The sequence below is a fragment of the Nyctibius grandis genome, chromosome 14, assembly GCF_013368605.1.
Source record: "Nyctibius grandis isolate bNycGra1 chromosome 14, bNycGra1.pri, whole genome shotgun sequence".
NCBI classification, from domain to species: domain Eukaryota; kingdom Metazoa; phylum Chordata; class Aves; order Nyctibiiformes; family Nyctibiidae; genus Nyctibius; species Nyctibius grandis.
In genome coordinates, this window is record NC_090671.1 from 394,340 (window position 1) to 525,603 (window position 131,264).

At 54.0% G+C, this 131,264-nt stretch overlaps 10 protein-coding genes and 1 long non-coding RNA gene across 11 annotated transcripts; 5 read left to right on the forward strand and 6 right to left on the reverse strand.

The window, feature by feature from the left end:
• Positions 1 to 3,099: 3,099 nt before the first annotated feature.
• On the forward strand, positions 3,100 to 8,847 carry LOC137669921 (uncharacterized). Its single transcript, XR_011049195.1, has 2 exons — positions 3,100 to 3,149; positions 8,812 to 8,847. It is a non-coding gene; the product is annotated as an uncharacterized lncRNA (long non-coding RNA).
• Positions 8,848 to 42,527: 33,680 nt separating this feature from the next.
• On the reverse strand, positions 42,528 to 47,301 carry LOC137670220 (coiled-coil domain-containing protein 157-like). The gene is given in 10 exon segments (XM_068412922.1): positions 42,528 to 42,968; positions 43,361 to 43,540; positions 43,652 to 43,786; positions 44,019 to 44,186; positions 44,332 to 44,425; positions 44,427 to 44,508; positions 45,606 to 46,027; positions 46,175 to 46,314; positions 47,003 to 47,174; positions 47,237 to 47,301. Coding segments are annotated over 10 exon segments (1,899 nt in total).
• A 678-nt stretch (positions 47,302 to 47,979) lies between these two features.
• Positions 47,980 to 48,231, reverse strand: LOC137670208 (coiled-coil domain-containing protein 157-like). The gene has a single exon (XM_068412904.1). It carries the CDS (start codon positions 48,229 to 48,231, stop codon positions 47,980 to 47,982), a length of 252 nt encoding a protein of 83 aa, XP_068269005.1.
• Positions 48,232 to 49,486: 1,255 nt separating this feature from the next.
• LOC137670221 (coiled-coil domain-containing protein 157-like) lies at positions 49,487 to 61,043 on the reverse strand. The gene is made up of 8 exons (XM_068412923.1): positions 60,948 to 61,043; positions 59,034 to 59,360; positions 55,230 to 55,362; positions 50,940 to 51,515; positions 50,497 to 50,642; positions 50,155 to 50,322; positions 49,789 to 49,942; positions 49,487 to 49,662 (listed from the first exon to the last, which is right to left on the reverse strand). Exons 1-8 carry the CDS (start codon positions 61,041 to 61,043, stop codon positions 49,487 to 49,489), a joined length of 1,776 nt encoding a protein of 591 aa, XP_068269024.1.
• Positions 61,044 to 65,247: 4,204 nt separating this feature from the next.
• RNF215 (ring finger protein 215) lies at positions 65,248 to 69,320 on the reverse strand. Its single transcript, XM_068412841.1, has 10 exons — positions 69,054 to 69,320; positions 68,271 to 68,399; positions 67,924 to 67,995; positions 67,761 to 67,846; positions 67,050 to 67,104; positions 66,815 to 66,919; positions 66,587 to 66,703; positions 66,374 to 66,511; positions 66,145 to 66,247; positions 65,248 to 66,007 (listed from the first exon to the last, which is right to left on the reverse strand). Exons 1-10 carry the CDS (start codon positions 69,318 to 69,320, stop codon positions 65,985 to 65,987), a joined length of 1,095 nt encoding a protein of 364 aa, XP_068268942.1. The 3' UTR covers positions 65,248 to 65,984.
• Positions 69,321 to 73,676: 4,356 nt separating this feature from the next.
• On the forward strand, positions 73,677 to 78,409 carry LOC137669946 (SEC14-like protein 2). Its single transcript, XM_068412432.1, has 12 exons — positions 73,677 to 73,761; positions 75,585 to 75,660; positions 75,742 to 75,785; positions 75,997 to 76,056; positions 76,144 to 76,332; positions 76,808 to 76,903; positions 77,140 to 77,200; positions 77,280 to 77,363; positions 77,567 to 77,673; positions 77,763 to 77,902; positions 77,999 to 78,168; positions 78,258 to 78,409. Exons 1-12 carry the CDS (start codon positions 73,708 to 73,710, stop codon positions 78,407 to 78,409), a joined length of 1,233 nt encoding a protein of 410 aa, XP_068268533.1. The 5' UTR covers positions 73,677 to 73,707.
• Positions 78,410 to 78,814: 405 nt separating this feature from the next.
• Positions 78,815 to 80,594, forward strand: MTFP1 (mitochondrial fission process 1). The gene is made up of 4 exons (XM_068412433.1): positions 78,815 to 78,908; positions 79,570 to 79,697; positions 79,773 to 80,005; positions 80,375 to 80,594. Exons 1-4 carry the CDS (start codon positions 78,857 to 78,859, stop codon positions 80,448 to 80,450), a joined length of 489 nt encoding a protein of 162 aa, XP_068268534.1. The 5' UTR covers positions 78,815 to 78,856; the 3' UTR covers positions 80,451 to 80,594.
• Positions 80,595 to 87,717: 7,123 nt separating this feature from the next.
• Positions 87,718 to 90,435, reverse strand: GAL3ST1 (galactose-3-O-sulfotransferase 1). The gene is made up of 2 exons (XM_068412875.1): positions 90,298 to 90,435; positions 87,718 to 88,870 (listed from the first exon to the last, which is right to left on the reverse strand). The coding sequence occupies exons 1-2, from the start codon at positions 90,420 to 90,422 to the stop codon at positions 87,718 to 87,720; spliced, it is 1,278 nt and encodes a 425-aa protein (XP_068268976.1). The 5' UTR covers positions 90,423 to 90,435.
• Positions 90,436 to 101,635: 11,200 nt separating this feature from the next.
• Positions 101,636 to 109,469, reverse strand: PES1 (pescadillo ribosomal biogenesis factor 1). Its single transcript, XM_068412397.1, has 15 exons — positions 109,388 to 109,469; positions 108,797 to 108,876; positions 108,128 to 108,281; positions 107,923 to 108,032; positions 106,680 to 106,851; positions 106,331 to 106,420; positions 105,192 to 105,308; positions 104,957 to 105,034; positions 104,238 to 104,327; positions 103,878 to 104,008; positions 103,589 to 103,714; positions 103,253 to 103,437; positions 103,016 to 103,155; positions 102,523 to 102,690; positions 101,636 to 102,246 (listed from the first exon to the last, which is right to left on the reverse strand). The coding sequence occupies exons 1-15, from the start codon at positions 109,409 to 109,411 to the stop codon at positions 102,160 to 102,162; spliced, it is 1,752 nt and encodes a 583-aa protein (XP_068268498.1). The 5' UTR covers positions 109,412 to 109,469; the 3' UTR covers positions 101,636 to 102,159.
• Positions 109,470 to 110,509: 1,040 nt separating this feature from the next.
• TCN2 (transcobalamin 2) lies at positions 110,510 to 114,290 on the forward strand. Its single transcript, XM_068412643.1, has 10 exons — positions 110,510 to 110,878; positions 111,568 to 111,754; positions 111,858 to 111,938; positions 112,055 to 112,197; positions 112,304 to 112,465; positions 112,547 to 112,722; positions 113,321 to 113,495; positions 113,612 to 113,804; positions 113,974 to 114,095; positions 114,172 to 114,290. The coding sequence occupies exons 1-10, from the start codon at positions 110,824 to 110,826 to the stop codon at positions 114,231 to 114,233; spliced, it is 1,356 nt and encodes a 451-aa protein (XP_068268744.1). The 5' UTR covers positions 110,510 to 110,823; the 3' UTR covers positions 114,234 to 114,290.
• A 1,069-nt stretch (positions 114,291 to 115,359) lies between these two features.
• On the forward strand, positions 115,360 to 118,414 carry SLC35E4 (solute carrier family 35 member E4). The gene is made up of 2 exons (XM_068412696.1): positions 115,360 to 116,228; positions 117,996 to 118,414. Exons 1-2 carry the CDS (start codon positions 115,607 to 115,609, stop codon positions 118,412 to 118,414), a joined length of 1,041 nt encoding a protein of 346 aa, XP_068268797.1. The 5' UTR covers positions 115,360 to 115,606.
• Positions 118,415 to 131,264: the final 12,850 nt, after the last annotated feature.

A 131,264-nucleotide genomic window follows, 5' to 3' on the forward strand; every position in this document is an offset into this window, starting at 1 on the left:
AACATCTTGATTTCTACTTGGATAACCTTGATCCAAACATAAAATGAAATATTGCCAAATCTTGGGCAATGATGCCAACAATAGATTTTCATTTGATATCATGATGATAGTGTTGATGATGATGATGATGAATATTTCAATAAAATAAAATGATGTTCTGTTTTAAGCTGAACGGTGCTGGTTACTACCTCATTTCTATTCTTATTTTGTATATGTCTTTTCTTTGCAGTAGCAGAATAGATGTTGTACAGAATAGTATGGTTCTGTCTCTAATTGTGAGCACTCATATAATTTGTGGGTTTATATTGCTTTCTATAAGAACTCTTACGATAATCTATCATTTTACTATGAAGTGATGTTTTACAGCACTCTGTTTATCCAATAAAAATACTGTTTTGATTGATAGTTTTTATCTGATCAGAAACTGCTGTAGCTTGTTCAAAACAATATAAATTATGTTTCTGTTAATAGAATTGGAGAAATTACAGTAAAATACTTCAATGTATTTCTAACTTGAACATTTAAAGAGTTAGCAATTACTGATAGGCAAACAAGTCTGGAGAAGGAAGAAATGACATCTTTGAATTTACAGAATTTTCACACCTAATTTCACAGTTTTCTTCTTAGAGTCAGCTAAGATTCACTCTTAGTTTGTGACCAGAATCAGAAGGCTCAAACTGTCGTTTAGCAGTGATTGGAAACAAAACTGTCAGAAATATCATGATATGACTGCTTTTTGTAAGATTTGTTAGAGTCATGTTCTTGTCAAGTCTTTTTGTAGTTTGTTTGAACCAAACTGAAAATGCAGTATTTCAGGTTGGTTAACTTAACATAAGCCACTACTTGTAAGTTTTCAGATCAATACCTGTTGAGCTTGAAACAGGCAACTTCTAACAGTCATCCCCTCTTTCCTTAACAAACATTTTATAATGATATGAATTATTGTCTGGAGATGACTAGTGCTCTCCTGACTAAAAGTGTAGACCAATGTGTTCTCGATGTTACAAATCAGTTGAATCCCACCCAAAATTTCCGATCATCTGTTGACTGGTCTGGAGCTACTTCTGATTTACACTGTTATACAGGGAGAAATGGTCCTGGAATACATAAATTTGTTACTGTGCTAAATGACAGGATACTGCATTATTTCAGCAGGAGCTGATATCTAGTGGGAGTTGCAAAGGTCTAAATGTGTTAAAGCCTACCTGCATTTTAGGGGCTTGAACGCTGTGCATCTTTAGGTGAGTGGGGAAAGCTAAGAACAAGTGAGAACTGACTGTCATAAAAATAACTGAATATTAAAAAGAAAAAAAAATATAATGTCTTTTCTCTTTTAATCTAAATATTACAATTTACCTTCTTTTGTCTTCTGTAGTCCAGGTGAAACCAGCAACCTACTTTGATTAGAAAAATTCCTGTAAAATAGCTGGATATGTGTGGCTTTTTTGACTTTAACATATGGAAACTGTCCCTTAGCAATTTCTAGTTTTGCTTAAAATTATAGTGTCTTTATCACCGTGCCTTCCATTATTTTCATTTAACATGCTATCTTGTCATTGCTAATTAAAAGTCCATTTGACATAACCAATTGCTTCAGCACAAGAGTCAACTCATTCTATGCTTCCCATATCACAAGTCTTAATAAAAGAAATCAATACAGGAGTGGCAAGCTTTTTAAAAATCACTGTTAACGATTAGTTGGATTGAATAGATACTCGTGCTGAATTAAAAAGAGAAAAAGGCAGACATCATTACATTTTCTTCCTGATCGTATATTATTTTAATATAACTGCCACTAGAATTTTTCTCAGTCAAAAAGAACTGAAAAAAGAGTCCATACATTAACTTACCACGCAGCCTGCTTATTAAATTTCTATATCTTTCATACCTTCAGCAGGCAAGGTAAACTGCAAAAGTAAAAAAAAAAAAAAATTCAGTTAAGTCCCCAAATACTGCCACACTCAAAAAAATCCCAGTTATGGGAAAAATATAACTCTTCACTGATATAAGTTTTAATTCCCACCTTATAAAACTGTTTCCCATTTGAAATTCTGTATTACATCTTCATCTTAGCATTTCCTGGCATATATCTTCACCTGAAATCACAGTTGCCAGGAGTTCAATTACTAATCTAAGTAGCAGGAGGGCTGAGGTATATTGTCCTTCTTCAAGGGCACACACATTTTCAACATTTTCCACTTTACAGACCACATTTGTGTCCCTGTTGCTCAAAAAGAAACTGATGCACAGATTTTTTAGCTGTGGGAAACATTACCTGGAAACAAGGCCAGCATAGCTGTCCACTGATTCCTCAGCTCTAAAATGCATTGTGGCCCCTATTTGCATGCATTTGGCATAGCTGCTACTATTCAGTGAGATCTGTGGTGTGGGTTTTTTTCAATTCCTCTTAAGCAGGTGTGACTGTTGTATAAATTATGTAGTAGTAGACCTTTTTTTTAAAACAAAGCTTCTTCATCTTTTCTATTTTCAGCAACCTAAAATAAATTCTCATTTTTTCAGTAATAATTATGAAATAGAAAAGAGAGTGAGAAAAAAAAAAGATGCACTGCTTCACTGCTTAACAAGCAGTGCTAGTTCTCTAATTTTCCACAGTGAGATGTAATTTATTCACATGGAATAGAATATGTTCAAGACTTCGGAAATTCAGCTCAAGTATGTCTGACTCAACAATGTAAACGTTGCGTAAATGGTTGCTGCATTTGCTCCTTACTCTCCTTTCAAATAACAAAAATGGAGAGTGGATACAAATTACATTTCAGAAATTGAGGGGAGCCCCTATTGACTGACTTATTCCTTAAGATACATGCATAATTCTTAGTAACATTAATAGTAGCTATATGTGTGGAGCTACGTGCAGTACTACTGAACTTCACTATTTTGAGGCAGATCCCTCAGTGCATAATCTGTTAGTAACTAGCCATGTGGCTTTTTTTCCAAAATAACAGCATGAAGCAAGATAAAATGAATATTTATTCCTGAAAAATATGTGTGCAATCCTTCTTAGTTAAAAAAAGAAAGACATACAAAATGTAACTTAGAAACATTATGGCAATTTTTTTAATGCTGTTTCTTTTATCTAGAGCATGAAGCAGTCAGACATGAAAAAGATGTTCCACCTACAAAACCAGGTAGGCACTCCTGCATTTTATGCATACATTACTTTTGAAACTGTTATTTAAAGAAATTGCAAAATACAGTTGTATAAGACAAATGTCAAAATCATGGCCCTGTGATATATTTTTCTGTATATAATGGCCTTGATGTATCATACCATAGCTAAGGTAGCACAGTACGTATTTGCAATGCTGGTTGTCATTTTCTGAAGATATATAAAGGTCAAATTTCTGCTACTGTAATTCCACCGGTGTCAAAGAAGTTATGCCAGCAAAGAATTTGAACCGTTTTCTGAAAGTACTTGCTTTAAATGCCTTAATTTTGCTAATTATTTGTGGGTATCTGCCATTTATTTGGACTTCCCAGCCTTCCTGTATGAGACAACTTCTCAGGACCAGCAACAGTTTAATTTTCCTCCATAGCAGGGATTATATGATATACTAATCAGATTATGACCTGGCACTAACCATCGTCTATGATAAATGTCTTTGCATATCATAGCTCCTATGCAGCCTCACTTGTACAAGATAGAGCAAAATTGCTGCAGGTATAGGAAACAGCACTGTTCATTTTTACTGTAAAGCAATCACCATGGGTTTAGAAAAGTGTCTTCTCCATGCTTCTCAGTGAAAGGAAAGCACAGCAACTATCATGTGTAGATGAGAACATCCCTGCTACTATGATCCCTCATTAGACTGTTATTAATTACTGTGAGATTACTAAAAAATATGTTTTGATATGCAGTAAATACATAGAACAAATAAAGTCATTCTCTGCCGTAACAGTATTACGCTGCACCTGACTTTTCTGACCATTTTTCTTTCCTCTTTTTACTTCCCAGTCAAACTGAAAAGCACTGCAGGTACGTGTCATGTCTTGTTTCCTGTGGAATATAAACCTTCTTTTCAGATGTATCTTGTCTCAATTTGCATTTTTGCAATTATGTCATGTTAGATAGTGCTATTTTCTTGCTTACACTACAGATACTCTTGTACTCAGTCTGCTTGGTATCAGGTGAACACACCAAAACTAAGTACATTTATAATTTAATATTGTGAAGCTGCAAAACTCAAACTCTGTTTGCAATTTTTACTTTTTATAAAAGTGAAGTAAATTATGCTAGTAGCATAATTGATGCTCTGGTGATTTTAGATGAGTGCAGACACACGATTTATCTTTATGCAAATACATTGTTTATTAAAAATAACAAAATGGCATGTAGCATAAATGAAATAGACAACACTTTCATTACTTCTTTTACCATTTGGAAATCACTTTTTTGATGAATTTACTAAGCATGTTCTTGGCCTTGTTTCAATACACTTTTTTTCCCTAGTTTAATAAGAAACCCAATTAAATTAAAGAAGAGAAAAGAAAAGAATATTTACGTTTTAGATGAGTTTAAAGGGTTTAAGGTCAGTAAGACTTCTGAATACATAAAGACTGGGATCTATGCTTATTGTGGCAAGTTATTGCATGTTACATAATGCAAATCATTATCAGACAGCAATCAGAAGGGCAGTGTTTACACTGAATCCTTTGAATTGTGAAAATGTTGGAAGTATGGACCTTCACAGATGAATTAATTGTAGCCCCTTTAGCCCAGGACCTCTGTTTTCTTTTTTGTACTGTCCTTGGCACATCAAGACCAAACTACGTGTTATTCTGATGCAAACTAACCTACAATGATTGCCCAAAACGAACACCAAGCTCCATGAGACACAGACCTCTTTCTGCTCCAGGTCGGAAGCTGGGAACAAGGCAAACTGATTTTTTTAAAAAAAATTTAGGAAGCTTAACTTCCTAAATTATTCTTCTGCGTTAGGTGCTTGGAGTTAGACAAGATGAATACTCGCTCTTAAACACCTGGCAGAAGCCACTTTGATATTCTGAACCCCAGATCCAAAGGGAAAGGGGGAACACAAAGCACCTGAATTGTGCCAACACTGAAGGATCTCCTGCAATCCTGAATTGTAGTGGTCAGTTTTCAAGTCATCACTGCAAAATTATTACTCCCTGTGAAGCTATTGGTGGATTTATTTCCATTTTTGCCAGTATTTTAAGTAAATTTTTCTCTATTTCATTGTATTATTCAGATTTGTTCAGTCTTATGTTCACTGAATCTGTTCACTGACGTTTTGTGTCTTCTGCACTGACATATCTGAGAGACCCACTGATGACACTCTCTTTCATTAGAGAACCATCATAGATTTAAGTAACTCATTCCTCATGCTTCCTGCAATAAGGATAATTTTAACTCAAAATCACTGTCTACAACGCTTTTTTAGCAACAGTTGTATTACCCTGGCATATTGTGAACATAAGGAACAGCCAAGATATTTTCCCTTGACCTTTGCAGAGGGGTATTTGTACCACGTTCTTGAGCTTATATCTGGCTGCTTGAATTCATTATAAAGGTTAACAATGCCTTTAGAAAAGGAAAAGAAAAAAAAGAAAAAAGAAAAAAAACAGCAACAGGCAGACCTATGATCATATACAAAAGTAATTCTGTTTACACTACCTATTTTGAGCTAACCATCCTTGAATACATCTAGTTCAAGATTTTAAGCACCAGAGCTATCTAATTTAAATTACTTCTGTCCATTCAAAGAAGAACTAAGTGATCCACTTAGTTGGATCACTGCCTTCTTTATTTCTAGAGCTCTATATAGCTTTGCTTCATATATTTCCTAGCCAGGTGTACAGTATGCTTGCCATAACATGAACATAGCTATCATGTAATTCAGCATGAGACGTAGCCATGGACACAAAATACTCACTGATTTTGGAGTTCAGGTCTAGTAGGAATGTAAAATAAATCTATACACTTTTCCTGTGCAAAATTTATTCACATATTACACCCTGTGCAGTCTTACTGTGAAAGTAAACAGGGTTTAAATCAGTAGGGAGATTGTATCATTAAATGAATGAAAGGTTACAACCAGAAATACAAGGCTGAGTTTGAAAAGTCCCTAAATTAACAACAAATATATTTTTATAGTAGCCTACTAAGTGAATTATCATGCAATTATAGAAGCAATTAGTAAACTATCTAATTTTTCACTATTTCTGTTTTAGCACTCAGAAGGGTCTTTGACAGCAATTGGTCCTATATAAAATTTGAATGTGTAATGAAATTAAGAATTTGCTCCCTGCTTACTGACTAAAGACTCTCAAATTGTGAGAGACTACCTTGAACAGAGGACAAAATTGATGGCATTTCTTACTCATGCAAGAAGTGATACCAACCTGTGTTTTGCAATCAAGAGGAATAACTCCTCAGTTAAGGAGTGACAGAATCAACCCCTTTCCTAGATTTGGAGCCTCAGACAATTCTTTTTTTTTTTTATTGTGAAAATAAGAAGACATATTAATCCCGGGGTCATGATGCAGTAATGTATCAGCTTTCAGCAACTATGAGCATGACCATAAGCAGAGATATTAATATTAAAGGATTCAAGCAAGCTAGGATTTAATAGCAGCAAAACCGGCCTTTGCTGAATGCCTCCAGTGCCTAAGTATTGAGCACTGATATTTATGAATCTCCTTATGAAGAAAGACCTGAATGAAAGTTTCCTGGGATGTGTTAGTGAAAACCATGCTTAATTTCTGAGTCTTCCTGTTGAAAAAGCATCGACTGAAATATTTTCACCTTGGTGTGAGCTGTAGAACCTCATGTTCATCTGAAGCCAAAACTTGGCATGAAGAAAATACAGAGACAGTTCGATCAAAGGAGACCTTGAAATGCTTTGTGAGCATATTCTCTTTTATCCAGCTCTAGGTTCAAAGAATAAAGGTTCTGCCTGGCTAGTGAGGTTATTCTCTTCCCTTAAAATTGGGTTCTAAAACAAAACTAGGATTAATGAAGTACTGATGTGTAAAAAATTCTTGGATTCCAAATCACAATTTAATTAAATCCTTCGATTTAAAAAGAGTAATGATGGTTTATAACAGGGAATTTCTATCCCATTACATTGGTCAATTTTCTTTAATTATTATGGGTATTATAATAGCATGGGAATATATGCTTCTTTTGTGCTAGGTGCTGTGCAAAGACTTAGTCAACATTTTTCCAGCTCTCAAGAGCTTTTATTCTTAAAAGGCAAGGCAAACTGATATGCAGAAGAAACAGTTATACAGGGGTGAATGCCAGCTATTCAAGGTCAGTGTCAGTCTTTGGATGGGATGTGTCGATGATTGGACTAGATTGATGATTGATGATTGGATTGGACTAGATGATCTTTCGAGGTCCCTTCCAATCCCTAACATTCTGTGATTCTGTGATGATAAGAAAAGAGAGGTAACAATTAAACTGCATACATTTTTTTGAAAATAGCATAGTCAGCTATAACCTTGAATGCACATTTAAATAGAACTCTATTTAAATATTTGCTTGCCAGAAAGCTTTGATTGGCACAATGTTTGCATTTGCAGAAACCATTGCACGCTGAATTATAGTACTTCAAAGAGTGGGACTCTTAGCATTCAGTGTGAAATTCTGTGCACGTGCCCATTGTTAAGGCACATTTCTTTGCAAATTAATATCGTACAGAAAAGTTGCAGATGAAAGAGATCTATTTAATTGGTTACTTTCCCTGAAAAGACATGGGACATGGTACTGAACTTCATATTCTTTTCCTTCCACCTTCCTCTTCATTTCTGATTACTTTCCTGGAATGCCAACGTGTGAAATCCCAACAGTAGGTGTATATTACATTTCTCTGGTGTGTCTTATGGAAAGAATTAATGAGCATACCAGTGTTGATTAACGCATATTGTTCATCAACAATGAACAATGCTAATGTAAACCAGCATTAGTAAAATGACAGCATTACAGCTACGCAGTTCTTTACCAAAGACTGTTCTGATCAGCTGATCATTTTCTTCTCACTTTTCATCTTCTGCAGCATATTTTGGTGAGCTAGACACAAGTGATCAGCACTGAGCAAGTAAGTGTTAATCAGATGACACATGCAGCAGAAGACATTGAACAAAGTGTTATTACAACTGGCTGGACAACAGGAAGTGAAAATGAACAAATCAAAGGCAGCCTGCCAGTTTTCTGCTGTAGTCAACAGGGAATACTGAAATGGGCTCAGACGCCTGAAGAAATACACCTTACTTAATGTCAATCTGCCTTTTTGAATGGAGTCACGGACCAAATGTCTGTGTTTGTGGGCTGGGGAAAGGGATGCTGAAAAGAAAATAAGCATATGTTCTAAGTGAATGTACAATTAGAGAAAATTAAACTCAGTAAAATAAATCAGAATCAACTGCTGCAGGACTTCAAAATGGTCACACTTGGTGGTTCTAAAGGTCCATCCATATCCTGGGTGGGTGTTTTTGTTTATTTGTTTCAGATGACTGAGATTGCTTCAGGAAAGAGGGTAAGAAGCAGGCAATAGGCAGAGGGATCCTTCCCTGGTGCATTTTGGCCACCAGTCATTGGAGAATTCCAGCAGTAGTTAGGGAACTACAGAATTCTAGTGCCTAAAGCCTTTATCAGGAGTTTCCACACTCTGCAACCAGCAATATTCAAACGATTTCCAGTGACTTTTCAGAAAGCCCAGAACTGCTACTGCTTACGACGTTTGGCTCTGTGCAATGTACTTACGGTAAAATCCCCATATTTCTGTGGCCGGTCACTTAATGTTGTTTCCTTGCAGATCTTTCTAGCCATGAAAAAAACAAAGACAGTTAAGGAAAAAGAAGGTAGGAATTTACTCTATGTGTGCATATGTATGTAGAAGTTCACAATAAATATATTATGAGATTAGAGTTTTGCATGTATTGCTATTTGTAACAACCCCTAAAAGATCTGTGCTAATTTTCAAAGAATTTTATTTGAAAACTCGAGGTAATGATTTCTTCAGAATTCAGTCAATTTACCAACCTTGAACTGTGTTACTTTCTCCTTGCTAGAAAAAACAATTGTGAAGAAACACCCGAAAGATGGAAAAAGCAAACGTAATAAAGGGATGAAAATCTCTGCAAACAGCAATGAAAATGCAAATATTAGTTTTTTTCATGGGATCGGAAAGAGGAGCTTTGTTATTCATCCTAAATATGTGCAAGTGAGCCAAAATGATGAAATTGTGCATAAATCCCTGGTAATTGAGTGTCTGATGGCTCCTTTGCATGTGAGTATCAAGGATTACATCAGCACATCCAATCTGGCTGCAGCAGTGCCCTGCCTGTGACCCTCCCTGGCTGGTACAGCATTAGCCTGTCTGCAGGGTCCTCCAGCACTGTATCCACTGATCCGTGGATTAGTAGTCCCCCCTTAGTCTGCTGTTACACTCTCGAGCGAGGCAGTGCAAAGTTCAGCTCCATAGCTTGTGTGATGCTTAAAATGACCAGATTCATATTGTAGAATAATTACATTGAAAACAAGAAGTGCTTTTTACACATAAGATATACGTCATGGTCATATATATTCTGACTAACCTGTTGGAAACAGCACTGCCTTGATTATTTCCCTACAGTAATATGCAGACAAAGTTTCTGCTATACCTCTGAAGAGAATTAGTAGTAATAATTTACACTAATTTATTAAGTTAGTGGTCTAAGACATAAATGTCTTCTCTACATTGGTTAAAGACAGTGACTTGCATACAAACATTGCATATTGAAGTCCTGGAAGCTCAAAGGATAACAGTTAGTTTTACTAACTGTTTGTACTTACTTGGCAAGTTTGCCAAACTAATATCTAGAAGCAGTTTGCTTCTATGGTTTTATTAGACATAAAATTTCTATGTTTAAATAATTTACTAGGAAAGTTACATTTAAAAAAACAATCTAGTTTATAGAGATTCCTATCTCTAAACTGATTCCAAGAAACTGGCATGTTTCATATTGAAATTTATTTAAATATTTTGGCCTGAAACTGAAGATTAATTTATCATCTATGTTTTATTCTTTAGGAGTCCCGCCAGTAAAAGAAGCTCCGCGACAACACAACCTGACATCAGGCACATGAGTTTTCCTTTATTGTAAAGGAACTTGCTTTTCCATTATTGCTTTTCCTTTCCAAAATTTTTCCTTTTTGTTCTTTGGTTTTTGTTTGTGGAGAGTTTTTTGTAAAGGAGATCACACTTGTAATCTTTCCACAGCTGTCATTCAAGTCTACGGGACAAGATGGGAGGCAAGCCAGGTAAATCAAATTCATATTCTTCCTGTGGAGAGTGATTTGCTCAAATGGTATTGCTTTACTACCTTCCTAAACTTTTAAGCATATATTCAGCTAATTACTTTATAAATCAAGTGGCCTGTAATTAATTTGGCAGTGCATTATTTAAAACAAACGTATGCTCCTCATAGAAAATCTGTTCCATAACAAAACCACATAAGGAGAAGCATGTTCAATTTATTTTCTCTCACATTAATAAGTATTGTCTCCCATCACTGTGTGCCCTCCAACCCAACTCCCCCACAAAAAGGCTGAATAAGGGTAGGGCATCTTAGGAGAAAAAATCTCTCTGTGTTGTGTTATTGGCTAGCTCCATGGTTTTCCTACTTTACAGTAAAAATAAAAATATGTTCCAGATTCTTGACTAGTATAAATTGTGAATTCAGTGGAACTGCACTGATTCATGACAAAGACTGAAGTTTTTAATCTCACCTGTGAGGCGTAACTGGTTTACAGAGAAAATATGAACTAAATATTAATACAGATACTCCTAGCACAACTTTGGTGTCTGAAACTAGTGACAAAAGAATTTCACCTCTAATTGTCCAGTTTGTTTTGGTATATACAATTTTTTTTACCTCTTTTGCTATAAGTAGAATGATTTAGAGCCCTATATACATGATATAAAATGTGTAATATATGTGTAACTACATGTACCTGTGTATTCAGAAATATCTACTTATCCATTTGTATAAACATAAAATATTTGAATAATAATAAAACTGGTAGCTAGGTATAAAACAAGTACAGGGCAATGTGACATCGAGGAAGAGAAAATGCAAATGAAATGCTAAGATCAGGCATCCAAATGTTAGCCTGTGTATTTGTATGAAAACATTTGCACACACAGCTCACAAGACTTTATTGTATAAGGGCAACAACATTTATGTATTATAATGGCTTAGCTTTTTTATTTCTTCTTTTTTTTTTTTTATTCACGAATACAGAGTTTTAGAGTCAGCTATAGACTTTAATTCCTCTTAATGATTCTGTTGTTAACTGATAGATATAGAAGGTAGAATCTACGCCAGCAAAAAGTTATTACTGTTTTATTAATATAGAATTCATATAGATCAAGTAGTACTAATCATAATAAATAACCAGTAAGTTAAACCAAAGATTTTGCCAGTAGAGAAAAGAATTATCCTATGGAGCAAAATTGCACATTCAGTGTAAACCAGGAATGTACTAAAACTTGTCTGCCAGTGGACTTTCTCCTGCACACCACACTCCTGCAAAGGTTGCATCATTCAAAAACCGTGTTACTGTGGCTTTCATTTACAGTAATTGTTATGATTTGTTAATTTAATTATACATTATCATTATGCAATTATTCTTGACTGGATGTTTCCCAAATCATAAGCAGCTCTGTGCAAACAGTTCTTCATAACTGACTTCTCAAACAGAATTTACTACATAAATATTTCAATCTATTCTTTGTCCACTAAAAAGGATAAGTTAGTTTTCAGACAATGGATAAAAGGTTTCCAGAAGAATATCAAAGTGCTTTCTCTTTATCAATCCTATTCTTTGGTATTTGCTCAAATTGAGAATTTAAAAGTTGACACTAAATCCTAGGTCATGTACACTTGAGTTGGAACTTAATTTGTTTTTCCTGTGTTACTTACAGATGATGCCAGTGCATTTCCCCAGTGCACTGAATATTAATACTTTTTGCTGATAAATGGAAATAGAAAAGGATTTGTATATTCTGAGCTAATCTGAACATTGAAATAGTAAATCTTCTTTCAGCTTTCAAAAGCGGAATAGAGTAGATTCACATGTTCTTAGATTTTGATCAGAATCCTTCAACCTTTCCCTGGTATTAAAAAGCAATCATCAGATAAAGACAACTAAGCAGTTTAAAAAGCTTCATATAGCTTCAATTTTAGAATGTATTTAAAGCGAATTTTAAACAGTACATGACCTTTCATAAGCAATGGTGATATGTGCAGTTGACACTAAATTTCACTCCCATTTAGAGCTGCAAGCAATTACTTCAAAATCTTTCCCCTTCTTTCTCCTGTCCTAAAAGTCAAAATTGACACTTGTACGCAGACTGATCTTACCCACAAAAAAGAAACAGGAATTCTTGGAACTCGGGGGTTTTTTCCACCTTGTAACAAATGTATCCACAAGCAGACAGAATCAGATTTTTCTACTCTTGGAGTAAAATTTTAGTGTACCAGTGCAAGTCTGTGATGAGGACTATCTTCCATATACTTTATATGAACAACTGTATACTTTTATATAAGCCCTAGTTTGTTTCAAGGCTTACAATAGAATATGAAAATCTAAATTAATAAAAAGTTGATTATGTTTATTGCAATTACCTTGTAACTGTCCTCATGGCTGAAAAAATCAGGAAACAATGTGTGTTGCATTTGACATACAGTTAGTTGAAGAGGTTGATGTTTTTACTGTACTGTTATCGAAGCCCACAGATGTGCAGATGTGGCAGAAAGAGAGAGGATGTGATGGAAGAGCATGAAAAGTGAGAAATAATGAGATTGATACTAATCCCATATAAATTCCTTTGTTAAATTAGAGAAATGTGTGGATTATTTTCAAGGTCAATAGAAATTGAACTAGTCATGCTAATTTCCACGTAGATACATGTGTCATAAATAGACTTACTTAATTCATGTATCTCCTCTCATACATTCTTTGAGATTTAAAACTTTCCTGGACATGAGAACTTCTGTACATACTGTCTAGTCAAAGAAGTTGTACCTCTAGGAAAAGTAAAATTATCATTAAGCAGAGTTGGAACAGTGTTCGTATGAACACACTATGCTAGTGCTTTTAGGAAAAAAAACATTTCTCAGCCAGATTTATCCTCTGCTTCTACAGCAACAGAGAGCAATACAGTTTCTCAGGTGTTTTCTAGCATAAAGAGGAATTATTCATCATATTATTAGCAAAAGATACTCAATGGCACATAGTGATCACCACATGTAAACCTCAGCAGCTCCAGTGAATGAAGTCATTATGTGTCTGTATTAGCATGTGGTGATTGGTTTATTACTGTAAGGTTGTTTTATTGCTTTACACTTTCTGTCTTCATGTAATACATTTTCCAATGCAAAGACTATTTCCAAATCTGAAAAAAGCAGAAAGTTCTATTTAATGTGAGATTTGATATGAGAACTATTTGAGAGACTCTCAAGGGTGTTTCCTCAATGTTGAGGGAATGCAATCCTGTCAGCAGTGCAATGTGTAAGTTTTTTTTCCATTGATCATTATTTCGAAAGAGCATTCTCTTCGAAAGAGACAGCTTTCCTTTTTTCCTTTGGTTCTGAAGCATTTGAAGATTTTGGAGGAAAATATGTTCTTTTTCATTATTCTGAAGTTGTGTTTTTTGACAATTTCATTAAGCACAAATATATTGGTCCTGTTCATTGAACTACTTTAAAAATAATGCACAATATACAAAAGAGCAGGAAAGAACTTTATCACTGCAGGACAGGTAGCTCTCATCTATAAATAGGTGACGAACTGCAGATAATGTATTTTCTACTCTCCTTGCCACCCAGTCTGTATATCTCAGATGTATGGTGGTTCTGGTATTCTGTCAGCAGTTTTTTTCCAGAACTTCAGCTGCATAAACTCCTACTACTGAAGCTGACCATTTGAATGCAACTAGGTCAAAGAAACTGAACAAAAATGTTGAGGAGAAAAGATGTGATGTGCTTTCTAAAAATAGGAATATAGATCAAGGAAGGGACCATTAACTGTAACAGCTGTGTCTCTGAAAGTACTAATGAAAACAGTAATAGCATCCTTGAAATAATATATATTAGAGATTCATCATTTTTTTCTCATTAGAATTCAGCAATAAATCACTAATATTAATGTTATATTTTCTGGAGATAAGAAAGTGCACCATTGTCTGGAAAATAACAGAAGGAAATGGCACTTTGAGAAGTTTCAGGATTTTTTTATAAGAAGATCTGTGCTCATTCATTTACAAGACCTGTGTCTACAGAGGATATTCTCATTCAGTAAGATTTCCCAGGGTGCTCATCACTCTGCAGTACAAGCATTCAGTGTGAGAGCAGGATGAGCTGTGCACTAAGGCTGCTTGCAAGAGAGTTCTTGTAGAACAGCCTCCATTCTGCAGATATACAGGAATGTCTCAACATTTCATGTTTATTAGAATTGTTAGGATCAAGGCTGCATATGCAGGCTTTCCAACAACTTTATGCTAGTCGTTCCACTATTCTGGTGTTGACTTTTAAAGAAACACTTGGAGATTAAATCTTAGTAGGCTTGTCTAACTAGAGACATACTGTGCATTAACAAGAGGTGTACATTTAAAGAGCTCAGTTAAACAGTGCTAAATGCTTAAGTGGTCACTTAATAAGAACTGAGGTAACCTTGATTTAATTTAGTTTAACCTATTTTGAAACTGAATTGATGAAAATTTCACTGAGGCTGCTTTAATTCTGAATGAATGCCCTCACAACACTTTTATATGGCCTAATTAATCCATTTCTAAAGTTAACTTGAATTAATCTTTGTGATTGTTTCTACATAGAAAAGCCATATAAGTGGGAAATATCAGACATATTGTGGTAGCTAGGTAAAAAAAAAGCCTTATGATCTGGTATGAAGCTGATTAAATGTCACTGGAAAACATCTTATAGATTGCAATAAGTTTTGAAACTCAAAATCTGTAAATACACACCATAAATGAGAACAAGACGTCAGTTTTTATGTTAATTATAAGCTTATAGATAGCCTATCAACATAGTGACATTGTAATCTAAATTATGAATTACAGACACTCTATTTCAATGCCCAAAGGGCAATATTTTTTCTTTTGAAACAAAGAACTTCATGGGGTTCTTTGGGTTCTTGCTGTGTCTTCTACAGGAGGATGTCTATGCATAGTTCTAAACTAGCCTCCTTTCTTTATCTTTGGCTATACTTGCTAATTCCATTATGTTACTTTGAGCTTATTTGTTGTCAAGATTTGTCTACAATTAGGAATTGCTGAGAGAGATTCTCAGTCAGCTTTGCATTATGACAAGAGGTACTTGGACTCAGTGTGAAGTCCACCTCCCCAGTAAACAATCATAGTTTTCACAGTAATCAACACAGAGACTCAGTTCAATTTCCAGGTAGCAGCTATATATTAGCTACATGTTAATAGCACTTGAACTTTACTAGCTCAGTCTTCAAATTACTGAGAACCTTTTCTTATTGTTTTGCAAGATTTAGCCATGCCACAACCGTGAATGTGTTTTATAGACCACATTGATAGACTCTAATCTAAAATCCATCAGAGATAAATCACAAAGATTAACGAGCAGAGAGAGTCCTTGCCAATCAACAGTGAAAACCACTGTTAAAAATATAAGGTCAGACCCAAGATACTATTTTAGAGGATTTTAACATGCCAAATAGTCCGTCAAAGAGGTTCCATAAAGCCTAAGGTTTTTACATTCATAAAGAACCTTCCCATGCAAGTAGAGAATTTTTTAGCCCCTACATCCCTGTTTTTGAAACACTTTCTGAGTGACCTCAGATGTGCCTTGTAAGTCTTGCCCTCAAGACCTTTCACCATTTTTGCCACTCTCTTCTGGACACATTCTAGTAGTTTGATGTCCTTCTTATATTGAGGTGCCCAAAATTGCACACAGTACTCGAGGTGAGACCACATCAGTGCAGTGTAGAGCGGGACAATCACCTCCCTTGACCAGCTCACTATGCTGTGCTTGATGCATCCCAGGACACAGTTGGCCCTTTTGGCTGCCAGGGCACACTGCTGACTCATATTCAACTTGCCATCAACCCAAACCCCCAGATCTCTTTCCACAGGGCTGCTCTCCAGTCTCTCATCCCCCAACTTGTATGTATAACCAGGATTACACCACCCTAGGTGCAGAATCTGGCACTTGGTCTTCTTAAATTGGTCTTGTTAAATACAGTTGGTGATTGCCCGGCTCTCTAGTCTATCCAGATCTCTCTTTTAGGACTCTCTGCCCTCAAGGGAGTCCACAGCTCCTCCTAGTTTAGTATCGTTGGCAAACTTACTTGATGTACATTCGATTCCTGCATCCAGATCATTTATCAAAACATTGACGAGAACTAGACCTAAAATTGAGCCCTGGGGAACCCCACTGGTGTCTGGCTGACAGCCTGCTGTAAACGTATTTACTATAATCATCATGTATTCTCTGAGGGATTTAGCTGACACTCTTTCAGAGCCCTCTTTACCTGGAGAGACTCAACTTTATACCTTCCACTTCCCAGGAGGGCACTAGGGCTACTGACTTAAAGAATAATATGATTGGAACACCAGCTGCCTGTTCCTTTTGAATTTCCACAATTCCAGATCCATTAATACAAGAGCTGTTGGTACTGGAGGGTAATAGGCAAGATTTATCTATTTGATACAAATGTCTGTTTCTGCTTCAGAGACTTCTTTAGGTAAAATATTTCAAAATGGTCACTTGGTAAAATTTAGAAATAATTCTGGACTAATTCTTGTACTATCAGGCACACCTAGTAATGTATTTAGCTAGCTCTTGGGCCTCATGCACATGTACAGCACTAGGTTTAACACCTGGAAAGCTTTGCAATCCATAATGGAAGAGTATTTTCTGTTGTCATTGGAGACCTGGTTTGTGAACATGACTTCAAATGTAGGTGCTACCATTCAACTTAAATCATGTTTAATGTGTCTGAAGTCCATTCTAAATCTTGGTCCACAAACATTATTGGGCATCTCCCATTACACTTGATAATGTGCCCTCTGATCTTGGAATGGTTATTTACATCAAAAGGGAATGAGCAATATCATACCAGGGAACACACTAAGGGAAAAGTCAGAACCCAGGGAGAGATCCCAAAAATAAAGGGGATGAAAAAATAGTTGGAGGATGAGCAGAAATTAACAACAAACAAGGTAGTCAAAAGTTGGGTTTTTTACAATTTGTTCACGAGTTGATTACTTCTCATGCTAAGCTTAAAAATTATTTGCCTAGCAAATTATTAAAGACACACCTATATTTACTATAAATGTAGCGATAAATTAGTCAAACTAAACAACAGATGAGGGTCGCAGCTTATTGAAAAAAAAGACTATGAAAATAAAAGTATTATTTTTTAGCATGCTGGTTTAGATCCAGTAATGAGAATCTGAGTTGCCTAACTTTGCAAAATGAATTCAATTAGTAATATTATTTATGCCTCTTGGACAATGATTTCATTCCCTTTCTCTTAATTGTGTCAAAACATTTCGCTGAAATTATTTTGCCACCAATGAAATATCAGTAACTAGTATCTTAATGCTTCTCATTGCTAAGTTGTTTTTGCCCTTCAGTATGACTGGTATATCTTCTTAAATCACACTGCAAGAAAAGAGAAGAAAAGTACATATTATGTATTTCTATGACATATTTCATGGAAGCAAAGTTCTATACAAAATGTAATTCTTCAACAGTTTTCTGCATCAGAGGTTATTTATCTTTGTTCCAGATAAATGGCCGTTTCTTCAAATCCCTCTTGAACTTGAGGAAAGTAATTCCTCCAATGTCATATTCCTTCTCTTCTAATGGGGACATTGCTTAGAGGACAGAGCAACTGTCTTACTTTTTTATCTACATAGATTTTGTTTTTAAACATTTATCAGCTGAAAAACAGGCATCCTTATGTTTGAGTGAGTTCATGTTGCCAGGTTACCATCAGTATAGTCAAATCCAGTGGACAAATCATCATTATGTGATGCAATTCTTAATTAGTGAGACCAGAACTGACAGCAGATGCTGTGAAATATTTTAAAGAAGCCAGCCTATTGAGCTCCTACATTTTCTTTCTGTTCTTCCTTGTTCCTAGAACTGTGCAAATTCAGGGTGAGGAAGACATTCTAATTTAGCTTCATTTTCCATTGTAAGTAGAACACAGGCACAGATTCGATCCTCCTAATCATAAGCACTCATATAAGGGCATATTTGCACAAGTTCCATAGTCAATGAGAGGAACTTCTCCAAAGGGTTACTCATCCCTTCAAAATTTGAATTGCCTCCTAGCATTAAGTCATGTGGCTAGAGCTAAATCCAGAAGGTAGTGCCTCTAGTGTCTGATGTTAAGCAGGGTGAATTTGGGCCTATCAAGGTGTCACAGAGGAGTATTTAGATAAAAGTGCAACTTAGCAGAGTTTGAAGGCAAGGTTCACTTTAACTTAATACATGGAAGAAACATACAGAGGGAAAATCGGGTTAGAATCACACACATTTCTCTCTATCACTTAGGTAAGATTTCAAAGTTTCATCATGCTTATTCCCACTTCACTTACCTTCCATCTGGGCATACGGTGTTAGCACGCTCCAAATTTCAAACCCTAGGTTTCCTGAAGCAGACGCTCAGGCATCAGATTTTATAAAATAAACAACTTAAAAGAGTGGTACAGCAGCAGGGTCAGCTCGTGTCTCCAGAGAAGGGCTGAAAAGAGGGGCAAACAAAGAAATCCCTGAGCAATTATACCCTTACTGACTATTCGCCCGCCCCTCACACGATGGTTCAGTCCAGTAGTAATATTTGGGTCAGGGTCTTCTTGTTCCTCATTGGATTCCTTCAGACAGGCTGTTATCTTGTCTAGTTGCAGCTGCTGTTGATGGTTTGTAGCCTTGAAGCCTCTGTACCTTCTGATTTATGCTAGCTCGGGAGGCCCTGTTTTGACTAACTAGATACACGTTTGGCAAACCTAAGTAGAAATTTACAGCTTGTGGCCCCAACTTTAGCAAATCTGGCTACTCATGCTATGTAAGTAAGGCTAAGCAAACAGCATACTAAATCACACAATGTTATAACTCTAAGTGATTCATTCTATTGAAAACTTATTTAAGATAAACAACTAGTATCTTTTAACATTGAGAGACCTCCCTGATAAAGGGGAAAGCTGCCTGGCATTCAGTCCAGTTGTCGTCCAAGGAGAATTCAAACTGGGCTCATCCAGCGATCTGTCGTTGGTAGAAGATCTTGTTGCTTTGAGGAGTAACCTTGAGAGGTGTCCTGGCTCCAGGGGAGATCATCGCTGTGCAGCCACACTGCCTGGCAAGGAGAGCTCAAAGAAGGCTCACTTAGGCTGTCATACTTATGGGATAAAGTGGTTGGCTCGTAGTTAAATTGAATACAATGGGAGAGGTATGCATGAGACTCCTTGTACCCACAACTTATTGGTGTTCACTGTGTCACTCTGCCTCTTTGTGGGTTTCCCAGAGGAGTTCTTGGCCTGGCTACAGCTCAGGCCTTTACCATCTTTGGAGCCTGTAACCAAACTGCTGCTGGTTTGGTTAAGGGGGGTTGAGTGCATCTGTCACACAGGGTTCATCAGTAGCATCATTTGAGCACTGTCTTTTTCCTGAGTTTTTATTGTCATAAAAAAGTGCTGCTGCTCCCAGTAGAAAAGTTCTCACTAAGGAAGGTAAATGTGTACACATAATACTACACACATCCAAAAAACCCTTTATTTAATAAAGATTTTAGTTAGGATGATAACTGAAACAAAGAAAGCACTTATGTGATTCAAATACCAGCTTCACTTTCATTAGTTGCTTAACTGACATCACCCACTGTTCTTCTCCTCTCCTCTCTATTCCCTTCTCATCCCCTCCTCTCTCCATCCTGGCCTTCACAGCTGAACGAATGTCTGGTATTAACTTCCAGTTATTTGGTATCCATTCTTGTTAACATAAGATGATCCCTGGTTGTTTTTACCACCTTCTTTGGTTTTATATATTTTTGGTGTGCGTGAATGTGTTTGTATGTAAAGTTTAAACTAGTCTTTTAGTGACTGACAGTTCTTTAGAAATTATTATTTTAATGCAATACATTGTAATTACATCCGTTGAACATGCTGGCCATAGGAATGAGCCGACAGAGACCATGTCACGTCAACATGCCTAAGGTACATGACCAGCACACAGTGCATCCAGTCAAGACACTGTCATTGTTTATTGAGCATTAGCAATAAAATGCAATTCTGTCTTGCTGCCCACCAAATACCACTGCAGTCTGATGTAATTACCACTGCAGTCTGTGAAAAAATGCAACAGATTCTAATAGACTTTGAATCAGGCCTGCGTTAATTTTTGGTCCCTCTTAAATATCATTCCTTCAATGATTCATTAGTTTGCTCCTATGTTTCACTAGTAAAACACATAATGCCAGTACCAGACTCCTTTGAAACCTCAATGCTAGCAAAGTTATAAAGACTGTGTACTCTGATCATTGCTGTGCTTTGGTGGAAGTGTCTGTACTACCATATATGTGTTGCACTGTTCCATCTTGCACGTTTTTACCGTTTGACAAAAAGAATTTCTAAATTAATTTTGGGGGAATGTCACGCTTTGGAGACATGCAGACATTTTTGTGAGTTACATGGTTTGTGTGCAGTGCCATAACATGGAATATAACACTTTTTTCTAAACATACAGTTTACTTCTCTAGTAAGCCTTCTTACTAGATAATGCAAGAGCCAGTTAGCCATATGTAGAATTTTTTCTCCCTTAAATGTTTGTTAGGTGTCATCTATCACATTCAAGCTAAAAGATAGAAATAATAGGTTTTACCTTTTATTGCAAAAATTGGTTTTGTTAGAATAAAGATCTCATTCATTGAGCTTTGTTGTTATGTTTCAAAAAGAGGACTGACTTTGACAAGTAACAAATCACAGAATCACAGAATCATAAGTGGTTTTAACCAGTTCTGGTCTTGGGATCTTGTATACAGTTTTATTGTGGTGACATTTTCCCCCTCTACTTATATTAAATATGACCAGAGTGACCTTCTAGTGCTATTGATTTGATATATTTACATGTTTTATACCAAGAAAGTGTTATTAAAGACATGTACTACTGACTTTGTACTGATAGTATTTTTGTCCCACTCATTCAAACACCAATACAGGCCTCGCAGGGGAACCTTCGTCTGTCACATTTGGGCTGTGAGGTCTAGTCATGGAAGTTGCTTTGTCTCTGTTTTCTGAAGAAATCTCACCTTCATCTCAGAGAGGAAAAAAATTTTGGGAAAAAAAATTGTTTCCATTCTTAGATTTAGCGAAAAGGCAGTAAGTCATTTGCAGAAGGATCTGATTTCCAACTCCATTTTTGAAGTGTACTTTTTAGATAACAAAGACAACCTTTGTGTGAGTCAGACAAGAAGACCACAGAGGGTAATATAACTGGATTGAATATACCGGCATTTCTGACACACTGCTCTGTGTTCCACCATTTACTGTTACTTGGCAGCCAATAAATAAACCTTGCACCTCAGTTTACAACACAGAGAGCCCTGAGGTCCATCTCAGTTTAGAACTGACACAAAGAACAGATAATTTTTTTTAATATGGAATGAAGAGCAGAAGAAAGAAAAAGTCATCAGAAAATCAATTGCATGAAAACTAACTCGTTTCAGATGCCAACATTCCTCCAATCATTTCCCCAAACATATAAGTGACTAATAGTTATCTTTTTAATCTTGTCAACGTTAATCTCAGAGTGCAAAACTCAGCTTTTGGAACAAATTAGGTCATCAGTGCTAAAGTATTTGTTCTTGAAAGCTTTTAAAACATAATGGAAAGAAGTGTGACTACACAGGTTAGTGCTCAAAAATCAAAAGGGAGAAAACCTCCCTGATTGTGAAAGACTAGGAAAGAAGTACTGCCATTTATGATCCCTTTATTCAGAATAAAAGATAATTCATTTGAAGCCTAATAAAATACGTCATTGAGTCCTTCTGGAACTCTTCAATGTATCTGCAAGTGGCTGTGAAATATAAAATCAGAAAATATATGTGTGAATTTGGGGAGCTTCCATTCAGCTGTCACAAAATGCAAATATTCTGGGAGAAGTAGGACTATAACAGTGAGAGGAATAATGGATTTAAATGTGAAATTGTCAATAATTTCTCATCTTGTGCTACAAAGATGTCTCATTGAGCCTTTTAGCTAAAAAATTGTTGATATGTGGAACCTGGCTTGTGATCACACTAGAGATTTGTGCTGTTATAACTCACTTAATGGGAATGAAATTATACAGATGTTTTCTGAAAGAACATGGAGTAGACTCATGGCCCCAGTTTGGAAGCCATAAACATTAACCATCTCTTCCTTGTTTTCCTAGCTCCTGTCCACTGCTTTCAATGTGTCTTCCTAAATGGACCTAATGGATTTGGACTGCAATTTCCCACTAATCCCACTTCAAACAAGGAAGAAAAGACTCACTCAAAGACTTCCAAGAGAAAGACAAGGAAACCAGGACAGCAGAGAGACTGAGTCCCGTGATCACTCACATTTTGCACTTTATCTTTTCTGCTGAAGTCCACAGTAGTTACAGTGGTACTTGTCATTGCAAGAATGTGATCCACTTGGACACATGTACCTGGAAAAAGTTTCCATGGGGCAGAGGCAAAACAAGCAGTAATGAACTATGTTTGACAAAGGTAGAAATGTAAAAGTGCCATGTTTCTCATGGAAAGGCTGCAATGCTAACAAAGCGTTGACCTGATTGTGCCTGTGAGCATGTGTGTGTGTTTTCCTGCCTCTTTTGCTCTTCTTGGTTTTTTTACCTACCTGCTCAGCATTGAAGTGAGTCTGTTTTCCATTTAATCTTACTTAGGGAGTGAAATGTTGAGTGTAGCTCTTATATCAGCAATATTGCAAGAGTGCCTGCAATCCTAAATCATTTCTCCTTAACGTTCAATCAAATTGCTGACAGGAAAAAGCCTAAGTCACAGAAATCTGCTCTGTGACTGGTGCTATTTTTATGTATCAGTGACCAGTGTAGCCTGAAGCTCAATATACTACCAGTAAGTTGACTCTGCAAGTCATGTTAATGATAAATATTTCTGTTTAACTTGAAGCAGTAGAAGTATGGTCTGTTTGCCCTGCCTCTTGGTGAAATACAAACTCTTCACCTTCTAAAGCCCAAAGTGAGCAGAGAAAGTGAAATAACATGGCAAAGGTGAGGAAAACTATGTTTTACCGACATGAAGGACCCAAGAAACAAATGAAATAATTTTAGTACTTCTACTTTTTTTCTGTGGGTATACAAGACTGATTTGCAGCAAAGACCATGTAAACGAAGAATATATTGACCGAACACTGGCACAGGCTGCCCAGAGAGGTTGTGGAGTTTCCTTCTCTGGAGACATTCAAAACCCGCCTGGACACGTTCCTGTGTGATAGGATCTAGGTAATCCTGCTCCAGCAGGGGGATTGGACTGAATGATCTTTCGAGGTCCCTTTCAATCCCTAACATTTCTGTGATTCTGTGATCAGCCAACCATTTACTATTAGCATAAGTCAGATGAAAAGCTGTTATGTGCGATACCACTCATGAAACTAAAGCAACCCAAATTTCCAATAGGTAATCATGCCAATTTGATGCAATCTCAGATCAGTGAACAAAAAAATGAACAAACCAACCAAAACCAAAACCAAACAAACAAAAAAAAAGAAACAGGAGCACATGAAATATTTCAGGTAGATGGTTTTACTAGATGAAATGAATGGACTTCCTCACAGCACACTACTGTTGATAATTTATAGATGAGAACTGGAAGTAGATATGCCAATCCTTAACCTTCTTTGGGCATTTCTGTAGAAATAATGGATTTGTTGCCTTAAGAAAGAGACAGGATGGCATTTGATCCATGTGAAGGCACATGACTGAAAACTGGCATCTCAATTGTCTGTACATCTGGCAATGTAAATAATTATGCATTTTTGCAAGCTGCTATTTGTTTATATACCCTTACTATATTTTTGCATTTAATCTGTGAAATGTACAGCCATCTTAGTTACATAGTTATCTGGTGAAGCAGCACAATGCTCTTTGTACAACTTGGCTACTTGTAGAGTCTGATCACACCAGTAACTATGTATTGCTTTTTTATTTTTAGCATAGTTCAAGATAACATCAGCCCCTTCCCCCATCCCATCTCCCTGACGACCCATTCTTACCTTAATCAAATAATTGACTCACATGAGTTTTGGACAACTGAGTCTTTGACAGGTTAAATCAATTCAGAAAGCTTTGCTGTTACACTGCTGGGTCAGGTTGATACTCTCTGATTACTGGTCATGGCCTTACGGGAACTGGGTTCTTGGTCTTAATGCGCTCTCATATTGCACAGGTCCTGTGCTGCAATAACTGTCATTGCAACAAGCAGTCTAGACAGTGGTTTCTCGAAAGAGGTAGGAACAGGTCCTGCCCTAGGAGTACTTCTTCCCACATAGGAGCACACTGCAGATAAAAGCATTCATGGTGAATGCCTCCACAGTCATCTGTGAAATCTGCTCTGGAGGTAGAAGTGCCAACAGCGAATATTTCATGGTAAAATGACAATGTTTAATTTTCTTTCAGTGGGCCTTTTTATATTTCCAGTGATGTTTTTTCCTTCCCGATTTGTGATTTTGTATATATTATTATGGACATTATGGCCATAGGTTTTTACTGTGAAAGCTGCCTTAGAATGAGACTATAAGTTTCTGAAAATCAGTTAATTTAACTCAGGACTTGATCTAATTCCAATAATCAGGACAAAATTTTAATATACTATAAGCTGTTATTTTTTTCAGCTTCTTTTGGCAAAACAATATTTTTTCATTATAGTTAGCCTTAATCTTTTCTTCCCATTTGAGTTAGGAGATGACAAGAATATGTTCCAGATCTCATTTCCATAATGTTCCAATTAGATATCTGAAAGCTTTGGAAATATAAACAATATCATTGAATAAGTGATATAAAATCAGACATTTATTATTGTTTCCTAATCTCACTCACTGCCTTGAAGATCAGGAGAAACAGGTCCACTCTCAAAGTGGCAAGCATTTTTCTCTTTAAATTCACCTGGAAACTTTAAAAAAATAACTTGAATTGCATGGTTTTAGTCAAATTAGCCTGAAATATTGCAAAATTGTATGCTGATTGTTATAATCCATTTTGGAAAATAAAGAATATCAACCTTGTTCCATTTGCTGTGATACGGTTTCCTGTGAATCCAGAAGTGGAGGACAAGGGTTTACATACGTAAGTTTTTCTATCCCTGCTAAGTATATACAAATATTCTGAATATAAAGACATGGCATTTCTTACAATTAGGCTTGAAAAATGAATTATTCGGCATTGTATTTATTCCTGATAAGCTTTTTGCAATATTTACCTTTTAGCTAGTCTTTTTACACACTTTGTGGATTACACTCTGACATACAAAAAGCTAAATGGCTGCTGCAGACATTCAAGGTAGGACTTCATCTGTACCAAAATAAGTATGTTCATCAAAGTGATTATTTAAAATACAACTGCATAACCAATACAGATAAACCTGCAGTCTCCAATGACTAGTCTGTAGCCCAGACAATTGGGAAAATGACCACCAAGAAACTGAGAGAGTAAAAATGGCGAGATTTCCCCCCGCCCCATAGGACCTTTGGCTTGCCTATATCAGCAATTGCTATAACAGGTGACCTGGTGCATGAGCCAGACTAAAGCCTGAAGAGAGCACAGCTGCAATTGCGCAGCTCTGCATTGGGATTCAAGAGTCCTTTGCTCCATGGTGTTTGGTGAGCCTTCCCACATGGGAGGTTTGTCTCTTGGCAGTTTGGCTGAGCAGGTGGAACAGTGTTTCTAATCCCCTCTTCTCAAAAACGTGCACCGTTCTCTGAGATGCTAAAATCCTGCTGAAGTCATCAGGAATGGTAAATTTCCAGCAACTCTGAAAATCAAGACTTGACCAAGCCCAATGAGATCAAATTTGCACTGCTCAGCCAAGAGTAAGTTGCCCGCCCCGGAGCTGCCTGCTCTCGCTAGTACAGTCCATGGACGCCGTCCACAGCCCTCAGTCCATGTTTGGTGTTTCACGCTTCTACCCATGTCACAGCTGGAGTCTGATTTTGTTCATTTTGAAACCTTCCAGCAAATGGCAGCTTTTCTCAATGGCTCATTTCTATTGCTCCAGTTGCTGACACAATTTCTGAGGGAAGGTCAGAAAGTCTGTGTAAGAAGCTACTTTGGTGATTAACTGTGCCGGTGTACCGGATGCATGTGCCCAGGTGCTGGTGGGAGCTGCAGGGTGGCTTCTGTGAGGAGAGGCCAGGGCTGCCCCATGCTAGACACGGCCAGTTCCAGATGGCTCCTATGGACCCACCACAGGGCATGGCTGAGCCCTGCAGCCAAAATGGTGGCACCTCTGGGAAAGTGTGTGTAAGGAAGGGCAGACAATGCCACGGAGAGAGAGAGGAGGAGGGAACAAAAAGAGTAAGAAGCAGCAGAGTGAGCACCAAGGTCAGAAGAGGAGGAGGAAGAGGAGGAACTCCACACCAGAACAGAGATTCCCCTGCAGCCTGTGAAGGACCCATGCCAGAGCAGGCAAAAAGTGTGAGGAGGACAGAGCAGCAGAGAGGAACCACCATGTACCAACCATAACTGCTGGAGACTGGAGTGAAGAAGTTGAGCTTGGGAAAGGGGGGAGGAAAGGTGTTGTTTTAATATTTGTCTTTCTGTTTCCCACTATCCAAATTAGCAATTACATTTTTATGAGTTAATTTTCCCTCAGTTTGCTTTGTCAACACCAGTAATTAGTAATCAACCTGCCTGTCTTTATCTCGACCCATGAACTTTCTCATTCCTGTTCTTCCTTCTACTGAGGAAAGAAGAGAGCGAGTGGCTGGATGGGAGTTTGGCTGTTAGCCAAGGCTAACCCACCATAGCTGGTCGTTACACAAATCCTATACATCTTCTACTAAATGGCACCAAATTGCTATTTGTCCCATATCTAGGGTCTCCACTTAGAACACAAGACAGAACATACATAACTTGTACCTTGCTGCAAAGATTTATCCCTTTGATCCTCAACTCTAGAACTACAGTGCTAGCTTTTTTGTACACAGCCATTTGCTACTTAGTATAGTCTAGTTTAGATGCCAAATTCCCTGCAGGAAAAGCTCTGTGACACTTTGCTTTAATCAAACATAATACGAGAAGTGCAGTAAGCACAGCTTCAGAGGGATGTCTTTATCTGTCAGGGCATAGGCGTTCAGGAGAGCAGCTGAAAGACTCTTCCCTTTCTTATCTTACTTAATGCTTTACTTCCACTTCCGCATCCCACTGTATAATCCACTCAGTATAGTGAGAAATGAGTCAAAGACTTACTCCCTTAGGGAGAATATTGGTTGTATACACTGCTTTAGACTTCAGACAGTCAGCTGCTGACTGCTCACAGTTACTTGCCATCAGCAGCACCTCTTTCCAAGGATTCAAGATTTTGGAAGCCAATAAAAAAAAGTAAAAGGATAACATGAATGGTACTGGAAGAAGGAGAAAGTGAAGGTGTGAGAGGCTGGTAACTGATGAAATAAGAGGAAATATCAAATGCCTTATAAGGGTTCCTAAGCAGGAACTATGCATAAAAGAAGAAGAATTTGCTAAACATTCAGCTTTGAGAAGGTAGCATTTCTGACACTTTTTAGTTCTCCAGAAGGAAGAAACATAAAGGCAAATGAAAATATGAAGTATGCATTATTTATGCACCTGAAAAGGTCACTAGATATCTAGCTTTCATACCATCCATTTATCCTGAGTGAAGTTCTCCAGAAATTCCCAGTTAGCCAAAAAGTTAAGGAGTCATATTATTCACCTGTGGGCAAAACCTCCTTATACAGAGTGTACCTCTCAATGCAGAAGTCTTAGCCTTTCAATTAAACAATAAAATAACATGACATTTTGTGGTTTTTCTCTTGGTTTATGGATTTTTGTGTATGCCCTTTTCTTGTGATACATCCTCCACACAACAATCTGTTCTGCAGTACTCGCATCTCAAGAACTGTGTTAGTTATTGCTGTAAATACTTCTCAGGAGTTTTCTTCAATTTCCAGTCTTGTCTTTTATTATGATAGAAATTAGTAAAATTTTTAAAACACAATTTTATTTTGCCTGGTCCAGAAGCCCAGCAATTTAATTTACTCAGTCATGCTTCCTCTTGGAAAGGTATCGCAAAAAATGCGCTTTCCAGATATCACCTTTATTATGTACAGGGGAAAAGGTGGTTCTGTTTTACCAATACTCACTAGATAAAATTTGTTTACAACTTTGAGCCTGTTTCTTTGCATGAGTTGCTTATTCTCAAAGGGAAAAATATGCCCTTGCTCAAATGACCAATGTGACCCCTTTGCTCCCTTTGGTTTGATTCTTGTTCTGTGTTAAGAAAAACCTGAGTGGTCTCATTTTCTATAGACGAAAGGATACTCTGCCCACAGGCAAACTTCTTTCCAGATTTGTTTTTCCTTGAAACCTTCTTTTAATTTTCTCTCAGAATATCTAATACTAATAAGCATGCTCATATCCTAAACCTTAGGGGTTTGCCTCAGTCACCAATAGGAAATCGTATTAGGTAGCATTGTCTGGTGTCTGAACACCAGACACTAATCACTGAACGTGGTTAGTAGCGGAGGTAATAAGCGGCTTCTTCCTGGTAAGTGTGATACTTACTTTTATAATTCTAAAGTTTTCTCCTTTTTTTTTGTGCTAAATTTTGCTTAGAAATACATTTATTCTCCCATCTACCCCATGCTAAGCTCCAGCTAGAAGAAAAAGCAAACATTCTTTGAAACGAAATCACTAAACTGAAAAATTGTATTTATGGTATAGGGTAAATAGAAACACTTTAATCATATGCTTTTTTTATTCTGCAGAGGGGCATTACAAAATTAAGGTTGTCTCGGTTTTGGACCTGTCAAAGAAATGGGAAAACAAAGCTGCTGACATTAATACTCCAACACACTTTCCAGCTGAATGGCAAAGACATAGATGCACATTTATTGTGCAACCCACCTTCTGTGCTTTTTTTTCTTTCAGAAGATGAACAATGCAAAGGAGGAGTCTTGAGTACCATGCTGTTAAATTAGAGCTTAGCTGTAGCATTTCAATGAAGAAAAGGCAACATGAAGACAACTTGATGAGAACCTTCCATATGCCTTTCTAAATATCGTATTTTCCTGTCCAAGTGATATGGCCATCCTTTCTCAAAACAACTGAGTCTCTCTGTTCCCTCCTTGACCTTGATGTGAATGGGTGTAAGTCTGACTTGAGAAAAATCTGAATAAATCACTACTGTTTGGTGATTTTTTAGTGTGGAAGGCAATACAGTGTTCTGCTGTCATATATAAGTATACGTGGGTGTATATATAGGTATACTATACTTGCGTACCTAGCACTGACATTTCAACTGGAATGGCAACACGTTCTCTGATAGATCAAATTAGTAAACTGGAACAAGGAAGCTGGAATGGTGAGTCAAATAAGATTAACTGTTCTTTTCAAATTCACAAAAAATGTAAAAAAAAAAATCACAAAAGTAGAAGATAAAAACTAATTTAAAAATCTGCTTTTTGAAGAAGATTTTAAGACCCTAACTGTTTAAATCAGGCAAATCTTCTTCCTTTTTAGTTAATTGTTAAGAGTGTTTTTCCCATGAATGCCTTGCCAACTTATCATCTCTGGGCACAAGTAATAGAAGTTAATAGAATTCCATAGACATTAAGGACATTTGAATCCAACCCTGAATTCACTTTTTTTAACTGATTGATCATGTAGCTAATCATTTTGGAAGATTCCCCAAAAAGTAAAAGAGAAAACTGAACTACCAAAGCACTTTTTCACATATTCGTTTTCAAAACAAAAGCATAAAAGGCACTTGGAAAATTAGTACTGATAACAGTGAGATTATTAAATGCTAAATGTCATGAGAATGAAACATCTGGGTGCTTCAGCTTCTAGGAAATAAAACCAACAGCATGCCTCTAATTTGCCTGAAACTTAATGATTTAAGGAAAATATAGTCTAGCATTTTCAGTTTATAGCAGTGCTGTTGATGTCCTATAGTTCCAGTGAGTTACAATTAGTGAGAATTATAAATCCATGTAACCAAAGGCAGAACATTAACCCAGGTATGGAAGACCAATTCACATCTTTCATAGGAATATTTTACAGATTCATCTGTTTGTGGACAGCTGTATCATGGACAGTAGTGATTGGCGCACTGCAATAAAAAGGGTTTCTGCAATTTAGTTGACAACATAAATGATCTGAAAAAAATTGCAGTAATAGAGCAGTTACCAGTGTTTGAGTATGACCCCATTCGACAGCTTTCACCCTTTATGTTGAGACCCCTGCTACGAAGGGCTTCTATTGCATGCAACCATTGTCAGTCTTCTGTTTCCAAGAATATATCAGTCTCTGCTTTTGTTTAGATATTTGTATATTTTTAGAGTGTTAAAATCATTCTCTAATATTTGTTCTCTAATATTAATATGCTGTAAAAATAAAATCATTGGCTAAGATGCAAATACTTAGTTTTAGTATGGAGCTGAGTATGTTAAGCTTGTAATGGAACTATCAGTAAAAACAAGTTTTGTATTTAATTTTTAAATGATCCAATTCTGTTCTTTTATTTTTGTAATATAAATGTCTTCACAAAACCTTTTAAGTGAAAGAAAATTATCAAAATTAAATTGGGAGGCTGTTGGTTAATTTTACTAAGATCACTGAGTAATAGTATGGAAGATGTTCTCCAGTATTTTCATACAGTTTAAAGGTTGTTTTTAAAAAATAGCAACTGATAATTACATCTAGAATCACAGGACAAAGATTCTGTCTTCTGAGATGTCAGCAATGAATGCTTTTCACACTGTGGATGACTTCTTACCTGTTAATGGCTCAAGTACCGACCACTTGAAAAGTACATTTAGTGGAGCTACACCGTATCAGCAATCTGAGGGCATAGCTTTCACAGCCATTGCAAAAACAGCATGCAAAGACTGATGAGAAGAAATATCTGTGTGTATGCGGATGCAGCAAGGCACCTGTACTCCTATGGACATGCGCATGCAGAGAGCTAAGCACTCTCCCTCAACACACACTTGTAAATTCATGGGATTTAAAGTCAAAATAGGCCCTTACATTTCATCCTGTGGCCTTTTATATAAAGTCCAATAACTCAAGCTGGAATAAAGCACACCTGCTTAAAGTCCATTTTGGACAAACTAACAAATGGTTTGCAGATTAAGCACTCTCTTTTTCTCACGCTGTCTGTATTTATAAGAGGTCTCAGTCTCCAGTGTTACTCTGTCTCATCTTTTCACAAGCACAACTACTGTCATTTTAGTGATGGTTTATGATTGGTGATTGGTTTAGTGATGGTTTATGTTTTATAGTGTTCTTCCATTGACGTTGATGAAGCTATGTCAATTTATTGTTATACGTGACTCTCAAAATTGTATTTTGTCTACTCTGAAGACCTACAGGAGGCAGAGATCTGCACAAATCGCTTCACTGTAGTTCATTGATGAAGCTATGCCAACTTTTCTTGTCTTTGACCCTGAAAATCAGATTTTTCCTACCATGAAGACCTTCAGGAGGCACAGATTCAAACAAACACCATCACTGGTGTTCTCCAGGAGAGGAAAGAGTGGAAAAGCTGTAAAGCTTTTAATTTTGGAGCACTGAGATGTTTACTTAAGACAACAGCTTCAATTATATTAAATGTGCAAAAGTTTGTACCTTAAAATTTCATGTTTGTACACTAAAATTAATTTATTTAAATTATTTTAAAGTTTAAAAACAGACTCTCTTTTAATGGAAAGCCTTCCAAATTGTCCAAACTAGAGTCTGCTTTATGAAGCCAAATTTAGACTTGTGAGAAAGAGGCCTGGGGGCAAACTATTGAGTGGAAAACCACACACGTGAGAGATTGAGGGCACAAACATGAGTGCAACTGAGCTGGTGGGATCTTTCCTTATTGAGGAAGACCTTCTTCCATTCCTTCCCTCTCCAGCTGAGAGAAGAGACTGGACCTGCAAGGAGTTGGCCACCCCAGGAAGAAATGAGAAGCAGGAGGACAGTGAAAGCAGATTAGAGCAAAGTCAAGGCTCGAGGGACATGAGGCCCTGGAATATTTGGAGGTTATGGAACTCAAGAAACCATAAGGTCACTGCTACAAAGTTAAATGTTGGTACCATCAAGCATTTTCTATTCTTCCCTAGGACAGTAGCATTCAATTTGCAAGTATTTCTGAGGAGCTGTTTTCGGATGTACAGTGTTCGTGTTCAGTTTTATGAACAGGAAATTCAATTCATTTCCCTTGCACACCATAAGCAGGCTGTGTCAGTTTTTGTTTAATTATTTTTTGAGAATAGCTTTGACAAATATCAGTCCCTGATCAAATCATTTGGCCCAGCCAGCACAAATCTGCAGCTATGCAGCTGAAGCTGCTGGCCCTCTAAAAAATTAACATTCTCTCTTCCTTCCTTCTCTGTGCCTGGCAAGCACCCAAATACACCAAGCTATCTGTACCATCCTCTGGTGATGGACAAACAACACCCCAAACCACTTTGACTGTTAGTTCCTCTGGGGAAATAAAAATTGCCTCTACAATGTGATCCCAGTGCTCTTTGGAAAACTGATGATCATGTGCTGGATAATTACTAGACAACGAAGGTTTACTTCTGTGATGCGTTGGAAACCTTGACTCTTCCTGGGGATCGAACTGCTGTCACCTCACAGGCAAGTACTTACTTCACCCACCTGATATGGTCTCAAAAGTATTGATGGAGACGGGATTCATCCTGTGTGTGAAGACTGAGAGTCATTTGCTTCATGATTTTGTCAGAGCCAGGGTAGTTACCCCCAGCTTGTGCCAAAAAAGGCACCCAGGCAGAGTGCTCCTGAACTCCTCTAGGCTGGATGCTGTTAATTGTCATTGTTAGTAACCACCATTTGCTATGTATTTGCACAGGGCTTGGCACACATCTTAATGCGAACATTAACATCATAATAATATATATTAATAATGAGATACTATGGTGATGACAATTCAGCTAAAAAGTCATCTAGTCTTTAACTGTCATGAGTCCAATGTATATTACTGTGTTAATACTTGTCTTAACCTCAAAATTGACAAAAGCAAAACAGTCACTGCTAAGATAGTCTAATTTAAAAACTTTAAAATATGTGGGATTACACAAAAAGTGTAAGGAGTTCTATTCCCTTGTCCAATTTCAATGGGCAATAATTTCTACTACACCCTCAAAGGTACAAGAAAGGAAAACAGAGGGCCCCAGATCTCATCACTGTGCTTGACAGAAAACTAACTGCTCATACCAAAGTTAATTAATTTTGCTCGTTTCTGCTCCTTTAATATGTCCAAAGGCATCTTCAGATGATTAATTTTTTTTCTATTGGAACAAGTATTAGATAATGTTTCTGTTCTTTTTTTAAAGAAAAAAAAATAATCACTAATATCCCATGAGACAATGAAATAGCTTCCATCTAAGCTGTAGGAAGAGATGTGCAGAGCCTGATATCACACCAATAAAACTTTTTCCCTTCCCACAGCACCTGCCTCAGCCTTCCACAAGATTCTACGAAACAACATTGCCTGCTTCTGCCAGTCACTCATGACAGAATAGAAAATAACTCAGCCTTTTTATCTATTTTATTTTCTTGCAAACCACAGCCCTGGGCTTAATACTTCTGCCTTTGTGCTGTACAAAATATAACTTCATATAACAATACTAGGAATTCTCTATGTGAAACAAATATTCGTATATAATAAATATTTTTTCCTGCAGAAGAGGCAACATCTCTTCTGGTCTACGTGGTGTAATAATTCAACAAATGTGATTCTGGTTACCGACTAAAATTCCAGTGTGCAAGGATAAAAAGAAGAAAATGCACATACTCCTCTCACTGCAGAAATAAAGATGGGATTAGATTCTCTGCCTACACTCCAACTATCAGGAAAAAAATAGATATACTTAAGGGTTTTAGTTAAATATTAGAAACCACTTTCTGGTTGTAAAGATAGTTAATCAGTGGAAAATTGGTAGACTCCACAGAATTTTTAGAACTTTTAAAAGAAAGGGTAGATAAACACGTCAGGAGTGACACCTTTATAGCTGATCTTGCCTGGGGGCAAGTATTATCATCTCGCAATGTCCATTCTAGCACACAATTTATGTGCTATGATTGAGTTAGTGTATATCCTTAATATTTTCCTTGATGTAGCGATAAATTCTGAAATGTCAAGAAATGCCAAGAAAGTATATAATGCTCCTCCATAGTTAACCAGCTTCCAAAATATGATTTGAGGTGCTTTTGTTGTAATGGTTGCATTCTGACATTCAATACTATGGCATATTTTCAAATATCTTTGAAAAAGTTGGGCTACATTAAACTATTTCTGGTAATTCAGACCTCACTTCCCTAGTAAAATGTTTGTGAATCCCAGTGACACAACTGCTCTTCCAGGAACATTGAGTAGCACCAACATCTAGAAATGAAATCCTGTTATTTAAGATTCCTGCAGCTGGACTAACTTCTGCCTCTACCGCTGTCCTAATTTGTAGAACCATAGAGGAATGAGAAAAAAATATCCAGCTGTATAATATGTTTCTATTACTTTAGACTTTATGAGAATAAATTTATGAAACAAACTGTGAACAAGCTCTGAGGCTATATTTCTGATTTCCCAATAGGTCACACAGAAGATGAGCTGCTATACAAAAGGAGAACAGCTGAAGCTCAGAGTGAATATAGAACTGTATCACTCAAAGGACACTTTGAATGTGGTTTGTCTCGCTTAACTTTATCTCTGGTTTGTTAGGTGTCCAGTCTTAGGTAGTTGCTCAGTCAATGTTAAGTCTGTAGTCAAAGAAGAGACACTGGTAACTCCTGATGACAGTTCTCCTATTCTGCAACAAATATCGGAGAGGTGGGATGAATCACTTATGAGAGGAACACATCTTTCTTCATTTGCTGTATTCCTAACAAGCTAAGAGTAGATCTCTCTAGCTTTCATAAGGCTAAAGCTGTATGAGATTCATCTATGATATTATGGTGTTACGTGCCTAATACTAAAGGTAGAAAAGGACCTGCTTTCAGTAGATGATCATAATCTTGATGTATTGAAAAAGTGTAACGCAGTATTTTCTGTATTTATGTCAGTTTTTAGTTGCCAAAAGTAAAAGTATTCATATTAGGTTTGGTACACTAGTGTAATTTCTCTCTTCTCCCTCCCTCTCCTCTTTTAATTCCATGTCACCTACATGTCACAGGAGTAAGTTTCCACTAGACTTTCTAATTGGATTTTTTTTCCTGACCAAGTGAAGAGGTGACATTTCACAGAGGCCACCACCATTTACATAACTGTATCTAGTGAATGAAAATGGAATAAGCATAACTTGGATCTGTAGACTTTGTCTTCTTGTGGTAAATGAGTGTCCTGGTTTCACTGGGGTTTGGTTTCAGTTAGTGGCCAGCCATGGTGATCAAGGCCCTTAGAAGTTAAATCCAGGGCAGCTGACCCTGGCTGGCCCACAGGTGTATTCTGTAGCATTGACATCAAGCTCACTATAAAAGAGAGGGTTTGGTAGAAAGAGATGGGGGTTTTGTTTGCTCTTTTTGTCTCTCTTCTCTTTTTGTTGTTGTGATTCCTGGAGCAACTTGTCAGTGATTTGTGGATGAGTATATTTTTGTCTGTTTTGTGTTGTCATTTATATCGATTTTCTTCATTTCATTAAATCTGGTTAACTTCATCCCATGAGTCTCCCTCTCTTTTTCCCCAATTCCCTTCCTCATTTGGGGAAGGGACATTGGGTGAGAGAAAAACTGCTATTGTTTAGCCCCGGGTGCGGGCTAAATGAAGACAATGAGGTAGGGGAGTTACGATACAAGGGCTTACTGCTGTTGAAAATGTGTACCCTCATAACAGAGTTACTGCAGGCCCAAACAAGGAAAAGCCATCACTAAGTACCAATCCTGGCTGCTAAGTCCCTGATCCTATAAACAACAGGCTGCTTTCCATTTCTGTCATGTTTTCTCTTCAGGAATGAAAAGAAGTTATACAGGAAACAGTCTAAAAGAAAAAACATAGCCAGCAGCCAAGTGGGATTCAAACAATATGAGCATAAATCAGCTCAAACTCTGAACAATGTTTTTACAGTTTCCTTTGACTGACCCCACCCTCACGGAACTACGTAGAACATAAAGATTGTTTGAAATGTTCAGGACTTTAAAAAAACGTAGGGAAATCTCTTTTGTATCTGCTTGTGCAGATTTTTTTTTCCTTTGACTTATTACAATTGCTTCAAATCTACGGAGGTGTAAAACATTCATTTCCTCATCGGTCACTCATTCCTCTGCAGAAACACTGATGAAACCATGGCAGTCAATAATATTCCTGTTCAGGAATAAAACTTTGACAAAGGCTTCCCTCTCAGCTTGAAAGCCTGAATTTGCACTGCTAAAGTCAGCCGGAACATTTCCACGCTTCAAACCACTGGAAGGTCAGGTCCTTCAAGTACAGCTGCCAGTCAGGTGCAATACAAAAGCAATCTGCCTCCCACCGTGTGGATACAGAATATTTGTCCCTGAACCTTTTCTCCCTCAGTGGTGAGCTCCTCAGTGTCAGCACTGGGGAGAGTAAGCCCATGCTGGGCTATACTTATTCATCAATTGTCCAGAATGCAAGATGTTTCTGCTGTTTCAGGTCATGTAACATGTGTTTGTGTACTCCAAACAGGTCTATGGAATTGAATATCCATCCCACCCCAAAATATTGCACCATACCAGTGTGAATTCATGATGAACATATCAATACAGTTTTGCCTGTGGAATACTAAATATGTTACTGATACTGAATATGTTCCTGAATTCTTTATTTACAAGTTATTCAAATATGTTATTTTATCAGATTAAATGACCTTTCCATTCTAAACAATTTTGATATCAGAAATATTATTTTTTGTATTAATTACAGCCTTTTAAGCATTTCAGAAGAAAAAGCTGTAGAGATTGAAAACCCATTGATACACAGAAAATAGGAAAATTGAAAAGTTTTTTATCTTTCTCTTCCATTTCAGTTTTTTCCTCTTTTAAACAGTTTTTTTCCCTCTAACTTTTCAATAGCTTTTTCCTTCACACTTTGTAGATAAACTTGGATTTGTACTAAGATCCCATGTGCTGGCAATTTTTGTCATAGAAAAAAAAATCATAATGAAAATACAGAGTGAAAACAATGTAATTCCAGTTGTTCATGATAAATGCATTTGTGGTTTTAATGTTTCCCTTGCAGATACCGTTTCCAAGTGATTAAGGTATAATAGTGTAACAGTGCACTGGATTTCTATTTTTGGTGCTTGAACTTGTTGATAAAATTAATGAAATGTTCACTTAAATAAGAAATTATAACTAAAATCAAGTTAATAATTCTTCTTTAATAAATCAAAAGACATTTTTATTTGTCATTTTTATGTTGTAGATAAGGAACAGCTCCAATGAAACACCAATTGATTAATAATAAGCAAGTGACATAATTTCTGAATGCTCTGTGTGCTTCATTTAGCATATGATAAATGAAAGATTCAATTATGTAAAATTTTAATGTGTAGACATTAATATGCTTATTCATTTTTGCGATAACATATAGTCATGCTAAGGCTTTCCATACATACTTAAGTGTGTATTCAGAGGAGTATGTATGTGAAGGGTTGATGGTGAACTGTGTTGCAGTTCACTCAATTACAGCACCACTGAAAGGGTTGACATCACACACAAGTTCTTCTATCGTTGGGTTATGTTCAGGGCTTAAATTTCTTATCATCCTGTCTCTAAAATTTGGCTTTGCCTTGTTTTTTCTCGTTGTGTGTGTTTTAATAAAGAGCTAGTCAGTGATGCGTCCAAATACATAATTGCTCTAAGGGCAACAGAGAAAGAAGAGGCAATTTAAAGAATTAAATTGAAAGTAATTTTTTCCTTTTTCTGTGATGGAGAAAAAAAGGCCTATCTAGCCAACAGTATCACTTCAACCACCATAAATTCTCCTTCCAATATGGCATCTATGATGTAATGTGTCTTTATTTCCATATTATTAAAATTTATAGGTTCTTCTCTACTCCACAACAAAATAAACTGGGCATTTTCTGACCATTCCAAACTTTGACTAGTGCATTTTCTCCCATTCTAACTTCTTATATTGTTACTTCTTCATCAGTCTCTTAGCTATTCAACATATTGAGGCAAAGTTCATTCACCTTATCTGCCAATATGAACACACTGAATTCCTTTTTAAATCTCTCCAGTGAATTCTGAGCCCAAATACATCATATTTTGGTGCCATCTTTTTCATACTCTGAATAATTTATTTCCCATACACAATCCTGTTTTGTCTTTTTTACATTAATATGTCAATAAGGAGTATTATTTTACAGAAGTTTTTCTCAGGAGTTAATTAACATCTATTGTGCAATTGCAGTTCAGCTTTGTGACAGTACCGAAAGCCACATACATGCAAATAGTGCAAACACTAATTTACTTCCAGATTAGAGCACTTATCCATTACAATTATGAATACTTGCATATAATTAGAATCAAGTGGTGTAATACTGTAAGCGTGGCCCAGTCAGTCAAGAGAGATAAAACCTGTCAGCTTCCCTGGCTATCCCAAGTGTTCTCCAGATATGAAGCTAGGGCCAAACTACAGGCAAGATGAAATATGAAAAAGGGAGAAGAAGCATCACCTAATATTATGTAACTACTGAAAGCAAAGGAGGTGTTTGGCAGAGTTCATTTTGCATACTTGGTAGGTTATAATCATATTGAAGTCTATGACACAGCTAGGTAAGTGAGTTAATTAGGATCCTGGAAACATATTTAGAAATAGCTTGCGTAAGTCTGCAGTGAACTGCATTGCATTAGGTACACCAGGAAGGGTCCTGCTCACCGTGCACTTTCCCTAAAACAACTGGATTGGGAGATACAATCTTGAATGGGAAGTCAGAAGGATTTCACTTTTTCTGTCTCACTCCATGACCACTTAACTACAGAAATCACTTGGTACACACTAAAGATAGGGCAAAGAAAGCACAGTCTCTTCAAGAGCAATAAAACAGCACGCCACTTAATTAGACTAGACAACTTTTACACTGGAACGGAAAAATAGACATATTTTTGCTCTGTTTAAACCAATGTCTATCACTGGCAGAAGATGCCTAGGAAATAGGATGAGAATAGGGCAGATGTATAATGAAATTTGCCTTGGAAATTCAACAGGCAGAACTAAGTTTCCTGAACTAGGGTTCTTGTTTCATGAGTCAATTCTTGTTTCATGAGTCAAACCAGTTTTTAAACTCTGTAAAATATCAGCATCCAAAATACTTCGGAGTGAATGGGCTCCACTGTTTAATAGCATACTGCGTGAAGAATCATAGCCTTTAGTTTGTTTTCACCTGCTAGTTTCATTTGATTGACCTCCATTTGTGTACTAGAAAGGAGTGTACACTAATTTCCTATTTCTGCCATTTATGATACTCCTGATTTCATGGTCTTTTATATCCTCAGTCATACTTTTTTTTTCAACCTGAAGAGCCCAAGACTATGTTGTCATTCATCAGTGAAGTAATGTTGAAAAGGGGTTGTGTTTATTTGAGCTGTTTTATTGAGGTAACAATTAAAGCAAAAGTGCTACTAAACATGCACATCTTTTGCTGATATAATTTTCTTTATCTACAAAAATTTGCCAAGAAATCCATGTGTTACTTTCCACTAATATTTATACAAACAATTCAAAAACACGGATTTCCTGTGAAGGAGATCTTGTTCAGGTGTTTGCTTGAGAGCTGGTATTCAAGTTCTGAAGAACTGAAGTTCTGAAGAAAAAGGAGGATCTCTTTGGTAGTGGCTTTTCAATAAACCTCTGGGGCACTATACATTAGGGTTTTAGCATGCATGGTTAATGTACTGAGGACTGTGCAAATTCCAGTACAGGGAGCAATGCTGGATGTACAATGCTGTTTCACCTTTCATTAAAAAGCACCTACTTTGTTACTGTTGCTTATCAATAAACTGTAAGAACAGACTGTGTGTTGGAATAATTCAGAATGAAACATCTGGTTCCCTTACACAAGTTCTTGCCCTAGAGACAGCGTCTTCTTTGCAAAAATTTGGCTGTGCCAAGAAACTTCATTTTAATAAGGCCATTAAGCTGGAATACAGCAGCCTTGTTCCATATGTCAGGCACGGAAACATCAGGGAGGGCGTGAATACTGCCAACATACAGATTGTCAACACACAGCTAGATTACAATGGAGAGGCACAACCCTCTGCCAAAATGGAGGACTCCATTGGGAGCTGTTGTATCTATCTAGCAGATTAGGTAAAATCAGTCACAAAAAGTATCCATGCGTAAAATGATGGACTACAGTTGACACCTGTATTTCAACTTACTAAATTTATGGCTGTGAAAATAAACAGTATAGGTCGGAGTAATGAGATATGAGGCCTAAAATAGCAGCAGAACAGAACTACCCAACGAAACAATTAATCTCCCACAAAAAATAGCCTGTTATCAAACAGCTGTTGAAAAGTTAACTATTAATTTTCCACACCATGATGCTCAGAGAACATGTTGTTGCTAGCTGACAATTTTATAGTCAAACAGCTGTAGAGGTCAGGGGAATAGCAATGGAATGCTAAGACTCAGTACTGAAAGCTGGTTTCAAGCCAGACCTGGCTGCTACTCCCTGAGCATTATTTTCACATGACAGTATAGCCAGCTGTGAAAACAATTATTTTCCCAGTTCACTTGTTGAAGAAAAGAAGCCCACATTACAAAAGCCAGTACCATTGCTGGCAATTCTTGGTCCGTTCATCAGCAGTTTCTACAGTTTCAATCTCCTTGTGCATTAAGGCTGTCTCTATTCTTTCAGTGAATGAAATAAGGAATTACTTGCCCTGGTGAGCCAATGCGAGAACTTTGCAACATCAACCAACACTTGTTCTGCACCAGCTTGGTGGCATATGCAGACACATCTGACTTCCACCCACCACTGACAACAGCACCTTCATAACCTGACTGTACATCTAAGATTGAATTTCCCAGAGGAAATAACACTGAGTTAATAATAAATATTATTGAGTTAATAATACTGTTTGAAAACCAAACATTTCAATCATAAGAAAGACAATGAAATGTGCCTCCAAGAATACAGCTACACCATACATGGAGATACCGCTGATTGGAGAAGTAGTTGTGTGAACAGAACCGCAACAGTAATGGCTTACATTTAATATATCAAGAGAATTCAGAGGTTGCCATGTTCTTCAAGGGGGGGAAATAGTATCAGCATACTCTTTTCTACTTTCCTCTATGAAAATAAGAATAACAATATTTTTGAGACAAAAGTCTAAACAAAATGAAAACACAATGAGACTTTTCTCTTTACCACCTTCACAAACATGTTTCATGTTCCATCATTCTTCCAGTAGCAAAGGAAATCTTCTTTCGTGCTATGGCTTCCTTTTTTATCTTTGGTGATCTCTAAAATTAAAGGGGGGGGGATTTCTGGTTTTCACCTGTGCTTCAGCACATGGTATAATTCTGGTGCTCAGCACCACATTACCTCAGTCCTTCGGCATTTTTAAGCAGGAAGGAAATGCCTTACTTTCTTCTCTTTTCTTTCCCCTTCTCTTTCTTCCTCTCAGGAGGGGAAGCATTTTTTTTTTTTAAAGGGCTGGATAGGATGGATCACATTTTTGGCTTCCAGTCCACCCAAACCAAAGAACAAAGTTATAAACTTTTGTTGAAATATTTCAAGGAAAACCAAATTTATGTAAAAGTACAATTTATTTTGATAAGCTCTACTAAATGTGTATATATTGGAGGGTTTTTTTCCTTTGTTTCCTACAGTAACTACTCCTTCACTGTGATCTTAAGCATGTTTTTTTGCACAGGAGACTTATCTCAGAATAAGCTAAAATACATGTTAAACAAGTACACTGAATGATTATTCAGAGAATCATGGCGTGGTTAAGGCTGGAAGGGACCTCTGGAGGTCATCTGGTCCAACACCCCTGCTCAGTCAGGGCCACCTATATCCAGTTGCACAAGACCATGTCCCATTATTCCTCTGTCTTTTCCTGTCTTCACTATCCTTTTCTTAGTATAGTCTTTCTTACCTGGTATAAACTCATGTTTCTCAGAATGGTTTAAATTATTAATTCTTTAAGGAGGGTGACATCTACTTTCCTGTACATTATTGAAGTGGAAATGCCTTCTCCTTTGACATGCTGTCGTTTATTTTGGGCATTTGGTAAGTTTCCAATTGCATAATTTCATGTCACCTTTGTGTTCTCTTTCTTAGTCAATTAATGACAAAACAAGTACAACCCTCTTCTAATTTAGGACAACGAAGCCAACTCTGTTGTTTGTCAAAGGAGCCTTTCACCTCGGAAATTTCCTGCAAACAACTGTTGGTGTGCGGCACTGCCCACCGCGCATGCGCTCTGCCGCACCCGCCGTCCGTCCCCCCTCCCCGCCCCGAGCGCAGCCCGCCGCCGGCGCCGGCCGTTCCTCCGCGCATGCGCAGCGCGTGCCGTGCGGTCGCCATGTTCCCCGCGGCGGTGTCGGCTCCCTCCGCCTCCGGCTCGTCTCGGCCCGGCAGCGGCTCCGGCGGGGAGGCGCTGCCCGGCGCCCCGAGGGGAGCACCGTGCGGGCCGGCCCCGTGCAAGCGCTGCCTCCGGCGCAGCCAGCGGCCCCCCGGAAGCAAAGCGGTGCGCGCCGCGCTGAGGGGGGAGAGGCCGCGCTGAGGCGGGGGAGCGCGGCGTGCTCTGCCGCCGGGAGTCCTGGGCACGGCCGAGGGAAGCGGCGCTTCTTGGGGCTATTTTGGACTCTGGTTTCGTACGCAGCCCTGGTGTTTTGCCAATAGACGGGGTCAGCGCAAAGGAGACAGACACTGGGTTCAAAAGACAGCGAAGGATCCCAGCCCAGGGGATCCCAGGGGAAGCAGCTGGCGAGTGGCAGGGGATGTTGCACGAGATGCCCCACGGCGTTTTACTCCCCAGAGCCTTTTCTGCAAGGGTATGCAACCAGGGAACTGGTGCCCTGGGGTGGTCTTGGAGTATGCAGCACCCCGCTGGCACATGCACCCCTTTCCCCCGTGGCACCCAGCTCACCCTGGCGTGGGTGCAGCCTCACCTTCAGCACGCCCTGCTCAGCAGCCGCCTTCGCCTTGGCCAGCGCAGACCTGAGCCGCGCGTTCTGCTCCTCCAGCACGCTGGTCCGGATGCTGTTGGCCTGCAGCTGCTTCTCCATCTCCTCCGTCAAGCTCCCGGTACCTGCAAACAGAACACGACGTCCTTGGGGCACGAGCGGGAGCTCAGCCCGCCGCTGCCTGCCTGCTCGGAGGGGTTGGCAGCTGCCCTCCTGCCTCCCGAGCGGGGCGGCTGCCTGCTGGACAGGAGCCTGCCCCAAGCAGGGAGCACCAGCAGATCCTGGGAGCTCAGGGAAGAGCACCAGGAGCCGCTCCCGCGCCTGCTCCTGCAGCCTGGAGACGTTCGCCCGCAGGTCCGAGACGGACTGCTGCAGGCTCAGCTTCTCCTGCCGCAGCGTGTCCAGCAGCTCCTGTACGGCACAGCAGAGAGGCCGTGAGGGTTGCAGAGATGCCGTGAGCGTTGCAAACCGCTCTCCCAAAGCTCGGGACGGTAGAGTCTGGGGGAGGCCCACGGGAGTACTCAGACCCCCCAAGGAAAGCTCCCTCCCTTTCCTTCTGTGATAAGGATGTCCCATGCAAGGGGACAGTGACAACGTGCGGGGTCTCGGCTGTAAGGTCCCTGTGTGAGTTGGACACACTGACCTGCTGCGCCTGGAGCTGCTGCCCGCTCCGCTCCCGGCTCTCCTCCAGCTGCTCTGCCAGCCTGGCCTTGTCCTCCTCAGCCGCTCCCAGGCTGGCTTGCAGCTCCTCGCGCTCCTGGTCCAGGCTGTCGAGGTGCTGCAGCAGGGCCCTCTGCTTGGCCTGCAGGGACTGGACGGGGCAGGGGAGCCTGCGTGGGGCTGCTGCTGCACCCGCTCTGCACCGCCCTTACGCCGGGCCGCAGCACCCACGAGCTCAGCCCGCTCCCACAGCACGCTGCGGGGTGCAGAGCAGGGCAGAGCGGGCCCGGCCATACGTCCTCGTACCTCAGCACGCTCTCCGCTTTGTCCTTCTCCTTCTCCAGCTGCGTGGTGGTGGTGCTCGGCTCCTGGCCCAGGCTCTCCTGCTGGCTGCACCTTCTCCTCCAGCTCCAGCACCCGGCTCCTGGCCACCATCATGCTCATCTCCTCCAGGAAGGTGCTCCTGGTCACCTCTGGGGAGACACAGCACCTTTGGCCCAGGCTCGGCAGGAGAGGGGAGAAGCTCCCAGCTAAGGTGCTTTGAAGGGGCCCCCACACCCTGCGCAGGCCCTGGCGAGGGGGGAGGCAGGGCTGACGGGAGGGCTGCGACCCCCCGAACCTCCACCAGCACCAGCACGAGCCCACTGTGGTGCTGGGTGATGTTTGGGCACCGCAGCGAAGGAGGCTGGTCCTCCCCCTCGTTCCCACCACTGATTGTTACGAGCTGGTCGCAACTAGTTCATAAATCCCTTGGAGTAAACTAAGGTGAAACGACACCAAATAACTGGTATGAAATTAAGGACAATTTATTAATACAGGGAAAGTGGCATGGTTGTAAGTGTCTTGGGTTTTTAAAGATGCTGCCAAAAGAGAGAGAAGGGAAATGGAAAAGAGAAAGTGAGCAGGCAGCTGCTCACTGAACGCTTCCTTTCTGCGTTGGTCTCACCAGAATTCATTTGCGGTGGACGAGGATGCGCTGAGAGGAGGGGGCACGTGCTCTGCCTCTCTCTCTTGGCTCGGGGGGCGACGGGGACCAGCCCCTCAGCCAGGAGCGAGAGGCAGGGTTTGGCCTTGCCCATGGGCTCTACCGAGAGCAGCTTTGGCAGCTGGCCTCTGGGAGCTCGCTGCCGGGCCTCCCCTGCGCGTCTCTGCGTCCCTGCGCTGTCCCTGCTGCCTCGGCGGCTCGGCTGCCTGCGGGCGGTGGGAGCGGTTAGAGGGCAGGAAGAAGAGGGAAGCTCCCTAGCCCCTTCCTCCAGGGTCCTACTCACCCTGCGTCCTGCCCGCCGGCCTCCCTGCCACGCTGGGGGCTGAGCCGAGACTGCGGCTGGGTGTGTGGGTCGAGATGGGGAAGAGCAGAGGGGGTGAAACTCTCACACCCCTCGGCATCTGCCCTGGGCGGCCGTCACCGCTGAGCTAGTGGCGGTGGGACAGTGGCACAAGGGCCACAGCGGGGCCCAAGTAAAGGAGCTGGGAACCAGCCCTGGGCATCAAGTGGGAGCACCCGGTTCAGGTGCGTCAAGGCTGAGATGGGCTCCCAAAGGCAGGGTAAGGCCCTGGAACAGCGCGGTACCTCTCCGTTTATCGTCCTCGTCCCACTGCAGCCTGGCTACAGCCTCTAAATGCTCCTTGTTCTTCACTTCCACGTTCCGCTCAGCCCCCTTCGTCTGCTGCGCTCGAGCCTCCTTCTGCGCCTGAAGCAGCCGGGAGAAGTCCTCAACCTGTTTCCACAGCTCCTCCTTCTGTTTCTGCGACTCTTCCAGCTCAGCCTTGAGCGGCTTGACCTGCTGCAGCAGCATCTGGAGCTGTTTGCTGATGCGGGAGAGGTCCTTGCTCTGCTCCGAGGCCCGGTAGCTCACGTCCGTTGCAGAGAGGGTCATTGTCCCTGTGGTCTCCTCCACCCTCTCCTGGAACTTGCTGAGAGCCGAGGGGATGTTCTGGCTCTGGCAGATGCTGGTGATGGCTTTGCCGATGTCACGGAGGCCGGCCTGGGCACTGGTTCAGGTGTCGCAGGGTCCCAGAGATGACCCAGCCGTCTGCGTGGTGATGCTGCGGCTGCTCTCGGCCGTGCTGCAGGCAGCCCTGGGCAGGGAGCTGCCCGAGGTGTCGCTGTCTGGTGCACGGGCACTCGGTGACAGGTACAGAGGAGTGGACTTGGCAACTTCTGTGGACGCTCTTAAGTCCAAAACGTCAGGCAAGCGGTGTTTCGGGTGCTGCTTCTTGGGTTTCCTCACCTGGGGAGTGGACGGCAGTGTGGGCATCTCCTTCGTGCCAGCCTTCTTCTGGTGGAGAGAGCGCAGAACAAAACCAGGGCCCACGTCAGAGCCGGCTGCAACTGATGCATAAGAGCCCAAATACAGGGGCGTGAAGCGGGGGCACAGGACATCGGTGCAGCCAAGGGGCGACGAGGGCAGCGAGCCCTTCTCTTGGGAGAAGTGCCCAGAGCCTGGAGGAGGACGGCTACCGAGCGCTCGGGTTCCCTGGTCACCGTGCTCCATCACAGCCAAGGCCCATGGCTAACAGGCCAAATGAATTTGCTTCCCACTCCTTGACCCAGGGCCCGGGGGAATTGAAGTTTTACAAGCTGCCAGGCAGTTTTCCAGCCACTGCTGCTTCAGGGGAGCTGTGGTTTCACGAGGGGAAGCCGCAGCACTGAAACCTGCTCCCCGGCTCCCCTTCTGACTGACCCTTCTTTGACACCTCCTGCGCTGCCTCCTGCTTACGCCAGAGGCATTATTGTGAGGCTGGGAGGGGGACAGTGTGGGACAGATGTGTCCTGTCTGACACACGGGTCAGCAGTCGGAGGGTCGTGAGCCAGGAGCACATGTGGTGTGGCCACCGCACGTGCCACGGGGCATCCCGGAGAAGGACCGTGAGCTCAGCGCGGTCCCAATCCCAGGGTTGAGGCAAGGGCCGTTTCCGTGACCCTGCACGCAGCTCATGGGCTGTCAGCGCCCCCAAAAGTCTCACCTCAGCCAGGAGCTGCTGGTAGGAAGCTCCCAGTTTCAGCATGCTGCTCCAGTACCTCGTCACCGTCAGCCCCGCAGACATGCAGGGCCCCACTGCCTGTGCCGGGGGGACGGCTCGCTCGCTCAGCAGGTTCTCTGCGTAGCCCGTGAAGCTCTGAAGCAGCAGCAGCAGCCTTTTTTCGACAGAAACGAAACACAGCTTAGAGCAACGGAGTATTTGTAATGGGGTGAGGGCCTGTGGCGTTTAACAGCGCAGCGGGCCTGAGGGGCCAGTGGCGAGGCGAGGGAGCTTGTCCCCATCCCCTGGACAGAGGCTGTTTGGCAAAGGAGGGTGGGTATCAGTGCTCCGTGATCCCCCCCCGGCCTGAATGACTGCACGGAGCAGGATTTGGTGGGATGAAAATGCTCCCGCAGCTGCCGGGACGCAGGCTGCGGACGCTGCTCACAGCTACCGCTTGCGAGAGGCTGCAGTGAAGCTGTCCCGAAAGATTTGGGGCTGCCGCTCTCAAACCCTAATTGTTCGGGCCAACAGCCCCGTGGGAATGGCTCATCTTTTAAAAGGGAGTTGTATTTATTTCACCCAGATTGGGAAAGGCCCTTTGGCCTCCCTGCTCTGTAGGTGCAGCTGTGTCTGAGTGTTTCCAAGGTTTCAGAGGGCAATTGAAGGAGCCTGCCTTCATGTGCCCAGGTGCCCTCAGCTCCCGGGCAGAGCAGTGGCTTGCTCTGCTCCTTTGTTGCCAGCATTTGTGCTGGTAGCTCTGAGCAGAGAAAGGAGTTGGGTTTTAAAACTCAGCGTAGAGCTGCCAGAGCATGAGGCCGAGGTGCTGGCGCACTGCTCGTGGTGGAAAAAGGAGGGAAATAAGCATCCAAAACACTTGGCTGCGTTCGACAGGCTGGACACACAAGCTGGGGGGGAAAGGAGCCTCTCTGCCAGCCACGCTGGTTTTCAGAGGGGTGCTTGGGGCTGGCTTTGCCTTCTCACCTGTCTGTCACCAGCTCCAGCAGCACCACGTGCGAGTACTGGTTGTATTCGGTTTTGTTCTCTCTGTAGCTGTACCTCTGCAGCAGCGCCGGCAGGTCCAGGTCGCAGGATACTTTATGGGGGAACTTCCAGGAGGGGAAACGCACGGCCCCAACCCGGGACGAGACATCAGCGATGGCTGCCTGCAGGTCCCTCAGGTCGGTTCGCCGGCTCTGCATGCAGCCGGGGTGGCCCAGGAGGTGCGCCATGCTGCTGAGGGGTGGGGGGACCAGGCCTGGGGTTGATGGCACCAGGCCGGGGGGATGGCACTAGGCCTGTGGGGGTGGCACCAGGCCTGGGGGGGACAGCACCAGGCCTGGAGGGGTGGCACTAGGCCTTGGCAGGGCAGGCGGCTGCTCATTGAACGCTTCCTTTCTGCATTGGTCTCACCAGAATTTATTTGCGGTGGACATGGATGCAACGTGCGAAGGGGGGACATGCTCTGCCTCTCCCTCTTGGTTCGGGGCGGGGAGGGGACCAGCCCCTCAGCCAGGAGCGAGAGGCAGGGTCCAGCTTTGCCCGTGAGCTCTGCCAAGAGCAGCTTTGGCAGCTGGCCTCTGGGAGCTCACTGCCGGGCCTCCTCTGCGCGTCTCTGCGTCCCTGAGCTGTCCCTGCTGCCTTGGCTGCTCGGCTGCCTGCGGGCGGTGGGAGCGGTTAGAGGGCAGGAAGAAGAGGGAAGCTCCCCAGCCCCTTCCTCCGGGGTCCTACTCACCCTGCGTCCTGCCTGCCGGCCTCCCTGCCATGCTGGGGGCTGAGCCGAGACCACAGCTGGGTGTGTGGGTTGAGATGGGGAAGAGAAGAGGGGGTGAAACTTCCCCCCGCGCTCAGCTCCACTCACACCCCTCGGCATCTGCCCTGGGCGGCCGTCACCGCTGAGCTGGTGGCGGTGGGACGGTGGCACAAGGGCCACAGTGGGGCCCAAGTAAAGGAGCTGGGAACCAGCCCTGGGCATCAAGTGGGAGCACCCGGTTCACCTGCACATGCACCCCTCTCCCCCATGGCACCCAGCTCGCCCTGGCGCGGGTGCAGCCTCACCTTCACAGAATCACAGAATCACAGAATGTCAGGGATTGGAAGGGACCTCGAAAGAAAATCTAGTCCAATCCCCTGCCGGAGCAGGATTACCTAGACCATATCACACAGGAACGCGTCCAGGCGGGTTTTGAATGTCTCCAGAGAAGGAGACTCCACACCCTCTCTGGGCAGCCTGTTCCAGCGTTCAGTCACCCTCACCGTAAAGAAGTTTTTCCTCATACTTATGTGGAACCTCCTGTGTTCCAGCTTGCACCCATTGCCCCTTGTCCTGTCAAGGGATGTCACTGAGAAGAGCCTGGCTCCATCCTCATGACACTTGCCCTTTACATATTTATAAACATTAATGAGGTCACCCCTCAGTCTCCTCTTCTCAAGCTAAAGAGACCCATCTCCCTCAGCCTCTCCTCATAAGGGAGATGTTCCACTCCCTTAATCATCTTCATGTCTCTGCATGCCCTGCTCAGCAGTCGCCTTCAGCTTGGCCAGCGCAGACCCGAGCCGCGTGTTCTGCTCCTCCAGCACGCTGGTCCGGATGCTGTTGGCCTGCAGCTGCTTCTCCATCTCCTCCGTCAAGCTCCCGGTACCTGCAAACAGAACACGACGTCCTTGGGGCACGAGCGGGAGCTCAGCCCGCCGCTGCCTGCCTGCTCAGAGGGGTTGGCAGCTGCCCTCCTGCCTCCCGAGCGGGGCGGCTGCCTGCTGGACAGGAGCCTGCCCCAAAGAGGGAGCACCAGCAGAGCCTGGGAGCTCGGGGAAGAGCACCAGGAGCCTCTCCCGCTCCTTCAGCTCCCGCGCCTGCTCCTGCAGCCTGGAGACGTTCGCCTGAAGCTCCGAGACGGACTGCTGCAGGCTCAGCTTCTCCCGCCGCAGCGTGTCCAGCAGCTCCTGTACGGCACAGCCGAGAGGCCGTGAGGGTTGCAAACCGCTCTCCCAAAGCTCGGGACGGTAGAGTCTGGGGGAGGCCCACGGGAGTACTCAGACCCCCCAAGGAAAGCTCCCTCCCTTTCCTTCTGTGATAAGGATGTCCCATGCAAGGGGACAGTGACAACGTGCGGGGTCTCGGCTGTAAGGTCCCTGTGTGAGTTGGACACACTGACCTGCTGTGCCTGGAGCTGCTGCCCGCTCCGCTCCCGGCTCTCCTCCAGCTGCTCTGCCAGCCTGGCCTTGTCCTCCTCGGCCGCTCCCAGGCTGGCTTGCACCTCCTCGCGCTCCTGGTCCAGGCCGTTGAGGTGCTGCAGCAGGGCCCTCTGCTTGGCCTGCAGGGACTGCACGGGGCAGGGGAGCCTGCATGGGGCTGCTGCTGCACCCGCTCTGCACTGCCCTTACGCCGGGCCCGAACCTCCACCAGCAGCAGCATGAGCCCACTCTGGTGCTGGGTGATGTTTGGGCACCACAACGAAGGAGGCTGGTCCTCCCCCTCGTTCCCACCAGCACTATACCTGACCGTGAGAGCGGAGCGGGGTAGGGGGAGAGAAGTGGCTGCTGGGTGAGCCCTGGGGGTCCTTACCCAGCTCCTGCACAGCAGCCTGCTTCGCAGCCAGCTCTTCCTTTAAGGCGCAGAATCGCTCTTCTAGCAGAGCAGCTCCTAAAGCAGCACAAAAACTCTACTCGTTAAACAGCTCCTCAAAGAAACTAAACCAAGGCAGCAGCAAAAGCATTTTTCATCCACCACATCGTGCTGTGCTTCAGCTGGGGGGAGGCAGCGAGAGGACTTGGACAACCAGCTCCCGCTGTCTGGGGCTAGTCTTACAGCGAGGAACGGCCCCAAAACCAGGGCAAAAGCCCTGCTCGTGGTAGTGGGACCAAGATTTGAGCACAGCCTCCGTGCTTCTGCTGCAAACACCCACGGGCCTGGGAGGGGGTGCTAGGAACAGCGCGGTACTTCTCTGTAGGTCATTCTTGTCCCGCTGCAGCCTGGCTACAGCCTCTAAATGCTCCTTGTTCTTCACGTGCAGGTTCCGCTCAGCCTCCTCCCTCTGCTGCGCTCGAGCCTCCTTCTGCGCCTGAAGCAGCCGGGAGAAGTCCTCAACCTGTTTGCGCAGCTCCTCCTTCTGTTTCTGTGACTCTTCCAGCTCAGCCTTGAGCGGCTTGACCTGCTGCAGCAGCATCTGGAGCTGTTTGCTGATGCGGGAGAGGTCCTTGCTCTGCTCCGAGGCCCGGTAGCTCACATCCGTTGCAGAGAGGGTCATTGTCCCTGTGGTCTCCTCCACCCTCTCCTGGAACTTGCTGAGAGCTGAGGGGATGTTCTGGCTGTGGCAGATGCTGGTCATGGCTTTGCCGATGTCACGGAGGCCGGCCTGGGCACAGGTGCAGGTGTCGCAGGGTCCCAGAGATGACCCAGCCGCCCGCGTGGCGATGCTGCGGCTGCTCTCGGCCGTGCTGCAGGCAGCCCTGGGCAGGGAGCTGCCCGAGGTGTCGCTGTCTGGTGCACGGGCACTCGGTGACGGGCACAGAGGAGTGGACTAGTGAGACCTAGGGGATGGGGGGAAATGGAGGCAGGTCCCTGCTCGGGGTGGCAGGCAAATCCCATCCCGACCTTCCTCCCCTTCCCACGTCCCCGTGCAGAATAGGTATGAGGTGCTGGAGCCTGAGCGTCTTCCTGAGTGTCGGGAAGACACGAATCTAGGTGAAAGACCCTCTACGGGACTACGTGAACAGAAGCAACCGAGTAAGAGGGTCGCAACCAGCTCCAAAAAGGAGAAAAGAAAAGTAATTGTTATAGGCAACTCCCTGCTAAGGGGAACGGAGGGCCCCATATGCAGGCCAGACCCAACTCACAGGGAAGTCTGCTGTCTCCCTGGGGCTCAGGTAAAGGATGTTGCCAGGAGGATTCCTCAACTGGTGAGGCCCTCTGACTACTACCCACTATTAGTATTCCAGGTGGGTAGGGATGAGATTGAAGAGAGAAGTCCCAGGGCTATCAAAAGGGACTTCAGGGCCCTGGGGCGTTTGGTGAAGGGGGTAGGTGCGCAGGTGATATTCTCTTCAATTCCTTTGGTATTTGGTGAAAATAGGGAAAAGACTATGAAAGTACAACAGATTAATATGTGGCTGAGAGACTGGTGCCGTAGGTGGGATTTTGGGTTTGTTGACCATGGGGCGGCTTTCATGGCACCGGGCCTGCTTATGCCGGACGGGGAACAGCTGAGTCAGAAGGGGAAAAGGGTTATGGCCCAGAAGTTGGCAGGGCTGGTTAAAAGGTCTTTAAACTAGGTTCGATGGGGGAGGGGGATAAGACCAGGGCAGCCACAAATGAACCTAGGGGTGACAGGCCTGCGTCGGGGGCAAGGCCGCTAGCCCAGCTGAAGTGCGTTTACACCAATGCACGCAGTATGGGCAACAAACAGGAAGAGCTAGAAGCCACTGTACAGCAGGAAGGTTATGATGTGGTTGCCATCACAGAAACGTGGTGGGATGACTCTCATGACTGGAGTGCTGCTATGTATGGCTATAAGCTCTTTAAGATGGACAGGCGAAGCAGGAGAGGCGGTGGGGTAGCGCTATATGTTAGGGAGTGCTTGGACTGTGTTGAAATTGAGGAAGATGGTGAGGATGACAAGGTTGAATGTTTATGGGTGAAGATCAGGGGGAAGGTCGGCAGGGCGGACATTACGGTGGGAGTCTGTTATAGACCACCCAACCAGGAGGAGCAGACGGACGAGCCGTTTTACAAGCGGCTGTCAGAAGCCGCCCGGTCACCGGCCCTTGTACTCGTGGGCGACTTCAACTTGCCAGATGTCTGCTGGAAATACAACATGGCAGAGAGGAAGCAATCTAGGAGGTTCCTAGAATGTGTGGAGGACAACTTCCTCATGCAAGTGGTAAATGAGCCCACTAGAGGAGGGGCCCTGCTTGACCTGTTGTTTGTGAACAGAGAAGGACTAGTGGGAGATGTGAGGGTCGGTGGCCGTCTTGGGAGTAGCGACCACGAAATGCTAGAGTTTTCGATAGTGGGGGAAGTAAGGAGGGGCAAGAGTAGAACTCCTGCCTTAGATTTCCGGCGGGCTGACTTTAGCCTGTTTAAGAGGCTGGTGGACAGAGTCCCTTGGGAATCGGTCCTGGAGGGCAAAGGAGTCCAGGAAGGCTGGACATGCTTCAAAAGGGAATTGCTAAATATTCAGGAGCAGGCTGTCCCAGTCTGTAGGAAGGCAAGCCGTCGGGGAAAAAGACCGGCCTGGTTAAACAGGGAACTTAGACTAGAACTTAAGGAAAAAAAGAGAGCCTACTTGCTCTGGAAGAAGGGTCGGGTAACTTGGGAGGTCTATAGGGACGTGGCCAGGTCGTGTAGGGAGAAGATTAGAAGGGCCAAAGCTCAATTAGAGCTCGATTTGGCTACTACAGTCAAAGACAACAAAAAAAGCTTTTACAAATACATCAACATCAAAAGGAGGGTCAAGGAGAGCCTCCACCACTTGCTGAATGAGGAGGGTAGTGTAGTGTCAGGGGATGAGGAAAAGGCAGAGGTGCTCAGTGCCTTCTTTGCCTCGGTCTTTAATGTCAAGACCGGTTGTCCTCAGGAGACTCGGCCCCCAGAGCCTGAAGTTAGGGACGGGGGGCTGTGTGAACCTCCCATGATCCAGGAGGAGACGGTTAGTGACCTGCTGTGCCAGATGGACACACACAAGGCTATGGGCCCGGATGGGATTCACCCCAGAGTAATGAAGGAACTGGCAAATGAACTTGCCATACCGCTCTCGATTATCTACCGGCAGTCCTGGTTAACTGGAGAAGTTCCAGCTGACTGGAAATTAGCAAACGTAACGCCCATCTCCAAGAAGGGTCGGAAGGACGATCCAGGGAACTATAGGCCTGTCAGCCTGACCTCGGTGCCAGGCAAGGTGATGGAACAGATCATCCTGAGTGCCATTACACAGCACATGCAGGACAATCGGGGCATCGGGGCCAGCCAACATGGATTCATGAAAGGCAGGTCCTGCTCGACCAACCTGGTCTCCTTCTATGACCAAGTGACCCGCTTAGTAGATGAGGGCAGGGCTGTGGATGTAGCCTATCTAGACTTCAGTAAGGCATTCGACACTGTCTCCCACAGCATCCTCCTGGACAAACTGGCTGCCCGGGGCTTGGATGGGTGGACTCTTAAATGGGTTAAAAACTGGCTGGATGGCCGAGCCCAGAGAGTGGTGGTGAATGGGGCAAAGTCCAACTGGCGGCCGGTCACTAGCGGTGTTCCCCAGGGCTCAGTTCTGGGGCCGGTGCTGTTCAATATCTTTATAGATGATCTAGACGTAGGGATTGAGTGCACCCTCAGTAAATTTGCAGATGACACCAAGCTGGGTGGGAGTGTCGATCTGCTGGAGGGTAGGAAGGCCCTACAGAGGGATTTGGACAGGTTAGATAGATGGGCCGAGACCAACGGCATGAGGTTCAACAAGAACAAGTGTCGGGTCTTACACTTTGGCCACAACAACCCCATGCAGCGCTACAGGCTGGGGGAAGAGTGGTTAGAAAGCGGCCCGGTGGAAAGACACCTGGGGGTGCTGATCGACAGCCGGCTAAACATGAGCCAGCAGTGTGCCCAGGTGGCCAAGAAGGCCAATGGCATCCTGGCCTCTATTAGGAATAGCGTAGCCAGCCGGTCTAGGGAAGTGATCGTCCCTCTCTACTCGGCACTGGTGAGGCCGCATCTTGAATCCTGTGTCCAGTTCTGGGCCCCGCACTTCAAGAAAGATGTTGAGGTGTTGGAGCGAGTCCAGAGGAGGGCGACCAAGCTGTTGAAGGGTCTGGAGGGTATGACCTCCGAGGAACGGCTGAGGGAGCTGGGGGTGTTTAGCCTGGAGAAGAGGAGGCTCCGAGGTGACCTTATTGCAGTCTACAACTACCTGAAGGGAGGTTGTAGTGAAGTGGAAGTTGGCCTCTTCTCCCGGGCAGCTAGCGATAGGACAAGAGGGCACAGCCTCAAGCTTGGCCAGGGGAGGGTCAGGTTGGACATCAGGAAGCATTTCTTCTCAGCAAGGGTCGTTATAGATTGGAAGGGGCTGCCCAGTGAGGTGGTGGAGTCACCATCTCTGGAGTGGTTTAAGAAAAGACTGGGCATGGCACTTAGTGCCATGGTCTAGTTGACAGGGTGGTGCAAGGGCAACAGTTGGACTCGATGATCCCTGAGGTCTCTTCCAACCTGGTTGATTCTGTGATTCTGTGATTCTGTGATTCTGTGACTTGGCAACTTCTGTGGATGCTCTTAAGTCCAAAACGTCAGGCAAGCGGTGTTTCGGGTGCTGCTTCTTGGGTTTCCTCGCCTGGGGAGTGGACGGCAGTGTGGGCATCTCCTTCGTGCCAGCCTTCTTCTGGTGGAGAGAGCGCAGAACAAAACCAGGGCCCACGTCAGAGTCGGCTGCAACTGATGCATAAGAGCCCAAATACAGGGGCGTGAAGCGGGGGCACAGGACATCGGTGCAGCCAAGGGGCGACGAGGGCAGCGAGCCCTTCTCTTGGGAGAAGTGCCCAGAGCCTGGAGGAGGACGGCTACCGAGCGCTCGGGTTCCCTGGTCACCGTGCTCCATCACAGCCAAGGCCCATGGCTAACAGGCCAAATGAATTTGCTTCCCACTCCTTGACCCAGGGCCCGGGGGAATTGAAGTTTTACAAGCTGCCAGGCAGTTTTCCAGCCACTGCTGCTTCAGGGGAGCTGTGGTTTCACGAGGGGAAGCCGCAGCACTGACACCTGCTCCCCAGCTCCCCTTCTGACCGACCCTCCTTTCACGCCTCCTGCGCTGCCTCCTGCTTACGCCAGAGGCATTATTGTGAGGCTGGGAGGGGGACAGTGTGGGACAGATGTGTCCTGTCTGACACACGGGTCAGCACAACGAAGGAGGCTGGTCCTCCCCCTCGTTCCCACCAGCGCTATACCCGACCTCTTTTGGGGGAGCCGGGAGGTACGTGCATGTAAAACTGTTTCTCAGAAAGAGATTAAGTCCAAACCAAAACCAACCAGTCACACTGCAAGTCCTCATCGCATATAACTACGCTGGTTGTTATCATTAGTGAGACTTTCACATGTACTACTATAATATCATTAACAAATCTTTTACACATAGCCAAATTCCTAGCTTCTAGTGGGAAGCCTACAAGTAATTATACCTGCTCCACTGTTGAACACATTGGTTTTATAGTTCAGTACCTACCATGGTTTATGGGGCAGGCATTATATCAGACTGCCCTGTTTGGCACTGTAAAACATACTGCCAGATTGGAGGCTGATTTAAATCAAAAGCTACATATCTGGACTGGGATTGATCTGTTAATATTAAGTGATTAATTTATACTACTAAGAGAGAGTATACTATTTGTGCATGCTGGCTCTGCATACAGTTTCACCTTTCCCTAATGTTTAAAGTCGACTGGGTCTTAGAGCTTGGCCAGAGCAATTTCTGAGTCATCAGTGTGTATCTTCATTTCTCCTGGGTTATTTTTCAGCAAAATATTTCTAGCTAGAGGGGAAATTTGGACAATTATAGATGTATTCCCCATTGCCCATTCTGTGTGATGACCTTTGCTGAGGTTTTATTGTATGTCCTCCTGTATATCACAAGCAATCATGAAATCGAGCAAATGTGGCCATCTTTGGCACCATTTATTTGTCTTCATTAGGTACTTGCAAACTAAGTGACACAAGCAGTGACTACACAAATACCAAAGCAATGCTACCAATAATTTTTTTTCTTCCTGGTGCTAAAACATGTCAGGAAGAAACTAAAACCAAAATCCAGCATCCTCTGTAAGACACATAACATTGTCATGCTACCAGGAAAAGGATGTTCATCTGTACGAGGAAAGTACCTCTTTAGCAGACTCCAAAGTGAAATTATTTTCACTTCTGATTCATCTTTATGTTCTCAGGGTGAATTGTCTTCAGATTTAGCCCCCTGGAGCAGTGCTAAGCCTGTCTGCATTTGATCCTTCTGTTGGGAAATCCTGGTTCAAAGTTCCCAAACGTTTAACAGCCTGTCAGCACTCAGCTGCGCTTATTCATATCAAGTGCTTTTGTTGACTCTCCCTTAGAGTCTGCTACAGATGTAATGTTAGTCTCAGGGACTAATGAAATATATCATAGAACAACACATTCACATGAAACAGAAAAAGACTGATCACCTGAAGTTATAAATGTGTAGGTAATGCTCCTGTATTGAGTCTTGCGTAGTGGAAGAGATGAACCAGTAACTCTCAACAAGATCTATAAATTTCAACAAACTTTGTTCATGAAGTGCTAGCAGAGAAGCCCTGACAGAATCTGGCCATACTCATACAGCTCTGGCACAGGAACACTTTGGTTCCTTTTGAAGCAGAATACAACAGGCTGACCTTCTCTCCATGAGGAATAAGATATATTAAGAAGTGGTGTAACTTTTTCCCTTGACATCTTCTAGTGCACCAACAAGGAAGTTGCACCTGCAACACTACAGCGATTTGTCTTCTGCCAATTATATTGAGACTGGGGTATATCTACTCCATCCATGTATAAACATTTCATGTAGCCAGTTAAGATAGAAGCTGATTCTGATCGTTCTGAATCAACTTCTGAAAGTGTTTATCACTTTCCATGGACTAGAGAGGTAGCCTAGGCAGACTCCTTAGCTAACTTAGCTACCTACATTAGGTTCCTGACTTGACCCCAAAGAATAATCAACACAAGCTCTGCAAATAAGTGGCTGAAATACACGATTCCTTTTTAGACTGTATAAGCTGTGTTTTGATTTACAAGACAGAAGTAGACAAACAAAGGATCACAGTCAAAAAATGCTAGGGAAAACCTAAGCCAGTGCTTTCAAAAAGTAATACTAATGACTCATCAGTGTGATTATTTGCATGCTTTTTTGGAACTAAGTTTCACATCAGCAATTGATGTCTGATATACCCCACGCAATTCCAGTACTGATCGCACTCTTCTGCGTTCTTAAGCCTATCAGACTGCACGTTATTTCTTCCAAGCATGAAAGGTGTACCATTCTCCACCATTGCCAAGATTCTTTCCAGAACACTTTTGTCATCACACTTTCTTTTTCACTAGTCCAACAACACATTAACTGAATTAGTTCTCTCCATATAAAATTTTCATGACACATCCTTGCCAAAATCGACCTTGCACAGTGTCCTATTATTTTAATTAGACTTACCTGGACTGACGTTTCCCAGAAGATTAGTAATAAAATCGTTGTTTTAAAAACGGTCTGTGCATTTCCAAGGTATGGAAAGAAAGTTATCATCATTGCACATACGAGAAACTAAGGAAGAGGAAGGTGAACATATTTGTTTGAGATCATGAAGGAGAGCAACATTATGAATGTCATAATGAACAAATAAGACACAAAAACGAGCGTCATTCTGCAGCACCTGAACTAATGAATCCCTCACGTCCCTCCATGGTAGTACATGCGTACAACAGTCATGAACAGGCATGACGTCTGATCAGCTCATTTCCTTAAGAAACTGGTCTCAAAAAAGTGCTCACACAACTTTGTTTCATGGAAGGCTTTCTAGTAGCTAAGCTTTATCTATCAAAATTACAGACCTGTGGTTTAGTAATTATCCTGCACCAAACTGGAAAGTTTTGCTGACATAATACATTACTGTTATCTCATTGCTTCCACATTGTCTGTCTTCTGCGTACAGCTCTCTTTTGCTTAGAATATTTTGTCAAAAACTGTGATGTAATACTAGGTAAAGTTCAAATATGACTTGGCTTGAGCTATGACATGGCACATGTTTCCCATCAGAATGGTTTAAATTCTTAATGCTTTAAGGAGGGTGACGTCTACTTTCCTGTACATTATTGAAGTGGAAATGCCTTCTCCTTTGACATGCTGTCGTTTATTTTGGGCATTTGGTAAGTTTCCAATTGCATAATTTCATGTCACCTTTGTGTTCTCTTTCTTAGTCAATTAATGACAAAACAAGTACAACCCTCTTCTAATTTAGGACAACGAAGCCAACTCTGTTGTTTGTCAAAGGAGCCTTTCACCTCGGAAATTTCCTGCAAACAACTGTTGGTGTGCGGCACTGCCCACCGCGCATGCGCTCTGCCGCACCTGCCGTCCGTCCCCCCTCCCCGCCCCGAGCGCAGCCCGCCGCCGGCGCCGGCCGTTCCTCCGCGCATGCGCAGCACGTGCCGTGCGGTCGCCATGTTCCCCGCGGCGGTGTCGGCTGCGTCCGCCTCCGGCTCCTCTCGTTCCGGCAGCGGCTCCGGCGGGGAGGCGCTGCCCGGCGCCCCGAGGGGAGCACCGTGCGGGCCGGCCCCGTGCAAGCCCTGCCTCCGGCGCAGCCAGCGGCCCCCCGGGTGCGGGCCGCGCTGAGGGGGAAGAGGCCACGCTGAGGCAGGGGATGTTACCGGGAAATAGTCCCCAAGAAAACTCTCTGACCCAAATGGTAGTTTAGAAAGGCGACAGTGGTTTATTGCAGCGCCGGGTGCATTGGGGATCTCTCCTCCTAGCACGCACCCCCAGGGACAAAAGCACACTCATGATATTCTAGAAAAATGAATATTCATACAACTCCGAGTAACGCCCACCGATTCCAAGAAACCTTGTGCATATGCTAATATATTATGTAATCATCTTTGTGCATGCTTACTAAATTGGGGAAGGGGTCTTGGGTGGGCTCTGGTGGTCTCTAGTGGCCAGAACCCCCCGATAGTGATGCCGTCCGCTGCATAACCCCGCTTCTGCACAAGCGTGGTCAAGGCGTTTTTGTAGACACGTGCAGGTGGCTCTAGGAGAAGATCCTACAGGATGTTCTGGTTCCTACAGGATTTCTCTCTTCTCCTGGCGCCAGAGCTGTGAATCAAGTCATTTAAGACACTACAAAGATGTTGTTCACAGTCTTGCTTATCTCTGGCCCTTCTTTGTAATTAGTGAGGAATTTAACAGAGACCTTGGATTCTCTAAGACTAAGTGCAAGCAGGAATCAGTGATGACTATAACTGTGTGACTAGAACTCTAAGTGTTCTCAGTCCCAGAAGCAGACCCTGTCTGCAAAACATGCCGTTAGCTTCAGAATGTACCGTTATTATAGCTGTAAGGAAAATTCCTGAAAGAAAAGTTGATTCTGTCTAAAGGTTGCACAGAGTCGGCCTTTTAGGGCCTCCTTGGAGGCTTGCTTTTACTAAACCGTCTGGTATCACTGGGGTCCAGCTCCCTGCATCACAAGGATGTTCCTGGCCACCGTGCACATTCCTCCCCGCTCAGTGACTCTTTCAGTGCTCGCAAACATCACCTACAGCTTTTGCATTTTGTATGTCTGGTAGCACAAGTGTTTCTCCTGGAAGGAAGCTCACAGCCTGAGCTGGAGGGGAGAACTGGGTGCAGTCCATCTCCTCTCAGCTCTCTGCACCAAAAGGATGGAGAGCTGGGAAGGCATCTTCCCTTCCGTAGCCATCCCTTCCACGTGCTTCCCTGTGCAGGCACAAAAATCTGGGCACGTCACTTCCACTAGAACTTGGTTTTCTCTGCCGGCTCTGGATGGATTCAATTTTAAGTTGCCTGGCTTCCTTTGAAACCTCACTGGGGACTTTCCCATAAGGCTCATGTAAAATTTTCCATCTCGACTTTCAACCCAATGCAAATTTTCATGGAATTTGCCCTCCTTGGGAAAAAGCCTGTTTTTCAATAGAACAACAAAGAAAATTATAAAAGTTTGAATTTTCAGCTGAAATGTTTCATTTTTCAAATGTCAATCAGCTTATGGCTTTTCATTTTTTCAGGCTGTCGATGAAAGCAGTGTGTATGAAGTGAAAAGCCAAGCCCCCAAAGCATGCCATCACCGTGGGGATCCTGCCCATGCAACCTGCCCAGGTCTTTCTCTGGGCTCTGCTTTGCTCTGCTCTCCCTGTGATGATGCAGAAATCCTCTCCTGCAGCCCCAGGCATCACTAACAGTACCCGTGCACCCCATCCTTCCCTCCTGCACTCCAAATCTCTGCTGAAAACATTGCACGTGGCTTTTCCTTTCTCCTTGCACCCGTTCTTCATGAGCATGGCCGTGTTAGAGCTCTGCGGAGCATCCTGCTGTACAGGGCAGGCACCGACGTGCAGCACAGCTCGAGGGCTCGCTTTTCGGAGGCGAGGAAGTCCCGAGAGCTTCCAGCGGTGCTGCCAAGTCACCTGTTCTTATTCTCAGTTGGAAAGCTGGGCTCCCCCACTCCCTCCGGGAAGCCAGCTGGGGAAGCCTGGTGAGAGACAAAGAAGAAATGCAGAGGACAGATGTGGTCTTGTCTTGCACACACTCCCAGAGAGGCTGCTCCATGCTTCGTTTTGATGAGGACAGTGGGTAGCTAGACAGCAGGCTGGGGAATGTAAATAACCTCTGTCAGCTGAGTTTTAAATTAACTCACTTTGCTGAATTTCACTGTCTGCTCTCTGCCCGTAAGCCCGGGATGGGGCACGTTCATGGGACTGACAGGCCAGATCCTCACCGTGCTGCTGTCTCCAGTCCAAGAGTGGCAATTTGAACCAGCCAAAACTAAGGATCCCCAAGGGGGTCGGTGCAAGTGATGGTAGAGGGCAGCCCAGGCGGGGGCTGCTGAGGCAGCGCAGGAGGCGTGAAAGAAGGGTCGGTCAGAAGGGGAGCCGGGGAGCAGGTGTCAGTGCTGCGGCTTCCCCTTGTGAAACCACAGCTCCGCTGAAGCAGCAGTGGCTGGAAAACTGCCTGGCAGCTTGTAAAACTTCAATTCCCCCGTGCCCTGGGTCAAGGAGTGGGAAGCAAATTCATTTGGCCTGTTAGCCATGGGCTTTGGCTGCGATGGAGCACGGTGATTAGGGAACCCGAGTGCTCGGTAGCCGTCCTCCTCCAGGCTCTGGGCACTTCTCCCAAGAGAAGGGCTCGCTGCCCTCGTCGCCCCTTGGCTGCACCGATGTCCTGTGCCCCCGCGTCACCCCTCTGTATTTGGGCACACAGACGGCTGGATCATCTCTGCGACCCTACAACACCTGCGCCAGTGCCCAGGTACAGCGCTGTTCCCAGCACCCCCTCCCAGGCCCGTGGGTGTTTGCAGCAGAAGCATGGAGGCTGTGCTCAAATCTTGGTCCCACTACCACGAGCAGGGCTTTTGCCCCTGGTTTTGGGGCCGTTCCCCACTGTGAGACTAACCCCAGACAGCGGGAGCTGGTTGTCCACATCCTCTCGCTGCCTCCCCCCAGCTGAAGCACAGCACGACGTGGTGGATGAAAAATGCTTTTGCTGCCTCCTTGGTTTAGTTTCTTTGAGGAGCTGTTTAACGAGTAGAGTTTTTGTGCTGCTTTAGGAGCTGCTCTGCTGGAAGCGCGATTCTGCGCCTTAAAGGAAGAGCTGGCTGCGAAGCAGGCTGCTGTGCAGGAGCTGGGTAAGGACCCCCCGGGGCTCACCCAGCTGCCACTTCTCTCCCCCAGACCCGCTCCGCTCTCACGGTTGGGTATAGTGCTGGTGGGAACGAGGGGGAGGACCAGCCTCCTTCGTTGCGGTGCTCAAACATCACCCAGCACCAGAGTAGGCTCGTGCTGGTGCTGGTGGAGGTTCAGGGGTCGCAGCCCTCCCGCCAGCCCTGCCTCTCCCCTCGCCAGGGCCTGCGCAGGGTGTGGGAGCCCCTTCAAAGCACCTTAGCTGGGAGCTTCTCCCCTCTCCTGCCAAGCCTGGGCCAAAGGTGCTGTGTCTCCCCAGAGGTGACCAGGAGCACCTTCCTGGAGGAGATGAGCACGATGGTGGCCAGGAGCCGGGTGCTGGAGCTGGAGGAGAAGGTGCAGCTGCTCAGCAGCCAGCAGGAGAGCCTGGCCCGGGAGGTGAGCACCACCACCACACAGCTGGAGAAGGAGAAGGCCAAGGTGGAGAGCGTGCTGGGGCACGAGGAGGTACGGCCGGGCCCGCTCTGCCCTGCTCTGCACCCCGCAGCGTGCTGTGGGAGCGGGCTGAGCTCGTGGGTGCTGCGGCCCAGCATAAGGGCAGTGCAGAGCGGGTGCAGCAGCAGCCCCACGCAGGCTCCCCTGCCCCGTCCAGTCCCTGCAGGCCAAGCAGAGGGTCCTGCTGCAGCACCTCGACAGCCTGGACCAGGAGCGCGAGGAGCTGCAAGCCAGCCTGGGAGCGGCCGAGGAGGACAAGGCCAGGCTGGCAGAGCAGCTGGAGGAGAGCCGGGAGCGGAGCGGGCAGCAGCTCCAGGCGCAGCAGGTCAGTGTGTCCAACTCACACAGGGACCTTACAGCCGAGACCCCGCACGTTGTCACTGTCCCCTTGCATGGGACATCCTTATCACAGAAGGAAAGGGAGGGAGCTTTCCTTGGGGGGTCTGAGTACTCCCGAGGGCCTCCCCCAGACTCTACCGTCCCGAGCTTTGGGAGAGCGGTTTGCAACCCTCACGGCCTCTCGGCTGTGCCGTACAGGAGCTGCTGGACACGCTGCAGCGGGAGAAGCTGAGCCTGCAGCAGTCCGTCTCGGAGCTTCAGGCGAACGTCTCCAGGCTGCAGGAGCTGGCGCGGGAGCTGAAGGAGCGGGAGAGGCTCCTGGTGCTCTTCCCCGAGCTCCCAGGCTCTGCTGGTGCTCCCTGCTTCGGGCAGGCTCCTGTCCAGCAGGCAGCCGCCCCGCTCGGGAGGCAGGAGGGCAGCTGCCAACCCCTCCGAGCAGGCAGGCAGCGGCGGGCTGAGCTCCTGCTCGTGCCGCCAGGACGTCGTGTTCTGTCTGCAGGTACCGGGAGCTTGACGGAGGAGATGGAGAAGCAGCTGCAGGCCAACAGCATCCGGATCAGCGTGCTGGAGGAGCAGAACGCGCGGCTCGGGTCTGCGCTGGCCAAGCTGAAGGCGGCTGCTGAGCAGGGCGTGCTGAAGGTGAGGCTGCACCCGCGCCAGGGCGAGCTGGGTGTCACGGGGGAGAGGGGTGCATGTGCAGCTGAAGCGGGTGCTCCCACTTGATGCCCAGGGCTGGTTCCCAGCTCCTTTACATGAGCCCCGCTGTGGCCCTTGTGCCACCGTCCCACCGCCACCAGCTCAGCGGTGATGGCCGCCCAGGGCAGATGCCGAGGGGTGTGAGTGGAGCTGAGCGCGGGGGGAAGTTTCACCCCCTCTTCTCTTCCCCATCTCAACCCCCACACCCAGCTGTGGTCTCGGCTCAGCCCCCAGCGTGGCAGGGAGGCCGGCGGGCAGGACGCAGGGTGAGTAGGACCCCGGAGGAAGGGGCTGGGGAGCTTCCCTCTTCTTCCTGCCCTCTAACCGCTCCCACCGCCCGCAGGCAGCCGAGCAGTCGAGGCAGCAGGGACTGCGCAGGGATGCAGGGACAGGCAGGGGAGGCCCGGCAGCGAGCTCCCAGAGGCCAGCTGCCAAAGCCACTGGTGGCAGAGCCCACGGGCAAGGATGGACCCTGCTTCTCGCTCCTGGCTGAGGGGCTGGTCCCCGTCCCCCCCGAGCCAAGAGAGAGAGGCAGAGCATGTCCCCCCTCCTCTCAGCGCATCCTCGTCCACCGCAAATGAATTCTGGTGAGACCAACGCAGAAAGAAAGCGTTCAGTGAGCAGCCGCTTGCCCTGCCCCGCGGGACCTCGTCACCTGGGCTTTGTGCATCGTGAAGGCGCGTTCCTTCGGGGAACCCGGTCTCTCTGCCCATCCCGCTGAGCCGGGAAAGGGTCCCGCAGCGGCTTTGCCATGGCCGGCTTCTGGCTGTGCCTTCGCGGCACCGATTGTCTCGGCGTGTCCCCTGCTCTCCTCCCTCAGCACAGCGGCCCAGGGAGAAGCCGCGCTGCAGGGACCCTTTCCCTGGGGCCTGACCCGCAGGCAGGTGAGGAGCCCTTGGCTGGGGGGAAACGCTCCCTGGGCGTGCGGAGCAGCCCCTGCGCACTCAGCTGAGCGGGGCCAGGGACGTTCCTGGGCGCTGCAGTTTCCTCACCCGCGGCCAGGCTGCTGCTGGAGTCCCCGGCACAGCTCATCACCTGGACAATGCCTGGGAGCAGCTCAAGTACCCTGTCCAGGAGGCGCCTGGGATGTGGCCGCACTGCTTGGAAGAGGAAGAGGAAGGCAGAGCTGGGCTGGGGACGAGAGGAGCTGGAGCCGCCCTGAGCTCGCCAGCTCAGCCGCAGCCTGGGACAGCGGCTCTCCCTGCGCTGCCGGAGTGCCCAGAGGGGCTGGGGACCACCGAGCCACCCGCGCAGGATGGCCCCACACCCCAGGTCGCTCGCCAGCCTCGGGGGGCAGTGGGAGCCGCGCGACCCCCACGCAAGACACGGCCGCCTCTCCTTGCTCTGTATTTAATAGACACATACGGTGCTGCAGCCCAGCAGCCTCCGGCTGCCGCATGGAACAGGAGCCAGTCAGGGCTCACGGCGCGTCCCGGCCGCCGTGGCACACCCGGGTGCACTCAAACAAGCCCCGTGTCCAGTCGCTGCAGCCGCCTCGTGCCGTCCTTTCTAAGTTAGTAGAAATCACGTGTTCGAGGCTGCAGCCCTCCCGCAGCGAGGCAGCCGGTCGCCCAGCAGCCCTGCCAGCTGGCCCCAGCCAAGCTGCCACCCAATGCCCCTGTGCTGCAGAGGGGCTCACGCCGCCCGAGCTCAGCACAGCCCCCAGCCGGGCTCTGCCCACCCTGCCGCGGCCACGGGCAAATAGACAAAAAGAAAAAAAGAGACTTAGAAAAATGACTACGATCAGGGAGAGGGTGCAGCCAGGCCAGGGCTCTCCCTGCTTCCAGCCCCCACGCCGTTACACCCTTGGGTGCCCCTGTAACTTCCTTTCCCAGCACCCATTCCCCCAGCCCCCCCAGCACTGGCCATCTGGACCCCCCTACTCCTCTACTCCCACCCAGCAGGGAGAGCCCCGGGATCCTTTGCTCTTCAAAGGGCTGGGGCGCACTGACCCTGCTCCGGCAGTGAGTGCCGCATGCCGAGCACCCCGTCCCCCTCCCTCTCCCCGGAGCGGCGATGGCTCTGTCCCTGCGGCGATGGCTCTGTCCCCGCAGCGTGTCTGTCGAGCCACAGCTAGCTCTCTGTGCCGCAGTTCCCTGGAAGGGAGAAGGACCGAAGGCCATTGCACGGGGAAGCCTGGGGGGACTCTGATTCCTCCCCAGCCCTCGCCCCGGCACGACCGCGCTCCCCGGGCAGCGCGGGGGGCACGGCGGGGCACCGGCGCGGCTCTCACCCAGGACGTTGCGCTTGCAGAGGGGGCAGGTCTGCTGCAGGAGGAGCCAGGGGTCCACGCAGTCGCGGTGAAACTCATGCAAGCAGGGCAGAACCCGCAGCCACTGCGGGGAGGGGAGGGGGTGGCAGACGTGAGCGGAACCAGCAAAGGGCTGGCACAGATGGCACCAAGCGGTGACCAGGACATGCTCTGGGTCTCCCAGCGCAGCACCAGTCTCCCCAGTCCCTACCTGGCTCTTGTGGAACTGGTCCAAGCAGACGGCGCAGCTATCGATCTCGCAGGCCTGGCTCCGGAGCGGTTTGCCGGGATGGTACCGCCGGGTTTTCAATGCCGACAGCCGCCGCCGAACGTGCTGCTTCAGGTCCAGCTGCGAAGGCAGAGCAGAGGCTCAGACCCCAGCCGATGGTCTCCCCTGCGAGGAGCAGCGCGGAGACGTTCCCACCTCGGCATCCTGCTCCGACGGGTCTTGCCGCGACTGCCGCTGGGCCTGCACCATCACGCCGGTGCAGAGCAGCAGGGCGATCAGCAGGATGGTGTTCCACAGCTGCTGCAGGTACTTCTGCGGGACGGGTGGTCAGAGACCGGAGCTGGGGGTGAACTGGAAACCCCAGCTCCGCTCCCAGCCCCTGCTGCCACGCACCAGCACCCCCGGCACCTCTGGCACACATACCTGGACCTGCGAGCTGTTCTCCCCGGTGCAGATGACCCCCTGCCACTCCCCGTAGAGGCCCCCTCGGGAGAGGCCACAGGTCGACCACAGGGTGAGGGTCACTCCCTGCAAGGCAGGAGGTGGCATTGCCAACGGCCGCAATGGCTCGCGGCGCTGCCCAAGGTTGTAGGGGTCCCACCACCCAGGCAGATCACATGTTGAGGGGAGGAGGAGGAGAAGAGGAGGACCTACGTACCAGGTTCTCCAGCAGCACCACCTGGTACGTGATCTTTGCCGTAGCCCGGAGCCCCCTGCGAGGAGAGCGTCAATGCCGGGGGCACGGCAGGATCCAGCCCGCAGCACCCCCGTGCCATGGAGCACCCCCTTCCCCGCGGGGACGGGCAGCCCACGCTGAGCCGCGGGCGAGAGGGGGCCACAGGGGACAGAGGAACACACACAGGGGAGGTGACAGTGAATGTCCCCCTTCCCAGCAGTGCCCAGACCCTGCACAGGTCTCTTCCTCCCAGCACTGTGCCTCAGTTTCCCCATCTGCGACACTGCAGCAGCCATACCAATTTACCACGTGTAAAAAGGACCGAGGGGGTCCTACCACTGCAGGCAACGGAGATAAACACCAACAAAGGTGGTGGGGATGCCAGTGTTGTGTTGACAACCAGCCAGGCTGGCTAATTTGTACTGAGAGTCCTAAAGATCTTGGCTGAGGCCACTGTCACCCCTGCCACTGCGTGGGGAGCCAGGGAAGACACTAAGCCCTGAGGAGGGGCTGAATCTGACTCAAACCCTCCCTGGAAACACGTGTCTCAGCCCCAGCTGGCCTCCACACGGTTCAAGCTCAACACCAACCAAGCAAACGCGATGTGCTGTGTGAGACAGCCTTGGGGCAGCCCCTGGTTGTGACAGCCAGACAGGGGACCAGCCCAGCCTCCCCTGCTGCCCCAGCCCGTACCGCAGCAGCGCTCCCAGCAGCTTGGTGACGTTGTCCGAGGACTGGATCACAATGACAGGCTTGGCAAGAAGCTGGGAAACGTCCAGCTGCACCAGAGAGGAAAACAACAGCCGTCAGCGGGGCACGAGAGCAGCTTGGGGAGCTGCCGCTGAGACTCTCCTACCTCCCGGATGGTGTTCTGGTTCAGCGCCAGGATGAGCAGGGCTGACGCCCCCAGCACCAGGGCTCGCTTCATCTATAGAGAGAGAGGGCACGGGCTCAGAGGGCAGGAGGACGGGCAGCTGGGCCGTGCTTCCATTCAGCTCCCACCCCACAGCAGGGAACTGCAAACACCCCGTGCCTCTTTACCCTGGCTGAGGGACCCCAGAGGGGCTGGCACTGCCTGGGAGCCCCTCGCCACCAACCACAGGCCAGGACCCCCACATCTGGCGAGGAGGCCCCCCAGGAGGTGCCCTGTGGGCTTGGGATCAATAAATGCCGTGGAACGCCCCAGGCCAGGCGGAGAGGCACCTTGCTGACGACAGCTGCGGTGAAGGACTCCTCCTTGGCACCCCGGGGCACCTCGCCCGGCTCCTCGCCCACGGGCACCACGGCGATCCAGCTGTCGGCAGTGCCCAGCTCAGGCTCCGCATCTCCCACCTGGGGGGCACAGCGGCGTCAGCGGGGGTGGACACCTGAGGCTCAGGGCACCCCCAAAGTGCCGCCCTGTCCCTGGGTGCCCAGGGGAGCCGGGCACAGCACGGGGACAGCAGCGGGGCGGTGCAGGGGACTGGACCTGGTCCCTGTTGCCCCCACCCCTGCCCGCACCTCCCCTTGGCCGCTGGGCACCCCTGGCCACGGACACCCCCTCGCTGCCCGCCCCCACCTGTGCCCCCCAGTGCCCACCTTCCCCCCTCCCCATTTCCCCCAGTGCTCACAGCCTCTCCCCAGTGCCCACTGCCCCTCCATGTCCCCCAGTACCCCCCTCTTCCCACTGCTCCCCCCTCCCCATTCCCTCCCCAGTGCCCAAAGACAGCCCCCCCAGCCCCCCGCTCCCCTCAGTGCCCACAGCCCCCCGGTACCCACAGCCTCCCGGTACTCGGCTCCCCCCATTATCCGGCCCCCCGATACCCGCCTCCCCGTTGTCCACAGCCCCTTCCAGCCCCCCCCCGGTGCCCGGTTCCCCTCAGTGCCCACAGCCCCCCGCTGACTCCAGCCCCCCCGGTACCCGGCCCCCCATGTTCACAGCCCCCTCCAGCCTCCCGCGGTGCCCGGCTCCCCCCGGTGCCCCCAGTCCCCCGGTGCCGGGCTCACCAGCAGCAGCCGCCCGCGGATCTCCTCCTCCTCCCGCTCCTCCCGCGGGCCCCCCCGGCCCGGCCCGCCCCGGCCGCCCCCCGCGCCCAGCACGGCCCCGCGCAGCGTGTAGGAGCCGCCGGGCCCCGCGGCCGCCCCGGCCCCGGCCCCGGCCCCGGCCCCCGGCCCGGTCACCGCCACCTCGACGCGGGCGGCGGGCGCCGGCCCCGGCCCGGCCCGGCCCAGCGCCAGCAGCGGCGCCAGCAGCGCGGCCCGCACCGCCGCCATGGCCGCGCGCGCCCCGCCGCGCCCCGCCCGCGGCGCCCCCTGCCGCTGCGGAGGACCCGCCGGGCTGCCGATCGCCGCCAGGGGGCGCTCGAGAGCCCGGACGGGACCGGGACCGGGACCGGGACGGGGACGGGGACAGGGACCGGGACCGGGATGGGGACGGGGACAGGGACAGGGACAGGGACCAGGCCACGGACCAGGACCGAGACAGAGACCAGGACAGGGATAGGGATAGGGATAGGGAGAGGGACAGGGACAGGGACAGGGACAGGGACAGGGACAGGGACAAGGGCCAGGACCGAGATGGGGACACGGACAGAGGCAGGGACGGGGATGGGACCGGGATAGGGACGCGAACAGGGACAGGAACCAGGACCGGGATGGAAACAGGGATGGGAACAGGGACAGGGACAAGGACCAGGCCACAGAACTTGGTGACAGAGACAGGGACCAGAATAGGGATGGGTACAGGGACAGGGACAGGGACAGGGACCGGGATGGGGACAGGGATGGGGACAGGGACCAGGACAGAGATAGGGACCGGGATGGGGACAGGGACAGGGATGAGACAGGGAGAGGGACAGGGACGGGGACAAGGACAGGGACAAGAGCTGGCAACCGGACGGGGATGAGGACAAGGACAGGGATGGGGACAGAGACAGGGATAGGGACAAGGGCTGGAACAAGGAGGGGGACCAGGACCAAGGCAGGGACAGGGATGGAGGTAGGCACTGGCACCAGGAGAGGGACAGGGACAGTCCCTCTCACTGTCTGTGAGAGGCTGTGAGAGGGACTGGGGAGAGGCTAGGCCACTCTCCATCATCTTTACTAAGTCGTGGGCAACGGGAGAGGTGCCTGAGGACTGGAGGAAAGCGAATGTCACTCCAGTCTTCAAAAAGGGCAAGAAGGAGGACCCGGGTAACTATAGACCGGTCAGCCTCACCTCCATCCCCGGAAAGGTGATGGAACAACTTGTTCTTGGTGCTGTCTCTAGGCACATCAAGGATAGGGGGATCATTAGGGGCACTCAGCATGGCTTCACCAAGGGGAAGTCATGCTTAACCAACCTGATAGCCTTTTATGAGGACGTAACCCGGTGGATAGATGATGGTAAAGCTGTGGATGTGGTCTATCTCGATTTCAGTAAAGCGTTTGACACGGCCTCCCACAGCATCCTCGCAGCTAAACTGGGGAAGTGTGGTCTGGATGATCGGGTAGTGAGGTGGATTGTGAACTGGCTGAAGGAAAGAAGCCAGAGAGTGGTGGTCAATGGGACAGAGTCCAGTTGGAGGCCTGTATCTAGTGGAGTCCCTCGGGACCAGCACTATTCAATATATTCATTAATGACTTGGATGAGGGAATAGAGTGCACTGTCAGCAAGTTCGCTGATGACACCAAACTGTGAGGAGTGGCTGACACACCGGAAGGCTGCGCAGCCATTCAGAGAGACCTGGACAGGCTGGAGAGTTGGGCGGGGAGAAATTTAATGGACTATAACAAGGGCAAGTGTAGAGTCCTGCATCTGGGCAAGAACAACCCCATGTACCAGTACAAGTTGGGGGCAGACCTGTTGGAGACCAGCGTAGGGGAAAGGGACCTGGGGGTCCTAGTGGACAGCAGGATGGCCATGAGCCAGCAGTGTGCCCTTGTGGCCAAGAAGGTCAGTGGCATCCTGGGGTGTATTAGAAGGGGTGTGGTCAGCAGGTCAAGAGAGGTTCTCCTCCCCCTCTACTCTGCCCTGGTGAGGCCGCATCTGGAATATTGTGTCCAGTTCTGGGCACCTCAGTTCAAGAAGGACAGGGAACTGCTAGAGAGAGTCCAGCGCAGAGCCACGAAGATGATTAAGGGAGTGGAACATCTCCCTTATGAGGAGAGGCTGAGGGAGATGGGTCTCTTTAGCTTGGAGAAGAGGAGACTGAGGGGTGACCTCATTAATGTTTATAAATATGTAAAGGGCAAGTGTCATGAGGATGGAGCCAGGCTCTTCTCAGTGACATCCCTTGACAGGACAAGGGGCAATGGGTGCAAGCTGGAGCACAGGAGGTTCCACTTAAATTTGAGGAAAAACTTCTTTACTGTAAGGGTGACTGAACACTGGAACAGGCTGCCCAGAGAGGTTGTGGAGTCTCCTTCTCTGGAGACATTCAAAACCCGCCTGGACGCGTTCCTGTGTGATATGGTCTAGGCAATCCTGCTCCGGCAGGGGATTGGACTAGATGATCTTTCGAGGTCCCTTCCAATCCCTGACATTCTGTGATTCTGTGATTCTGTGACAGGGACCAGGACTGAGAGGGGGAGAGGGACAGGGACAGGGACCGGGACCAAGACTGGGACTGGTACCAGGACAGGGACCAGCAATGACACAGGGACCAGGACTGACACTGGGACAGGTAGTGGGACAGGGACAGGGACCAGGACAGGGATCAGCACCGAGATAGGGACAGGCAGTGGGACAGGGACCAGGACAGGGACAGGGACCAGGACAGGAGCCGGGACCGGGAGAGGGCCTGGGACACCGCTGGGCACTGGGATGGGGACCGCACAGCAGGACCTGGAAAGGCACCGGCACCGGGAGAGGGACAGGGACAGTGCCAGGCACAGGGGAGGTGGCCCCCCCACAGCTCCCCACAGCCCTGCTTCCCCATGGACTCAGGGTCACACAGGGGTATCACGGGGACACGTGCGCACACAGGGACACAGACACGGGTGTACGGGGACATGCGCGGCCCGGCACACACAGTCACCCCCCAGCCGCGCACCCCACGGCCACAGCACACGCGTGGGCACACGCCTGGGTGACGCGAGCACACGCCGACACCCAAGTACCCCAAAATCCAGGTGCCCTCCCCCACCCAACACCCCAAATGTCCCCGTCCCAGCGGGTGCCAGGCAGCCCCACCGGTGCCACCATCCCGGCCCCGCTCCGGCCACGTGTGCCCAGCCCATGTGCCAGCGGGGGGATTTGCCGGGGGGATTAGCCGCTGTGTGGGCCCCAGCGCTGACCTGCTTTGGCCGGGGCCACGCCAGCGACGGGGACTCAGCGCCGTCACGCCCCAGCTCCCACCGCTGCCCACGGGACAAGTCTGGGCGTGTCCCCCGTGTCCCCCATGTCCCCAAGTGTGTTGCAACCACGGGGGTCTAATCGCGGGGTCAGGGCCCTATTGCCGTGGGTTCAGCAGTGCCATGAACACCAACCTGGGACCCCGCCGGGAAAGGCGGTGGCCGATGGCGGGGTCCTGCACGGCTTCGGTGGGGGAACCCAAAATGGCAGCGTGGGGGGGTGCTGCTGCCTTGACCACTGCCCCACGGAGGGGGCGTGTCCGTGGGACCTGCGTTGTGGGACGCACACGGGATGTGAATGGCTCTGTGGGACAGCCAGGGGTTCATGGGACACGTATGGCTCCGTGGGACATCCCCAGGGCCGTGGGACACAGCTGTCTGTGGGGGACATGTCTGGCTTTGTGGGACATCCACGGCTCCATGGGACACATCTGGCTCCATGGGACATTTATGGTTCCTTGGAACATCCATAGGTCCATGGGACACGTATGGCTTCATGTACCCCCAAAACACCCCATGCTCCCCCATACTCCCTGTACCACCCATACACCTCCATACCCCTGTACCTGCCATGCCCCCATACCCCCTAACCCCCACGTCCCCACCATACTCCCCATGCCCCCCTATATACCCCATAGTCCCCCCAAACCCCCTGTGTCCCCCCATACCCCCATGCCCCCTATACTCCCCATATCCTTCATGCACCCTATACCCCCCCATACCCGCCATGTCCCCCAATACTCCCCATACCTCCCTATATATCCATAACCCCTATAGCCCCCATACCCCCTATACCCCCCAATACCCCCTCATATCCCCCTGTGCCCCCATACCCCCCTATAGCCCCCATACCCTCTATACCCCCAATACCTCCTATATTCCTCAATACCCCCTAAGTCCGCCCATGCCCCCATACCCCCACAGCCCCCATACCCCTCCCGTGCCCCCATACCTCTCATATCCCTATAGCCCCCATATCCCCTACAGTCCCCACACTCCCCATGCCCCCACACCCTCCCGATAGCCCCCATACACCTTATAGCCCCCATAACCCCACCGTGCCACCACACCCATCCGTACCCCCTATAGCCCCCATCCCCCCCTACACCCCCCACCCCCTATAGCCCCCGTACCCCCCCGCTCCCCCGTACCCCCCCGCTCCCGGCTCTCGGCGGGCGCTGCCCGGCCGGGCAGGGGCTGCGGGCAGGGTCCAAGGCCGGGCCGGGGCGGGCGGGGCCGGGGCCGGGCCGGGCCGGGGGGGGCGGCGCTCCGGAGGCTCCGCAGCCCCGGGCAGAGCCGGCGCGTCCCCAGCCGGGGCCGGGGCACCATGAGCGGCCGCGTCGGGGAGCTGAGCCCGCGGCAGGCGGAGGCGCTGGCCCAGGTGAGCCGGGCCCGGCACCGGGCGGGGGGGAGCGGGGCCGCGCGGGGCCGGGGCCGGGGCGATCCTGCATCCGCGGCCGCGGGCATCGCCCCCCCGCGCCGGCCCGGAGCCCGGACCCCCGCGCTGAGCCCCGCCGGGGTGCTGCCGGGGACGGCCCGGCCCGGGGGGGAGCCGGGGGTCTCTGTGCCCCGGGGCCGGGGCACCGGCAAGGCCCCCCCATCTCCTGTCCCAACACCGTACCCCCATACCCCCCCTATAGCCCCCATACCCACTATAGCCCCCATACCCCCCCTATAGCCCCCTTACCCCCTATAGCCCCCATACCCCCCCTATAGCCCCCTTACCCCCTATAACCCCCATACCCCCCCTATAGCCCCCATACCCCCCCCATAGCCCCCATACCCACTATAGCCCCCATACCCTCTATAGCCCCCATACCCCCCCTATAGCCCCCTTACCCTCTATAGCCCCCTTACCCCCTATAACCCCCATACCCCCCCTATAGCCCCCTTACCCTCTATAGCCCTCATACCCCCCTATAGCCCCCATACCCCCCTATAGCCCCCTTACCCCCTATAGCCCCCTTACCCTCTATAGCCCCCTTACCCCCCCTATAGCCCCCATACCCCCCCTATAGCCCCCTTACCCTCTATAGCCCCCATACCCCCTATAGCCCCCATACCCTCTATAGCCCCCATACCCCCTATAGCCCCCATACCCTCTATAGCCCCCTTACCCCCCCTATAGCCCCATATCCCCCCTATAGCCCCCTTACCCCCTATAACTCCCATACCCCCCCATAGCCCCCTACACCCCCCATAGCCCCCAAACCCCCCCTACAGCCCCCACACCCCCTATCTGCACTGTGGTGGTCACCCACCAGGGTGGCCATGTCACCCACGCCACCACGGTGGCCACGCCACTCAAAGTCACCTCCGCCACCTCCACCGGCCCCTCGCCAGGGCGCAGGGCATTATCCGGGGTTATCTGCCCCCCCCCGAGAGGGCAGCACCGGCGGCTTTATCTTATCGCCACCTTTCCCAACCCAACCAAACTCCAACCGCGGGCGATGACCCCGGTGGGCACCGGGGGACAGGTCGAGGCACAGAGCCGAAACCCTCCCGGTGCCAAGGGAGGTGCGAAACCCGCGCACTGGCACCTTGTTTTTCTCTGGGTGAAGAAGTTAATCCCGGGTTTAATTACACCTCTACTCAGCGGGAGCTAATCTAATCGGCCTCATTAAGGCGAGGGCCCGGGCTGGTACGGAGATTTGGGCCATAGCCTGGCCGGGGTGCGCGGGGCCACGTGCCGAGGGTGCCCCGGCTCCCCCAAACCCCCCCCGGCTCCGCACCCTGCCACCCTCCTGCCCGCCGGGGTGTCACTGGAGCAGGGGGACACACGGTGACCGTGTGGTGACCGGCTCCATCCCGAAGGGTGCCACCAGTGATGGCAGAGCAGGGGGGACTGGCCCGCCTGGTCCCTGCGGGATGAGGGTGGCCGGTGGGACCCTCCTTGGGGACAGCGGGGCAGGTGGCAGCCCCCGCTCGCACCCTTGTGCAAGGGGACGGGCCTGGGGACAGTCCCCTGCCAAGGCAGGGGACAGCGGAGACTGGCTACTTGTCACTGCTGTGCCCACGCCGGGGGTGCCAGGGACAGGGGTGTCCCTTATCTCCTGCAACAAAGTCCTGTCTGGGACTTTTCTGGGGGGGACGGGGGGGGATATAATCCCCCACCCCTGGGGCTTTGTCTTCGCGGGGGTGGGCAGCACCCATGGGGGGTGGCAGCGGGGACCCCTCCGGTGACGGTCCCTCTTGTCTCTGCAGTTTCGGGAGAACCTGCAGGACGTGCTGCCCTCCCTGCCCGCCCGCGACGACTATTTCCTCCTGAAATGGCTTCGAGGTAACCCCAGAGTTGGGGGGGGGACACATGGGGTGGGGGGGGGGACGCGGAGCCGGGGCCGAGCTCTCTGCTCTCTTGCAGCGCGCTGCTTCGACCTGCCCAAGGCGGAGGCGATGCTGCGCAAGGTGAGAGGGCACCCCCGCTTTCTGGGGGGGGAACCCCCCGTGGTGCCATCAAGCTCACAGTTGTCACCTGGAGATGGGACAGTGTGCCGCGGGCCACCACCCCAGCCCCTCTCTCCCGACAGGGGTGACCCATGGGGTGCTCCCCATCCCGTGGGATGTGGGGGGGGGGGTCCCCAATCTCACCCCGTCTTGCTCTGCACCCCCATCGCAGCACGTCGAGGTCCGCAAGTACATGGACGCCGACAACATCATCGCCTGGGAGGCCCCGGAGGTGGGTGGCCCTGGAGGGGACTGTCCCCGTCCCCAGAGCCCAGGGGGGTGCGCGGCGTCCCGCTGAGCCCCCGCCGTGCTCCCGCAGGTGATCAGGAAGTACATGTCGGGGGGCATGTGCGGCTACGACCGGGAGGGCAGCCCCGTCTGGTACGACATCATCGGGCCGCTGGACGCCAAGGGGCTGCTCTTCTCCGCCTCCAAGCAGGACCTGCTCAAGAACAAGTTCCGGGACTGCGAGGTGCTGCGGCACGAGTGCGAGCGGCAGACCGAGAAGGTGGGGGCCTGCCCGCCCCCACCCTGCCCGCACCCTGCCCGCACCCTGCCCAGTCCTGCCAGCCCAGCTCCTGGCCAGCCCTGCCAGCCCCACCAGCCCTACAACCCCATGTCCTCTCCAGCCCCATAAGCCCATGTCCGGTCCACCCCCACCACCCCATATCCTCCTGAGCCCCATAAGTCCCTGTCTGGTCCATCTCCACCACCCCATATCCTCCCCAGCCCCATAAGTCCATCTCCTGTCCGTCCCCTCCACCCCATGTCCCTGCTGTCCCCCATCCTGTGTCCCTCTCCCAGCACCCACACCAGCCCACCATGCCCCTTCTCCCCACATCAACACTTGGAAGGAGGCTCCGGCCAGGGGGGACCATCCCATTGGGGACCACCCTGTCCCTGGGGCTGGCTGGGACCCCCCCCCTCCCGTGGGTCCCTGCTGGGCCGGGCGCTGCCTGAGCCCCCCCATCCTCCCATCCCAGCTGGGCAAGAAGATTGAGACGGTGATGATGGTCTACGACTGCGAGGGCCTGGGCCTGAAGCACCTCTGGAAGCCAGCTGTGGACACCTACGGGGAGGTGAGGGGCCCCCTGCCCGACCCCCCTGTCCCCAGCTGGGGACCGTGGCCGTCAGCACCTGGTGACGTGGTGACACGGGATCCGGGCTGACTCACAGCCCCGAGGGATGATGCAAGGGCAGGTCCCTGCTGGTGCCCTGCACCCCCCCACCCAGCACTTTGGGGTGGGGGTCCCAGCCTGCACCCTGGTGGGTACGTGGGATGGGAGGATGAGCTGCAGCTCTCCCTGTCCTGCAGCTCCTGTCCATGTTCGAGGAGAATTACCCCGAGTCCCTCAAGCGCCTGTTTATCGTGAAGGGTGAGTTTGGCCCCGGGGTCCCACCCCCCCGACCAGGGGTGCTGACCCCCACCCTAATGACCCCTATCCGCTCCCGAAGCCCCCAAGATCTTCCCCGTGGCCTACAACCTCATCAAGCACTTCCTGAGCGAGGACACCCGCAAGAAGGTCGTGGTCCTGGGATGTGAGTCCTGACCCCCTCCCCGAGGTGTTCCTGGCCGGGGGGGAGAGTGAGGTGGCAGCCCAAAACAGGGTGCCATGTCCCCCCTCTGCTTTCATCCCACTGGGGGTGAAACCCCAACCCTTTGGGGGGGGTCCCCAGCTGGGCTGGGGCTCCCCGCAGGGGTCACAGTCCCCCCCAAACCCCACCATCCTCCACCTCACCAGCCAACTGGAAGGAGGTCCTGCAGAAGTACATTGACCCTGAGCAGATCCCCGTGGAGTACGGGGGCACCCTGACGGACCCCGACGGGGACCCCAAGTGCCCGAGCAAGGTTGGAGAAGCCCCCTCCCAACCCTGGGTTCCTCGGGGGTTCACGGGTGGTGTCCCCCCATCCCCACGTCCATCTCCATCCCCTTCCAGATCAACTATGGGGGGGACGTGCCCCAGCACTACTACGTGCGGGACCAGGTGGCGCAGCAGTACGAGCACACGGTGATGGTCAACCGCGGCTCGTCCCACCAGGTCGAGTATGAGATCCTCGTCCCCGGCTGTGTCCTCAGGTGAGGAGGGGGCTCCATGGGGTGGTGTTGGTGGGGGGGACAAGGGTGGGTGTCCCCAACCCTGCCATGGGACCTCGCCGGCTCTTCCTGGCCCAGGTGGCAGTTCAGGTCGGAGGGAGCTGACGTGGGTTTCGGGGTGTACCTGAAGACCAAGGTCGGGGAGCGGCAGCGGGCGGGTGAGATGACCGAGGTCTACCCCAACCAACGCTACAACTCCCACATGGTGCCCGAGGACGGTTCCCTCACCTGCTCCACCCCCGGCATCTGTGAGTGCCTTCCCCTTCCCTGGGGTGCTGGGGGGGACCCCAAGGGTGCTCCCATGTCCTTGACACCCCTCCCCGCTCCCCTCCCGCAGACGTCCTGCGCTTCGACAACACCTACAGCTACCTCCACGCCAAGAAGGTGAGCTACAGCGTGGAGGTCCTGCTGCCCGACGCCGCCTCCACCCAGCAGATCCAGACGCTGGGGGACAAGCCCAGCCAGGAGACCCTCAACCACAGCCCCTAGTCACGGCACTCCCCGGGGCGACCCCCAACACTGCAGGGGCCCCTGAGGCCCCACGGCTGGGCAGGTGGCTGCTCCGTGCCCCCCCGGCCGGGAGGATGGAGAAGGGGGCTGACCCCCCCCGAGCTCACGGACCGGGGCGGGGAGGGGGCGCTGAGCGGGGCCGAGAGCCCCGGGTCCCCGCCCCGTCTGTGCCTTACGTGGGTCCCGCGCCCACCCGCTGCCGCGTGGGGCGGGGCGAGTAAAGGGACGGACCGAGCTGGGCGGCCTCTGCTTTCTGTCCCTCGGCCCCGCGACCGGCCCCGCTGCCCCCTCTCACCGCCGGTGCCGCGGGCCCCGCCCCCCGCCGGGCGGAAGCGGTGCCCGGGCCGTGCCCGCGGGGCGGGGCCTGGTGACGCGGCCCCGGGGGCGGGGCCGGCTCGCGGAGCGGCGGCGGCGGGAGCGCGCGCGATGGGGGCGGCGGAGCGCGACCCCTACCGGGACACGTGGGTCCGATACCTGGGTGAGCACCGGCACCGCGCACCGGCACCGCGCACCCACACCGGGCACCGGGTACCGACACCGGGTACCCACACCGGGCACGAGGTACCGACACCGGCCAGGGCACTGACACCCGACACCGGGCACTGACACCCGACCCCTACCGGGACACGTGGGTCCGCTACCTGGGTGCGCACCAGCACCCGGTACTGACAGCCGGCACCGGGTACCGCTACCGGGTACCAGCGTGGCGCGCTGGGCACTGACGCTGGGTACCCGCTCTGCACCCCAGGCACCGGTACCGCACATCGCACCCGGTAACGGCACTGCACACCGGTACTGACCGCGAGCGCCGGCCCCTCGTGCTGGGCACTGACACCGAGTGCCAGCACCGGGCACTGTCACCAGTACCATGCACTGGCACCACACACTGACACTGGGTACCGGTCACTGTCACCGGGTACCGGTCACAGACACCGGTAGCAGCACCGGACACTGTCACTGCTCACCGACAGCCCAGCCGTGCCGGTGGCAGCGGGGGGCCAAGGTGACCCGGCTGCTCCGAACCCCCCCTGCAGGATCCGGCCTTGCCGCTGGCCCTCCCTGTTCCTGGTGGCACGGGGACACCCCAGCGGGGGGACACGGCCGGTCCCCAGCCCCCCTGACACCCCCCTGGCCCCCAGGTTACGCCAACGAGGTGGGCGAGTCCTTCCGCTCGCTGGTGCCGGTGCAGGTGGTGTGGGCCAGCTATGGCGTGGCCACCGCCTACGTGACCGCCGACGCCATCGACAAGGGCCGCAGAGCTGCCGCTGTGAGTGTCACCCCCTCCCCGCCCCCCCAGCTGCCCCCCACACCCCTCACTGACCCCCCTTGTCCCCCCCCTCAGGCCCACACACGGGACCCGGCGCAGGCCACGCGGGTGGGGGTGGCCGTGGTGGACACCTTTGTGTGGCAGGGCCTGGCCTCGGTGGCCATCCCCAGCTTCACCATCAACCGCCTCTGCGCCGCCTCGCTGGCCCTGCTGGGGGCCCTCACCCGCTGGCCCCTGCCCCTGCGCCGCTGGGCCACCACCGCCCTGGGGCTGGCTGCCATCCCCCTCATCATCACCCCCATCGACAGGTAAGGGGGGACACGGGGACACTGCCTTGGGGACAAGCGGGTACCACCACCCCATCCCGGGCCGGAGCGCTTCTCCTCCCAGGGCAACTGGTCCCAGTATGGGCTCGGGGCTGGGTGGGGGGAACATGGGGTGACATGAGGTCTGGTGGGGACACGGCCCCACGGGGATGGAGAGGAGCAGGAGCCGGGGGCTGAGCCAGGGATTAGCAGGGTGAGGCTGCTCTGAGCCTGGTTGCGGTGGGGCTGGGGTCCCGGTGACACTGGGGACGGGGTCCCGGGGGATTAGGGGCAGCTCTGGCCAGCCCCTCCCCGATTAACCGTCCCCCGGGGAACCCCCCGGCTCCCTGCTCCCCCCCTCTCCTGCCGCAGGTCCGTGGATTTCCTGATGGACTCCAGCCTCCGCAAGCTCTACGGGGTGCCGGGAGAGCCCCCGGCCCCGCACTGAGCCCCGCCTGGGCAGGGGAAACTGAGGCACGCTGCTGACTTTGGGGTGCTGTGACCCATCTACTGTGAACCCTCGCTCCGGTGACGGCCCTGGAGCGGCCACCTCTGCCCCATGGCTGGTCCTAATAAACTGTTTCAAGCCTGACCCCGTGCTGGGCGATGCTTGGGTACCACAGCCGTACCAGAGCTGGTGGGGACCCATTGCCGTGTCCCCTCTTGCAGGGACACATGGCTCTGGCTGGGTCCCAACCCCTGAGGAGTCTCCACGCTGGGATGGGGGCTCCCTGCACACCCGAAGCAGCCCTGATCACCCCACCAGTACCCCCAGGTCCTAGCTGGAACCCCTCCAATCCCTCCACAGCCACTACCAGCCTCATGGGACATCCTGGGGACTGTCCCCAAGGAGCTGCCACCATGTCCAAGATCTTCAGTGATGCCTCCAGGGACCCAAAATTCCCCCAGCCAGGAGCCACCAGCTCCAGCACCACAGGCTGAGTCCACGCCACCACGCCTGGAACCTACATCTCCTGGTACCAGGAGGAGGTACCCCAAGGAGATGTGGCTTCCAGGCATGGTGGCATGGCCCCAGCCTGTGGTGGCATCCACATGGTACCACAAGGAGAAGCTTTAGAGAAAAGAAAAGCACCATTTATTGGGGAGGAGGAGGGGGTCACCAGCTCACGCCAACCCCTGCGTCAGGCTGCGGTAGCCTGGATCCACCTCACCCCCTTTCTCCAGCTCCCTGGGGACCAGGGCCCCCACCACGCTCTGCAGCTCGGCATGGAAAGGAGACTGCTGCCTCCTCCGTCGACACTGTCCCTGCCGGCGCCTGCCCAAGCGCCAGGTGGCCACGGCCAGCCCCAGCAGACCCCCAACCAGGGTGGCTGCCACCAGGGCGCTGCCCACCAGGGCCAGCCCAGCCAGCAGGAACCTCTTCACCGTGCGGCACGGCGCTGGGGATGGCAAAAAAAACAAACCGGGGGGTTCAGAGGTTGCTTTGGCACCTGGGATGGTGGGTTTGGGGTCATAGGGAGAGGGTTGGGGGTGTCCGCTCACCTTCATACCATGGCGCCTTCTCCTTCTGCACCAGCAATGGTCCAACCGTCTGCCAGTGGAGTGTCCCCTCTCCTGGGAACCCTGTGGGAGGACATGGCCAACACAGCCTGCCCCAGGACCCCCTCCCAGACCCCAACACCACATGGGGCCACCACATCCCGGCCCTGGTACCTGGCAGCTCTCCAGGGAGGGTGTCACCAGGGGGACAGCTGGTGTCACAGCAGTGGCACAGGGCGCTCCTGGAAGGGTCATCTGCATTGTGCCAGCTGGGAGGAGAGGACAGAGCTGAGGGGGGGTTAGGGGTTCCCAGCCTCCACCACAAGACCCACATGGTGCCATGCCAGGAGGTCCCTCCAGGCCTCGGCCTGGACCTTGGCCTTCAGGTCTTGGGCACCCCAGAGGAGATGTTCCCCCAGGTGACACCAAGCACCTCCCCAATTCATCTGCACCAGGAAGGAGCCAGGACCTGTGGTGATGCCACCTGGCTACACAGGAGAAGAGGTGGCATCCAGACCACGTTGGGGTGGCTTGGTCCCCCAAATGGGTCCCCTTGACAAGCAACTTCTGGTCCCAAAGCACTCATAGGTGCTCTCCTGGGGCACTGGCAAGGAGCCTGCACTGAGGCCAAGCTTACCTGGCCGTGGCTTGGCTGTAGAAGCAGGACCTGGCACCACGTCCCCACGCCATCAGCAGGCAGTGCACGTAGACCTGCTGAGACACCAGCCCCATGCCACTACCACATCCTTCCTTGGGGACCCTGCCCTCCCACCCATCCCCATGGGGTTGAGACCACCCTAGTGAGGAACAGGATGCCCCAGAAGGGACAGTGCTTTGGGAGCCCCAGGTCATCCCAGGTAGGACCTCCATCCCACCACCAAGGACATCAACCCAACCTCACCTCCTCCTCCTCAGGCTCATCCTCCAGCACAGGGGCCGGGATGGTGAGCCGGAGGGCAGACACCCCTCGCCGGTGCTGGACAGACACGGTCCCCAGCTTCTGCCCGTGCAGGCACCTGAGGCAGGAGAGCAACACATGGGACATCCCCAGGCTGTCTCCAGGATCTGGACAGCCCTCCCGCATCAGGAGGTCTTGCAGGATCTCAGGGTGCCTGGAGGTCCCCACCTCCCATCCCATGGGCACTGACCCATGGCTGTTCACCACCAGGAAGACCCTCTTGGAGCGTCCCAGCTGCTCCGAGCTGGTCCCGTAGCACTGGTCCACGTAGATCTTCAGGGAGATGCCAGGACTGAAGCTGACCCTGGCCTCCAGGTGGATGGCAGAGCCGGCGCTGAGCACCAGCGGCTTCTTCATGGCACTGGGGTCCCCTGAAGGAGAAGGAAGGGTGCGTTCAGTGTGACATCCCCAAGCCTGTCCCACCACAGACAGGGACATCAGACACATCCCAGACCACCACCCATAGGTGTCTTTGTCTCCACCCCTGCAAGGCGGGTGCCTGCCTGCAGCTCCCCAATTTCAGAGCCCATCCCCAGTCCCTACAAGTCAAGAGCTGTCCTGGCTCTGTCACCCCTCTCTGGCTTCCCTGCCTGCTCTCCAGAGCTACAGCACCTTCCTGGTCGCCCCCACAGAGCCGAGAGGAACCATGTCCCCCATCAGAATGGTAAGGGGCAGCTGACCCCCAAAATCTGATCATGGTATCAAGCACAGGATTAGGAACATCTCAAAGCACCACCAGTCAAAGCCCTGCACCCTCTGCAAGACTTGGAGAGGAGGTCCTGCAGGGATGGCCACCTTCTCCTGGTAGGCCCCAGCTCTGAGGCCAGTCAGGAGAAAGCACCAAGTGCTGCTGGTCAGTCCCAGGGGTCTTGGCTGGACCCATCCTATGGTCCCATCCCCCAAAGCTGGCACCCAACACAAGACCCAGAGCACTCACCATCCAGGAGTCTCAAGGTGAAGTTCATGATGGGATCCTCGGAGCGGGTGTGAGTACAAGTCCCACCAGGCACGGTGGCAACAGCAAGCGCTGGAGCCGCAGCCCTTGTCCCCATGGCTGAGGTCACCACTGGAGCCACCACCGTGTGATCAGAGGATGCTGAAGCAGCTGGAGCCGTGGTGGTCCCTGCAGCAAGGGCAGGGATTAGCCAGCGGGGCTGAGTGTGCAACAGCTGGAGCAGCATGTCCCAGGCACAGTGGGGACATCCAGCTCCTCAGGTGTCCCTGAGACTCATGGAGGGCAGGTGGCAACAGAACATAGGAGGGGAGAGCACCCAGGAGATCAGCTGGGTTTGGGCACATCGGGATGCTCCTCCACCCCCAGCTCCCGCAGCCAGGACCTCTCCTGGTCTTGGTGGCAGGCTCTGGCATGGGACCACTGTAGTCACTGTGGTGGAGGGTGCTGGAGGAGGTGGTGCTCCACAAGGGTCTCCACAACCCTCCCAAAACACAAGGTGAAGTGTCTCCAGCCACGTCAGCACCAGGCACGCCTGGGAGCCAAACAGGCTGCACCCAGAGCATTCCCCAGTACCATGACCCTGGCCAAGGCTACGGACAGACCAGGAGCTGCTCATTGGATGGGACACCATTGCCAGCAGCCATGTACTCCACCAGTGGCTCTAGTCTCCTCCCCCAAAGCAGGTCCTGACAGACCTACTGGGACCTGGGGGCAGAAGGAGCTCCTGGCAAGCCCCCTTGCTCCAACCACACATCCCCAGAGCACAGGGTCATTTTGGGAAGTCTCATCTCCATCAAGAAAACCTGTACCGGCAGGTCCAGGAGGGCACTGGGAACCAGCACTGGGCAAAACCAAGGGGCACCCACCACTCTCCTGCACCCAGACATGGGTGCCATCACCCACCTCCCCCTATACCACTTGAGGGGAGCAGCCAGGGGATCCCAGCCCCACTCACCTGCCACCCCCAGCACAGCCTCACACACCAGCACCCACCAGCACAGCCCCATCCTCAGCAAGCAGCACCCCCACCCCCAGCACCTGGGGGCCTTTAAAGACCAGGGCTGGGTGCCAACGGGCCCCAGCTGATGCTGCCCGGTTTTGGGGATTTGCTTGATTTTCTCTTCAATCAGCAGTCCCACATGTGGGGCTGGTCCTACACACCATCCCAGTCCCAGCCCAAGGATCTGCACCCATCGCTCAGTCCCTGTTCCATCACACAGTCTCAGTCCCACCACTCAGTTTGGTCCTGCATGTGGTCCTGGTCCTCAGCAAGGTCCAAGTCCCACTGCATGGTCACAGAATCACAGAATCAATCAGGCTGGAAGAGCCCTCTGGGATCATCGAGTCCAACCATTGCCCTGACACCACCATGGCAACTAGACCAGGGCACTAAGTGCCATGTCCAGGCTTTTCTGAAACCCCTCCAGAGATGGTGACTCCACCACCTCCCTGGGCAGCCCCTTCCAATGGCTAATGACCCTTGCTGAGAAGAAATGCTTCCTAATGTCTAACCCACCAGTTATTTCTGGTCCCACGCATGGTGCTGATCCCACCATGTAGTTTTGGTCCTGCATGCGGTCCTGGTCCAACCAGTTTGCCCTGATCCCAGTTGCAGCACATGGTCTGGTCCCACCACTCAGTCTTGGTCTCATGGATGTTCTTGGTCCCACCTCATTGTCCGGTCTCACCTCATGGTCCTAGGCCCACCACAGTTTTAATCCCACCACTCAGTCATGGTCCTATGCATGATCCTGGTCCCATCACACAGTCCTGGTCCCCAATACACCATCCTTGTCCCATTATGGTTCTGCTTGCAGCCCCAGCCCCAGCCCCAGCCCCAGCCCCAGCCCCACCGTGCAGTCCTGGACCCATAGTCCCAGCTTGGTCCCATTTATTGAGAACAAAAGCCCCGCAGGAGGAGGCTGTGGGGCGCTGGGATGGGGGACTTCAGCAGGAGGACTTCCCTTCCACCCTTCGGCCCCAGGGAAGTGCAGAGATGCTGCTCCCCACCCAGGGCTTGCTGCCAGCCGCTCTCCAGGCCAGGCAGCCCCGGAGGCACGGGCAGCCCTGTCGGGGGCAGCAGTTTGGTCACAGCCAGGACAGAGACCTGGTGAAGCGCACGTGTCTGTGGCTCCTGCCTGTCTCAGATGGCGCTAAAACCCCTTCACAGCCCCCTCTGCCTGGCTTGACCTGGTGGCCTAGGCACAGAGGGACACAGAGCATGTCCCCACGGGGACATCATCCCAGGTGGGCTGTGCAGCCAACCTCCTGCCTTGGAAGAGTCTTCTCCTTTCCCCCCTCTGCAGAGGCAACCGGTAGTCGAGGTGGAGTTTGGCACCTGCTCCCAGCAGGAGACCTCAGCGTGTCACGGGAGACACCTCTGGACCTCAGGGAGGTGCCCCAAGCTCTGTGTCCCCAGTGCCTGTCCCAGTGTCTGTGGGCAGTGTCATGTGCAGTTGAGTTGGTGGCCCCAGCGGTGGCTCCAAACTGCCCGTTAGGGCATGTGTCCACCCCAGCACCGCTGGTGCTGGTGCTTCAGCAGGAGAAGCACTGGTACAAGTGCCAGGGCCACCCCTGAAAAATAGGGTTCACCCTCCAGCAGTGGAGCTGGGACCTGGTGGCACGAGTGAGTTGTGTCACCCGTGATGGCTGTCCCATGGGTCCGGTGTCCCTGCAACACCAGCAGACCTTCCCGGTGGCATCTGCACACCAGGGCAGTCCCACGCCAGCACCCGCAGCACAGGTGGCTCTTGCAGGGCCAGTGGGGATGGAGCCAGGCGACCCACTCGTGCTGGGGGTCTCGTTCCTCAGTGCTGCCCAGGGGACAACGGGGCTCCTCACCCCCAGGACCGATGGGGAGAGGAGAGCTGGGACGCCAAGGGGCTGCCGGGACACCAAGGGGCTGCCAGGCCACCCCCAGGGCAGAGCAGGATCCGGCCCCCCAGATGAGCAGGGACCGGCAGAGCATCCTGCCATGGCCACGCAGCCCCGTTCTGGGGGTCAGCGCGGGGAGGTGCTCGCTCCCCTCACCCGCTGGAGAAGAAGATGGACGGAGACCAGCTGGACCGTCCTGACATTAAAAACTGCCAGAGAGACAATTCTCTTACAAAAGTAGAACTGCTTTTTTATTTCTGGTCTTTACAAAGGGAGCAGAACAGGGGCTGGGCACCGGCAGGGGTCCCTTCGCCGTGGGGGAGGCTCAGCTGCAGGTGCCACCTCCACGCCCAGCCAGGGCCACTCTCGGCAGGACGTGGCATTGCCGGTGTCATCCAGCCCGGCCGGGACGCCCGAGGTTTGTCCCCATCACGGGGCAGAGACAGACCCTGTCCTCGGCATCCCCCCTGTGCCTGGGGGATGGCATCACTGGGACAGTGGCCACCAGACCCTGCTCCCCATCTTCTCCCCATGCCAGTTCTCACCAGACCCCATGGGCCTCCCGGGATGTCCCCTGTAGGGACCGGGGCTGCGGGGCCCTCTAACTGGGATGGTGGGGGGCTGGGAGGGGACCTGCTGCACAGACGCCCTTCACCCATGGGGACCACGAGCCCGTTGATAAAAAAACAGGGCTTTTGGGGTGGCTTTTCTGCTCTCCAAACCCAAGTGTGGACACTGCTGCATCTTTTGGCTGTCTCTGGGTCATGGCCTGCCATGGATGGACACCCACGGGTGGGCTGAGAACGTGCTGTGCTCATCACACCCATGGGCTGGGGCATGCCTGAGCAGTGCAGCGGGCTCTGATACGCAGCCCCAAAATGAGGGCTCGAGGGACACGGGGTGATTTGAGGAGCCCCTTGGGGTGCGGGTTCCTCACCAGCAGGTCTGCCCACCTCAGGGGGCCGCTGCCTACCCCGGGCAGGGAGGACCCCGTGCCGCTGCTGGTCGGGCACACCCCTGCCCGCACTGCCCGACCCACGGCGCGCCTCTAGCCACGTGGTGATGGATGTCCTGCTCCCGCTGTGATAAGGCCACCCCTTTCACGAACACCTCCTCCAGCCTTCCTGTGGGGAAGGAAGAAGTGGATCCTGATGGAAAAAAACCACCCCCAAACGCACCACTCCTTGTCCCCTCGCAGGCAGGGGTGGAGGCAGAGGCTCTGCTCTCCCTGCCGGTGGGCAATGGGGGCCCCCCCGCAGGCTCCTGCCCAAGTGGGGCCTCAGCAGGATGGTGACGGAGGGACCCTCGGCGTTCCCGGGTGCTGGAGCCTCCAGCCGGTTCTGCTCACGTCCAACCAACAGACAACACGAGTAAGAAAAAGGAAAGCACCTGGGTCTTCCCTGGGGAGGGCGGCGTGCCCGCTGTCCCCTACCACTTCAGGAAGTCCCGCACGTGGCTCCACAGCTTGGTGATCCAAAGGTTGGCGCCCAGGTCAGTCAGGTACTGGATTTCAGGCGTCAGCATCTTGCGACACAGCTTCTGGTGCTTCTTGTTGATCTTCTTCTTCAAGTTGTAGCCCAGGATGGACTTCTCCCCCAGCGGCTGCCAGGGTTGCATGGAGGACTCTTGAATGGCGCTGGCATCCACGGCATGTCCCCCGTCGATGCAGATGCTCTTCATCTTCTCATTCTCCCGCTGCAGCTCAGCCACGTCCTTGGCCATCCGCTCCCTCCCGTAGGCCTCCACCTTATGCCAGAAGGTAGCATTAAAATAGCGGTAGAGCTTGGAGTCGATGAGGTTCCAGGAGGTGGCCTTCTCGTAGAGTTCAGGGGTCAGCCGGGAGACAGTGGAGCCCTTCCGGGCATTGAGCTTGAAGTAGAGGACATCCTCCAGCTGCCAGCACAGCAGGTCCTTCAGCAGCACCAAGGACTCGTCAAAGTACTCGAGCAACATGACGAGGTGGAAACGACGATCTATCTCCTGGATGTGCTCCTCCACCAGCGGGCTGTTGGCATTCATGTTGTTGTCATAGCCCAAGTCAAAGAAGAGGAGGTTTTGGAGGTAGTGAGCGTTGAACCCGTTGGGGTCATAGTAGTGCCAGGGGTCCCGGAGGAACTCCGCCAGCTTGTCCTCCCCTTTCAGCTTCCAGGTGAGGGGGATGACGTGCCCGAAGTAGTGGAAAGAGGACTCGAAGAGGTAGGCAGGGTCCCGCAGCACCGTCACGAAGGTGGCATCCGCCGGCAGGAGCTTGCGCACCTCCTCGTAGTGGAAGCGCATGTGGTTGCAGATGATGTTGAAGCACGCGCCCGGCCGGTAGTGCTGCACCTGGCTGCGCTCGAAGTAGGAGGGGTAGTAGAAGTCGTTGCGGCCGTTGGGGAAGGCGAATTTCAAGCGATGCTTCTCCCCGAAGCGGAAGAGGATGTTGAGGATGGTGCTGCTGGCCGTCTTGTGCGTCTTCATGAACATGATGTTCAGCTTGGGCAGGCAGCTCCGTCCCAAAGGGCTGCCCGTGCTGTTGGCCGCTGCTGGCACCCTGCCGGGGGCTGGGTAGGAGGAGGAGCAGGAGGAAGGGACGGGCACCCTGGTGGGGAGAAGAGACAGGACACCACAGTGAGGGCAGCTCAGCCAGCGCGGCCCAGACACCATTTTCTTTCCTGGAGGAGCTGGCCCTGGGGAAGGGTGCTGGACCAAGGGATGGCTGCTCACCCTGGGGATGGGTGCTTGCCCCCAGAACCCTCCGGGCTCCCCAGCAGAGACGAGCCCAGCTTTGAGCAGAGCCCCCTTTGCTCTCAGCCACATGCCCAGCGGGACCAGGGCACCCACCCAGCAGGAGCTCCTCAGCAAGCGGGGCACAGCCCACTGCTCCCATGAGCCCCCCGACATCAGGTGCAACTCCAAGCCACCAAACCAAGTTCATTCCCCCTCTGGACAACCCCAGCCACTGAGGACATGCTGCTACGGGGTGTCTTCCCGGTGGTCAGCCCCTACTGGCATTGGTGTAGCCTGAGTAGGGGGTCCCCATCCCTCCCCATGGGCATGACCGTGGTGGTCGTGGTGCAGGTGATGTTGAGACATACATGGAGACAAGCCCTCCGTGGCCATAACTCCACAGACAGGAGCTGATAACGTTCTTGTGAGGTCTGGACGTTCTCAACCCCTTGTAGGAGTCATGAAGGACCCAGCAGCCGAGCAAAGAGGGAAATCATTCTAGATCATGGCCCTGCAGACAAGCTCGCAGGCCCTTGGGGAGCACCGAGAACAACGTGTGTGTTATCTGAGATGCCCGGAGCAGGGAACAGAGGCCACAGTGTCGAGTGACTTTGGACACCGTTAATGAAGTCGCAAAGCTGATCCTTGATAACGCTCCCCCCTGGCAGCACGGGTCGGCACGTAGCTTATGGAACACCCGCAGGCAGATCAAGTTTATAAGCTTAGAGATAAAGGCAGTGCCAGGAGGGACGGCCAGGATCTGAGCCCTGCTGAGCAAACGGCTTTGGCCGCGACAAGCATCGGAGAGCTTTGAACCCACCCGTGCCCATCTCTGTGGGGGAGAGGTTACACGTGGCAGCGCTCTGATCACTCTTGAAGGACAAACCCGTGATAACGAGCACCCGAATAACCTCCTTGGCTCTGCCTGCTGCTCCCGCCTGCCGGGGAGCGTCTCCCACGATGCTTTTTCTTCTCCCAGGGGACACGAAGTCACAGTGGGTGGGGCGGTCTCCTGCACCTCCTCATCCCCTCCATCGCCCAGGAGCTGAGCACTGGCTGCAATTTTGCAGTGGGTTCCCTCGGGGTGAGCGTTCCCCAGCCCCCTGGGGAGTTGGGGTTCGTCTTCCTCCCCACCCATGGGACAGGGCACAGTCTCCACAGGAGGCTGTGGGAAAGGGACATCTCGGTGTGAAGCCACCAGAGCCTGGAAAGCCCCAGGACTGACTCTGGTTGGGGGTGCCCGGTGCGAAACAGGGTGGCCAGGCTGTCAGGGGGGACACGTGAGGACCCCACACTCACTCTGTCATGCTGACTTGCAGTGGGTGGACGGCGTAGGAGTAGAGGAGCAGCATGAAGCTGGTCAGGAGGGTCCCCAGGACAAGCCCCTTGTACATGGACCTCCAGGTCTTCCCATGGTGCAGCATCCTGGTCACCTGTGGCCGGCGGAGAGGAGAGCCGTTAGCACCGGGGGACGGGGAAACGGAGACCGTGGGGGCCGGGGGACTCAAATCACAAGCAAACAAGGCATGGGGGCATCTCACGGACATGGGAAGTCCCAGGAAGCATCTCGCCAGGCTTTTTGGCGCTGGCACTGCTAGGAGAGAGGCGGGCCAGGCCGCGGGCACAGCGGATTCGTGGCCAAAGAGCGGGGCCCTGCCCGCTCTGCGCACCCTCTGCCTGCCCTGGGGAGACTCAAAGCAGCTGCTGGGCCCCAGGAAGGGGCAAGGGAGCGGCTGTGGGGCTGGAAACGGGGGAGAAAGGAGCTGTGCCGTGGGGCAGGGCAGCCGTGGGGCAGGCTGGCTGCGAGGCAGGCCGGCCGCGGGGCAGGCCGGCTGTGGGGCAGGCCGGCCGTGGGGCAGGCCGGCTGTGGGGTAGGCCGGCGGTGGGGCAGGCCGGCGGTGGGGCAGGCCGGCCGTGAGGCAGGCCGGCCGTGGGGCAGGCCGGCCGTGGGGCAGGCCGGCCGTGGGGCAGGCCGGCCGTGAGCAGGCCGGCCGTGGGGCAGGCCGGCCGTGGGGCAGGCCGGCCGTGAGGCAGGCCGGCCGTGGGGTAGGCCGGCCGTGAGCAGGCCGGCCGTGGGGCAGGCCGGCCGTGGGGCAGGCCGGCTGTGAGGTAGGCCGGCTGTGGGGTAGGCCGGCTGTGAGGTAGGCCGGCTGTGGGGCAGGCCGGCTGTGGGGCAGGCCGGCTGTGAGGTAGGCCGGCTGTGAGGTAGGCCGGCTGTGGGGTAGGCCGGCTGTGGGGCAGGCCAGCTGTGGGGCAGGCCGGCTGTGAGGTAGGCCGGCTGTGAGGTAGGCCGGCTGTGGGGCAGGCCGGCTGTGAGGCAGGCCAGCCCAGGCCAGCCGTCCTCGGCCAGGCCGCACCAGGCACCAAAAATCACCCACGCGAGCAGGAGGTTCCCAGTGCGGCGGGGTCCCTGTGCCCAAGGAAATGCCCAGGCCGGAGCAGGCGGTACCTCAGCTGGGGACGTGTGGGGTGCTGCGGGGTCGGCCCCTCCGGCGGCACTGGCTGCGAGGGGGCCCGCTGCTCCCCTCCTGCCACGGCCCTGCACCTCTGGGGGGTGAGGGCGGGGCCAGGGGGGGGCGGACCTGCTACGTAATGGGGGTCCGGGGCAGGGTGACACCCCCCACACACACTATTGCATGTACGTACACATACATGCACACACAACTGCACACACACGTGCCTGCACACAGCCAGAGGGCACACGCATGCAAACATACAGGCGCACACACGCATGTGCACGTACATGTAGAGACACACACACCCATGCACACACGCACCGGGACAGACACACATCTGTGCATGTTCATGCACCCACATGCATGCACAAGGATGTATACACACATACACACACACATATGCACTCGTGTGGCCCCACACACACAAGGTCACACACACAAATGCATGCACACACATGCACGCACACAGGGACACAAGCAGTCCCCTCACACACACACATCTATGCACTCTCATGCACAGAGGGACACAGACACATGTATGTACACACACACACACACACACATCTTCGCATCCTCATGCATGCCAGCGTATGCACAACAACACACACACACATCCATGCACACCCCTGCATGCACACACAGGGACACAGACACACGTCTGTGCATGTTCATGCACCCACATGCATGCAGGGGGACGTACACACACACACAAACACACATGCATTCTGCGTTCCCCACACACACAAGGACACAGACACACAAATGCAAGCACACAGGGACACAAGCAGCCCCCTCCCTGCACACACATCTATGCACACAGAGGGACACAGACACATGTATGTACACACACACACACATCTTCACATTCTCATGCAAGCCTGGGTACGCACAACGACACACACACACACACACGACTATACATGCTCACACACCCACACACAGGCACGTGTGCACACACACATGTGCACGTACATGTAGGGACACACACATCCATGCACATCCGTGCATGCACACACGTACTGGGACACAGACACACATCTGTGCATGTTCATGCACCCACATGCATGCACGGGGATGAATAAACACACACATATATGCACTTGTGTGGCCCCCCCACACTAGGTCACATACACAGAAAGACGTGCACACTCATGCACGCTCACAGGGACACAAGCAGCGCCCTCCTGCACACACATCTATGCACACTCATGCACACAGAGGGACACGGACACATGTATGTACACACACACATCTACACATCCTCATGCATGCCTGTGTATGCACAGGGACACACGCACACACACACACGTGCATGGCTACACATGCTCACGCAGCCACACACAGGCACATGTGTGCACACACACATTCACACACATGTGCTTGTACGCGTAGGGACACACACATCCATGCACACACAGGGACACAGACACATGTCTGTGCATGTTCATGCACCACCCACATGCATGAAGGGAACATATACACACACACACGTATGCACTCATATGTTCCCCACACACACACACAAGGACATGGACACACAAAGACATGCACACAGGGACACTATCAGCCCCCTCCTGCACACTCACACATGCACATGGGGACACAAGCAGCCCCCTCCTCACGCACACACCTATGCACACAGAGGGACACAGGCACATGTACGTACACACACATCCTCACTCCTTCGCTTCCTCCTGTGTGCCTGCATATGCACAAGGGGACACACACACGTGACTATACATGCTCACGCACCCACACACAGGCACACGTGTGCACACACACGCGTGTGCACGTACGTGCAGAGACACACACATCCATGCACACCCGTGCACGCACACACACACACTGGGACACAGACACACCTTCGCATCCTCGTGCGTGCCCACGTACACACAAGGACACACGCACATGCATGACTATACATGCTCATACACACACGCATGTATATGCACACACAGCCCCCGCAGGCAGCAGCCCCGTGCCCGCCCCCAGCCCTGCCGCCCCCTCCCCGGTGCCGCTCTCTCCCCGCAGCCCCCGGCCCCCCACAGTCCCTGCCCAGCCTCCCGCGGCTCGCCGCAGGCCGGGGGCACGGGGGGCCTGGGGGGCACGGGGGGCCCGGGCAGCTCCGCCGCACTGCAGCAGGGCCGTCCTCTGCGGCAGGACAAGGGCACGCGCCACCCGTGACCACGGCACCGGGGGCTGCGAGCGGAGCCCGGCAGCCAGCGGCACCCCCGAGACGGAGGGCAAAGCCCCCCCCAGCCTCGCACCCCCATTCCACGGCTGCGGGAGCACCGTCGCCTCCCCGCGCTCCCGCTCGCTCCGGCTGCCCCGGCATCCTTCGGCCGAGGACGGCTGCGCTCCGCTGCCGCTGAACAGCATCCCCCACAAATAAACCCCCAGCCCCACCGCAGCATCACCCCTGAGAGCCCCGCAGCTCCGGCAAAGAACTCAGCGAGAGGAAACCCCGGCTGGGAGAGCCGTGGCTTGCACCCGGCTGCGCTTTAGACCCCACGTAGCAAAGACCCCCTGGGATCTCTAAGCTAAACCCCGAGCAGGAAGGTTACCCGGCCGGCGTGAAGGGTGCTGGGGCCCGGTGAGCGTGGCTGGCTGCTCCCGCCTGCCTCCCGCTTCTCTCTGGCCCCCCCGGATCGCCTCCTGCCACTGAGATTTCCAGCTCGATGAATAATGAATGGAAAACGCAACCGGAGCCCGAGGCTGCGGCCGGGTGCTGGGCACAGCTCGTCCTGGCACCCAGCACGGCAGCCAGGGTAAGCTGATGGGGTGGGGGCTCGTGGTGGCACCCCACGAGCGCTCCCAAGCTCGCCCAAGCACTCCCCTCCTTGCCCTGCAGCAAGGACCACTGGGTCAGGTCGGTCTGGCCGCATCCATCCTCCTCCCGGCCGGCTTTCTGAGCCACTGGCAAGCGCGGCAGGGGTACGGGGGTGCACGGCGTAAATGCAGCACTGGGCTGGCTCTGACCCTACCCCAAAATTGCAGCATGGGTGTGAAGCCCAGAGGGTTTCGCACGCCCGGGAGCAGCCAGGGTTTGGGCTTACACCGTGGCCATAATCGTGCCATGGCCACCATCGGCAGCGCTGGCATTGGCACCACCTGGAAAAGCTGCTGGCGAGAGCCGGGCAGCGCCGGAGGGGACACCCGCCTGCGCGGGTGCTGCCGGCCGGGCGCGAAGCTGCATCCCACCGGCTCCCACGTCCTTGCCACCATGCCACGGGGCACAGCGCTGGCACCAACCCCGAAGCAAGTGAGCCGGCACCATTAACCCACCCCTCGGCTGCCGGCCCGCCGGGGGACCCCGCCATCCCCCCCAGGGCAGCACGGCACCCCGGCCCCACGTGCTGGGATGCCAAGAGGGTGTCTGGCTCCACCCAGGCTGGCTCCCCTGGGGTGGTTCTGGCAAACACTTCCCAGCCCAGTTACTCTATTGACTTTGCCTTCAACGAGTGGCTTAATTATTAATAGCTTGCCAGGAGAAATGCGGCGATCGGGGCGGTTTTCCTGGGGCTCCCATTAGCGCAGGGCAGCCGTGGCGCCAGCTCGCAGCCGACCCGTTGGAATGCCCAGCCGGAGGACGCGGCCATTTCCCCACGGGTCAACCCTCGGGATGACTGGGACCACGCAGTTCCGCAGTCCTGTCCCCATGTCCCAGCAGCTCCCCTACTCCCGGGGGCCATCCCCGAGCCCTCTTTTGGGTTTTTCCCTATAGGAGCCATTTCCTTTATGGCCAAACCCCTATAGCTGCTGTACACAAGGTGCATCCACTGGCCGTTGCTCCTCCTGCTCCCGCCAGCCCACGGACACGCTCTTTTTCCCACGTGCTCGATTTCTTGCAGGCACCGTCCTTCCCACCCCCCCCCGTCCCCCTTGCACACCCCATGTGGGTGCAAACACCCATCCCCACGTGTCCCCCCGGCACCCTGCCCCATAGAGCTGCCCCCCAAGCGCCACGCTGCCTCCCAAGCATCACCTTTTCCTTTGCTTAAGCCGCTCTCGGCGAGCCGTCCCTCTCCTCTCCTGGGCTGGCCGGGGCGCGGGGGGAGCGGGCGGCGTGGGGCTGGGGTGCCGATGCAGCTCCGACATGGAATAAGCTCGTCCTGGGCAGCTCCCTGCAAACGTCGGCTTTTCCAGAGCCTCCCCACCAGCCGCAGTCTTTATGGCATCACTGGGGTCCCGGCCCTGTATTGTTGGCCTGAGGAGGGGGAAAAACAGAGAGAAATGAGATCCGCCATCGAGAGGGACGTGGGGCTGTGGCCGGGCACTGCCCGGCTCCCCCGGAACGGCCGGGCCAGGCCCTGGGTGCCCGCTGCCACCCCGAGCCTCCCGCCTCCCCACCCACTGCCGGCGGCACAGAGGAGGCATTCAGCCCGCGCCGAAAACAAGGGGGCCGTTTGTCTCCATCTGTGGCGCTGGCCTCAACGGGGACATTGTCACCGCCAGCCCCTCCGCTCCCCTCCCGCGGTGGGAGCCAGGGTGGTGGGGTGCCGCTGGCCCAGCAGGCGACCGTGGCTGTCCCTTGGCGGTGGCACCCAGCTCCTCTCCTCCCCATGAGCCCAGGTCTCGCCAGCCACCATCGTCCTCCTCCCGTGGGATGGCTGGTGGCCGGGCTGTCACCTCCCGTGGCTGGAGCTCACCTCGGGGTGGAGAGCGCAGCGGTGGGGGCTTGGCCCCGCACCCCCGACCCGGCCGCCTGCTCCCCAGGGCGTCGTGGCGGCTCTGGCGGCTCCTCTCCATGCTTCCTGCAGCTGCCCCGCTGCCTGACTGATCTCGATGGCTTTTATGGCCCTAATGGCAGCAGTATTTGTGCTCCCCCACCCCCAGCACGATAACCATAAAGCCGCCGCGCTGCCACCAGCCCTTCCCCCTTTCCCTGGTCCCACGGGCTGCGCTGGGGCTTTGGGTGTCCCCAGGCACCCGCGGGAGGGCTGGGGGTCCCATCCTGCCGCGACGTGGCTGTGCCCAGGGGGGCGAGCGGGTGCTGCAGCCGCACCGGGGAGGGCTCGGCACCATCCGGCACCCCGCGGTGGGGGAGAAAAGGGGCCGTTGTGTGCCTGGACCCAGCCCTGGTGCTCCCCACCACCCTCAAGGCCAGCTCGCTGCTGCTAACGGTGGTGATGGCTCAGCGCGCTTGCGAGCGGTGGCCAAGCGAGCGGTGGCCACGCCGGCATCCAGCACCCCAGGGCTCGGCCATGCCCGGTACCCACCCCAGTCTCTGTCCACGCTGGGGGTGTTTGGGGTTCAGGGCTCATCCCCGCAGGGCTTGGGGTGACCAAGCTATTGCCCCATCACAGCCTGCCCTGCCGCGAGGGGACCGGTCCCCACCCCGGGGTGACCCTACGCAAGCCCCGGGCAGCCCGGGCTGACGCGGGGCACGAGGAAAGCCAGAATATTCTCCGTCATCACAAGGAGAGGGACGAGGAGCCACCGCCTCCTCGCAAGCGCTGGCATGTCCCCGCTCTCCCAGGACAGACACCCCCGGTGTCCCCAGCCCCGGATCCCATCTGGCTCCTCAAAATTAAAGCCCGAGCCCGTGCCGGGCTGGCTGCGGGGAGCGGAGAGGGACGGGCACCTGAGCGAAGCGGAGAGGAGCGAGCGCAAGCGAGCGCTCAGCAGAAATCGCTGCTGGGACGTGCCCGCCTGCCCGGGGGGAGGCAGGGGCTGCTGTCGGCGTGGGGACAGGAGCCTTGTCCCTGCTCAGAGGCAGCGTGCGAGCCCTTATCTGGCACGTTTCCAGTCGCACCCAGCCCCGGCTGGCGTCACGGCTGGGATTTATGGCCTGTCTCTTCCCCCTGCCCCCTGGGGCCCGTTTGTCACGGGTGATGGCCACCGTGTGAAATAACCAGGACACCGAGTTAAATAACCCCCCCGGTGCCACCACCTGCCCCAGCCGCTTGCCTTTCCATCCCCTTACCTGGATTCCCCCTGGAAACAGCGGTTTGGTGGGCAAGGAGCCGTCCCACCCCCTCGCCACAGGGCACCTCTCTTAACGCCAGGTTTCCCCCCTTTTTTATGGGGGGGCGGGGAGGGGATGGCATCGCGAAGAGTTTCCAGCCGGAAGAGGACTGCGGCGGCCGGGATGCGGCAGCTCAACGAAGGGATGCTCGCAGCCCCGGGATGTGATGTAAATGAGCCGGGGAGCCGCGACACCCCATCTCCTGCACCCCCTGGGGTGCCAACCACCCCCAGGAAGGCTCCACCACGATGTCTCCCATCCCCTGTCCCCCCACCTGGGAGCGGGCAGACCGAATCCCCTGGGATTTGGGGGTACAAATGAAGCACCCATGCTGAGAACTGCAACCGCTGGGGAACCATGCACCGGAGCTGGGGATCCCGAGGGGTTTGGTGAGGAGCACGAGCGGGTGGTCGGCAGGAGGGGTGGTAGCACCACGGTGGTACACTCCATCCAGTCCAGGGCTTGGCCCCGCTGGACACTCATTGGCCAAACGTGGCATCAGATGCCTTTATCATGTGGCAAAGCTGCCATTAGCACCAGGAAAGGGGGAACCGGTGGCCGTCAGGGTGGCACGAGTGGTTTGTGGTGACCTGGCTGGGCAGACCGGCAGCGGGGCTGCTGCCTTTCCTTCTCTGCCCTTTCCTTCTCTGCTGCCCCGGCGCGGTGCCTGCAGCTGCCTGGGAGCCAGTGTCCAGCGGCCCTGGTGGGGTTGGGAAGTCCCATACAGCATCTCCTGCCCCGTGGTGGAAGCCTGGCTCTGGGTGCAGCCCCAGGAGCTCCCAAGTGGTTGAACCTCCTCCTTTTCTGAGAGGTGAAGTCAAGGAAGGGGCAAAAAAGCAAGGAGGAAAAAAATAATAAAAAAGGAAAAAAATAAAAAAGGAAAAAGGCAAACCCCTCCCAACAGCTGAAGCACAAAAAAAGAGGAAGAAGGGAGGGAAAGGGAAAGGGAAGGTGGTTATCGACCGGTCCATGTTGTCCTGGTTTGGACTGGGACAGACTTTTCAGTTCAGTTTCTTTTCAGTCTCTACTTTCTGAAGCTGACCATACGCGCTTGGTGCCGTGGGAACCAGGGTCCCCGTGGGGTCTCTTTGCCCCACAAAGGAAAGGGCCATAAAGTGTTGCACGTGTGGGGAGGAGCGGATGGGATGGGTGACCCAAACCTGTAGGGCAATATCAGGACACAACTCAGAGCAAAACTGTGTGAAAACACGATAAAGAACTGCGCCCAGTGACAAAGACATCGCAAGCTGCTTTGACTTCCAACCCCTCGAGACCCTCCAAGGAAGAAATCTGGTGCTGGGCTGTCTCCTCTCACTGGAGCCCAGGGAGGAACGGGCTGCCCAGGGAGGTGGTGGAGTCACCATCTCTGGAGGTGTTTAAGAAAAGACTGGACATGGCACTTAGTGCCATGGTCTAGTTGACATGGTGGTGTCAGGGCAGTGGTTGGACTCGATGATCCCAGAGGGCTCTTCCAACCTGGTTGATTCTGTGATTCTGGGTTGAAAAGTTAAAAGAGTTTTAATAAAAAATTACAATGAAAAAAAGTGTAATGAATGATGAACTGTGTACAAAACCACTGCCGACCTCCCCTCGGTGATGAGCATGTCACAGGGCAGCGCTGGGGGGTCCCGGACCAGCCGCGGCCACAGTAGGAAGCGGGTTCAGGAGCGACGGCAGGAGCGCGGGCAGAGCCCTCCCCGGACGCAGCCATGGGGGGAAGAGAGCGCGACCCTCCTGGTCAGCTTCAAACTGTGTGACGTGGGTGGGATGGAAATACCCCGCTGGTCAGGCTTGGGTCACCCGTCCTGTCCGCCACTCCCCGCAGGTGCGACACTTTACGGTCCCTTCCTTTGTGAGACAAAGAGACCCAACAGGGACCCTGGTTCCCACAGCACCAAGTGCGTGTGGTCAACTCCACAATGTAGTCACATAAAAGAGATTTAACTGAGCAGTCTGTCCTAACCCAAACCAGGACACCCGTCCATGCTGTTGCTCACTTGCTGCTGGGGGTTATCACCCTCCCCGGGGCTGCCAGCGTTTGCAGTGTGTTCATGGGCCACACCTGTGTCCCCATGGGAGTGCCATGAGGTGGCACAGCCTTCGCCCTGGCTGGACTGGAAGAGAGGGTGTCATCCAAAAAATCCTCCAAGATGATGGAGCCTTCGCCACAGCTGAGCAACAAGGGTGTCACCATAAAAGCCCCATGAGATAATCAGCTTTCACTGTGGCTGTGGACGAGGTGGCCCATAAAAGCCCCATGAGATACTACAGCCTTCACCACAGCTAAGGAGAAGGGTGTCCCAATAAAAGCTGCATGAGATAACCAGCCTTCACCATGGCCAGAGAAAAGGTGTCCCTGTAAAAGGCCCTGTGAGATGGCACAGCCTTCACCACAACTGATGACAAGGGGGTCCCTGTAAAGCCCAATGAGATACCACTGCCTTCACCATTGCCAAAGACAAGGTGTCCCCATAAAAACCCCATGAAATATCACAGCCTGCTGAGGACAAGGGTTTCTCTGTAAAGCCCAATGAGATACCACAGCTGTGGAAAAAGGTGTCCCCATAAGCCCCATGAGATGACACAACCTTCACACCCAAGGAGGCCACACTCACCAAAACCCCACGAAAACCCTACATTGAGCCACCCCACCTTGGGACACACCTTCCCAGCCTCCAAAACGAGATGAAAAAGGGCAAAACCGCCCTAAACCTTGCACAAAACCAAGCATTACCCTCCTCCTCTCCCCAGAAGGATGATGGCCATGAACAGGCCTCAGGGCCACGTGTAGGCCCCGGCAAGGGAATGGCGGGGTGGGGGTGGCTGTTTTGGGGGAAGAAAAAGAGGATTTAGGGGAAAGGCGTGGGGGGGCAACGCTGCCAATGCCAGGGCTGCCAACCATGGCGGCCCTAATTTCTCCATGCATTGCTTGGACCCCTTGTCCTCAGCTGGGGTGAAGGCTGTCATCTCATGGGACTTTCTGTGGGGACACCTTGTCCCTAGCCATGGTGAAGGCTGTGCTATCTCATGGGGCTTTACAGGGACCCCCTTGCCATCAGTTGTAGTGAAGGCCATGCCCTCTCACGGGGCCTTTTATTGCCAAGAGCCCCAAAATAACCTCTCCTGCACCCAAAAAAATCACCCCCTGCTCTCTTGCTGGAGGAAGGTGGGAGAGAGACAGCGAGCCCCAAAAACCTTCACCTCATGCCTTTGCAGGCACTCACCGCAGTGTCCCAGTGGGCTTGGAGGCACCTCTGAAGGTCGCTTGGGCCAACCTCCCTGGTCATGGTATCTCCATGGAGAACTAACCGTCTCCCTAGGCAACCTTGTGACAGCGCTTGGTCACCTTCATGGTGAAGAAATGTTTCTTGATGTTCTGAAGAACCTCCTGGGTTTCAGTTTGTGCCTGTCACCTCGTGTCCTGGTGCTGGGCACCACTGAGAAGAGCCTCACTCCATCTTCACACCCTCCTCTCAGGTATTTACACCCATTGATAAGCTCTCCCCAAACCTTGTCTTCTCCACTCCCAGCTCTCACAGCCTTTCCTCCTCGGAGAGATGCTCCAGTCCCTGCATCATCTTGGTGGCCCTTCGCTGGACTCGGTCCAGTATGTCCATGTCTCTCCTGCAGTGAGGAGCCCATTTCTGGCCACAGCACTCCATGAGTGGTCTCCCCAGTGCCGAGGGGCAGGATCCCACCTTCCTCAACCTCCTCCAACATTCCTCATACAGCACCATTAAGCTGGTGGCTCGTGGTCAACATGGTACCCACCAGGACTCCAAGTGGCCTGCTGGTCCCCAGCCTGGTGGTCCCCAGCATGTCCTGGTGCCTGGGGCTGCTCCTCCCCAGGGGCAGGACTTTGCATTTCCCTTGAGTGAACAAAAGGGACTCGGAGTTGGCTCTTGGCACCCAGCCGGGATGGAGCAGACCCCACCCAAACCTGCCGCTGGCCACAAGGACTACCAGAGGGTGATGAGGAGTGAGGTAACAGCCACGGTGTCCACAGGTCGTGGCACCTGGAGCAGGGACCGGGCTCTGTCCCTGCTGCTCCACCTCCCAACAGCCATACCTACACACCCAGCGCGGGATGAGGAGCCATCTCTAGCCCCACACGTGTCTCGGGTGAACCCGCCTGTGCCTCCTCCGCCGCGCCCAGCACCGGGCAGAGCACCGAGCGCGGCGCGGGCGGAAGGGAACAGGCACCACACACCTCTGGGGAAGCATCACCTCCTTTAATTCAAAATAAAAACACAAGAGAAGTAGGGCCTGCCCCGCGGGTGCTGGAGGGCACGGCGGGCTGGGCTCCCTCTGCCACGGCCTCCTCTCCACCACGGCTGGGGCAAAGCTCCGCTCTTTGTGCCGAGCCTCCGAAACACGCCACGATGCCCCTGCCAAGCCAGGCAGCCCCTGGGAGCTCCTGCTCCTCCGCCCAGGGCAGTGCAAATCCAAAAGGAACAAGCCCAGAGGGACCTGCGAGCCCCCCGAGCTCTCCCTGGCCTGTCCCCAACTCACCACCCGAGTGGGTCGAGATGCAGCATGAAGAGGACAGTCCTCGTCACACCGATCCTGCAGCCCGGCCCAGGACAGGCAGCGGCACCGGCGGGGGGAGCCCCGGGAGGTGCATTTACGGACGGGAAACGGTTTAATGTTGCATTTCTGTCCCAAGAGCAAAGCTGAGGGTTTTTCACCCCAGTGTGACGGTGTCCAGCCAGCCCCCACGGGGAGCCCCCGGCCCCCTCACGCTCGCCGCGCCTTCTTGCTTTTCTTTTTCTCCTCTTTGACGGCAGCGTCGTGGGCTTTCCTCTTGGCAGCCAGTTTGTTCGCCTGTGGAGAAACCCCCAGTCAGCCCCGTCTGCAGCCACCAAGGGCTGCTCCACCCTCGCTCCCACCAACCCCTCCAGCTGCACATCAGGGGAGATGGACCCATCTGCTGCCGGCAGCCGGGCGGGGCGTGGGGTGCAGAGACGGGCCGCACCCACGGCCCCGAGAGCGCACGAGGAGCCCGGGACAGGCTCGGCTTTAGCTGCACGCGGATCTGGGAGGAGCCAGCGCCCAGATCCAGGCGAGGGTCCTCGGCGCGGGGCAGCCCCGCGCTCCTACCTCTCGGACTTTGCGCTTCTTGCCAAACATGATCTTCTTGTAGAGGTATTTCTCCCTTTTCTTCATCATCATGATGGCCAGGCGCTTCTCCTCGCTTTGCTGCTCCTGCTCCAGGCGCTGCTTGTCCTCCAGCCGCAGCTTGCCGGCGGTCACCTTCACGGGAAGCGCCTGCGGGGAACCGGAGGGCTCAGGACCCCGCAACGCCGGGAGCTCAGCGCCCTTGGCCAGGGACAGCCGTTTCCACACCGTTCACTGGGGGCCACGGAAGAGCCGCAGCGCCCTGCGGAGCGGGCGGCAGGTCCGCAGCGGGAATGGGAGCTGCAGCTCACGAACATGGGTGCAGGACCCAGAAGTGTAGGGGCTGCCACAGGCCCCGTGGTCCCAGAACAGGGACTCGGCCGGGACGCCCCGCGGCGAGCAGAGCCCCGGCAGGGACGGAGCTCACCAGAGCTGCCTCCTCCTGGGGCTCCCGCCCTGCGGCCGGGCACCGTACCTTCTTGCTCTGAGTCTTCTGCTCTTCCATCTTCTTCAATTTCATCTCCTCTTCCTTTTCAGACTCATCTTCCTCCTCCTCTTTGTCATTGTCATCCTCCTCTTCCTCCTCTTCTTCATCCTCCTCCTCACTCTCTTCCTCTACAGAGAGACCAGCGTTACCAACAGCAGAGCACTCGCCGGCCCCGCAGCACGTCCAGCCCTCCTCAACTCCTCCAGCCTCAGAGCCTCCCATCACCTGGGTTCTCGCCCCTCTGCAAGGCCAACAGCTTCAGCTTCTCCGGAGGGACGTAGTCTCCTTCCTGCTCCGTCACGAAGGGTGAGAGGTGCGGGGGCAGCAGGACGCCAGGGAAATAGTCGGATACGGGGAGGCACATCTTGGCGTTGACCGAGTCGAAGACCCACTGAGGCTGCAGGTAGTACCTGTGGGGCAGAGGGACGCGGGCTCAGACTATCTCCTCTCCTCCCTGGAGCCTATGGGGCTGCAAGGGAGCAGACAGAGTGTGGGACAGCTCTGGGACAGCCAGGGACACCCATGTGGCCATTCTGGGGACAGGCCACTTGATTCACCCACCTGCCAACAACCTGCTGCTCCACCCGGGGCCGGTCAACAATCTGGTGGGTGATGGAGGGGTCGCTCACGTCGTAGGTGGCACCGATGCACAGGGACTTGTCCCAGGAGACCTGGCCACCAAAGCACCTGCCAGCAAAAGCCACCGAGGGCTCAGGCAGGCAGGAGGGACCCTCGGGGTCCCCTTGCCCGCAGGGCAACAGGCAGATCGGCCTCAAAGTCCTGACAGAGGGGCTGGGGGAGGCAAGCGCGGTGCAGCAGGGCTGCGGGGGACAGCCTGCCCACCACATACCGGACGATGAAGGCCAGCGGCTCTCGAGGCACCTCTCTGTTGAGGAAGAAGCGCAGCCCTTCAAACAGCTTTTTGTGCTTCTCCAGGGCCTCCTCCTCCTTCTTCCTCGCGTCCATCTGCTCCGCCGTCTCCTGCTCAGAGCAAAACATTCGGCCTCCTCCCCACGAACAGCCCCTGCCGAGCCCCTCGCTGAGAGGAGGGCTCTCGGACACTGTCCCCATCCTCCTGCCAGTCCCTCCCAGCACACCAGTCCCTCCCAGCACCACCCCAGGCCCCACCAGCCTCTGCCTGGCCACAAGACGTACCACAGACAGGGTCACTCAAAGCCAGCACTGAGCCCTCCCCCAAACAGGCTCTTACCCCCTCCACCGGGAACTCGTCCATCTCTGCCTCGTCCTCGTGGGTCGGTGCCACCACACGGGCCAGGCTGGCGCTCAGAGCCGACAGCTTCTGCAGGGGAAGAATCACAGAATCGTTGTGGTTGGGAAGGACCTTTAAGATCATAAAGTCCAACCATTAACCCAGCACTGCCAAGGCCACCAACCCATGGCCCTCAGCACCACATCTACACGGCTTTTAAATCCCCCCAGGGATGGGGACTCCACCACTGCCCTGGGCAGCCTGTGCCAGTGCTTGAGAGCCCTTTTGGGGAAGAAATTGTCCCTGATCTCCAATCTAAACCTCCCCTGCTGCAGAGACTGAACATGTCATGCCCAGCCGGCGCTTTGAGGATGGGCAAAGGGGCAGCCTTGCAGGGGAAGGAGAAGGTGATTTCTCAGAGCAAGAGGTGAAAAGCCCTAAGGACAAGACAGACATCCAGCCCCCCCCGCAGTCCCCAGCACTGGGGCTCTGGAGCGTCCCTCACCATGCGTCGGGGAGGCCAGTGGCCCCCGAGGCTGAGCACAGCTCCTCCCCTGGCCAGCGTGAGGGGACAAGGAGTTTGGGACCAGTCCTCTCTGCCACGTGGGGATCAGGCTCTGCTCCTCGGCCCCCCGCACACCAAGCGCCCCATGCCAGGAGTGGGTGTGTGGTCAGGACAGGGTCCTCCCATGGGCCAGGGTGACGGCAGCGTCCCTCACCTCCAGGTAGCTCTCCGAATCCATGGCGTACTCCTTGCCCTCTGCGGGCTTCAGCTCAACGTCAGTCTGGCCATCGATCTGCGGTGAAACACGGAAGTGAGGAGGCAGCTCCCAAACCTCCCCCCCTCCGCCACCCCGACCCTCCAACACAGGCTCGCTTCCCACACCCACACAGGGTGGGTCCCACCAGGCTCGGGCCAGTGCGGCGCATCCCCAGGGCGGGCAATGGCCTCACCTTGGGAGGGTAGAGCAGGTTGAGGGATTGGTAGAGACGAAAGTTGACGAAGCCCAGGAGGGTGGTGTAAAACTCGGTGAAGGTGGCCATCACACGGTAATCCACGTCCGTGGGGTGCTGCAGGCACACAGGAAGGGTGAGGACACAAGGCAAAAGGACCAGACGTCCCTCTGCAGGGACAGGGAGGAGGATCCTGCCCCCTTTGCAGCGAGATCTGGAGATCCATGGCCACCACCAGACCCTGGGCAGGCAGAGCTCTGCTAACCAGGGCCCCATTGTCACCCTGCCAGGAAGAGACCTGCTTGGACAGATGGAGCACCTCATCCCACCACAGATGGGGACCTTGGTGGCTTGGCCCAGGGACTCTGCTCCTCCAGGTGAGATGTGCAAAGCACAAGAGCAGTGCAAGGAGCCGAAACCCGGATCCCCCCAGTCCTCCAACAGACAGAACTCAAGGGAGAGACAAGCAATGCTGACTGGGAAGGACGTGGGTGGCCCAAGGAGATGCTGTGGGGGTGAGCTGGGGAGGTGACCCCCAGCGCGGGCCGGACCAAAGCCCCCAAAGAGCTGGAAAGGCTCAATCCAACTGTGCCAAGCCCTGGAAAGCCCGTGAGCAAAACGAGAGGGCACCGCTGTGACGGTGAACTCCTGCGTGCCACAGACCTTGGCAAGGTGCGGCGCAGCCCTGCGGCTGTCGGGGGCACCCACGGGCCTCCCCTCGCCCTGCCGCCTGCCTGCGCCGCGCGGGGACGTGGCAGAACCACCCTGGCAGAGGGTGTGGGGTCTGACTGGCTCTTCCCTCGGTGCCACCAGCCTCATTCCTGCCAGCTAATCTTTAATGGCTGATTAAAACACGTTTTAATAATTGACAAGAATAAATAAGGAACGGGGGAGACTGGTACAGGCAGGCACAGGGGACATGGGTACGGCCATCCCGGTGGGGTAGGAGAGGGCTGTGTCCCCACATGCCTCCCCAGCTGGGCCCCCGGGTCTCCACCGCAGGCTGGGCACGGCCCCGTCCGCCTCCTCAGCACGGGAGCCACGGGACGGCCCCTCACCCCTTCCCCGGCTGCGGGAAGGGAGCGGCGAGGCAGCGCGGGTCCCGCACGGACCCTGCCACGCTCCTCCCAGCTACTCACGTCGTGGGCGAAGGTGTAAGGGGTGATCCAGGTGACGGGCTGCCCCAGCACCTCGGCCTGGTAGTAGATGCCCTTGATGGAGAGGAAGACCTGGCAGGGAACAGCACGAGGGCTCAGGGGGAGGAAGGCCATGGGCCCTCCCTTGTCCCCGTCCTCATTAACCCTCCTCTTGTCAGGAGGTTCGTCAGGGGAGTGTCACAGACGGCCTGGCGGGACCTGCTCCCCACGCGAAGCTGCCAGCATGGCCGGCCCTGCGCCCTCCTGGGGCACAAGTCCACCACCCCCACCTCCAGGTCACCCCCACCGGGGCAGGGAAGGTCCGGGCCCCGTCCCTCCCCACTGCACCCACCTTGCGCAGGGAGCGGGAGGCGATGACGTAGTTGAGGAACTCGACAGTCAGACGCCGGCAGAGCTGGATGGTCTGAACGTGGCACTTGCCCGTCCGCGGGAAGGTCGAGAAGAGGAAGCACATGGAAAGGGCATCGTCCAGGTCCCGCAGCGCGTCCACGAAGGTTGGGTACCTGCGCCCGGGCAGGAGGAGAAGGGGGAAAAAATCACACCCAGCCCCAGCGTCCGCCGAAAGCTGCTGGAGCTGGTGGAGCCCTGGCGTGAGGAAGGAACGTGGAGCACTCAGCTCCTGCACGTCCCACCAAAGCTGGTGACCCACAGGGACAGGGTGGCCTTCCTGGGCACACAGGAGCCCACGGTCACACAGGGACCTCCAAGCAGGTCCTCGGGGAGCCAGGAACCTCCTTAATGAGGGGACAGCAACAGGGTGGGTGTAAAGAGGTTCTAGGGTACCCACAGGCACCAAATGTTGGGGAATCCCAGCCTGGACCCCCCAAGACCCAGCCCATGTCCCCTCCCAGCACAGAGCGTGTCAGGGCAGCGGCTGTCTCTCGGCACTGCTCTCTGCACCAGCACAGTGAGGTCCCAGGCCACTGAGAGGACAACGAAGAACCTGCCAGGGTGGGCTCCCTCCCTCCCAAGTCCTCTCCTCTCGCATTGTCACCAAATTCACCAACTCCGTTGGCGTGATTCACCCTCCCCCAGCTCTCCCTCCATGGAAAATATTGAGATTTTCCCATCTCAGTATGAAGAAAAACTTCTTCACTGTGAGGGTGCCAGAGCCCTGGCACAGGCTGCCCAGGGAGGGGGGGGGAGTCTCCTTCTCTGGAGATATTCAAACCCGCCTGGACACGACCCTGAGCAACGTGCTCTGGGTGACCCTGCTTTGGCAGGGGGTTGGGCTGGATGATCTCCAGAGGCCCCTTCCAACCCCAACCAGTCTGGGATTCTGTGAAAACCCTGCTCAGGGAGAGGAGGAGAGCTCTCAGCATCTCCTGGGAGATCCTGGAGCCATCTTGGATGGCCAGGCAGTCCTTGTTCACTCCTGCTTTGCCGCAGCCAGCGCGCAGCACGCTCCGGCCTTCTCCTCCAGTTGGTTTCCACCAAAACCCCCAGAATACATAGAGGAGGTGGGTTCCTAAAGAGGAACGGACACGGCAAAGGCTCCACAGGTCCAGGTGGCTGCAGAGAAAAGCTCCTCCCAAAAGAGGCCGGGCTGTGCTGGGCCTTGGCCGGTGCCTCACCTCTCCTTCACGATGTGGTCGAGCTTGTAGCTGGGTTTGTTGTCCTTCAGCCGGTCTACGGTGCTCCACTCGCTCTTCCCGTACGCCTTCCGCAGCTTCCGGACAAACACCTGCGGGGAGAGGGGGAGGCCGGGCTCGGTGGGAGGGGACGAACCCCGAGCAGCCCCTCGGGCACCACCCCGGGGGTCTCGTGGGGGACAATGACCTTATACTCGCGGAATTTGTTGACGATGGGCTCGTGGAGGAGGAATTTGATGTCCTTGAGGAGGTAGAAGGTCCTGGGTGCTGTGGAGCCTTTGTTCACCTTCTTCTTGTGCTTGGGCTCGTGGGGGTAAATCCCTTTCAGGATGCAGAGGCGCCTGGTAATGGCGACGAGGGTGAGACACGCTGCACCCCACAGCGGAACACCCCGGGGGCACCTCGGGGACGGGGGGAACCCCAAAACTTTGCAGTCTGGAACCCCGGCTCAGGGAGGACACCCCACCGCGCTCCCTGCGGAAAGGGCTCCGTCCCCTGCTGCTCCCCCGGGCGGGGTGTGGGGATCCTGGGGGGGTTCAGGGGGTCCTGGGGGGTTCAGGGGGTCCCGGGGGGGGTCCCGGGGGATGCTGGAGGAGGTTCAGGGGGTCTGGGAGGGTCCCAGGTGGGTTCAGGGGCTCCGGGGGGATCCTGGCGGGGTTCTGGGGGTCCGGGGGGATTGTGGAGGAGGTTCAGGGGCTCCGGGGGGATCCGGGGAGGGGTTCAGGGGGTCCCGGGGGGGGGGGTCCCGGGGGATGCTGGAGAAGGTTCAGGGGGTCTGGGAGGGTCCCAGGGGGGTTCAGGGGCTCCGGCGGGATCCTGGCGGGGTTCTGGGGGTCCCCGGGGGTCCCGGTCGCACCTGAAGTCGGGCAGGCTCAGCTGCAGCTTCTTCCGCGCCCTGTTGCGGGTGATGTAGTTGGTGGCGGATCCGCGCTCGTACTGGGGAGAGACGGGGGTGTCGGGGGGGGGCTCGGAGAGCCCCGTGAGCGGGGCGGGGGGGTGCGGCACCGGAGCCACCGGGGCTCCTGGGGCTGGAGCGGGGAGGAGAAACGGGAACCGGGGAGGGGGGAGCGGGATGGGGTCACTCGGGAGGAGCAGATGTGGGGGAACAGGGCCATCAGGCACCGGGGGTCACGGCACGGGCGGGCACCGGCACACGAACGGGAGCTGGCACCGGGAGGGGACACCGGCACCGGGGAGGGGGCGTGAGCACCGGTACCGGAGAGAGGAAGGCACGGCACGGGCGGGTACCGGTACGGGGGGGGGGGGGGCGGTGAACGCCGGTACCGCACCGGGGGCGAGGGGGGAGCACCGGAGGAGAGGAGACCGCGACACGGGAGGGCACCGGGGGGGGGGGGGGAAACGGGCACCGGGGAGGGTGAACGTGGCCACGGGGGCGGATGGGGAGGGGGAGGGGGGTGCGGGGGGCGGCCGGGCCCCCCCGCGGTACCTTCTTCTTCTCCAGCCCCCCCATGGCCGCGCCGCCGCCGCGTGCTCCCGGAGCGCCCCAGGCCCCCGGCCTGCCCCGCCCTGCCTGCGCCCGCCGCCCGCGCCCGCCCGAGCCGGGCCCGTCAGGGAGACAGAGCGGGCGGAGTGGGTAGGGTGAGTAGGGTGTGTAGGGTTGGCAGGCGGCGGGGACGGATCGGAGTCGCGATCGGTCAGGCGCGCCACGGGCAGCCCGAGCGGCCTGGCGGGGGCGGGAGGGTCCTGAGGCGCGGTGCACGCTGGGATATTTGCAGGGCGGCGCGGGGCATGCTGGGATGTAGCGGGGCAGGGCCTAGGGGATGTAGGGGGACCGGGCGGCCTGGGGGTGGTGGGGTGCGGGGACCGCCGGGGCTGGGGCCGGGGCCGCCCAGGCCCAGGCCCAGGCCCAGGCCCAGGCCCAGGCGGGGGGGAGGTGTCCGCATGGGCCCCGAGGCTGGAGGCAGCCCCTGGGGCAGGGGCACCCGGTGGGACCTGCAGCCCCCGTGGGGTTGCAGCTGGTGGGTGACGTGCGGTGCCCTCGCTGGGTGCTTCACCCGCCCCTGGGTGGCGGTGGGTGTCCCTGGGTGCCCCACGCCCCCCGTGCCCTCGGGAGCGCCGCTGACCCCGTGGGCGGGGGCGGCCAGGTCACCCCTCGCTGCGCAGCGCCCCGCTGGGACACCCCTGAGTGCGCCCCGGCCCCGCTGAGGGTCCCCGCCGTGTCCCGGGGCGGGGGGGGTGAGGCCGGGAGCCCCGTCCTCAGCCCCTGCCGGGTGCAGGGGTTTGTGGGGGGCAGGAGGGAGTCCCCACGGCCCGTCACCCCTCTCCGAGCTTGGGTGTACCCCGGCAGACCCAAGCCCCAGCAGCAGCCTGGGACCCCCCTGGGCTGCGGGGATCTGCCTGTTGGGGTTCAGCACCCCCACCCCTGCACTTGGGGTTCAGCCGAGCTGGGCTGATTAATCCTCATTTTCAATAAAAACCCAGTACCAGGCGAGCAGTGGAGTTATTATTTTCAAAGGCTGCGGCGATGAAGGGCGCAGGGTTTTGTGGGTTTTCATCCCCCTTTCTATTTTTGGGGCTGACGTTGACCGGTGACTTCGACCCGCCCATCGGCAGTGCGGGTCTGGCTGCCCCGGTCGCGGCGCGGAGGGCACGGAGCCCTCGGGGCTCGCACGCTTCATGCCAGGTCAGGGCACCGGGAGGGACGAGCAGCCATGAGCTCGGTGCTCCGGTGCAGGGTGACCCCGCTTCCCTTTGCTTCCCCCGCAGCCAAAGTCCTTTCCTGTTTCTGCTGACTTGGCCCCGGTGTGCGGAAACGGCCTCTTACGACACCGTCCCGGCCCTGGCCCTGTCCTGGCTCGCTCTGTCGCTCTGACAGCTGTGCCGTGCCGTGCTGTGCCGCAACACCCACCGCCCCGCTCCGGCATGTGGCTGCTCCTCGTCCTGCTCCAGGCCGCGGTCCTGCCTGCCCGGCCCTGCGGTGAGTACGGCACCGCCCGCAGCCCCCACGTCCCACGGGGAGACCCTGCTCAGAGCCGGGGGTCTCGCCCGCGTGGGACGGTGCTTGGAGGGAGTCCCTGGGCTGCCTGTGGTGGTGGAGAGGTCCCCGAGGAGCAGGGCTGGGGGTGACGGGCACCATCCCCTGCTCCAGCCCCGTACCCCGGTCACGGGGAGGACGTTTGCCTCGTGGAACCCCTCCGGTGAGGAGTTGTCCAGGGCTGAGCTCTCCCCAGCGCCCGCTGGGGTTAAGCCTTAAGTCCTGTATCCCCCTTCTCCTGCCCAAAACCCAGAGCCAACCCCCCCACAGGTCCCGGGGGGTCCCTGGGGACGGGGGTGTCACCCCAGCACCCTGCCAGCCCCGCGGGCATGGTGGGAGGGTGGCTGTGTCCAGGCATTGGGCTCTCCTTGATCCCACCTCATGTCACATCTTTATTTTCTTTCTTCCCCTTTTTTTGGGGGGGGATATTTGAGGTTTTGGGGCCGGAGGGAGGGATGCGAGGGCAGGGGGGCACACGGCAGGGTCGGGGTGCTGGGTGTCCATCACCACCGCGGCCCCACGCAACCAGTGCCGAGGGTCGCGGGTGCCGCGGGGCCGGTGCTTGGGGTGGGCTCGGCCCCCTCCTGCCCCCCTCACCCTCCGCTCCCTCCCCCCGGGGCCGGGGTGGGTAGAAGCCCCCGGGGAGGCGCCGGCCGTGCGGGTGCTGAGCGCCCGGCTGCTGGGGCTGGCGACGGACCCGGCGCGGGACCCCGACCCCAGCGTCTACCTGGCCCTTCGCCTGGCCGGTGACCACGATCTGCGCGCGGAGGAGCGGTACCTGGCGCGGCTGCAGGACACCTTCCAGCACCGCTACGGCCGGTGGGTCCCCAGGGGTGACACCAGGTCCCCGCCATGTGCCTCTGGGGGGTGTCCCCTGTCCCCCACGCCGCCCTGGCACCCCGCTGACATCGAGTCCCCGCAGGAGCCTGCAGGCAGCCGGCCAGCCCCACGCTGCGCCCCACGGCCACCCCCAGCGGGACGCCGTGGCCGCCGAGCACAATGCGTACGTGTGTGTGTGTGTGTCCCGTGGGGACGGTCCCCTCCGCTGGCAGGGTGACAGCCCCCCGGCACGGTGCGGGGGCTCCGGCTGCCAGCGTGAGCTGAGGTGGTGGCTTGCAGGAACGCTGAGGCGGAGTGGCCAGAGACAGGGAGGCTGGCACTGTACCTGCTGGGGCTACGGGCCACTTGTCCCCCACCGGAGCCCAGTCCCCAGCGCTCGCTGGTGACGTGGCTGAAGTACTACCTGGAGGAGGACTGGGCAGGTGAGCGTGTCCCCACGGGGTGACCACGGCCAGCACCCACCTGTGTGCTGGCACGTCCAGCCACAGGGCCACCGGCTTGCCCAGTGACACAACACGTTGTCCCCAGGCTCCCGGCGGCATGGCCACCCCCTCACCAGTTACTACCAGTACAGCCTGGGTGTGCTGGCGCTGTGCGTCCACCACAAGCGGGTGCGGGAGGAGGTGATCCGCCGGCTCCTGGTGGCCCAGCATCACGGGACGATGGGGCACGCCGGTGGCAGTGCCGTGGGTAAGGGTCCCCGGGGACAGGCAGGGTGGTGGCACCTCATGGCGGGTGCGCGGCAGGGGGGGTGACACCGTGTCCCCGCAGACACGGAGGCGGTGGCGGCGCTGGCCTTTGCCTGCCTGGAGCGGGAGCGGCTGGTGGGGGCCGGGCTGGCGGAGGAGCTGCGGGCGGCCACGCGCGGGGCGAGGAGGAGGATGGCAGAGGTGCAGGGCGAGGACGGCTTCATCGGCAATGTCTACAGCACCCCGTGGGCCCTGCAGGTGGGTGTCCCGTGCGGGGGCCTCCAGGGTGGGGCATGGGTGCGGGTGCAGATGTAGGTGCAGACATGGGTGTGGGTGCAGACATAGGCGCAGGCATGGGTGCAGGTGTGGGTGCAAGCATGGGTGCAGGTGCACACGTGGGTGGAGATGTGAGTGCAGGTCTGGTACAGATGTAGACATGGGTGCAGGTGTGGGTGCAGGTGCAGACATGGGTAGGGGTGCAGATGTGGGTGTGGGTGAAAATGTGGCTGCAGACGTGAGTTTGGTGCAGGTGCAAGTGCAGGTGAGGACGTGGGTGCCGATGTGGGTGCATACTCAGGTGCGGGTGTGGGTGCAGACGTGGTTGCAGATGTGGGTTTGGGTGCAGATGTGGGTGCAGGTGCACACGTTGGTGCAGGAGCAGATGCAGATGTGGGTGCAGGTGCAGCTGTGGGTGCGGGCACAGATGCAGGTGCCAGGGCAGAGGCAGCGGCACCGGGGCAGGGGCTGGGCGGCAGGCGATGCTCAGCGGCAGCAGCAGCGCGGTGCCTGCGGCCCAGGGACCCGACCCACCTCGGGCTGCCGCCCCACCACCTTCCTCCCTCCCTCCCGCTCCCAGGTCTTCATCGCCACCAACACGTGCCGGACGCAGCCGGCGTACGGCCGCGCCATGGCTGCGCTGCTGGAGCACCTCGACGCCTTCACCACCGCCGCGACCATGGCCCAGGCGCTGCCCGCGCTGCACGGCCGCTCGTACCTGGACATCGCCTCCATGCGCTGCCAGGAGGAGCTGGGTAGGAGCTGGGGTGGCGCGGGGAGACCGGGGGGGGAACTGGGATGGTGTTGGCACAGGTGCCACCGCGGTGGTGGCTTGTTCTCCATCCGTGCCATGGTGGCTTCCTTCTCGCAGACACACTGACGCCCATGAGCCCCGAGCCGCTGCCCGAGGTGCCCGGGAACGTGACGGTGCAGCTGGTGGTGGAGTGCCCCGAGCCGCGGTGTCCCCAGCGCCGGCTCTACAACCAGCCGGTGCCCGCGCCCGCCGGGGCCTCCCTCCTGGACGTGCTCAGGGCGGCCGCCGCGCAGGGACCCCACAACTTCACGTATGTGGCCAGGATGAGGGGACCCTCTGGGGTCCCTGGGGTGTCACACCCAGGTGGCCGTGTGCCCTGAACCCGTGCCACGGGCTCACCCACCCTCCTTGGCAGCTGGCCTGCCCCACCGCTGGCAGCGCCGGGGCCAGACCCTCATCCCCCTTCTCCCACCCGCCAGGTTTGACACCCAGGAGACCCCCCAGGGCCCCTTTCTGCTCAGGGTGCTGGGGCTGGAGGCCCGGCAGCGGGACCGCACCTACTGGCAGCTCCTCACGGCCCCCAACACCAGCCTGGACATGGGTGAGTGATGGGTGGGGGTCCCAGCCAGCCCCCACGGCTGCTCTCCCACCCGGGGCTACCGACCCTCTCTCCGCAGGTGTCGCCGACTACCGACCTCGCGACGGGGAGACCATCATCCTGCGCCTGAGCGAGTGGTAGAGGGGTGGGGGGGACGATGGCAATGAACCGCCCGCCGTGGGCGCAGGACCTGCCGGCTCCCTGCCTCCTGCCCTCCCTGCGCGCCGGCATCCCAAACCCGCACGGGGGGAGGATGGGGGGGGACACACGATGGCCTGTGTCGGGTGGGATGGGCGCACCCAGACCAGCAGCTCCCCCAGTTCCAGCCCTGCACAGGGATGGGGCAGCTGCTGGTTTTGGGGTGCCCAAAGCATCTGGTTTTGGGGAGCAGCTGTTTTTTGGGGTGCCGAAAGCACCCGGATTCGGGGAGCAGCTGGTCTCAGGGTACCCAAAGCAGCTGGTTTTGGGGAGCAGCTGGTTTTGGGGTGCCCAAGCAGCTGGTTTTGGGGAACAGCTCGTGTTGGGGTGCCCAAAGCAGCCGGTTTTGGGGAGCAGCCAGTTCTAGGGTGCCAAAGCAGCCAGTTTTGGGGAGCAGCTGGTCTCAGGGTACCCAAAGCAGCTGGTTTTGGGGAGCAGCCGGTTTTGGGGTGCCCAAAGCAGCCAGATTTGGGGAGTCCAAGCCGGCGGTGCTTGTCCCCGGCGAGCTGCCAGCCAGGACCGTCCTCCTCCGTAAACCCTCTTGGGGGGAACCCCCGTCCCTCCCCATCGAGCCCCCACCTACCCCGAGGGCTCGGGGACCACAGTGGCCCCAGTGCTGTGCGCAGCCCAAGGGGACCCCCTGGGTGCCCCCCAAACCTCCGTGCCCCCCCCATGGGATTTAATCCACCCCCCCAACCCCACGCGGGGGCAGCTGGCGGTGAAGGGAGCTGGGGGGAGGCGATGCCCGGGGATGGGGGTGCCGCTGCGGGCTGGGGTCAGGGTGGGTGCCGCTCCCCGGGCCGGCGGGGGGGAGTGATGGCGGCTGCCCCGCGGCCTGGCGTGAGTCACCGGGGGCTCTGACGTGGTCCCCCCGCCCTGGCCCTGGCTGCGGCCCACCGAGCCGCGCCGGCGCACAGCGGCCGCTTCCCGGCAGGCCCGAGCGGCACCCCTGGGTGTGCGCCCCGGCACGTGCCCCCCGTACCCCCCACACCCCCCGACCCCCACGCCGGTGGCCGTGACGCGGCCCCGCGGGGAGGAGCCTTCCTCCCTCCGCTCCCCGCCATCGCCAAACTGCCCGCTCGCTCCCGGCCGCCAGCTCCGCCGCCCTCGCCCATGGCACCGGCACCCCGGGGCTGAGCCTGGCCACCACCCCTGGGGTGGGTGACGCCGCCGCCGGCAGGAGCTGGGGACCCGCCACCGTCGCCGCTGCCACCGTCACCACCGTCACCACCACCGCTGTCACCGCTGCCACCGACTCCCGGGGCCGGCGCCCCTCGGCACGGAGGGTGCAGCGCGGGGGAGCGGCGCCGGTGCCCATGTGCCCGCGGTCCCGGCGGGGCGATGAAGCGGCGATGACAGCGATGACAACGGCCGAGGGGACCCTCCGGCCATGGAAACCGGACCCGGGGCAGGCGGAGGGGGGTCGGCCGCCCCCGGGGCCGTCGCTGCCACTCGCCCTCACTGTCCTGGCCTGGCTGGGCACCGGCACTGCCATGGCCGGCCTCAACAAATGGATTTTCGCCGCGCACGGGTTCCGCTACCCACTGCTGCTGTCGGCCCTGCACATGCTGTCGGGGGTGGCCGTGGGGTACCCGCTGGGCTGGGCGCGGGGACCCCCGCCGCCGGTGCCCCGGCCCCGCGCCAGGATCTACCTGCTCAGCCTCACCTTCTGCACCAGCGTGGCCCTGGGGAACGTGGGCCTGAGCTCCGTGCAGCTGGACGCGGCGCAGGCGGTGGCCGCCACCACCCCGCTGGTGACCCTGCTGCTGTCGGGGCTGCTGGGGGGCCGGCGGCACCACCCGCTCCAGTACGCGGCCATGGGGCCCGTGTGCGCCGGGGCCGCCTGCAGCGTGGCCGGGGGGCTCCGCTTCCACCAGCCCGGCTGCGGCTTCCTCCTGGCTGCCACCGTCCTTCGCGCCCTCAAGTCCATCCAGCAAAGTAAGTGCCACCCGCCTGTCCCCGTCCTGCGCGCCCGCCCTCCCCCGGCACGGCCCCTGGGGCGCAGGGGTGCTGGTGTCACCCCGGTGCCACCCTGGTGCTGGGGATGCTCCCTGCTCACCCTGACCCCGGTGCCACTCCGTTGCCACCCTGGCCCCTGGTGCCTCACCATCCCCAGTACCACCCCTGTGCCATCCCAGTCCCAGTGCCACCCGCTGCCCCCCCGGCCCCGGTGCCACTCCAGTGCCCCTTTAGCCCCAGTGCCACCCCAATTCCAGTGCCACCCATTGCCTCCCTGTCCCCGGTGTCACTTGCTGCCCACCCTGGCTCTGGTGTCACCCCAGTGTCACCCCAGCCCTAGTGCCACCCTCTGTCAAACCTGTCCCTGGTGCCACCCCAGGGCCACCCCCTGCCCACCCTGTCCCTGGTGTCACCCCAGCCCCAGTGCCACCCTCTGCCCACCCTGTCCCTGATGCCACCCCAGTGCCACCCTCTGCCCTAGTGTCACCCGAGCCCCAGTGCCACCTCCTGCCTACCCTTTCCCCTGTGCCACCCTAGTGCCACCTGCTGCCCACGCTGTCCCTGATGCCACCGCAGTGCCACCCTTGCCCACCCAGCTGCCCTCCCCAGAGCTGTGCTGTGATCCTGGCCCTGAGGTTTGTGGGTGACGTGCAAACACGTTGGTGTCCCTGCGGTGGCCCGCGGGCACTGCCGGCTCCCAGTGGCACTGTCCCATGTCCTGGGGCCATGGCGGGTGGCAGTGCCTTAGCCTGGCCCAGGGACACCCAGGCTGTCCTGTCCCCATCCCCAGGGGCTCCCCTTCCAGCTCTGTGGGAGTCCTTGTGCCAAGCGGCATCGTCCCCGTGCCTGGGGCCTCCGTCAGCCGCCGTGCCACCCGGGCATGATGGCCTTGGCAGGTGGCAGAGAGAAGCCACCGTGTTGGGTTTTAGCCAGGAACGGATCGTTCCCTCTGGAGCCGGGGACTCAGGCGGGCACCGCGGGGGACGAGCGCTGGACACCACAGCCCGTGCCATCCCCAAGGTCCCCGGGGACACCACCGGTGCCTGTACCTGGGGTGCTGTGGCCACCCAAGGGACACCACCACGTGGGATACAGAGAGTGGCCCTGGGGAGGCTGCTCTGTCCCCAGGACACAGCACGTGCCCGCCTGTGCATGCTGCATGTGGCAGCTGGCCCCGCTGTGCCTGCTGTCCCCAGATGACTCGGGGGGAGGGGGGGACACACGACATGGGGACACAGAGGGGACAGGCCACACGCCCAGAAAAGTTGCCGCTGGCTGCAAAAACCAACTGAATAAAAAAGAGGATGGGAGGGGGGAAGCCACGTTTGCTCCAAAACGGGGTGGGGAAACTGCCCTGTCCAACCCCGCCTTGTGGCACCCCTGACCCCCAAACTGGGGCACCCCCGAACCATGGCACCCCCGAACCATGGCACCCCTGAATCAGGGCACCACCACACTAGGGCACCCGTCAAACAGGAGCACCCCCTCAACAAGGGCACCCCCAGCCCCATGGAAGGAGCTGCCACCCCTGTTTCCCCCTTCCCAGGTGACACTTGGGATTTCTCAGCTGCTTGGGCACCGAGAGGGGTCTTGTGTTGGTGGGTGCCCCCGCGGGTGCTGGGTGTCCCTGCGGGGATGGTCCCAGTGTTGTGCTGGGTGTCCCTGCGGGGATGGTCTGGGTGTCGTGCTGGGTGTCCCCACGGGTCAGCCCCGCTGTCCCGCTGACTGTCCCCTCCGCCCTGCCAGGCCTGCTGCTGCAGGAGGGCCGCCTGGACGCCCTCTCCCTGCTCTGCCTGACCTCCCTGCCCAGTTTCTGCCTGCTCTTCGGGGCGGCCGTGGCGCTGGAGGTGGGGCCCTCCTGGGAAGGTGTCCTGCGCTACGACGGCACCCTCTGGGCCTGCGTCCTGCTCAGCTGCCTCGGCTCCGTCCTCTACAACCTGACCACCTCCTGCGTCCTCGCCCTCACCTCCGCCCTCACCGTCCACGTCCTGGGCAACGTCACTGTGGTGGGCAACCTGCTGCTCTCCCACCTGCTCTTCGGTAGCCACCTGAGCGGGCTCAGCTACCTGGGCATCGGGCTGATGCTGGCCGGGATGTTCATGTACCACCAGCCGGACCTCATCGCGGCACACTGGGCGGCGCGGGGACCCCCCCGGCGGGAGTAGGGGCCCCACCGGGGATGGGGGGGATGTGAAGGCGGGGGTGAGCGGGGCTCTGCGGGTGTGAGGGCTGCGTGCACGGGACTGTGCACATGGGAGTGCTGGTGTGCATGGCTCTGTGTGTACACACATGTGCTGGTGTGCACAGCTCTGCGTGCACATCTGTTCTCTGGTGTGCACAGACCTGTGGGTACGTGCACTGGTGTGCACAGCTCTCCGTGCACACGTGTGCTGGTGTGCATGGGACTGTGCACATGGATGTGCAAGTGTGCATGGCTCCATGTGCACACGTGTGTGCCGGTGTGCGTGGTACCATGCACAGGGATATGCTGGTGTGCACAGGCTCTTTGTCCACCCGTGTGTTGCGTGCACAGCTCTGTGCACACGTGTGTGCTGCTGTGCACGGCACTGTGCGCATGCGTGTGTCTTGCTGTGCACACCTCTGTGCACGTGTGTGTGTTGATGTGCACAGGCTCTGCGTGCATGCGGGCACGTCTGGGTGTGCACAGGCACTTCAAGTGTCAGTGGGTCTCTGCGTGTGCCACACATGCGTGTTGGTGTGTGAAGGCTCTGAGTGTGCAAGCAGGTGTGGTGCACGTGGGCACGTGTGCATTGGTGTAGACTCTGTATGTATGAGCGTGTCTGTGTGCACGGCTCTGTGCACGTGGGCACGTGTGTCCTTGTGCACAGCTCTGTGTGCACGGGGGCGTGTGTGTGTGTGTGCAGGCTGACAGGTACCGGTGCGCACGCAGGCTCTGTGCGGGTCAGCAGGTACCTGTGTGCGTGTGCAGCTGCGTGCCCCGGCTCTGCACGCGTGTCCCCGTGTGCACACGCAGGCTGGGCACGCGCAGGGACACGGCTGCGGGTACACGGCTCTGTGCAGCCGACTGCCGTCCCGCCTGGGGAAACAGAGCAACATGGGTGTGTGTGTACATGTGTGTGTGTGTGTACATGTGTGTGTGTGTACATGTGTGTATGTACACGTGTGTGTACACACGTGTGAATGTGTGTGCGTGTCACTACTGAGCTCTGCTGGCTGGAGCAGCCCCGGGGCTGTGTGTACGCACAGTTCTTGTGGCTGAACAAGACGCCTGGGGACAGGGCAGGTGAGTGTCCCTTCTCCTGTCCCCAACCCACCGTGGTACAGCCGGCAGCGCTGCCATCGTCGCCATCGTCCCCACCACGCTCTCCCGGCCCCCCACAGCCCCAGCCCCGGCCCCATCCCTCCCGTCTCGCCGTGGCTGCAGCAGGCTTGGGGCTCCCTCGCAGAGATGGCGAGAGCCCAGCGAAGGGGACGGGGACGGCTCTGACCCACCCGCCATCGCTCCGGGACGGTGCCAGGCTGCGGCACGGCACACGCTCCCCTGGGCAAAGGGACATCCCAGTGTGCGTACGCCCCGGCACCAACAGCGGCACACGCGGGCGTGCACGCCCTGACGCGCGCACCAGCACCACGACACATGGCGTCCGTGGTGGCCACTGCCACGCTCACCGTCCCCGTGCTGGGGCCGAAGGACCCAGCTCTGATTGCACTTGTCCCCAAATAAAGCTCTATTTTTGTCGTACCCCACCCTCGGTGATGTCCCATGCCGGCAGCATGGCAGGAAGGGAGGAACCACCCGGGGTAGGGATGGGAAACTGAGGCACAGAAGCGCCTCTGGAAGCCGCAGCTCCCCGGGGGAGCCAGGGCTGCCGTGCCCACTGTGGCCGGCGACTCCACGCCCCGGTGCTGGGAAAGCCGCGGTTTGGCAGCCCCAGGGCTGGCACCGGGACCATCGCACAGGACACGGGAGGGACGCGGTGATGGGGAGAGGAGTCACGGGCCACATGTGTCCAGAGAGGGGCCAGTCCTGCTGGGAGCCAGCGCTGTCCTCCTGCAGCGCGGCTTCACCCTGCCCGGGGCAGCATGACACTGGGGAGCGTCCTGTCCCCTCGCGTCACCCATCCCGTCCCTCTCCAGCCCTGTGACTCACGTCCTGCTCCCCCTGGACACTCCCGGCTGCCTCCCGCCCTCTTTCCCAAACAGCAATTTTTTTCCACTCATTGGGGCGGCCGGTTTTGAGGCCACTTCCAGAAGCGGCCCAGGAATGACTGCTCCTTCCCAACCAGTGGTGAAGGGTGGCAGCTCACCGGGGTGCCCCAGGGCCATGGCTGGAGCGGTGCCTGTCCCGGAAAGGACTCAAAGGGCCTTGAGTTCACAGAATCACAGACTCGTTTGGCTTGGAAGGGACCTTAAAGACTACCTAGTTCCAACTCCCTGCCACGGGCAGGGACACCTTCCACCAGACCAGGTTGCTCCAAGCCCCATCCAACCTGCCCTTGAACACTGCCAGGGAGGGGGCAGCCACAGCTGCTCTGGGCAACCTGGGCCAGGGTCTCACCACCCTCACAGCAAAGAATTTCTTCCTCAGATCTCATCTCAATCTCCCCTCTTGCAGTTTAAAACCGTTCCCCCTCGTCCTGTCACTCCATGCCCTTGTAAAAAGCCCCTCTCCAGCTTTCCTGTAGCCCCTTCAGGTGCTGGAAGGTGCTAGAAGGTCTCCCCGGAGCCTTCTCTTCTCCAGGCTGAACAGCCCCAGCTCTCTCAGCCTGTCCCCACAGCAGAGGGGCTCCAGCCCTCTGAGCATCTCCGCGGCCTCCTCTGGACTCGCTCCAACAGCTCCGTGTCCTTGTCATTTTGGTTTTCTGATTCCTTTCAAAAGGCAAGTCCTGGTGCGTAAATTCCCCTCCTGGGTGCTCTTGGGACCTCCCACCCATGCTGTCCCCTGCCACGGGTGGGGAGGTGCAGGACCTACCAACCAGCCCCGCTGCAGCCTCGCTGGGTCGAGGAGCCCTTCCCCGGGGGACGCCCGCCCGTCCTGGCCCCGTGACTCATTCACTGGCACCGGGGTCTGCCCGGACCCTGCCTGCATCTGTGGCACTGCCTTGTCCACCCCCGTTTTGGTGTGTCGTGGGGCTGGCCCCATGCCCTGCTGCCCCGGGGAGCGTGGGCAGCCGCTGCTGAGCGTCCCTGTGCAGGCGGGTGGCTGGAGCCGGGCTGGGCACGGGGGTTTGACGCTGCCCGTGGAGGGCCTGGCAGCAGCGGGTGGGCTGGGCTGGCGTGGTGGGTCTCTCTCCAGGTATTTCAGGCTGTGATCTCAGCCCGGTGGCATCCCCTGGCCCCAGCCATCCCCCGGCTCTGGCCATCCCCCGGCTCCAGCTGCGGGAAGGGTCAGGATTCCCAAAGGCTCACTCAGCACGGGGGCACCACGGCAGCAGCTGCCCGTGTGCCAGGTCCGGCACCGCTCCGGCTAAGTCGGACAAGAGACAGGCACCCCAGGCCCGGCTCCTGCACGGGTTGGGGAGCAGATTGGGACACCAGCAGCTGCCTTTCTGGGGAGCAGACCCTGCAGCACGGGGCAGGACAAGCCCCGGCAGCAGCGGTGAAGGATGGGGACAGCGCTCGCATGGGCATGTGTGTCCCCATGCCTCGGCCTCCTGGCAGGCAGCGGCTTCTCGGTCCCTGCTGGGGTCTGGGTCCCCTCACCAGAGTCTGGGTCCCCTTGCCAGCCCCAGCTACTCTGGCCCATTTTTGGCATGGTGAGGATACTGAGGTTGACTGTTACCCTGGTCTAAGGGCCACAAAGCTGCCTCTGAAGCCCCTGCAGCTCTCGTGCCCCCGAACATGGGGGCCTTTCCTCGCCCATGCATCTCTCTGCAGCCCCTGCCAAGCACCCCCTGCACCAGTACAGGCTGGGGGTGACCTGCTGGAAAGCAGCTCTGCAGAGAAGGACCTGGGAGTGCTGGTGGACACCAAGTTCCCCATGAGCCAACAATGTGCCCTTGGGGCCAGGAAGGCCAATGGTGTCCTGGGGTGCATGAGGAAGAGTGTGGGCAGCAGGTCGAGGGAGGTTCTTCTGCCCCTCTGCACGGCCCTGGTGAGGCCACACCTGGAGTAACTGGGTCCAGTTCTGGGGCCCCAGTTCAGAAAGACAAGGAACTACTGGAGAGAGTCCAGCAGAGGGGTATGGAGATGGTCAGAGGGCTGGAGCATCTCTGCTACAAGGAGAGGCTGAGGGAGCTGGGGCTGTTCAGCTGGAGAAGAGCAGACTGAGGGGGGATCTTATCAATGCTCACAGATACCTTAGGGGTGGGTGTCAAGGGGATGGGGCCAGACTCTTCTCAGTGGTGCCCAGCGCCAGGACAAGGGGCAACGGGCACAAACTGAAACATGGGAAGTTCCATCTGAATATGAGGGAAAACTTCTTCACTGTGAGGGTGCCAGAGCCCTGGCACAGGCTGCCCAGGGAGGGGGGGAGTCTCCTTCTCTGGAGATATTCAAACCCGCCTGGACACGACCCTGAGCAACGTGCTCTGGGTGACCCTGCTTTGGCAGGGGTTGGGCTGGGTGATCTCCAGAGGCCCCTTCCCACCCCAACCAGCCTGTGATTCTGTGTGATTCACCTCTTTTTATACAACACACAGCCCCAGGCAGGCTGGGAAGGTCTGGTAACCCCCCACACCCTCACACTGGGGCTCATTGACCCCTGAGATGCCACCGCCCGGGGTTAGCCATGTAGCAGGCACCCAGCACATGCTGCTTGATCTTCCCACACGGGTGCTGCCGTCGGGTTTCTGCTCTCCCTATCCTGACACGCACAGAGGGGCTGGGAGGTGCAAGGAGGGGTGACAGCTCTGAAGCCAGTGAGTGGCGGCAGCAAGTATGGGTGGCATCTCCCCGTGCTTGGTCCTGCCGTGCTGGAGGTGCTGGCTGGCAAGGACCTCCAGGTGAAGTGTGAAAGTCTGTTTCTTTTGGATCCATTGTTAAACCGCTGCTGAAATCTTCCTCTGAGGTGGTGATGGAGCGTGCTGGGGATGGAGCTGTGAGCCGCTGCCCTTGGTGGAGGAGCGGCGTGTCTCTGTGCAGGGGAGAGGAGATCCAGGGTGGCTTTACTGTGTACCAGCTGGGTGCCTGGGAGCACATGGTTGAAATTTTCCGTGTTTCAGGACAGGGGATTAACTGCTGCCCTCGGGATGTGGGGAGGCTTTACTGCAATGGCACAGAGGGACGCAGGATCCGCAGCTGGGAGGCAGCAAGGACAAACGCTTGCTAAGCTGGGGAGCTTAAGCCAATAAATTATATCCGTCCCTCATATGCCAGGCTGTGGTCTTAAACCTACCACGGCGCAGTCCTCAAATGGTGTCAGGGACCATCCTCTCTCTGGAGCTGAAGTGATGGCAAAGGCTTTTTTAGGGTAGACATCAAGAAAAATGCATTTTCCCTGGCAGAGCAGCCTGGCCCAGGGATAGATGACATGAGGAGTGCAATGTCCAGCAGTGGAGAGCAACATCTGAGGATGCTTGAAGCAGCCCAAGCCCAGCTGGAGGTCAGGAGATGGACAGGATGACCCTGCAGACTCCCCTCCAGCCCCACGTTCTCTGCTTCAGCGCTCAAAGACCCCTCCAGAATTTGCTCTTCACCATTTTGGGGCAGGCTGGCTTTACTGGTGATTTTATTGCTCTCTCACTAGGCATGGGCTTGCTGCTCTGCTCCGAGAAGGTTGTTGACTGCCTGTAGCTGACTTTGTAAAAGATGAAATCACATGAGCTTAAAGACATTTTTAAAGTCATGTACTTTGTTTGTATAAAATGTCTTGACTTTACATCATAAAGTAGGGGTCTAAGACATAAATGTTTAAGGCAGTTATAATAGTGCGCTAATTACTGTATGCAAAACATAAAAGTGATCCACAGGCTGTTGTGAAACACAGACGGTGCCTTAGTGGCACCCTAAGCCAGACCAAGAGCTCAGTTCAGTGGGTTTGGGTGTTAGTGTGCGGGTGTTCCACCTGGGTTCTGATGGCTGTGAAGAAAGAGGTGTTCAAGGAAGAGCTGGCAGCAGCATCACCACCCCTTTCCTCCATTTTTCTTGAGAGTTGTGGTCAAACCGAGCTGCTCGCCCTTGGTCCCCACCGGAGCTATGCTGCAGCCATGCCCGTGCTTGGTTGTGTACCCCACTGAGCTGGATCTGGACTCCCACCCAACTTCCCAGCTTAGCATTGGACCTGCCTCATCGCCACAGACTTGCCAGGCAGTCAGGACTCACACTTCAACGAGGCTCCAGCCACCTCCGTATATGCAAAGCCCTGGTCTCCCTTCCCTTGGACAGCAGGTGGATCTCCATCCCCTGCCCGCACTGAGATGGCCAAGGGGCTGCACGCATTAGTACAGGGGCTTTTCAAATGTGCTCCAGTGTACTCAGCACACCGTGGAGCAGATTGAAGGACCTCGCTAGCACCCTGTCCCTCAAACATTGGCATGCCACCCCATGGCTTATCTCTAGCGAGCCTGGTTTTACCCCTTTCCCCCTTCAAATCTACTTTAAAGCTCTTCCGATGAGCCCTGCTAACTCCTGCGCAAAGATCCTTTTACCCCTCTGAGAAAGGTGCACCCCATCTGTCGCCAGCAGACCTGGTGCTGTGTAGACCGACCCATGACCAAAAAATCCAAAATTTTGCCGGTGACACCAGTCTCAGAGCCAGGTATTGATCAGCTGGGTCTGCCTGTTTCTTCCAACAGCATTCCCTGCAACTGGAATGATAGAGGATTGTGCTCCTGATCAATTAACCACTTGTCCCAAGGCCCTGAAGTCTCCCTTGATTGCCCTTGGAATTCTTATTGCATCTTCATCGCTGTCTACATGAAAAGTCAATAATGGATCATAATCTGAGGGCCGAACCAGGGTAGGCAGTTTTCTTTTTGACCCGGGTCCCAGGGAGGCAGCAGACTTCCCTAAGAAGTGGGTTCGGTCGGCATATCAGGCCTTTCGTTCCCCTCAGGAGAGAGTCTCCTCTGACAATGACACATCTTGCTTGCTTTATCAAAGCAGTTTTGACGCAGGGTGTAGGCTGACTTAACCTCGGCAACACCTCCAACCGAGATGGGCCATCGTCCTTGTCGTTGTTGGTTCTACTTGCAGAGCCTCGTACCTATTATACAAGGGCACCAGGGAAGGTGGGGTAGTCACAGAGGAGACGCGTGTGCTGCACCAGGTAGGAACTTGTCACCATTGTCCCCTGTCCCTTAAGTCACCATGTTCTGGGTGAAAAGAGGACAGGGAATCCTCTGTATCATGTGCCCTGTCTGCCTGTTGGGCCCGTCCCAGGGAAGGCAGGCTGCAATTCCCATAGTCTCTCTCTCGCACTCCCTGATGCTCCTCAACCTGCTCACCTCCTCCCGGAGCTCTGTAACTACACAGAGGAGTTCCCCTACCTGGGTGCAGTCTCCCACTGTGTGCTCACTGCTGCTGTCCCGTACTGGTGTGAGAGCGGGGCACTCCCTGCAGTGTGACACCTGGGTGGTAGCACGTTCCCATCAGAGCTCTGTCGGGGAAGCTGCTCCAGTCACGGTGGGTGCAGAGTTTAGAGAGGAAACCCCTCCATACACCGCGTTGGAGCGCTCTGCCGCGGGTCGTGTCAGCACCAAGGCGGCTCGCTTCGGGGACAGCAGAGTTGGCCTTGGCGAAAATTGCAATAAAAGGACATCCTTTGGCCTTGCAAAAAAAAAATTGTGAATGCAGTTGGGGACAAAAATGTGTTAGAGTCCTCTGGAGGTGCAGCACAGCCCAGGTATGGCCCAAGAGAGAAATCTGCAGACATATCTGAGGTGGAGGAAGGGCTGAAATGAAGAAAATCATTCATTGGACTGACTGCCTCAGACCAGGTACAGAGACCTTCATTTTCTCCTCTGTCTTGAAGTTGATCAGATCTTGTTCCATCTTGACGTGCAGGCCGTGGATCCCACGATGCCAGAAGCAGTCATCTGAGTCCAGAATAACGATGCCAGAAGAACCGTTATTGCCACTCAGGACAGAGCTGCTGGAGCTTCATGTTGTGATAAACCAGAATTCATACACAGTTCGCTGCTGAGCGATGCCCAAGTGTGCCCGGATCAGGCTTCTAGTTTATAACAACATGACGACCTCTCTGCAATGATTCAAACTGACAGCAGGCTTCCTCTTGTCGCTCCCACCGTGACTTCCCAGCCCACTGGGATGGCAATAGCTCAAAGGCAGCATCTAAGACTTTGCACTTATAGGAGTAAATAGGGTTCTTTCCCAGATAACCATGGATCTCCCAAGGGAGGCCAAGGCACCTTCTAAAAAAGGGTTGGGGCAATCAGGTGGGGGAAGAGAAAGGTTCAGATAGTGGAAAACAGGACATCCTTGGGTATCTCCTAACCAGGGATGCTGGAGCCTGCGCTCTTCCTGCCCTCTCTGGAATGCAGCAGATGACTGGACTTTGGGTTGCGTCTCAAACAAAAACCCAGTGAGGAAAACAAACGTTGGTAACACTCCAGATATCCTGACTCACGGTTGCTATCCTGTATGAGAAGCACAGTTTGTGCTGGAATAAAACAACACTCTCTAAAGACGTGACGGTTTCAGAGTTACTGTCAAGGCCCCGATACAAATGACGTGTGAAAACTAACTGCATAGCTTAAATTGTGTTGACTTTATTTATAGTAAACCCCACTACTCGCTGTTCGTATTGCTAATCCCCCGTACTTTCAGTGGCAGAGACTTCATGCTCCAACCTCCTTAGACAAGAAGAGTTTATTTTCAACGCTCTGGCGTGGATCTGGAAGAACTGCCATTGGCTTTCCCTTGGTTTCTTGCCAGGAAGTCACAACAGCTCGTTTGTACTCAGGGCAGCAGCATTACTCTTACTTCATTTCATAAACATTGGGTATCACCCTTGACAGAGGGCTGATCATTTGGAGCCCGTTGACGCCAAAGAGTTTGTACTTGTAGTGGATGAGCTGCTGCCAGAAGCCGTCGTTGGGTCATAGGATGGGACGGCAGGACTCGACCCAGGCGTGGGTGCCCACTGGGGACACAGAGCGGTGCTTCATCAGATAGGGCAAGCAGATGGTGGGGACCTGCTCACCCTGGCAGCGCAGCAGCGTCTGACCCCACGTGTCCCCACGCTGTGGATCTTAGCTGCTGTGGCATCGAAGGAGCTGGAGATGCAGGCGGCAGGGGCATCCATCACAGGGATACGCAGGTACCCGAATTCGGGACAGAGGGTGTTCACCACCTCCTGGGAGACATCGACGATGGTGCTGACAGGGTGGGTGAAGAGCAGGGGGCAGATGTTGGCAGCCACTGTGTCGCCAAGGTAGAGGTTGGAGGTGACCTGCAACTGGCTGCCTGGCTGGGGGTGCCAGGGCAGGGCTGGGAGGGGTCCACTATTGGGGCACACCAGCTGAGCCTAGAAATACACGTAGAAATACACCCAGCCCTGTCCTCCACCGGGCTTTGCTGCCTGAGAGCCCTGGGGGTTCAGGGAGCGGCAGTGGGGTCGGGCCGGGCCTCCCATGGCAACCGCTGCCGCGCGCACAATGGCGGGGGGCAGCGGGGCCATGGAGGAGCAGGGCAGCACGCGGCCCCGGCTCACCTTCTTCCCACCGCCCCAGAGCCGGCAGCTCGGTGGGCCCCGGTGTGGTGCTGGGGGACCCTCACACCGTCCTGGGGCTGGGGAACCCTCACACCATCCTGGGGCTGGGGGACCCTCACACTGGCTGGGGGCTGGGGGACCCTCACACCATCCTGGGGCTGGGGGACCCTCACACTGGCTGGGGGCTGGGGGACCCTCACACCATCCTGGGGCTGGGGGAACCTCACACCATCCTGGGGCTGGGGAACCCTCACACCAACTGGGGCTGGGGGACCCTCACACCATCCTGGGGCTGGGGAACCCTCACACCAACTGGGGCTGGGGGACCCTCACACCAACTGGGGCTGGGGGACCCTCACACTGGCTGGGGGCTGGGGGACCCTCACACCATCCTGGGGCTGGGGAACCCTCACACCAGCTGGGACTGGGAGACCCTCACACTGGCTGGGGGCTGGGGGACCCTCACACCATCCTGGGGCTGGGGAACCCTCACACCAGCTGGGACTGGGAGACCCTCACACTGGCTGGGGGCTGGGGGACCCTCACACCATCCTGGGGCTGGGGAACCCTCACACCAACTGGGGCTGGGGGACCCTCACACTGGCTGGGGCTGGGGGACCCCTTGCACCAGCTGGGGTCTGTGGGACTCCCCACACCTCTGGGGCTGTGGGAAAAGGTCAGTGGGGTACGGCTCAGCACACCCTGCACCCCACTCTGTGTGACACGAAGTCCCCTCTTGCCCGGAGCAGCTCTGCAGACTTGGACCTTGACCTGGACGGCCATTTGCCCGACAGCCCCCCACCCGACTCCTCCAGCCGCGCTGGCCACCATGCCCTGCTGCTCCTGGAGAAGAAGGTAATGGCCCCCACTCCACCTCACCCCTCCAGGCCCTGCCGGTGCTGCCCTCCGGGATGGGGTTCATGGTCCCCTCCGGCACAAGGGGAGGGTTTGTTCTGCTTTTGGCTGCCAGTGGACGTGTCTTGGAAAAGCAGAGGGAGATCCCCCTTCTCTGAAGCAGTTGGCAGCGAGACCTGCAGGTGACATGAGGCTGGAGGAACATCTTGTGCAAACGCTTGGGTCCCAGTTCCTCAGAGCCCTTAAACCACCGCTTAAGTCTTCAGCCCTTAGGTCTTCAGCCCGCTGGATCAGGGAGTGGGTGCCAGGGCTCTCTCCAGGGGAGCGGGAAGCAAATGGTCAGGGGGGAGGCAGCTATTGGTTCTCAGGCCACCTTCGACGTGAAAGGTTGCACCTCCACCCTGGCCTCAGGACACAGCTGCCGTATCCTATCTGCAAGTCAACCGTGTGTTGGAATGACAAGCTACAGGCATCACTGGCCACAGACTTAACGTGGACTTAAATGTCGTTCCTGTGATATCTAGGGAGACCAAGGGTACATTATTAGAAATGGGTGAAGCGCTGATACGTGACCTCCCAGCAGTGGGGACTAGGCAAAGGTTTTGCAACACTTCAGCAGCCTGATCCCCCCTTTAGTGCCTCTCGAGTCCAGCAGTAACGTGTTCATCAGCAATAGCAGGTGAGACAGTGTCTCCTGCGGGAACGCGCGGGATGCCGGGCTGATTATAAGCTCAGGGTGGCATTAGGCATACCTGGACCTTCACACACTGAGTAGTTCCCTTCAGCTCTCCTCTCTTCTCCCGCGCAGCCAGGCTTTTTGTCCTTAGTACCCAGCCAGCACCACCTGAATCCTCTCCTCATACCTTACTTTGGTCAGAAACCCCAAGATTTCAGCAGTTTTTCCATTTAAATCAAAGTTTTGTAACATGGGGCTGCAAAGTCCACCCTCTTGCCGTGACTGTTGCTGGCAGAACTGTAGGGCCTTGCCCAGGGTCTGGCTGTGCGTGTGAGTGAGCCTGCTTAGGCAATAAACTGTGCAGCCCCGTGGCAGTTATTAGTGAGAACAGAGCAAAAAGCTTACCCAGCTTCACCTCTCAGGTGGGGTTTGCTTAAAAAAGAAAGTCTAATAGAGAAATTCATGACTGATGGATTCAATTGCCAGCATCTCTCACTAAAATACGTACTTGAGACACGAACTAGTGACGCTAACGGGTCCCGACTGAAGGTTTCTTTCTGCTGTCGTGGGGACGGCAGCCTTGCGAGGCAGAGCTGAGGCATCTTTTTCTTGGTTTGCCATTCCCTAATCCCTTAACTCAGTGGAGTGACGATAGCCTTAGAGGTAGCTGTGCACTCAGGAGATCCTCCCGGCCTGGAAACAGTTGTGATGTGCCAGTTTCAAGACCTCAGGGCAGTGTAGCTGCTGTGGGTGAGTTAGCTCTAGCCTACAACCAAGCCCCAAGCTGTGTTGTGATGCCTGGTTTGGTCCTTCAGCATGGGTTTGCTCATGGAGAGGTTTCTGTTCACAACCAAGAGACCTAGGAGGGTGCAAACCCCTTACAGCTGGAGAGCTTGCATGCCTGCAAGCATGGAAGCCTGTGCTACACCTGTGGTGCTCATTAGCTTGCCCAGTAAATTCCCATCGAGAGGCCACTCAAACCCGATGATCACATTGTTGTTGGTTGGTTTATAACGTGGGCTTTTTGTTACCCATGTGATGGATTGGGTCTGAGGTGCAAGAATGCAAGAGAGCATGACTACTGTCCTCCAGACCTACTTCTTACAGTAGTGTAAAATGAATTACAGTCCAGGAGGCTGGATGATTTGAGTAATTTTTGTCAGACCAATGTTTAGAGTGATACTTATGAATTCTGGAGCTTTTTCCTTTGGTTTGTCCTTTCAGGAACCTAACACTGGGTCCTGTTACAGCAATAAACCAGCACCATCCTTCACTCCCTCCTCTACTGCTGCCCACTTACCTTTTAAATCAATGGGGCTGCTGAGGTTAGAGGGCCATGGGCTGGGGACAATTCAGGGAGCAGTGTGGTAGCTGCAGGAATAAAATGCCTCTTCAAAGGACTGGTTTCCTTTGGGGTAATAGAAAAGCGATGTGAAAGGGAGAGAGTTTTTTCTTGGCTTGTGCCCTTGGAGAGGATCCAAACAACATGTTTCATGGCTAGTTGGATTTCCAGAAATGTTATCAGAGGTTCAGGGAGGGTAAATGAATCCGTCGTTGGGGAAAAAGAAGAAGGATTGGTGACTTGGAAAGCTTAAGAGAAAAAAAAAAGGAATGGAGTATTGAATCATAGAATCATTTTGGTTGGAAAAGACCTTCAAGATCATAAAGTCCAGAAGGACAGTGCCTCGAGGCACTAAAGAAGTGGGTAAGTGACAGCAGCAGATGGAGAAGGTGGTTATAGGCAAGTAGAACTAATTGACTTTCTTCTTGCCTTTTCCCAAACCAGAGACATTCAGAGTAACCGTTGAGTCCCCCCGGTAGGATGGGACACAGCTTATAGCTGGAGTGCAGAGCTGGAGACATTCACATCATCCACCCGGGTCCCTGC

Bases quoted from the DNA above. Each gene is read 5' to 3' on its own strand.
- MTFP1 (XM_068412433.1), top strand. From the start codon at position 78,857: ATGGGGGCGGCGGAGCGCGACCCCTACCGGGACACGTGGGTCCGATAC. The intron at 78,909-79,569 runs GTGAGCACCGGC...CCTGGCCCCCAG, and splicing joins CACGTGGGTCCGATACCTGG to GTTACGCCAACGAGGTGGGC. The intron at 79,698-79,772 runs GTGAGTGTCACC...CCCCCCCCTCAG, and splicing joins AGGGCCGCAGAGCTGCCGCT to GCCCACACACGGGACCCGGC.
- LOC137670208 (XM_068412904.1), bottom strand. From the start codon at position 48,231: ATGGCGCACCTCCTGGGCCACCCCGGCTGCATGCAGAGCCGGCGAACC.
- SLC35E4 (XM_068412696.1), top strand. From the start codon at position 115,607: ATGTGCCCGCGGTCCCGGCGGGGCGATGAAGCGGCGATGACAGCGATG. The intron at 116,229-117,995 runs GTAAGTGCCACC...CCGCCCTGCCAG, and splicing joins CCTCAAGTCCATCCAGCAAA to GCCTGCTGCTGCAGGAGGGC.
- LOC137670221 (XM_068412923.1), bottom strand. From the start codon at position 61,043: ATGCTCATGAAGAACGGGTGCAAGGAGAAAGGAAAAGCCACGTGCAAT. The intron at 55,363-59,033 runs GTGAAAGGCTCC...TCTCTCCACCAG, and splicing joins GTTTGCAGGAAATTTCCGAG to AAGAAGGCTGGCACGAAGGA. The intron at 51,516-55,229 runs AGAATCACAGAA...CTCACTAGTCCA, and splicing joins CACAGAAGTTGCCAAGTCAC to CTCCTCTGTGCCCGTCACCG.
- PES1 (XM_068412397.1), bottom strand. From the start codon at position 109,411: ATGGGGGGGCTGGAGAAGAAGAAG. The intron at 106,421-106,679 runs GTGGGTGCAGTG...GTTCCCTGCCAG, and splicing joins CCTCCCGCTCCCTGCGCAAG to GTCTTCCTCTCCATCAAGGG. The intron at 103,715-103,877 runs GTATGTGGTGGG...TTTTGCTGGCAG, and splicing joins CCGCTGGCCTTCATCGTCCG to GTGCTTTGGTGGCCAGGTCT.
- GAL3ST1 (XM_068412875.1), bottom strand. From the start codon at position 90,422: ATGCTGCACCATGGGAAGACCTGGAGGTCCATGTACAAGGGGCTTGTC. The intron at 88,871-90,297 runs GTGAGTGTGGGG...TCTCCCCACCAG, and splicing joins CTGCAAGTCAGCATGACAGA to GGTGCCCGTCCCTTCCTCCT.
- LOC137669946 (XM_068412432.1), top strand. From the start codon at position 73,708: ATGAGCGGCCGCGTCGGGGAGCTGAGCCCGCGGCAGGCGGAGGCGCTG. The intron at 76,333-76,807 runs GTGGGGGCCTGC...CTCCCATCCCAG, and splicing joins GCGAGCGGCAGACCGAGAAG to CTGGGCAAGAAGATTGAGAC. The intron at 78,169-78,257 runs GTGAGTGCCTTC...CCCCTCCCGCAG, and splicing joins CTGCTCCACCCCCGGCATCT to ACGTCCTGCGCTTCGACAAC.
- TCN2 (XM_068412643.1), top strand. From the start codon at position 110,824: ATGTGGCTGCTCCTCGTCCTGCTCCAGGCCGCGGTCCTGCCTGCCCGG. The intron at 112,466-112,546 runs GTAAGGGTCCCC...GTGTCCCCGCAG, and splicing joins CGCCGGTGGCAGTGCCGTGG to ACACGGAGGCGGTGGCGGCG. The intron at 112,723-113,320 runs GTGGGTGTCCCG...TCCCGCTCCCAG, and splicing joins GCACCCCGTGGGCCCTGCAG to GTCTTCATCGCCACCAACAC.
- RNF215 (XM_068412841.1), bottom strand. From the start codon at position 69,320: ATGGCGGCGGTGCGGGCCGCGCTGCTGGCGCCGCTGCTGGCGCTGGGC. The intron at 68,400-69,053 runs GTGAGCCCGGCA...TGTGCCCCCCAG, and splicing joins TCCGCGGGCGGCTGCTGCTG to GTGGGAGATGCGGAGCCTGA. The intron at 66,248-66,373 runs GTAGGGACTGGG...CCCTCCCCGCAG, and splicing joins ACCAGTTCCACAAGAGCCAG to TGGCTGCGGGTTCTGCCCTG.